This window comes from Carassius carassius, chromosome 38, assembly GCF_963082965.1.
Source record: "Carassius carassius chromosome 38, fCarCar2.1, whole genome shotgun sequence".
In the NCBI taxonomy this organism is placed as follows: domain Eukaryota; kingdom Metazoa; phylum Chordata; class Actinopteri; order Cypriniformes; family Cyprinidae; genus Carassius; species Carassius carassius.
Window position 1 is genome coordinate 14,949,540 of NC_081792.1, and position 144,179 is coordinate 15,093,718.

Consider the following 144,179-nt stretch of genomic DNA (forward strand, 5'->3'; position numbering starts at 1 on the left):
CAGTCTTTACATTTTTATTTTTATTATTTTATTGAAAAGAAGCGATCTAATCCTGTTTACATGAAATAAGCCTGCTCCCGAGCAGGTTTAAGCTTACGGACCTGTTGCTATGACAGCAGCTCCGGGATGAGCTTCGAAGAACCAAACGATCCAAGATCATGCCAAATCGTCAACAATCAAATCCAGCTAACTGAGTTAGCGACGTACATGAACGGGTCCCTGTTGCTATGACAGCAGCTCCGGGATGAGCTTCGAAAAAACCAAATGATCCAAGATCACGCCAAATTGTCAACATTCAAATCCAGCTAACTGAGTTAGCGACGTACGAAGAACGGGCCCCTGCTCCAAACTCCACAAGGACACTCTAATATCTCATTATCGGGCCGTTTTAAACCAAACACTCATGCTTTCACTTCCGTTTTAATTACAGAGGCTTTTTCAGAGGTCACATGAAATGAGCTTTTAATTAGTGTCAGCCATCAGTTGATTTCCTCTTCATTGAAGCCGTCTCTCTGGATACCTCTTTGTAGTTAATTGGATCAGAGAAGCACTCACAAATACACATACAAATCACTGTCAAAAGTTTGCAGCAGAAGAAAGTTTGTCAAACAAAAAGAAACTAACAAATATTTGAAAAGACGGCACGCTTGACTGCCAGCAGTTTATTCAGTCAGCACCTTTTGTTGCATCCTCCTTTAATTAATAAAGGGCCATTAAGCGCTCGTTAACAAAGGGGGATAATATACAGCCCCAGCTGGTGAGGGGGGAGTGAATAAAATCTGAGAATGAGAAAGGAGAGACGACCAATTGGAAGTTTTACAATATAAACGAGGTTATATAAAAAGGAAATAATGAAACTATAAGAGCAGGCGTAGCTGAAAAGACTGACTCTAACTCAGTCAGACATGGACAGATAAAAGACATGACACATGACAAGTGTGGGAAGAGATGTTAGTCAAGCCTCAAGTACTTCCCTAAAAAATTAGCCTAGGGTAAACTAACAAAATCATCCATAACAAGTTGAATATGGCATCATGACGTTTGAATTATTATAATAATTTTTTTATTAAATACAGTTTAAATACAGCACCAGAATGGCTTTGTGATGTGGCTTATATATGGTAACACTAGGCTTGGGAGCATGAGAAATTACTTGAAATCCTTCAAAACCCCACATTTTGGCAATGCACATTCTAGGGATTCTCTTTTTAATGAATAAAAACTATGAACAATATATTACAAATGTAATACAAATGTCTAGGTTTTGTAATTTTTCCTTCCTTGTCATCCTCCACCTTAAATCTCAACTCCTTGTTAAGGAGACAAAGACAGATTCTCAAAGTGCTGCAATTACAGAATCCCAGGCTGCAATACTATAAGAGGGAAATGGATTTCTCTGCCCATCTGTGCTATATGGCCAAACCATGAGACCTGAATATCAAGCACTGACTCAGTAACAAAATCAACCACCTGAGAGCGCTTTTGGCCAACATTTTCACTTTAGCTTTGTTGTAAAACATATCCATCGTTGTCTTTTATGGCTCTTTGCAATAATGGCGCACAGACTCCACAAGACAAGCCTCTTTCCTTTAGACAATGCTTTAGACGACGATACATCCTAACGCTCAAGGACAGAGAGAGGTCAGGAAACCATGGCAGACTTATTTCTCAGGCAAGTTTTCAGGAAACTTCTACCTGACCTTGAGAAGTGCTGAACGCTAGTAAACTCATATGAAAGAGCTCTAGATGTCCATTTTAGACTTCCACCATAATGTACTGAACTGGCAACACATAATAAGTGAATAGCCCATGTGTCTGACAACCCAAATACAATAGCGACACGCTCTCTACAAGCACATTGCTGGCTTATAAACGAATAAATTTGTGGCTGTTACCTCTAAACGACACAATAAATAACCAATATTCCTGAATGAATGACTTCACCTTAATGTCCAGGGAGAAAATTGCGCTTTTCACGAAGAGGCTGGAGATCAGTTTCACGCTAAACTCAAAAGACAGATTCCCAAAGTGGCAATTACCATTTTGACATCCGTTCTGAGCGTAAAAAATGACCGCAATCCTTTCAAAACTCCAACTGAACAATTACAAGGTTGTATAAAGGAAGATGGATCTTTAAAATGCAGGTTACGTAATGAGAGCAGGATACAGAATAGCTTTTAAACTAATATATTACAGCTAGCTATTATTATCTGTTGTCTTCACACTCAGTTCACACTTCTTTAGGGTTTTCAGCTCATCTATATTTATACAGGAAAGCGGTGTTAATTTTGGTCATTACATTTACTTTCCCCGACACGCTTTCAGTGACCTCTGAATTATAGAATGACACCACAAGAGCATATTCTATAAAGACTCCAACTCCACAATCTAATCCATCAACACACTTGTATTTGACATGATGAAGGAAGAGCTTGAAATAAGCAATTATTGAACCATCTCCTCGATTTACACCCATCCGCACTTCACCTTCACGTGTAACTTTGTGGATACGTGCGGCATGACATGGTAACACTTGGTCAAAAATCAGCACTTTGCAGGCCGTGCATGCTGGTTTCAGGGTTCTCGTGGATGCAGATCAATTTGACTGTGGAAGAGTGAGGAGCATGAACGTAAGGTAGAATAAAAAAAGTGCAAGAAGACAAGGAGAAAGTGAGACAGAGTTCTGTTGCTCGAAGCACTTGATGCGGTCTGGGTGTCCTCTCGGATCACCTGACAGATAATCCATTAAATGTTCCAACTTGCTGACAGGTATAGATTTCAGAAAACGCCTCTGAACACACACTCACACACAGCCTAATGCTGTTATTATCACTAGTGGTTTAAAAACACATTTTTATTGAGGTACTCTCATTTACAGACAATTATTGTGAAGCTCAATCAAAAATAAGATCAAAAAAACATTTTTAAATATACATTAACTTTAAAAATACATTTAAGATTACAAAAAGCTAATTACATTTATTGTGGGCCTTTGGCTTTTAAAACATCTTCATGACAGGCACAGTATAAAAACTACACCACTTTGTGTTTATAAAAAAAAAAATGCAAGTGAATATACATCATGATGCATTTGGGATTCAAAATATCTTTTTAAAACATGTAATACAGAATTGTTTCAATATTGAATTTACTGTTCAATAAATTATCATTAAGCCAGAAATATTGTAGACAAACAATCCTTAATCTAGAGTTGTAAATTTTATACCCATAAAAAAAGTCTTATTCTTATAAACAAACCTTAAATCAGACTGGGACGGTGAGATTTATTTCACAGTTCAATCATATAAAACAAAAGAAAAACAAAAACAAAAAAACCATGATGCTCTTCCACCATATGACACTTTTAATATTTCATGGTTTACTTAAGGACATAAAGATTTATTGTTGGGATTAATATAGAGTGCAATTAAGCTATTTATGTTTAATAATAAAAAAATAAAAAATAAACATACTTATGATCAATAAAGGACACTTCCCCTTAAAAGGCTTAAAGTAAGGCAATGAATATAATGCAGTTATTAAATGAACAACAAAAATATTAACTCTGGGAAAAGTCATGTACCCAAGACTGCCTCGTATTTAAGACCCTTTGAGAAGTTGGGACCAGTGAAGAGGTTCTCAAATACACTATTGTCCCTGGAAAAACTGGACAAGATGCCCAATGAGTCTAACTGGCTGGTACTCTATGGTTCAGCATGAAGCTTTTCAGGCATGTGTGTGCGTGAAGTGTGTAAGGCTCTGTTTATATCATGTGATTCTGGCCACAGCTCTGTTGGTGAGGTGTATAAGAAGGGTGTGTATGATTATATGCATTTATTTCTTGGCAATGGCGGCAACAGCTTTCTTGGCGGCATCATCGAGGTCACTGGCAGAGGTGATGGGCAGCCCACTCTCAGACAGAATACGCTTCGCCTCCTGAACATTGGTTCCTGAACATCAGAACACTTTGGTTAATGGGGATCTTAAGCCTTCACTTTCATTTTGACACACACACACACACACACACACACACACACACACACACACACACACACACACACACACACACACACACACACACACACACACATAGAACCAGGTATGCATGGTATATTCTATTGGAATATGTTTAGGTCTAAAATATCATGAATTACATAATTCACACACACACACACACACACACACACACACACACACACACACATAGAACCAGGTATGCATGGTATATTCTATTGGAATATGTTTAGGTCTAAAATATCATGAATTACATAATTCAAAATAAAATATTTATAATATAATATAATATAATATAATATAATATAATATAATATAATATAATATAATATAATATAATATAATATAATTAATATAATATAATATAATATAATATAATATAATATAATATAATATAATATAATATAATATAATATAATATAATACTGATCAGTATCCATCCTTACATCCAAGGCCTAACAATGAAATCTGGCTATAGTTTAAGAAGGAAAAAAAGGTTGTTTTCTCAAAATGATTGGCAGGGCTGAGTTTGGGGAGTGTCTCTCTGCTGGTTTGAAGGCGCAGTAGTGTTGAAAAGGCTTTGGGATCATTCTATTGGCCGAAAAGGACAGGAAGCGTTCTATCGGTTGAATTGTAATGGGGCTGTTCGTCCCATTGGCTGGAGATGCAAGTGCTGCGTCCACCGGCCGGGGGGACATGTCGGTGCCAGCTGCAGACGTCCCGACTGAGCACACACTGTATCATTTTGCTTAGGCTGCCCTTGTGGTCTCTACAGTGACTCTGAATGTCACTGGACTCTGGCCCCCCAACACAGGGCCAAGGCCCGGGGCCAACACCATTAAACAAATCAGAAAACTAATCCACAGGGGTCAAAAGAATGAAGATAGACAGAAGTAAAGACAACGGAAGTTGTGAGATGTAAGTGAAGGAATAACAGACACATGTGAGAGGTGTGTGACTCTGCTGAGCCTCAGCGAACAGCTTTAGATGAGAGACGTGCTGATTTATTAGGTGAGTGTGGAGCTTAGGGAGAAAAGCTCTCATTCACACAATGTGTGTGTCAAAAACAAGCCTATAACAATCAAACAACAATCAAATGGAAAGAAGACCTTTCGATTGCTCCTGATACCGACTTCTGGACTCAAATTTGTAAAAATATTTTTTCCATGACTAAAAACATGGAACCAACCTTCAGCTCATACAGTATAAGACTCTTCATAGAATACACTACACTGGGGAAAGGCTGGCAAAAATGGGATTCACATCAGAAATTTGCTCACACTGCTCACAAAACTGTCCGGACACATATATCCAAGCCACATGGCACTGCCCACCCATTAAACACTTTTGGAAAGACGTCACTGAATCCCTGTCCCGCCTCCTGGGCTGCCGCATCCCATTATCCCCCTTACTCTGTCTACTAGGCGATCTATCAACTCTCAATCAGGAAATAACAAACAAAAGGATGCTCCTTGTAGCCTTAGCCATCGCCAAGAAAACTATCTTCCTGAACTGGAAATCCCGAAGCACTATTCACATAACACACTGGAAAAATCTGCTCATAGACTACATCTCCCTAGAATATTTTACACCTCATTACAACTGTATATCGGAACCTCAACACTCCAGATCAGACCTCATCCAACTATTACAAATCTGACACACTCATCCCGATTAATTATGTATTCATTTATTGTTATACATTTATACAAGATTTTAGTAATATTTATTATTAATATTTATTTATTTAATATTAGAGTATTTTCATTATTATAATTATTATTGACATTATGGTTATTAATATTTTCAATATCATAGAAACATTTAACAATGATGGCGATGTGGTGATAATTTGCTTGATATAAGGACGGTAATGGTATAACGTATATATTAAATGATTAAAGGGAAGTCGTGGCCTAATGGTTAGAGAGTCGGACTCCCAATCGAAAGGTTGTGAGTTCGAGTCCCGGGCCGGCAGGAATTGTGGGTGGGGGGAGTGCATGTACAGTTCTCTCTCCACCTTCAATACCACGACTTAGGTGCCCTTGAGCAAGGCATCGAACCCCCAACTGCTCCCCGGGCGCCGCAGCATAAATGGCTGCCCACTGCTCCGGGTGTGTGCTCACTGTGTGTGTGTGTTCACTGCTCTGTGTGTGTGCATTTCGGATGGGTTAAATGCAGAGCACAAATTCTGAGTATGGGTCACCATACTTGGCTGAATGTCACGTCACTTTTTCCCTTTTTTTTAAATGAAATAAATGAATAAATAAATGGATAAATGAAATGATGATGATAATAATGATATAAATATATAAAATATAAAAATATAACCAAATCAAGTCAACATCTAACACATACCACACATGATTTTAATGCACCAAATGCTGATTTTAATGCACTTCACCTTTTAAAGCACCACCTTAGTTTAGGCATACATACAAATAGTTACTGTACAGTGAATGAAAAGAAAGGGAAAGAAAAGGGCAGGAAGAAAAAAAGAAAAAAAAAAGAAAAGAAAGAGAAAAGAAAAAAGGGGAAAAGTAAAAAAGAAAAAGAAAAAAAATATATATACATATTTTTTTTTTTTTGCACACTGACACAGAAACTAGGAGAGGTGTGGTATGTGGTGTGTGTGTGTCACACGTGTGTGTATTGTTATTATTTTATTATTTGTTTTATTATTATTTATTATTACTATTGTTTTTATTATTATTATTATTATTACTATTGTTGTTGTTATTATATTATTATTTATATAACTATTGCAATTGTACTTTCAATACAAAATATTATCATCATCGCCATATTTAGTATTACTATTATTACTGTTATTACTGTTGCTATTATTATTGATATAAATGTTGTTATTATAAAAAAAAAAAAAAAAAAAAAAACAAGCCTATAAAAAATTGATTGTATTTTATTTTTTTACTTTAAGCCTCGTACACACACGGGGACGATTATCGTGTGCTTATTGCTGATGTTTTTCGACACGTCTTTTATGTTCATACCCAAATAATTTTCAATGTCCATGAGCCGAGTGAACGTGCAAATTCACTCCCTGACATTAGATGGCGCTTAATTAAAAACAGAAATACCCCGGTACACATCCAGTCCTAGATTTTTGTAGTCGCTGTCGCATTTGCCCTTTGTGTTCAGACACTATTGAGACCAGCTCCTCTACATTCATCTTGCCTCGATGCATCTTCTTGGTCTACTTACTTCCTCTAAGACAGTTTTTAATGCAGCACATCAAATCCCCCAAGTCCCCCCCCCCCCCCCCCCAAAAAAAAAAACGAGCCCGAGGCGTTTATTAAAAATTTTTAATAGGTGACAATTTTATGTATGCACACTCACATTGGCACCCTTTGTTTATTCACGAGGCGTTAAATGTCTGTGATAATCGAACATGATATTCATCCCCGGTGTGAGCTTTTAATTATTTTATATTGTTTTCAAATGAACGAAGAAGACATTTGAGCAAAATGCTGTTTAATAATGATTTGCTTTCCATTATGTTCCATTATAAAAATTTACTTTTAAAATAATAATACAAAAAATAAAATATTTAAACATTTTCCATTACATTTTGTACATTTATTTTAAAATTAAAAAATGTTTTTTTTTTACATTTTATTATTTCAGCATTTTTAGACTGATTGAACTTTTCTGTATATTATAATTATTCATATACTTATTTGAAAAAAAAAAATTCTATACATTTATGCTATTTTATATATATTTTGTTTTTAATAATTATATCTATTATACATATATTAATAAATATTTAACATTTTATTTTATTTAAAAACTAATTTAAACATTTGTCTAAACTCTTGTATATGTTATATAATAATGTATGTTTACTTTTAATATTACTTCTATAAACATTATATTTTGTTTTTAGTTCAACAACACTTAAATATACATTTTTAAATGTATTTTTATTTTTATGTATTCATGAATTAAAATTTACATTACACAGTGTACATTGTACAGTGCTAGTTTAGAAAATGACAAGGAAATAAAAGAAAAGGGGGAATGAAATCAGATCATAATGCGAGTCAGGCTAGAACTCGCATCGCCCACATGAGCACCCCAACACCATGGATCTACATGCAAACTGCTTAACCACAACTCCAATTCTTTTATGACCCATGTGGCCCTAAAAAGTGTTTGCATGAATGCATCATCCTGCATATTGGCCTTCATATTAATCTGAATCTGAGCTAAGCTACACACTTATAAATCTAAAATATCTCTATTCCAATGCACAAGTACCACTAAACGTACAGGTGTGTGTGTGTGTGTGTGTGTGTGTGTGTGTGGTGTTGTCTTGCAGTGTAATTATGACAATACTCGCTCTCTCAGGAGGGAGGATGTTCTAATCAATAGAAGCTTCATGAGGAATTCAATTACCAGCACCACTTAACTACTGATATTTCAGCGCTTTTGTCCGCTTGCACAATAACTCATTTCTAACACGTCTCCCGCATTTGGCAGCACAAAACAATCAATTGTATAATTTCATTAGTGAGCAGTGCAGTGTGCTGGGAGTATAGAATATCTGCCGACCGCCACTGCTCGACAATGCTGAGTCGTCTGAGGGCAGCGAGAGCAAACCTAAACAAATGCCACGAAAAATACTCCTACACGCTGAAAGTTTTTTTTTTTCACTGCCTGGTGGATCTTAGATGGCCTTTTGCGAGTCAAATCTCTGCATGCTATGTATGTGTCTGAATAAGTTCTGTATGTGGCAATATCTCATATATACTCCATTGATCTCAGCATCTAGGAACTGACACACACGCACACACACAGGTCTGTACTCGCTCACTGCCACTAGGTGCTGCAAGAGACTAACTTAACGCCAAAACCAAGCCCAATGACTCCATATGATTTAGCCTATGCCTCTGAACAAAGCTTGCATTAGAATATCTAATGTTTAAACATACATACTCATTATGGAACTGACAGAATATGATTATGAATAAGCATGCGCATACAAGAATAATGAGTTATGAAAGAAGCTTTATCAGAAATCTACTGAAATGTGAGTTATCATTTTAATGTATACAGCATTATCTTGACACTACCATTCAAAAGTTTGGGGTTAGGGTTAGGTTAATTGTTTTCATGCAATATCTTCATGAAACATGATCTTTACTTAGTATCCAAATGATTTTTGGCATAAAAGAAAAATCAATCATTTTGACCCATACAACGTATTTTTGGCTATTGCTGCAAATATACCCCAGTGACTTAAGATTGGTTTTGTGGTCCAGTGTCACATAGATGCTTCAAAACTCTTCAGTGCAGAGGATACTACTACATTTTACCATATTTCAATTCTTAATGAAGAATTTCCTAGATTACGCCACTACATTTGCTGAGAAATGTGCAAAATGCCAGTAGAATAACTAAAACTAATAAAACATTTTATAAAATCCCAAATATATGATTAGCCTTTAATTATTTTATGACTTTTAAAAGAATATGACTCATATATCATTCAAATTTAGAAGACTATCATGCAGAAATCATACTTTTGCATACTTTTCACATGCAACAGTAATTTTATGATATTTTTGGTACAATCAAGCAAATTCACGCTATTAAAAATAATATATTTTGTATCATGTCTTGTCTGATTACAATTTCAATGTATCTTTTTGCATCTATATGACATGCATAGCCAAAAAGAGTATCAAAATAAATCAAATTATTTCAGATTTAATTTTGCCCAATGTTTTTGAGTGAACAACTACTGTTGGCCTGAACTGAGCACCATTGATCCATCATGCTGAAGAACAAAACCAGGATCTTATACCCAAACAGGATGCTTTTTGTGTGTTTGTATAAAGGAGCTGATTGTGGAAAAGTTGGAAGAAGAGAGTACGTAGAGGTACATGCACACACACGCATATGAACCTGAAGTCTTTCTTGGAAAGGAGGGGCTTATGGAGAGGCTAGGGCAAGAAATGGGCCTGAATCAATAGGCAGCTAATACAACTTAACTCTAAGCTGGGAACCATCTTATAGCGATCTGTCAGACATGATCAGCCACAGACAGAGAGAAAGAAGAGACGATCGATCTGTAAGCAGCATGCTGCCACTTACACCCATTACTGAGGGCTTTCAGGCCACTGTGGCTAATTCACTTTTCCAGAGAGGGCAGGCGAATCTGAGCCACTATTGCTTCAAGGCATTTTCATTTGGATGGAAAATGTTTTGTGAAAATTGGGTGCCAGTAATTACTTTTGCACTATGTATGAAATCAAGGCTTTTAGTCATTTAATATAAAGGACTAGTTCACACAACCATGTTTTCACCATGAGTCTTCTGAAGCCATTTGATAGCTTCATTTGAGAAAAAGACAAGTGGCATTGCCCTCTTGACACCTGACACCTCTTTTTGGAGAAATTGTGAGAGAAGCAGTGATGTCTGTGAAAGAATCATTCTCTTGAATGATTGTCAGAATGACAGTCTTTTTTAAATGAATCCGTTGCACAATTATTCATTCAAGTTTTCAAGTTTATCTCACTAACTTAATGATTTGTTTGTAGCAGTTAACAGAGAGCTGTATGCAAAAGAGTGAACAGCTCAATTTTTAAAGTATCTCTTACTGTGTTCTTCTTAAAGGTGCGGACAACAATGAAATGTTTGGCAGGCAAAATAAGGTCAATTGTCTATTGTCAATAGTGTAGCAATGTATGAATCACAGCTCACAGCTTAAACTGTATTCAATGTCATGTCTGGCATTTTGCCACCATATTGGCCCACATGTGCTTTCCCCCTGAAAGTGTAAATATTATTAGAAACTACAAACAATAAGTATTTAATTGTGCTAAAAATCTTAGTGCTGCTCCTGTCCTATATTTAAGCAGTCATCAGAAGGATACGTTACAACATGGACAAACGAGAGGGAGAAAATTAATGGAGTGGAGTATATGTCTCTCTCCAGGCAAAACTACTCCGCTGTTTCCTGCCAATTATCCTAATGGCCAGATGGAAGCAGGCCGAGGCCCAGTGTCACATGAGCGCTTAGCATTAGCATACACAGGTGAGAGGTGCCTGGCTCCTCTGCTCCTCTCACTGCCACCAGTGAATGCTGTGGCATTACATGTTTGCTATCCAAAGTCAACAAACTCTATTCTTGACAGACAAGGGTTTGAATAGACCTAAAGGTTTTACAGGGCACATTTTAAAAACTAAGAGTTAAACGACAAATTATGATTCAAAAATGGTGAATTTTGGTATAAATGTTATTGTTTGGCCACACCCACCTTCGAGCCTGACCACTAGGGGAACCTTGAGCTCCAGTTCTCTGCAGGCCTTGGTTATGCCGTTAGCAATGATGGCACAGTTAACAATTCCTCCGAAGATGTTTACCAGGATAGCCTCTACCTGTGGAGAAAAAGGTTGAAAAAAAGATGCTTTATATGGATCAAGATAACACTTTATATGTGTTAGCAAATGCAGTGTTTAAAGGGATAATTCACCCAAAAATGAAAATGACCCCATGATTTACTCACCCTCAAGCCATGTATATGACTTTCTTCTTTCAGACGAATACAATCGGAGTTATATAAAAAAATGTCCTTGCGCTTCCAAGTTTATAGCCCGAAAAAGTGCATCCATCCATCATAAAAAGTGCTCCACATGGCTCCAGGGGGTTAATAACACCACCTGAAGTGAATCGATGTATTTGTGTAAGATTTAAAACTTTATAAACTGTAATCATAGCTTCTGTTAACTGTCGTAAGCGCGTTTATGAGAGAGCTGCATTCTAGTGGATGACGTAGTCATGATTCTGCCTTCATGTCCTGATTTTTCTCTAGTCTTGAGGCAGGATCATGACAGGCCCGTGTTTTGTGTACAAGCACATGGCCTTGTCTTTGGGCCATGTGCTTGTGTTGTCTCGTTCCCTTGCCCCGCCCCCCTTGTTACCCTAGTTTTGTCATCATTGTTTCACCTGTTCCACCTGTTGTGTTCATTAGTAGCCTCCCTTTATAACCTCGTGTGTTTCTCTGTCCCTTGGTCGGTTCATTGTTAAAGATTGCCAAATGTTGTCAAATATTGTCTAACATTGCGTGTCAATCTGTGTGAGATCTGTCTGTGAGTAAGTGTATTGAAAGTCTTGTCTAAGTAGTAGTGTGATCCTGTTTTTGTTATAGCGTAGTTAGTCAAGTGTTAGTCTAGTTTATCTCTTGTCAGTCTTGCCCTTGTTTTGCCCCCTCGTGGGTTTTGTTTTCCTGTTTTTGTATAATAAACTGTGTTGCTGTGACTACTGTCTGCATTTGGGTTCATCCTCCACTCCACCTCATAACAGAAAGAACCGACCAGCAAGGAACCCAGCAGACAGTATGTCCTCCTTTGTAGAGCACAACCCAGACGACCTTGCACAATGGTGGCACCGGGCTATCAACGATGCAAGGAATGGCAAGCTTCCAATTCCTCCCCAGGAAGAACGGTCCCTGATAGAGTACGCTCGGGTCGCGAACGAGAGGAGGCTGTTCCTACCTGATATCCTCCTCAACCGCTACCTCATAGCGGGTCTCAACGCTCCTCCACCCCTGGCAGAACGGGAGAAGCTGGTCTGCTGCTCGTTTGGTGACATGGTGGATTGTTTGTCGCTGAGGGAGTCGCGGGGTTCCACCTTGTCGTCACCATCACCCAAGCTGTCAGTGATCCCGGAGGGTTGTGTCCTGGCTGTGGTTACCCAGGGGAATCAGGCTGGCTCCACTTCCACCCCTGAGGCTTCAGTCGTCCCCGAAAGTCTCCGTGGCAAACGAGGGAGACGGACTTCGTGGGATTCTGCGTCGGAGTCATCCTCGGCTGAGTCAGCGCTGTCTGAGACTGCCCGTCCAACACAAGTCACAGATCCCGCTGAGCCTCACCCACCGGCCACATGTCCGGCTCTGTCTTCCACACCGCGACCAAAGAGGAAGAGGAGGAGAAAGGGAGCCTCTCGCCCTTCATCTCTGCCAGTCCCAGAGCCCGCTACTGCAAGCGCTGTTCTGAGCGCTGTCCCAGAGCCCGCTACTGCAAGCGCTGTCCTAAGCGCTGTTCCAGAGCCCGCTACTGCAAGCGCTGTTCCAGAGCCCGCTACTGCAAGCGCGTTTCCCGAGCCCACAGTTGTGAGCGCTGAGGAGAGAGCCGTGGCCGACACTGCAGCAGAAGCAGTGTTGCAGTCTGTCTCGGCTCGTCAGGAGATGCCTGTGGCCATTGCTGCCAGGACCCTGTCCGATTACTTGTCTCGTCTTGTCAAAATTCTTGAAGTCCCCGTCATGTCCAGTCCTGAGTCCGTGAGCGCCGAACCCCAGTCAGCTGCCGTGAGCGCCGAACCCCAGTCAGCTGCCGTGAGCGCCGAACCCCAGTCAACTGCCGTGAGCGCCGAACCCCAGTCAGCTGCCATGAGCGCCATACCCCTGTCAGCTGCCGGGAGCACAGTACCCCAGTCTGCTGCAGACGATGATCTCCCCGATTCAGAGATGGGGGGTTCTATTCTTGTTTCTGCTCCACAGTCACCCAAAGTATCCCCTGTCTTGTCTCCTGTTGTGTTACCTCCTGTCTCCCCTGTCAAGCTGCCTACTGTTTCCCCCAAGTCATCCCCTCATGTGTCTCCAGCCAAGTTTCCCCGGATTCCCAGTCCTCAGTCCTCGTCCCGGAGACCCAAGACCCCCAGTCCTCCCATCCACCCTGGACTGCCCTCTAAGAACTTTGTACTTCCCCCACCTCCTCTGCCTTGTTTATTGTTTTTGATTTTGCACCCTAACCCTGTGATTGTTTTTTCATGTTTGCCCTTAGTGTTATTTGTCATGTCTTGTTGGTTTGTGTCTTTGTCCCAGTCAGTCGTGTCCCGTGTTTGATGTTCCCTTGAGGAGCGTCTGGAAGCCGCTCCTTAAGGGAGGGGTTCTGTCATGATTCTGCCTTCATGTCCTGATTTTTCTCTAGTCTTGAGGCAGGATCATGACAGGCCCGTGTTTTGTGTACAAGCACATGGCCTTGTCTTTGGGCCATGTGCTTGTGTTGTCTCGTTCCCTTGCCCCGCCCCCCTTGTTACCCTAGTTTTGTCATCATTGTTTCACCTGTTCCACCTGTTGTGTTCATTAGTAGCCTCCCTTTATAACCTTGTGTGTTTCTCTGTCCCTTTGTCGGTTCATTGTTTAAGATTGCCAAATGTTGCCAACTGTTGTCAAATATTGTCTAACATTGCGTGTCAATCTGTGTGAGATCTGTCTGTGAGTAAGTGTATTGAAAGTCTTGTCTAAGTAGTAGTGTGTTCCTGTTTTTGTTATAGTGTAGTTAGTCAAGTGTTAGTCTAGTTTATCTCTCGTCAGTCTTGCCCTTGTTTTGCCCCCTCGTGGGTTTTGTTTTCCTGTTTTTGTATAATAAACTGTGTTGCTGTGACTACCGTCTGCATTTGGGTTCATCCTCCACTCCACCTCATAACAGACGTAGGATGCAGGGTGTAGCATAAGCTCTGGTGAAAAGTGACAAACGTGGAAGCACAAAGAAAACAAAACACCGGTCATGTACAGGATTTTGATATCAGCCAAGACGAGACTGGTTTTCCTTTTGCTGTAAAACACAAAACTTGGTTTTCAAGAGACAAGCTTATTCTCACTGGAAGTTACGCTATGTCCTATGTCATCCGCTAGAACACCACTCTCTAGTAAATATGGATTTTTTTTTATGGATTCGCTTTGAATGGCCTTTATTAACCCAGAACCGTGTAGAGTTCTTTTTATGATGGATGCACTTTACTGAACTTCAAAATTCTGAACACCCATTCACAGCCATTATAAAGCTTGGAAAAGTCAGGACATTTTTTAATATAACACCAACTGTATTCGTCTGAAAAAAGAAAGTCATTTACACCTAGGATGGCTTGAGGGAGAGTACATTTTCATTTTTGGGTAAACTATACCTTTAAGCAGATAAATAAGCAAAAAAAAGTAAAACCTTCAGGGTTCTCATGACTGGAGAAAACCCTGAACCTCATATGAATAAAGACCAGCTACCTAATAGGCTATTAGCACTAGCATTCTAAAAAACCTTTATGGGGCTGGAAAAGAGATTTGAGGTGCTTAAGTCCTGAAATGAGCAGCCCACCTGAGGAGAAACTATATATTTGAGTCTAGCACGGTATTAGCTGTGCTAACAATGCTATATAATTCCCCAAACGAAAACAAGAAGATTATATCTTACACAATCCAACAATAATTAACAAATTTATAACATCAAGTCAAAGGGATATTACAGTGCAAACACATATGTCCATACACATATTGAATTTTTAACAGTTCATTAATGTGTTACACTGGTGTGAATGTGTTACTAGGTAGGAATTTAAATTACTCAATGACAATTCATTTCTTTCAAATTAGCAAGTCAACAGATCAGATTAATTTGGCATGTTTACTCATAATCTATGCCAATCTGTAGCAGTGACTGCTGGCTGCATTCGGTGGTAATGATGTTTACATGGTTAGAGAGGAAATCTGAGGATCAGAGAGATACTGCCAGATTCACTCATAAATGCTGGTATTAACCTTGCTGGTTAGAACCTGGAGTTCCTTATTTTGTGAATTGTATATTCTCAACATGAATTCAGGCACTGAGTAAGGCAGTGGCAGCTCGTCGAGAGAGGCAGGGGAGGCACAGCTTCCCCAAAATTTTGAGGAATTGTAATTTCACAGTTGTAATACCATAATGTGAAAACGACGCTTTTCTATCGCGACTGTGACAAATCTGCTGATGTAATTACAACTGCTATATTATAGAGAAGGAGAGGGGGAGGCCGGGGAAGAGTTGAGCTCTCGTGTCTCCTTTGGTAAAAAAAATTGCTAATCACCATTGAGTGTTCATTTTCGGCGCTGAGAAGTGTTTAGAAAAGTAACCTCATAGGGCAGACTAGCCTCCCTTCTGGTATTCTCCCTTCTGGATACGTAAATTACGTGATATTAGTTTGAATGTCTCCTGCTGCCACTGCGCTGATAATTTAAAGTACCAAGCACTTATGAGTAGCGATCATTTGATTGCGAATATTTGATTGCCGACAGATTTACCAAGCTGTCATTCAAACAGTATATCTTCAAATGTAAAAATAAAGGGAGCTACACTAAGTAGACAGCCTAAAGGCCCTTTATACCACCGCGGGTACCGCCGCTGCGGCGTCTGTAAAGTGCATTTGCAGCTTTTGACCGCTGAGTGGCGCTTTAACCACAAGTTATCAAACAAGCGCATCACAGCACATTTTCGCAAATAGACGTCAGTTTTGCCTCGCTGATGTGTTACATTTGACGGCTTCAGTCACGGAAAATTAAAGAAAAAGACTATAGTTAAAATATTTAATATATTTAAAATGTAATATTCACAGATGAAAGTTTGGTACTTATGAAGTCATGTGCATTTATTAGAACGAATTCAAGCAGGATAAATGTCAAGCCTGTGCCTGAACCTGTGATTATATTTTCTCTAAGCTACATGGTATTTTAGATTTGATACATTTAAAAGGTGTGCAGTATTATTTATATTATATGAATTATGTGTTATATTATTCAAAAGAAATTGTGGTTTACTTTGCATCTGAGCATTAAAAGTGGTAGCCTATTTTAGGGGGGTAGGCTACATGGATTAATATGCAATGTCAATATTTTCATATATTATGCCTATATTTTAATTTATATTTTAAAATTCTTTTAATAAAACAACATGCATTTTTGTTATTCGTTACCTGTCGTTTATTTTGACAGATAACTTCTTGGAAAAAAGACATTTGTCTGTAAACTGATTAAGAAATTGTTGCATGTTTAAACGTGAAGTGCTGTATAATTTCATTCACATTAATTATGCCTAATTAGCCTAAAACAAGAAATGAATAAATTAAACCTGCACGATTTAGCTAAATCTTTGAAACTCTAAAGAATGGACGGATTAATAAACCGTCCTCACGATTAAACTCAAGTTCTCTCATTATAATCAACAAATTGCACACAATGTAAAAAAATAGCTTCATTAACTGACAACATAAGTGATTTTAAAGGGAGCCTTCTTTACTTGCTTTTAGTGCTGGGCGATAGCATATGGCCTAAAAAAAAAAAAATCTGATTTATGATTTAAATCGATTTTAAAATCAATATTCAAATGACAAATACATTTTTCAAAACAAGTTTTAATATAGTTATAAACTTATAACTGTTTTTATTATATATTATTTTTATTATTATTTATTTTTTGTTAATACTAGCCCATCAGCTGTGCAAATTTTGTTTGTGAGGAAAATAACAGTAAATTTTTGTCAGTTATTTTATCTAAACAGATCGATTAATTTCTTCAAGATTTCAAAATCAAATAGCCTACTGATAATGTAGTAGCACTGTAAGATCACATTTGTTTGAATGCATTATTGCTAAAGCGATTGTAAGTGAATGTGCTTTATCTGTTTAAATCATGCTTTAACCCGAAAATAATCAGTAAAAGAAACAGACAAACTCATATAGCCTTTAACATCCCGCTCGACTATTGCAGTCATAATAACCTGATCAAGCCATAGCTAAATATGTTTAACATGAATTCTTGCTGAATATGCAATTATATTACGGCTGTTGGCATGAATTGTACTCGTGATGGAGGCTCCAGTCAGAATCACACCGCTCTGCTCATCCTCTGCTCGGCGGCGTGTCTCTTTCAGACTCGCGGTGGAGGGTTGTGTCACTCTGAACTACGGGAGAACTGAGTGGTGCGTCGGTGGATTTTAAAAAGAAAACATTTGTTTGTTTTCATTCAAACAAACCGCTGTAAATTACAAATTCGAGTTAATTGATAAAATAGATTTATCACCCAGCCCTACTTGCTTTCATATTATTAAAAAAAAAAAAAATGCAGCTGCATTTAAATGCAGGTGTGTAAAATATGTGCAAGATTTGCACTGCACGTGTGATGGTAGATGTGCAGCTTTTATTCTTATTTATTTTATCTTCATTACAAATCTTGTTTGGTTTCATTTTGGATAATTGCATGTAAAAAAATAATTACATTGTAATGCAAAATGTGAATTAATATTCATATGCAAGTATTTGTGCAAAAATTATTAATGCGCATTAATGACAGGGAGCATAAATATTCAACATTCAACAATCTGTGAATGTTGCATTTCTCTGTCGGAGAGAGCCAGCACTGTGAATTTCATCTTGCAGCAGACAAGAAAACATTTGTTTATTAAAAATAATTAAAATTTCTCATTTTTCACATTAGGCTACTTCTGCATGTAGCTACTTTATGGCAAACTTAATGCATGTGCTTGAGTGCGGAATATATTAAGATTTGATTATGTAAATTTAATATAAACCTCTGATTAGTTGAATATAACAAATGAACGACTAGAAATAGAAAAATCTTATGTGGGGACAGACCATTTTTTAGTCTATAACCAAAACACAGTCCTAAACAGTCCTATATAAACCGGTTCAGCAACTTTGAAAGCCTCATACACTGTTCATATGAAAGAGCAAGAGATTTACACCTTTGTCTCGACCCCCACAAGCCATACATAACTACCCCCAAAAACCCGACCCCCTCCAGCTGAACAGAATTCGGTCTGTGTTTTGGCTCCGAGGAACAGTGTGTTACTCGGCTGAAACATGCCTGCACTCAGCAGCACTACTCTTTGTATTCATTATATTCTCGCAGCCCATATTATTATTTTCACAAGACCATAATGATAATGAGATAATGAGAGAGAGAGAGAGAGAGAGAGAGAGAACCAGTCTAGGGCTATTCTTAAACTTGGAGCTCATTATATTGAAGTACAAATCCAAACACCAGAAATGTTATGCATTTTATGAATAATGAAATGTTATGAAAAGTATGCATTTTATTTATTCACATGCAGTATGGTTGTTGGTATTTAGCAGTTAAAACCTATTTTTAAACTTGAATTTAAATACTATTAAACTAACTTTTAAATATCAAGGAGTTTATCAATTAAAAATGGTAAAATGTCACAGTGCATGTTAAATAGCCTAAATGAACTTGTGTTAATAATATAATTAGAACTAACAATATAATTAGATTTTTTTACATGAACAACTCCTGTATAAAATGGGACAGCAACCTTTATATCAAACATTTTTAAATCGTCCACAGCTGAGCAACGCGAGAGGGGGATCTGCGCCAGAGCGCGTGAACTGAATGTGATGAACAAAGTCATTTTCAGATGCAATGGAAAAAACAAAACAAAACAAAAAATAGCCTAGATTAGGCCCATGCAGGCTCTGCTCTGAAGTATATTATACTTATAATTAGTGTTAACCCAGAGTAACAAATTTTAACGGATTAATCACCTATTTTCGTTTGCTGCATTTTTTTATATATATATATAATTCATGTAAAAATTGCATTTTATTACATTTAGAAATAATTAATCCTTTAACAAATATATCAGAACAAAACAAGAATTAAAAATATAGAATTCTAATGGATAAATATAATTGCAGTATATAATAATATAGGCTTAGCTATAAACAAACAAAATAATAATAATAATTTAAAGCTAAGCATAAGGTAAGGTTTGGCTTTCTCATTCTCTCACTCGGAAGAAATCCGTTTCCATATTCGTGATGTTGCCCATTTGAAGCTTAAGTATTATTCATGAGGTAAAATAGGCTTTGTTGTTCGCGTGTTTCAGTATCGATGGAAAAAAAAATCATAATTAACAATATGTGGAGTAAGTGGACAGCTGCTAACGCTGAATGTCTGGTGAACGACTGCTGTTTCCAGTGAATATGTGCACGAGACACCAGCGCAATTAAACAGCAGAAACAGAAAATACTCAATTTTTGGTCACACATAAGGCATAATTCAAAAATGCAAAGTGTTAGTAGTTTGAAAAAATCAAGACTAAAAACAGTATGAGGCGCCGTGTAGGATTTAAATCAAACTTCGCTTATCAATACATACATAAAACACGTGCATATACCCCTATAAATTACTCACATATACATGCATACTACTGGATGTTCAAAAATACATATATTAAATACACGTGAACACTAATATGAAATCGATACCAATACATATAATGTTAGCAATGTATGCATACACACTTGTGAATAACTTGCGTATACATATAAACTTGACGCGTGCATACACCCACAGACACTCGCATATACATATAAACTTGATCCATGCATATACACCTATTAAACACTCGCACATACATATAAACTCGCTGCATACAAACACACCTGCACATACTCGCACATACATATAAACTTGATCCTTGCATCTACACCTATTAAACACTCGCACATACATATAAACTCGATAAGCACATACACATCCATAAAACACTCGCGCATACATAAACAATTACATTTACTAACGTATACAGTTCAGATAAGAAAAACATATGCATTATTTGTGTACATATATATATGCAAGTGATTTCATATGTGGATGTGTGTGAATTTTCAGTGTAAACATTTCAGAATTACAGTTAGTAAAGCCCAATTAGGCTGTCTACCTACTGTAGAACACACCTAAGCTGGATATAAGCAACAGCAGGCTTAATTAAATAACACAACAGGCAGCTCTCTTTTAACACAGACCTTTGAGAAGGGATAGATGTTTGCTTCAAGTAATAAGACAGGTAAGTAAAGTTATATTATCTTGCTGTATGTGTTGTTTTCTTTACATTTTCTGACTAAAATACATTTTAAAGTAGTTAAGAAAATAATAATAATAATAATAATAATAATAATAATAATAATAATAATAATAATAATAATAATAATAGCAATAATAATCTTCTCTATTTTAAAACCCACGAGCCACCACTGGGGAAAGGTTTTCTAAACGCTGCTATTTTATTAACTCAATTATTTGTTGCACTATTATGAAATCACACTAGACATTAGATATAGCTTATACTTTTTAACTGAGCACTGTTTCTGCATTACGCATCATCGTCATAGCTATATAAAAGCACTGCAACATTATTAATACCTGCATTTTTAAGTACAATTGTCAGTAAAAAAATGTAATAATAATAATAATAATAATATTAGTAATAATAATAATATTAGTAACAATAATATAAAACTAAATGAAAAAACAATTATTCCATTATGAAGTGTGTTTTTCTGCATTAAGCAATAATTGCCAGTAAATCTATAATAATAATTAGTGCTGTCAAATGATTAATCGTGATTAATCACATCTAAAATAAACATTTGTGTTCACATTATGTGTTTGTGCTGGGTATGTTTATTTATTCATTAATCTCGATTGATTGTTTGACAGCACTAATAATAATAATAATAATTATTATTATTATTATTAAATAATGATAAAAGTAACAACATTAGAAAATAAATAAGATGAAATAAGACAACCATAAACAGTTTTTAGACACAAATGTGTAACTATAAAATAATAACCGTGTAATTATTATTATTAAGAATAATAAATATAAAACGTCCAAATTTTAATATAACAACTCTGATTACTGTACAATATGTCACAAACAAAACACAATTAAGGTTTAATGCTTTCCAGAACTAAACATTTCTGATAACTAAATATAGTGACTAGGTTTTTTACATAGCATTCTGAGAGGTTTTAGGCAGGTTCAGCTAAAATGCAATCATCTTGACAGCCCAGAATGGCTGACTCCCAGTCAGTAGTCTCACTACTGACTGAGACACACCCAGGCACACACTGAGAGAAAAGGCAAATCCAAGACCTTTCAAAGATAAATCCACAGACTGACAGACAGTAGAGGTGAACAGACTGAGACAGAAATAGATACAGGCCGAGACCCGCAGACAAGTAAGACAATGCCTCCACCAACAGGTACATCCCCACCTGGCTGAGCTGCCAGATGGCATATCCACATCTTTACGAGATATTGCAGGCAGCTAGTGTTTCATTGTCAACTTGTGATATAAATAAATCCACACTAAAACAAATAAAGGAAAACACGTCTGTAGTGTTGCTGAGAGAGTAAAGGGTGCCCAATGCCAGAATTTCCAGCATGTGACCCTGAAACAGCACATTCCCTCTCACACAGCAGATGAGTGTGGGGTCTGGTGGTGGAATCTGACAGACCGGATGGAGACAGAAATAAAACATGTCTGTAATGTCCAGCTTCTGATGCTGGACCACCACCACACTGAAGCATGTCACCCTGACTGTGTGTGACAGACTACTTTTTTTTTTTTTGTAAAATAAAATAAAATACAATTTTCAATCTAAGATTTTAATGTGGTCTTGAGACTTCTGGGTCCAACTGTACATAAAATATCTGACTGAAATACAGGTAAATAATTAATAATAATTCTAACTCAAGGTAACAATAAAATGTTAAAATAAAAATAAATTGATTTGAAAAGTGAAACTAGGAAATAAATTAATAAAAGTAATATTAATAAAATTAATAAAAATAAAGTTAGTAAAATTGTGATTAAAATATGTGATTAAAGTTACAGTATGTAGAAAAAGATTTGTCACATTGAAAATGGGGTAAATACAGTTACAAATACAAAAATTAAGGTGACAATAAAAATGTAAAGATTTTAACTTGAAAATAAAATAGAAAATTTGAAATGCATGAATGATACAAATATTTTACTTAAAGGAAATTAAAGAGGAATGTAAGGTGAATATTATATATTATTTATATATATATATATATATATATATATATATATATATATATATATATATATATATATATATATATATATATATATATATATATAAGAGAAGGAGATGATAAAAATCCATGTTATTCAAATCCAAGCAAATACAATTAAACCTGATTAGTGATGTCACTTCTTATATGAGTCACATAAGCTCTTCGTCGTTCCTTCCCAGCAGCTTTAGGTTTTGCTGTTCATCAGGTTTTCCCTACACTCCTCACAATGACACTAGAGGGCAGCACAGATCCAGGAGCAACAGCACAAGGCCTCATTCTCCACACAATAGTGTCTTCAGCAGCAGGACATTTTTCAATTCAGCCTTTATTGTGCACAGTCATATTTCTTCCTGTCATGCATTTTCTATTGACATCTATGTATATTAATGATACAGTAGGCATGATTTATGCTTTCTTGTACATGAGTAAATGCTGCTTCGTAAAAATATAGTGCACTTCGCTCAAGCTGCCAGTGGGATTTAGAAAGAGAAAGAACAAATGCGATAGAAACTGTCAGAGGGGCAGGATCTTGTTTTCTTATTTTTCGCAAACAAACTCATTTTGCAGTTGGAATGCCGGACTGCACCTCCAGGCCCGCACATTCTGAAGCAAATTTATTGCATATTGCATTAAAAGTAGAGCATATGCAACGCTGAAAGCAGACCAGGCTTTGCTTATGACAGAGACATGAATAAAACAGGGCCGAATGCACTATAGGTAATAACACTAAGGTCCCGTCCACACGGAGATGCATTTCGCTGTATACGCATACATTTTTGTATCATACAGGCATTTCGTCCACACAGATCCGGTGTTTTGGGAGATTCAAAACCGATATTTTTTGATACCGGGTCCCAGAGCATATAAATCTGAAAAAACGCCACCCATGTGTTTTCGTGTGGACAGGGAATCCATATATTTTCTGAAACAATGACTTCATCAGCCCACGTCTCGCCCCCTAGTCAGACACTGCTACGTCACATAACAGAAACCAAAACATGAACAAACACGGAACAATTGTCTTTAACATTAACACAGATTAATAAACGTATTGTTCCATGTTCGGTTTGTATACCGCATGCAAGGTTTATGCGCATAGTCCAAGTCTTCTTCGTTTTTAGCATATCTCTATTACAGAGCTACATACTGGTCTGGCATGTAAAAGTCGCTATGTTCCAGCCAATATCAATAAAAGACAGAAAACAACACATGGGATCCTGAATGCAATTTTTATTTTCTGCATCAAAATAAGCAGAGAGGTGGTTCCAATATTATCAAAGCCCTTAAGCATAGTAAACTATCTCTGAGCTGCTCTCAGAGTTGCTTTTTGTCTGCATTAGCTGCCAGTGGGTCTAGTATCACATGCTTGTTTTAGTTTACATGAATCACGACTTCTAAGAAAGCTGTAAGAAAACTGCATCAGTACAGTGTCCCTGTTGGTTTTCACTTTTAAGAAAGCAGCCTACTTTTGATTAGGCCTTTTAATCTTTATTTGCTTTGGAGTATCTTTTGTTCCGGGGAGAAGTTCTCTGTGACACGAGACGGCTCTGGGGTTGGCAGCGGGTTTGTGCCAATAGCTTGAAAACATGCACCCACTGGTCTGTCATTAGTTTCCTCCAACGTCCCTCTGTTATGTGTTTTAAAGCGTTGGAACAATAATCCCAAAAACAAGATGAAACAAAAGCCTCGATTAATAAGCTGCTCATCCTAAACACCGTTGTGTTGCTATCAGCACTAGGTGTGTGCTCGGGGAGCACTGGCATTATCATCTAACCACACATTGGCAGCTGTGCTCTCAGAGAAAGGGGTGTCTACCACACTGACCAGTGCTAATCAATCTGGGGAAGTGCATCTGTCTTTTGTTAATGCTTAAAAGAGTGAAAACATCGCACCCTATTAGCACCATTGTTCTGGTTTATCTGCGTAACACAGGTTTGTTGCATTAGCTTTCAGTTGTTTTTGCACCTTAGTCTCTTAGTTGATGTGAAATACTCCAATAAGCTAGAAGTCAAAGGTTAAACACCAACATTTTCAAATGAAGAGTGGCAGCTGAAAGGAGGAGCGTTGTTTGTTTGTGCACAATAGAGAGGCAAAATAATGACGATTCTATAGAGGTGTAGACGGTTCTAGATGAATATCATGCAAATTGCTTCCTTAGCATTAACTATTAGCAGTCAGAGCTTTTGAGGAAAAAAAGCTACATTATCAGAGCTGGAAAACACTTCTGATGGACAAACATGTGCCATGTGAACAGATTGGGCTTCATATCTCTCACCCAAACTTGGCATAGTCATAGAGATAATACTATTCAAATATGTTGGCAAATTGTAAGCTTAGTGACAGAAAAGACAGATAAAGTTAATATGCTTTTTCCTTTTTGATATCTACATCTTTTGGCTCTCTTTGTTTGGCACAATCTTATCAAATCTAGAGGCTATTTTCCCCCTTCTGCTAATCTATTGCCAGTGATTCTGCCGTTCCTCTGGAGCAAAGAGAAAGGGAAAAAAAGGATGGGGGGACAGAAAGACATGGTTTGGCCCCAGGCTGTTATTGAGGGCTCAGATTAGGCCTGGCACAGGGGATAAGAGAGAAATAATTATCCAGCCTGCTGAAGCATGACAGCTTCTCTCTTCACCCAGAGTGAAGGAGATGAAGCATTATGTCAAAAAATCAGCTCGCAAAACACAGACACATCTTGACACCGCCATTCCGAGTATCACTTCGTGTTAGGAGACACTTGAGAACTGCTGGTCTACTTTTCTTGATTGACAGCTTTAACGGGATCTTTCTTCCACCTTGTGGTTGGAGCCAAACGTATCGAATGCGTCTTGGTCAACACAAGTTTTAGGATGTACAGATGTATAAAATGGGAGAAATGGTCACATTTGGGATGGCCCATCTTTCTCAAAAACACAGTTTCATCATGGTACCACAGTGACCCTTAGGATCCTATGATTTCCACAATGCAAAAACATTTATATGGATCTTTGGGAAGAACTGTACCCTTAAGGTCCCTCAATCCATAGAGAAACTAAATTCATTATTTTTCCTTCTCAAAACTGAAAAATCAACAGCGGCTATGGGGTCACGTCTTTCACCCACCCCTCCACCACCACGTGAAGTTGCGGTCAGATGTGTGTGCCTGCTCTCTCCATCTTTGCAGGAAAGAAAGAAACCAATCAAAGCTGAAATGGATTTGCAGCCAGAGACTACAGACATTGACGGAGGGGTGTGTGGTGTGTCCTAGTGAATTGAATCCTGGCTTTGGCCATATCCGCTTCAAGGTCTGTGTCTCTTGTGCCTTAGTGGGGGGTTGTGAACTGTGACAGCTACCGATTCAGGTTGAAGCATATCAGAGATGAGCTAGACTATCCTTTCAGACGGCACGCCATTCAATTCTCTCTCACCACACATGACTCAATATGGTCAATAGAGAAAAGGACAGACTGAGCTTCATGAGGACGGGAACACTCATAAGGGTTTTGATAACTCATGATGCACATGCATAAACACTCGAGACACTGATATCAGCAAGTTTCAATTCTTTTGGTAGAGATTCAAATCATAGAGATTTGAATCATTTTACAGGAAGATCAATAAACTGGCCATTTCCTCAGACCTGTCATTTTCCAACTTTTGACACGGTCTCTTATCTAAAGTTGCTTTAGACAGTTGATATGATTTTCTGTTATATGCACCCAAGAAAATAAGATCTAAAACAAAAGTTCACCCAAAAGAAAGACTTTTAATTAAAGCGATAGCTGACTCAAGCTGCTTTCCGCTTTCAGTGTGGACAGAAAGAAGACTGGAGAATCAGCATGTCACACCTGGTTAGGACACCATGACTTGTGCTGTTTGGCAGAAAGGGGCTATAAAATCCTACTGCCGTCTGCGTGTGTGTGTCTGAGTTCCTCTGTGATTTTAAGTCTTATGTTTCTTCCTGAATGCGCAGAAGCCAAGTGAATGCCCATCACAGCTCTATTTAAAATCTGAACTTGGATGCAGGCTCATTAATGAGCGAAATCTAGAGGTCTCAAAGGACCCGAAAGACAATGTGCTGCAGGTATGAAGGAGGAAATGGAGAATAGTGAGCTGCATAGTTAGATGGCATTCTGAGATATCAAGGGTATGGCATAGCCAAAGCGATTTATTGCAAAATATTGCAATCCCAGAATGCATTGCAATAAGCTCTGTAAAATGTATTCTATCAAGGTGGATTAAGTGAGGAAAAATTTCAAATTAAAATCAATTAATACTAAAATCTAAGAATAAAAAAAACAGTTCAGCATAATTCAATTTGTTTATTTGATATAGTATTTGTGTAAAATATCATATCAGCATTTCCAGACATCATGGGTACATAGATGTGAAAGGTTATTAAAACACCTAATTTTAGTCAAATGTTAAGCCAAAATAATTAACCTTTGTGTTGCAGACTATCCCAGAATACATTGCAACAAGCTCTGCAAGGAAAAAATAAATAAAAATAATAAAAAAATAAAAACATTAACCGGGGGATTGGTGGATTCAGTGAAAAATACTAAATACTGAAACATAAAACAAAAAAGTTCTGAGTAATTAAAATTGCATTACTTTACATAATATTTGCATATTCTACATTTTTTTAATTGCATATTAAAGCTGTTAGCTTAGCAACATGATAACAAGAAAAACTACTGAATATTAATAATAATTTAGAAACATTAAAACTTATAAAAAGTCATCCTGTGGCCCCAAGTTTTCGGAGTCCTCCTATTTGAGAACCAGTGATGTAGAGTCACTTCAACAAATCAGTCACTTATAAGGGTTGCATGATGGTTATAATGCTTCTTTAAAAGGCATGTATGTACTGGAGCCATTAGGCAGCTCACTATGATTTGGGACAGAACACCATTCCTACAACAGCTGTCCTGATATTTCATCAGTGAAAAAATGAGAGTGGAAAAAAATGTGACACTCAAAAACATGCAGTGGCACTTTAAAATGAAAATTATAAAATGACAGGATAAAAAATGAGAGTGAGCAAGCAAGCATGGCGAGAAAGCTGACACATGTCAGTCAAGACTATCTTTGTTTTCCTATCATGAAGCCTTTCGTTCATGCACACACACACACACACACACACACACAGAGAGCCGCTGTGTTGAGCGGCTGACATCAGCAGACAGTGGCGGGAACATTATTCATCCCAAAGAGAGACGTGTCATCAGGGACAGACAGACATAAATATCCCATAACACCCTCAGAGGGGTTAATGTGTGTGAGTGCTGAGACAGTGGAACAGAGATGTTCAACAGACAGTAAATGTATCACACATGCAACACTCATACACCCATCACTGTATGTTGAATACTGGAGAGCAGAAAAGCACTGTGGAACAGAAATCCTGCTAAATATAGGAAGATGCACGAAAGAATCAACTGACACATACACAAATGTAAGAAGTCCTTCTGCCTTCTGACTTAAATTTTACTTCATATCAGAACAGCTCTATGGTATCTGACTCACTGTCATTCTTTTAAGAACTTGTTGACGGTATTATATGCTGCTTTAGTATATTTAGGTGTTTGCACACTCGAGTTTCATGCCATAACTTCAGAAAACAGGTATTTTACAACACAGAGATCTAAACTGAAATCACCCAAATTACCTTCTTGATACATAATGACATGACTTTCCTTTTTTACTGACATAACTGGCCCAGTTGTAACTAGAGATGGGAATTGTAAAGAAAATTTCTTCAGTTCGTCAATTGTTCCATTGACATTTATTTTAGAAGTTATTTTGCCGATAATAAAACAAAAAATTAAAAATTAAAAAAATTCTTGCAGAGGCAGTTTTATGGATTTTTACTGTCACTTTTGGTAAATTGAATGCACCCTTGCTGAATAAAAATAATAATTGTGGGTCTTTGGAATAAAAAAAAAGTATTTTCTGGCTCCCAAGACTACAGTAGTTTTAAGCAACTGAACTGGTGCCATTTGTTTAGTTAAAATACAAAATCTAAAAAAATAAAAAATAAAAAATCTAGCTACTATTCACTAATCAACAACCTGCATTTGACTACAAACTCTGTACATTGTCTGCTTCTTACATTCCTGGTCGATAAAATGAAGTCACATTATGAAAGTAAAGTGATTTGCACATGCTGTTTCCTGTTGACATGGAGGTGCATCTAACTCACCTTAACCTTCCCGACGTGAAATTTTTCATCTACAACACCACATATCTTCACCTCTTCGTGATAAGCCAGAAGTGTCAGACAGACTTAACCGAGGCCACACAGCCCTCGCGCACACACACCGCATACTGCTGGCCTTGAGATCCCCTAGCTGTACTGGAGCTTACCTGTGTGTATACAGTTTCCCTTGACAGGCCTGGGTAGAAAAAATTATAGTAGTGCATTTCCTCACAAGGCATCTCCAACATCTACTTCAATCATAGAGTTTTGCCAAAAGTAGACTGCGGTACTGAGCTTTGCTGCGAGCCAGAATTATTTTATAAAAAATTGAGGAAATGCATAATACACACAGAATGGCATACATAATCACCTCTGAGACTCATCGCAACAAACCAACACTGCATATAAAAGACCGACCCTTCTACTTTGTTCGTAACGCTCCATGGCCAATCAAAATTAATTTATTCTAATGTATTCACTCAGAAGGTCAATTATCCAAATGATTCAGATTCAGACTGCTCCGGACCTTAGAAGCCAATGAGGCATCTAAAGGGCAGCTGTGTGCTTTTTTTGCAAGGCAAATCGTCCTCTTTTAGTTACAGTTTAGACACGTCTCATCCTTTGTTAAAAATGACACTTGCTAATGGCCAAAGAACCATTCTTTAACAACAGCAAGTAGGCCTATTAACCATAAGCTGGAAGTGGTAGTTATTGGCGGACAAGGATGGGAAGCGAAAATCAGTTATGATCAATTAAAAATGTATGAAATGAGAATGTGAAGTACTAAATAGTTTAAGCTACTTAGCATTTATTAAGTCTACACAGTTCTTCTTATCTATATTCATATATGGACCATTTATTTCACAAGTTGCATTCAATAACCTTTCCCTCATAAAGTTTGAGTTTATGAAAAAAGTTTGAGAAAAAAAAAATAAAAATAATTTATTTGATGTAACAAATAGAGGTTGACATATAGATGACCACATAACCAACCGGATGCTACTCACTATATCATAATAAATTCCCTGTTATTGGACCTTTGAGGCTAATAATATAAGTAATAATAATTAATAATAAATGATTAATTATGACCATATTTGGCATTATAAGTGAAAACAGCATTTAAAAAATGTAGCATTAGTACAAAAAAATGCAGCATTAAAAAAACGAATAAATTAATGAAAATTAACTATTAACATAATTGTCATTATAATTAAAATGTGCATTAAAAAAACTATTCCAGTGCAACAAAAAATAAACATAAAATACTGAATAAATAAATGATACATATTTATTAAAATATTTGGCAATATTCAGTAACTGAAAATGTTTGCATTTATCTTTTTTTTCCAGTTTTAATGCAAACCATTCATTCTGATATAGAAGTGCTTATACAAATTAACATGATAGCAGATCTAAGGGCATTAATATACTTTTTAATATGTTTTTCAAATATACTGTAATCCCTCACACTTATGTCCCTCACGCTTATGTGTGTGTGTGTATTGTATTTGCCATATGCATTTATAGCCCTGATGATGAAGCAAAGAAACAGTGTGCACAGGATAATTCACTTTTCTGCCACTGTTTAGCGTGCTAGGCAATTTAGCAAGGATGAAATAACCCCAGAGCATTTTAATCCAGATAGATGGAATACTATTTTGATATGGCACTTTGGCCCTCAGCAGAACCCACTCTAAAAATAGGACCTTTTAAGAACACTAATTTGTGATTCATCTGTGTGAATCACTGTATCACTGCACTTATTGAAATGCAAGGACTGGTTTCTGCTGCCTCTCCACCCAAACCAAATGAGTAATTTAAAAATGGATAGAATGTTCTCTCTTTCACTCACCATCCCCCCTCCCTTTTTCCTTCCTACCCCTTTCATTATCAAAGGTTGCTCAAGGCATACAGAAATATCACAAAACGTCTGGATCCATAAACATAAAATCTTTGAAATAATGGACACAATGATGGCATGTGAACTCCTATCAGTGCATCAGACAATGTCATGTTAACACACTGGCACAAGGAAACATCACCATTTGACATTTTTCCACAATAGTGATGTTTATTGGTGTACCAATAAACATCACTAAGCAACATTTACCTCGTAAGACTAGGCTGGTCTTGCAGAAATGTGCATCTATTGCCATTTGCTCATTAAAAAATTAATGTATAAAGAGCAGGAGAATGTTAAAATGGGTGAGAGTCTATCCATGCCCTGGTGGTCCATGGCAGAACCAAATGACCCTTGACAGACACTTAAGACCCGCAGACCGAAGCCTCAATCTGCATGGCTCAGAAGCCTATAAATTTGCCATTGCAGCTTTGCTCAGGTATTAAAGGGATCAAATGGTCTAGCTCAGGTTGAGATGAGCTGTGGCCCTCAATCCATGAGTCAATGAAGTTTTCACACTGAGCCCGATCCCCTGTCCAACAGCCATTAAAGTGCAGCAAAGAGGACACACTCTCCACAGGTGGGGTCCCCTTCTCATGTAACTAAGGCTAGTTAATAAGACTCCAATAATTAATAAGTAAAAAATAAAAAAGAGCGAGGGACACAAAGATATAGTCTTCAGCAGACACCGCACAATGAGACAAAACTCCAAAAAAATAAATAAATAAATAAAACAATTGGGAGAAAATGTAAGGCCCACTGCAGTCAAGAAATAATTATTTTGATTAAAATATTAGATTAGATTATGATATGCTGATTAAATAAATTCAATGAATCAAACATCAATATTTGCTGCTGAAAATTAAATAAATTAATAACACAATAAATTTGTATTATTATTGTTATTATTTTAATTTTACATAAAGACAATAAACATCAAATTTAAGAACAATAAAAGTAATATTTTAGATAATTATTTATTTTATATATACACATCACAAGTAATAAATTATAATGAAATGTTAACACTATTATCATTATTATTATTGATTATTTTTATTTCTACTTAATCTCTTTGATATACAGAGGTCGGACTCAATATTGTGAACAGCTGCGAAATAGGCAATATTTGTTTATTAAGGTGTTTTCCCACGATTTTAGTATTGCTGTGGTATTTAGCTTAGCTCTTTCATGGATGTTGGCTTTGAGAGGTTCTTTTGGTCAGTTTTTGTGGAAACAGTGTCTTCAAGGTAAACATTGTCTAACCCTATACCCTATAATAATAATGGGTGTTTACATTTTTCTTTCAACCCCTTTATAAATATTGGACATAAGCCTATCACTATCCTACTGTCTACAACAATCCATTTTACAATCCATTTTGTCTGTCCATCCAAGATTTAGGAACACTTTGCAATGCTTTTTAACATTTTGTATGTCAAAGTAAATATGCACAATATAAATGTCAAGATAATGGAAAGGAATTATGATTAAACTCATATCTTTTTTCTGGACTAAATTAAATTGTGCAAAATGAATCTGTTAAATAACTCAACTTATGAAAGAAAATAATAATACATTAGAAAAATGCAAAACAGAAGCATTTTCACTTCTCAGACTTTCGGATCTCACTGAATGTGACTGAAACACAAGCTGAGCAAACAGTTTTAGAGGGTTTCTGTCTTTCTTTAATCAAGTAAACAGGATCCGAACTGGCATTACTGGGAATCGCTGCCCAGGGGCATCACCAAGATGGCCTGACTTGCTTTAAAAAGGACCAGAATTCACATTCACTCCCACCGACTATGCTCTCATCGTGGACAGTTTTGTAATTATTCTGTCAAACATCAATCCGACCGGCTGATACGAACATTCTAGCTGCTGATGGACAATGTAATCACTTCTGTACTTCCAAACACAGGAGCTGGAGTGCAGACAGGTCCTGACAGAAATGGTGAAAAATGGGAAATGTGAAAGACAGAAATCCACATGAAATTACATAAAATGTAGCCGAATTCAGGAGGAAGATTAAAAAGCAAAGCTCCATCCACAAAGTATTAACGATGTAAGAATCCTATGAAAAAAACGCAAGTTTGATTAATTTAACCAAAATGTTGAACTCTGAACACATGGATGTTATGACCATCTTAAGAATCCCAGAGTGCTCATATTGAGGGGGCTACACTGGTGTTAACATCAGTGGTTATGTGAGGTGCAGCTTGTTTTCCGAAATTTACGTAGAGCCTCCTTAAACAGCGTCAGTAACAGATACCATGGGGTACATTCACCTTCTATTTTTCTTCATCAGACTGTAAAACTCCTACACCTCCGCACATAACAACTGCAGAACATTGTCACTTGCCTCCCTAAGGATTGGAAATCCCTGCTGTCAACAAAGTACTTGCAATTCTAGAGACAAAAAGATTGAACTTTTGCTGGGTGGTTACAGTGAAATGTCACCAAAAGAAGCCTTGTTACTTAACTGTAGACCAGCCTTGAATTTTGTAAGAAGATCAGGAAGCAGGTACTCTATTGGGTACTGGCTAAAGCATCCAGCATCTCCATAAAGAAATGTAAAAGTAGAACAACAACAACGAGAAGGCATAATATCATAGCTGTGAATACTCATATTAGCTTGAATGTGTTCTAATTTTGATTTTGAAAGAATTAAGTCCAGAAAGTCCAAAAGTAAAATGGGCTGTATGTATTCTCAGACCGTTCTCATCCCAAGGCGTCATATACTGACCCTTTTGACATTTCGTCAACATCCTACGCACATGGCACCCTCTAGAGTCAATATTAGAAGCAGATAAAAATGGGCCAGAAGGCGCCTCCTAGCGGTCTAACCCTAACCCTAACCCTAACCCTAACCTTAACCCATAATCTGTGTCTCATATTGACGCTAGAGGGTGCCATATGCGTAGGATGTTGACGAAATGTCAAGAGGGTCAGTATATGACGCCTTGAGATGAGAATGTGTTTCTTCATACATGTTTCTGATCTTATTGCGCAAAATACACCTGAGCACATAAAAAAAAATCATAATCTTTAATCAAAATGTAATAACATGGCAGCACAGATGATATATGAATCGTGAAGTCCACAACACAACTATAATGATACAGAGGAGCTATACTGCTGGAATCACTCTTTTTTCTCCAGTTGATGAACAATAAAAGCAACGACAGCCAATCAGAATCCATCAGACTTTGAAGAGCTCGAGCATTTAAGTGGCAGACAACGTAATGACAGCATGCACATACAATAAAAAGAATGTTAAGAGCCTGTTGATGAGGACAGTAATATAGTTAACATTCCTGGTGTGAATGAGCCTTTAGTCTACAGCCTTTGGTAATGCATGTTTCTTTAACATCTTGCCAATAAATAATTCAGTAATTCAATGATGTTAACATCATATGTGACAAAGTGTATGGCAGTAATAATAAATAATGATAAACTTGACCTTCAACTTCCATGTCTTGCTCAGAAAGCCTCAAGAAAATGTCAATTTATGGTAGTAAGCCATTGTGGAATAGCCATTTGGGAATTAACATGGCTTTGTATTAGTTTTTTCTTGTTGATTTATTTTTTTTTAATATAAGAGCTGCTGAGCGACAACAATTGGGGCTAATGTCTGGCACATGGTTTTGTTTCACTGGAAATCATCTCTGGCTACTGTGGCAGGCCAGATAGACAGAGGGCCCTATATCATACACCTGGAGCAATGCGACGCAAGGCTTAGCGCAAGTGTTTGTTAGTTTCAGTCCGGCGCCATTCGCATTTTCCCGTCCAGCGCCACGCTGTTTAATAAGCAAATGCATTTGCACCCATTTGTGCGCCCATGGGCGTGTGGGGCTGAAAAAAAGGTGTGTTCAGGCGCATTGCAGGCGCAATGCTATTTTAAGGAGCTGAAAATAGACTGTGCCATAGACCAACTTAAACCTGGTCTAAAGTCAATGGCGCAATATTTTTTTGTTGTTTAAAGAGCACGTTGGTAAAAAATGCGCCTCTTGTCCACACTGTGCATTGACTTTGCTTATTACACACAGGGATGTGCATCACACAAACATGCCAAATATTAAAAACAAAAGGATTACAGTGTAAAATAATATTATTGTGTAGGCTACATAAATATAAAATGTAATGATGGATAGACATTGCGTGTATTAGAATTAGGCTACGTATCTGCAATTCAGCCCATTACTACTTATAATGATGAATGAAATTCTACTTCCTCCCACGCCTTCTTCACCTCAGGAAGCTTTGGTGGATTCCTGCTTGTCCCGTAGATGATCTGCTCGCGCGATTTAACTTCGCGCATGAGCAGATCGGTTTCTTCACTTGAGAAGCGTTCAGCTTTTCCGCCAACAAATTCCGCCATGTAAACAGCGATCCGCCATGGCGCGAGCGCATCTGGCTCTTAAAGTGAATGGGAGATGACACTCTGATTGGTTTATTGAACGTTATGCCCATTACTTAGAGAGAGAGTCAGGACAACCCATTCCAAAAATGCGCCCCAGCACTGTGCACTTTACACTTTGCGTTTAGATTGTTAAAATAGGGCCCAGAGAGTGAGGGCTTGACCTGAGCTATGAGAGACCATGTGCTTCAACAGCCACATGATGAAAGAAACATTTCATGCGATTCTCACCATCTTTCTATTACAAGAAAAAAAAGCTGTGCTGATCAGACACAAACCTGATATAAACCAAGCCCCTGCAAGCCAAATTACACCGACAGTAATCTCAGTGAACACCTCTCAGCATGCTTCATCATATCAGAGTGTGTGTGTGTGTGTGTGTGTGTGAGAGTGTGTGTGAGAGAGAGAGAGAGAGAGAGAGAGAGAGAGAGAAAGAGACAGGGATATAATCTATAACCAAAACGAACTTTTTGCCACACCTGCCAATGGCTGGTGACATGATAAAATTTACCGGCCAAAATTATTTTTTTTTACCGGCCATGAAACTCTTTTTTGCAAACACAGGTTTATTACTACTACAATAACTACACATATTTAAAATGTTTTTGATTTGTCCCACTGGTGCATTTTCCCTCAGTTTTACCTATTTATTTTAGCCATTCAACATTACAGTATAATTGAAAGCCATTCTTTTTAACATTTAATAGGCTCTGAAATATATAACTTTCAATTTTAAGCGATTTTAAAATAATCTTAACATAAACTATATTTTATTTTATATGCATAAACTATACATTATATTCTCACATTTTAAGCTAAAAGAATTAATCAGTGACTAGAACAGTCCAAGAATTTCTCTTTTTCTTTTGTTCTTTCATTTACATCAATGACAGACTTCAGCAGGTTTCACTTTAAAATCAGCGCTGTCTCTTTAAAACCTGATGCATATGACACGGATCTGACACATATCTTCCCCAAACTCTTTTAATGGTCATTAAGACTCATAACTCATTTAAAACTAAGTTTATGAGGTAACTCACCAAAACCGCATATTTAGACAATTGTGTGTGTTTGTTTATGTGTATGTGTGTGTGTGTGTGTGTGTTTGTCAGTTGAAGTGCTACTATTGCACTGTTGGAAGCGGATCAGTATCTGTGTAAACAGCCGATCGTGCAGCATTTCAAATTATACTTCGCTGCACCGTTTAGGCAGCATAACCCCAGGTATGTGCCGCCACATTCTCGGGTTATGAAGTATATATAAATAAATAGTTAATCTTTCGAAATGAAGCAGCAATATCTTCTCAGGTAAAAGTTATAAGAACTGTCCCAAGGAACAAGCTGGCCATCACTGCTCAGACCTTATCAGCCCATTTGTAACCTACTATTTGATTTGCTCTGGTCGCTTATGACAAAACGGCTAATCACAATGATCTTGTCTTCGGAAAAGATTATTTTATTAACTTGTGCCAGAAACAGCGAATCTCTTTAACAACTGGCTGCTGTTTTCACTTTATTGCATTGCTTTAATTCTTAAAAGTTGTACCCGCCAACTGGTGACTGACACGGTTACATTTACTCGCCAATGCAGACTTTTACTCGCATTTGGTGAGTGTTAATTTTAGGCCCTTGCTATACAGTAAGTACTCAAATGCTCATAAAACAAAACCAACCTCGATTAATATGGCTGCAAAATCCAATCTGAGGTTTACAGTGATGCAAAATATGATGTAACAAAGATTGAGGAGTCCTGGCTGAGGGTGAAGGCTCTGTCTTCTTGCGTCAGTTTCATCATACATCATTAGCTTAATTATGGCAAAGGTCCAGGCCCTGGTCCTCAGAGGAGTCACTTCAGGACCAAGGTCTCCACCCGGCCCCCTAAAAAGTATCAGCCTACAGGCAAATCAAGCCCTAGACTAAGATGAAGATGCAAAGAGAAAGAGGCTTGGAAGATTGTTTTTGTTGTTGTTGTTGTTGTTGTAAACAACTTCAACAAAATTCACTGGCATGTCTAAGCAGATATTGTGAGGGAAATAAAGTACCTAAACTGAACAGAAAGATGATTGTGCACAAGTTAGAGGCAGAAAGACAAAGTACAACGTTTTCAGCAAACGCCACCTTTTTTAATATCTGAATACAGAAATGGGCTGAAAATAAGGATCACCAGAACTTTTCCCAGTGGACCGGACATATGTTTACTTATCAAATTTCTCATATCTTACAGAGATAGTTCTTCCAAAAAATTTAAATGTCAGCAAATTGTATACATTCATATAATTGCAAACCGATAAGACTTTTTTTTTTTGTCTATCCAAAGAAAGTACATATACATACATAGAGCACATCAAACATGGTAAAAACAGAAGTTCAGGTGAGTTTGCTTGACACGTGAGAATCATTTACTGTATGTTTTTGGAACATTATGAGAGAGAGGGAAAGTAAATGACAATTTTAATTTTTGGTTGAACTAACCCTGTAAGAGTCATAGAAATGCATTTTAAAAAGTTACCAAATATAATTTGGAATTGAACCAAACCGAATTGTTCTGAATTATCAAAAAAGTCCATAGGAACCAAATGAAAACCCAGTGAATTGTAAATGAGTGCCCTCATCTACAAAACATGAACAAAGTTTGTGATGACCAGTGTAAATCTTGAGTCCTGAAGTGAAATCTGTTGAGAACCACTGCTGTAGGCAATAGTTTATTATTATGCAGAAGTGATACATATAGCATGAGCTGATGTGTTGTGGGCTGTGATGGGACAGCTTTAATCTGAATTGATTAGAACTGTTCTGCCCTCCATTCTCAAACCATCTCTGCTTCTTTGGTCTCACAAACAAATGACTAGCTTACTATTAAATTACTGAGGCAAAATTTACATTCCACTGCAGTGCATAACTCACATTTAACTTAAAGTCATGCTGCACACTTTAGCGAGCCATAACTGGCAATGGAAATCTTTACTGGCAAATATTTTAAACACACAGTGGTTGTTTGTGAACACACATGTAGTCAGCTATCCCTAATGCGAGCTAACCCCTGTGGCTAGTGTACAGTGATGGGTTATTAGCTTAAATCTGAAGATGTGTCAGTAGATAATGAAGGATTGAAGAACACCATTCAACTTTGTTTTATAAAGCACAGCTGAAAGCACCATAACGCCTTTGACTTTAGAGCTGTCAGCAAAGAGAGAAGTCTCCTGAACTTATTCATCAATGTAACCCTCATGCTGAGGGCTTCGAGGTGACTGGCAACAAGGAAAGCAAACATCTGCTTCATTGCTTCTGAACATGCAATAAACTGCAAGTGTTCATGCCCTTAGATGGTAGGAGTGGATGAACGGTTGGAGGCAGATTTAAGGATGGATTGGAAATGCTAATGATGCAACTGGAGGGTGTTGTATGACATTGCCTTTATTAATTGATCTAAGAAATCAGTAAAAATAGCTAAACAGAACAAATTCTGCTGAACATAGCAAATTGAAATTCAGCATTAATATAGACAAAGTGCTGTATAAATCTGGTTATCTACAAAAATAAGCTTTTATGAAGAGCAAACTCCACTAAAATAATAATGGTATTGAGGTTCCAAATTACTCATAACCTATGTATGTATGTGCATTCGTCCCTCCAGGATTTCGCTGAACTTTTTTCTGATTTCTGTGGCCTAAAATGACTGATTTTGCTGCGGCTTTTCTCAATATTTGCGGTGATATCTGTGGCATTTTTTATTATTCTGCAGTGAAAATATAGCACAAACAACATTCTTCTAACACTTCAGAACTTCGAGAACCACTGTAGGTCTCCAGACTAACGTTTGACGACACAGCACTAGTGCCATTAAGTTCTACAGAAGGTGCAACCAGCACCTGCCAGTACAGCACTCACCCTAATCACACATGTACTGTACATCTCGAAGACATCTATTTAATGTCAGCATTTACATATGCAAGATGTATTTTTAAGGGTGCTTGTTCATCTGCAGTACGTCTCAAAGATGTTTCCTGTCAGATGTTAAATAGACATTTATTAGAATGCATGTAAAACTGCTTCTGAGACATTTATCAGAGTACACAGCAGATGATTCCAAGATCTTTAGCAGACGTTTTACAGATGTAATAAATATATTACAGCTGATAAAATTAACTTTTATTACTGTCATTCATAATGTCTAAATATAATTTAATGAATACTAGGGGTGTAACGGTATGCAAAAATCACGGTTCGGTACGTACCTCAGTTTTAAAGTCACGGTTCGGTTTATTTTCGGTACATAAGGGAAAGAAATGCAAACATTAAACTGCAGGTTGTTTATTACTATACACTTTTTTTTTTAAATACTTTTTAATAAAATATATATAAAATAAAAAAAAGAATAAGAAATAAAATACTGCTGCAAAGTTCTCCACTAAATAAAATAAAACCAATATCATATAATAAAATATAATGAAAAATATAAATAAATAACTATGATTACAGTGCAGCAATACAGATCCCAGCTTGTAGTCCTGCTTCACCAGAACCGTGCCGTGCCTGCTGCTGTAGGTGAAAGGGAGACCGCCGACAGACCAGGCTCTTGTCTTCATGACAACAATATCTATACTTCATGTTGAGCATAAATATAAAGCCTATAAAGGACACCGTCAACAGTATTGACGGCAAAATAGACTATGTTTGACAGGTGCAATATTTGAAAATCGATAATTATTAATTTATTTTTTAAATTACATTTATATCTGAATTTATGTCAACCTATAGACTTTCAAACATCAAAGTGTCATGAATTAATATGTATTTGTGTACAAAATGACATTTAAACATATTTTCCTATTCTATTTTGCCTGGAAACGCTTCCAACACGCTTGCGTGTCGCGTGAAAAATAGGCGTCGGTTCTATTTCTAGCAAGCACGCGTTTTCCGCGCGGCTGAGATGCGCGTCTCACGCAGGCAGTCTGCAAGCTCTAACCTGTTAACATGGGAGCCGAATTAAAAACAGACACGCCATGCAGCTGAGACACTTGCGCCACACATCCAGTGTGTCGCCGGCCTTAGAATCAGCAGAGACTTCCGCCACTTAATATGTTCGTTTGGAAACACGAAAATGTACTTATGTTCAGCGCACAAAATATTGTATTCCGTCATTCGTTACACACGTGCACCGTACCGAAAGCCCTGTACCGAAACGGTACAAATACACGTACAAATACAAATACACGTACCGTTACACCCCTAATGAATACAAATATATATATATCGATTCGATTCGTTAATCCAATATAGCTCATGTAAATTGGTCATGATGAGAACGCAAGGCTGTTCATTCTGTTTTTGGAACTGAGAAACAACCTTTCTGTGACTGAATGCACACTGCGATGACGTCACAGGATGCGTCTAAGCCCAAATTCTGCCGAAAATTTTCAGCAATTATGAAAATTGTGGAGTTTGCTTGATTTTGTGATAAAATCAGTGATCGCAAAATCCTGGAGGGACTGATATATATATATATATATATATATAGACAAATTAAACACACATAGTTAAACAATCAAATAAAGAATTTATAGTCACAAACTCATTATGATTAGTGTAACAATATATAAAGAAAGAGACTAGAGAAGTCCTACTGTCTACCTTCATATGTGGCACTGCATCATAAACCTGCTAATGTCCCATTAAGCAACCGAGGTAATATTCGCCAAATAAATAGTCTAGGGTATCATGTTCGAAATTGTCAACTGTAGGTGTTCGTATAATGATGGAAGAGCAATGCAAGCTGGTGGAATGAAAATTGGACAAATTGGATCTCATCTTTATGCACCCCAGGATCCAAACTCTGTCCATTGTTATTGTTTTGTCACTAGGGAAGTATTGGACATGATCCACACTAATGAGTAGAATGAAAAACCAATCAATGCACTTCACAGTCTGTGAGTGTATAATTCACTTATTAGTAGAAATCAGTAGCTACGTTCACATGCAGGCTAATAATCCAACTGACAGCTCACTCAGAATGAAAACACCTCATTCAGAAAATCCTTGGACAGAGTGCAATCAAATAAATTTCTACCCATTGACAGAAATGTTGAATAATCCATTAAATAGAACAATAACTGCCAAGTAAACTACCTGAATTAAAAAAATATAATGTACACGTGAAAATGACTCTCTCCCACCAATCTCTGCTCCATACGCTCATGCAAAAATGACTTGGAAGATTGGAGTTATTTATTATTTATTAAGTAAAGTTGGGAACATAATAAGCTTGCTTAGCATATTTTTAGATATGTTAGCAAGGCAAACACAAAAGTCAGCAGTACGGTGCCATGCTGAGTTGTCTAACGTCTTTAGTCAGTCAACTGTGTGTTTATTTATTTTTTATTTATTTATTTAAGAGGCACAATCTTCTTGCTGTTATGGTAACATTAACAATACATGCTGATTTTCGCATGCAGATAATCTATATAGAATTTGTGGTGCAAAAGTAAAGGTAAATCAGAGTTCATAGAACATAAACAGCTGAATTGGAACCTGCAATCAGACTGAATTAATTCAGATTTTCAAAAAAAAAATCATGGGATGATCATACTTTTAGAAATGCTTGGTTTTCAATGCCTTTTAAAAAGAGCACATGCTTCAGACACTTCTGACAACCCTGGCACTTCTAAATATATGCATTGCTACCTCATCATTAAAAAGTTCATTTATAAAAAGAATATATTTATGGTGATAATGTAACGCAGAATTGCTGAAGGTCAGATAACCCAAAGTAAGTGACATGCTCATAAAACTGAAGCTTGGAATTCTTTATGAGGCATTAGACAGACCAGAGTTGCTAATCGAGAGACATTTGAAGGGGGGAGAAAATGTCACATAATTTAATTATTACACAGCGAGTTGGGTTGTATCACAGCAAAATAAAATTCACATTCAATAAAAGGCTGCAGAGGATTAGAGAAGTGACCAAATAAATCTTTAAGAGAAAAATAATTAAAAACAAAACATTTCATTCATTGCTTCCTGACTACAAATGATTCATAAAATGATTCAATGAACTGTCCTTTGTAATTGTTAATAAAAATAATGTTGATTACATTTACATTTATTCATTTAGCTGACGGTTTTATCCAAAGCGACTTACAATTGCTATATATGTCAGAGATCGCACGCCTCTGGAGCAACTAGGGGTTAAGTGTCTTGCTCAGGGACACATTGGTGTCTCAAAGTGGATTCGAACCCGGGTCTCTCACACCAAAGGCAGAACCAGAAGTTTAATAACCAAATAAATTTGAGATAATAAAAATAAAGAATAATCAGTTAATAAATTAGAAAATGACCATATATACATACACAAAGCTGTTAACATTACTGGAAACTCCCTTGTAAGCCGAGGTGTAATATAAAGCAGGTGTAATATAAATTTGGATTCTCCGCAGCTTTCTCGTCCCTGCTCTGTCGCTATGACTCTTCAGGATTGTAGTGTTGCCATGTTCCAGGCAACCCGTAACACGTGTTTTTCCAAACTTCTACCCGTGAAAGTGTACTAGAACGGCAGTCAAACCCGTGACTTCCAACCCATGAACTCGTACTAGATCGATGTACTGCGGTGACTTTATATTGTCCTAATGTTGCAATCAAATTTATAATCTAGCTACCTCTACTCCTTGCGCTCAGGCAGTTTGGCGTGTCTTGCCTGGAATGCTACAAAGTTGTGAGTCGTGGTTTGAAGGCGTGAGTTACGGGCTCAAAAACCTGCCTGGAACGCAGTTCTCAGTGTTTTCCTGGTATGTGGCTGATTTCATCCATTTATTCATTTACATTTATTCATTTAGCTGACGCTTTTATCCAAAGAGACTTTCAATTGCTATATATGTCAGAGGTCGCACGCCTCTGGAGCAACTAGGGGTTAAGTGTCTTGCTCAGGGACACATTGGTGCCTCACAGTGGATTCGAACCCGGGTCTCTCACACCAAAGGCATGTGTCTTATCCACTGCGCTAACACCAACCTCATGCGCGAGGTAAGCTGTCCACAAAGACCTCGCCCAAGTGGAAAAATGCGCTAGCTGTTGCTGCCAGATATCGATTGCTGAAAATTACATTGTGTTTGATGCAAAACTAACGTGACTAAATTTTATGAAAAAAAAACCGCATGACTGTATATTTTAAAGTTTTCTCAAGCAAAGATTGAAAATTTTTTAAAAGTCCAATAAAACATGTGGTCATAGACAATGTTAAAAAGTCTGTGTTAATGTGCCTAAGTGGTAAACAATAATACATTTTTTTTTATACATTTTTTTTAATAAAAATTTTAAATAATAACAAACATCAGGAAAAAAACTGGAAACAATAACTTTGTTTTCCATATACCTGTGTTTATTGTTTATTGTTGTTTGCAACGTTATTTGGCAATATCTTACATATTTATTTTAGTTATTTATTTATTTTTGTAGGTATTTTGCATGGTCTATTATTTTCACCCGGGTGGGAGTTTTAACTCCTATTTACTAGGAATAAAAATAAAATCATTTATAAATAAAATCAAATGTAAAAAAAAAAAAAAAGCATTCAGTCGATGCAGAGAATCTGCGTGGCAATCTCTCCACCCTCTGAATATTATGCATCATAACTAACTATGTGTAAACATTATTTGGCAGTTTTTACTTGGAAAATCAGCTGTTTTCTAGTATTCGAATGACTATGGATGATAAACCTGAAAAGATAAGAAGAAGGATTGGAGATTTATTTCATTTACACATAAGGTAGGAATGTGCATACTTTTAAATCGACACATGTTTCACTGGTTTTCATTTTTGGTAAACAATTTCATTTAAATATGGTTGTTACAATATCTGATGGATGGACAATGCAAAAAAAAAGAGAGGAAAAGAGAAGAAAACAGAAGCTGGAGAAGTAAGTCCTTTTTTTTCTCCTTCACCGGCAGAGCTTTAGAGACCAAATATGACCATCAATTGTGGAACATCTGGAGAGGAACTAGGAAACTTTCTCCAGAAAATATGAAACTTTTAGCTCACCACATATGCATGGTCTTCCATTTTTAATGGTATCATGTTTCAGAAAAAAAAATTCTGATTGACTGAGAATAGATGGTCCACAAATTTGTTGGTGGGAAGGAGAAGTGCTGGGCCTCGACAGACTCGCTTCATTATGGACTTAATTCCCCCTGGTCCCTGTGAGGGAGAGCGGAAGATGAGAAAGGCTCCGAGAGAGACATGAGAGGATAGAAACAGAGAGAGGATAAAAAAAGAGAGAATACTCCTGTATCTGGGACAACCGTTGACATGACAAAACCGTTCTCTACGCAATAACAGTAAAAGAACGACTCAATTAGTGTAGCTCCAATCTCGGCTCCTTTATCGATCTTCTCCAGATGAAGAACAGCAGACGAGAGAGTTTTCAATCAACCGCTACTTTCTGGAGAAGGACAGCAGCGAGGTTCACAGCAGGTGAAAATCCATGGCTGGAAATATAAATAAATATGCAAAGCGTATATACCGATGATTGGTAGACAGTGTGTGTGTTCGTCTGACCTGATTTGGTGCTATTGAAATGCCACTTCCTTCATTATTGTGTTGAATACAATTGCCGGCCTGAGCTGGACACGAATGGAGAGTGTCGCTGTGGATAGATCCATTGGACACTCATCAGAAGCAGGGGGTACTCAGGACAATTCAGTCCTTTCTAAAGTACCCTTCAAGATAAGGAAAAAAGCTGGCTACGTTGCTGTGACGTCCCCAATGGGAATGTTTCAAGGATGGCACGCTGAGCCTAAATGCAACAGCAATCTTTTCAAACGAAGTGGAAAACAGCATGTAATGAACGTAACTTAATTTGCGACTATTTTCACAATGTAATTTCAACGTCATTTAAAAAACCAGAGGACAGATGGTTTCTTAGTCTCAGTGGTAATATGGACATTTTCATGCATTTTTCAATTCGAGAACTACACATGCTTCCTGTAATTCACGTCGCCCTCTTGGTTAAGGAACTAATGGAGGTGCAAATTTTCAAGAGATGTGCGGATGAGAATTTATTTTTCTATAGTTACACATGTGCGTATGTGAGCATGAGTTGTTCTTGTATCACCATCTTGCCCCGGCATTACATGAGTGTGTTTCTGGAAGAGCTCCAAGCAAGGACTCATCTGCTTCATCAGGTCTCCATTAGTACTTTGACACAGAAAAAGAGCAGCGGCAAGCGCCCAAAACCCCAACAAGGCTCCCTACAGCTGAGCACCTCATCGACATACTGTACTGTACACCTGCATGTTTATGACAGACATTAGCTAAAGGAACATTTCTAACATCATTAGATGAACATCTTGTACCTTTCTTAGGTATCTGTAGTTACATTTAATTCCCTCTTATAGTTGATATAGTTTATTCTTTTTTGTTATGTTATGGAACATTCTTTAGATGGCGTGAATTCATCTCAGGAATGTGAAGAACTGCATAACATACACACGTGAGAAATTGCTCTGGAGAGATTCTTCATTATGATCTACCACTATTTGAAACACGCAAAACCATAGACAATTGATAAAATAATCACATCAATGCGATGTGACGCATGCAAAAGATGCACTGCAAAGCTTCATAATCATAAAAGCTTATAATTCAATCATGTAGAAGAAAAGGATGTCCAGAAATGGAAAATACTGGAACTGAATGACTTTTTTTGCAGAAGAAATTAATAATTTTTTTCAGCAAGGATAGATTACATTGATTAAAAGTGACAGCACTTTTAGACTTTCACATTTTTACAAAAGATTTCAAATAAATGCTGTTCTTTTGAACTTTCTATTCATCAAAAAAATCCTGAAAAAGTGTAATATAATTTTTTAAATAATATTTCCAGTCTTTCTGTTTTTATTGCACTTTAAATGTAATAAAAAAAATCTCAAAGAAAATTACCATGCTTATCAATGATTTAGATAATCATTTTAAATCATTGATAAGCATCGACAAAACACATTTTATAATAATAAAGCCAAAAAATTTAGATTTTTACATATTCTTTTGCTTGAAATGTGAACTTCTGTGATAAGTAAATGCCACTTAGTTTGATATATATGGGGTGGTGATTGCGCAGTGGATAAGACAAATGCACTTGGTGTGAGAGACCCGGGTTCGAATCCACTGTGAGACACCAATGTGTCCCTGAGCAAGACACTTAACCCCTAGTTGCTCCAGAGGCGTGCGACCTCTGACATATATAGCAATTGTAAGTCGCTTTGGATAAAAGCGTCAGCTAAATGAATAAATGTAAATGTATATATATATATATATATATATATATATATATATATATTTTTTTTTTTTTTTTTAGGAGAGGCTTACATTTTTTAATAAAATTTGTATATAAAACACACATCATTTAATGTCTAAAATATATTTTGAAAATATAATTATAGTCAATTATTTGAGGTAGGGTGTTTTTCCTTGAAAAGCGCTACAAGAAAAAATTACATAGTTGAAAAACAAGACTAGTTAAATTCCACAAATTTGGTGACAGCAATATTTATGGAACACAAGTACCCTAACAGAGATATAAATCATATAACTGACATAAAAAGGATCAATTTAGACATTTTTGCAAGTGTAATTCAGCAGTGCTTCATCAATTCTGGTTCATCATGTCTTTTGGTTAAACTTTGAATAATTTGCACACACAAGGATGAATATATGATAATGTGCACAAGTGTGCACACACACATCTAAGGTAAGCTAAGAAGAAGGACTGGAAGTGACTAAACAACACTATGTTGTGTGAATGTTTCATCATTCATATAACCACTCTCTGCCAAAACTAAGTCCTTTCTTATTCGTTTTTCCCCCCTCATGACTTCTTTATCCTCGTCGATGTGCTCTCTCGGGTCCTGGCACACCATTATCTGGCAGCCATTGATAAATGAAGTAAAGACAAAGGAAAGAGGAGCTAATTAATATCAAGAAGAGCTCCAGGTTGTTCATCGATACAATCCCTTAAAACACATCTAACTTAGAAGAGACAAAGGGAGAGACACAGGGACAGATAACGAAGAGCTCAGACAATGCAGGCCTCCTTTGATCCACAAGTGTAATGATCACAGGAATAATTCAGAGGAGATAACAGGGAAATGTCGGATCAACATTTCACTTTGCGCCCTCATGTGCGATGTATGCGCTTGTGTGCGACCAGATCAGATTTAGCATTTGTATTGGACAGCTGTACACTTAGGGATACAAAAGACCTTATCTGGCCTAGATTTGTGTCGGAAGAGAAAAATAAAGTGGCCTAAAGGAAAAAATTCATGCACCGTGATCAATACCGAAACCAAGTTAGATAAGGATATAAAACACCAGAATTGCACTTAATGAATAAAGAGTAACCTATGGTAAAAGACGGAGTGATGGTGAGGTTATCTAATGAAAATTTCATGGGGTTGGTCGAGCAAGATAAACCCAGCATTATTCATCATTTCAAAAGTTTAGTATACAGATAACAACTTAAGTTTGGGACATATCCTACTTGTGTCCTTATACACGAAAGTTGAAACAATACCAATTGTTGGTAATCGAGGCCAATACCAGTGAAGTTTCAGAATTCACCATACCAATTTTGATAACACCAAACAAAAAGTAAAATCAGTAATACACTAAAATGAAATAAATACTGATTAATTTAAATTGTACCTAACACACACACACACACACATATATAATATTTTCTATGCCACATCATAAATAATATAATATACACACTCACTGGCCACTTTATTACACCTTGCTAGTATTGGGTTGGACCCCCTTTTGCCATCAGAACTACATTAATTCTTTGTGGCATAGTTTCAACAAGGTGTTGGAAACATTCCTCAGAGATTTTGGTCCATATTGACATTATAGGATCTCACAGTTGTTGCAGATTTGTTGGCTGCAAAACCTTGATGCGAATTTCCCTTTCCACTACATCCCAAAGATGCTCTATTGGATTGAGATCTGGTGACTGTGGAGGACATTTGAGTAAAGTGAACTCATTGTCATGTTCAAGAAACCAGTCTGAGATGATTTGAGCTTTGTGCCATGGTGCATTATCCTGCTGGAAGTAGCCATCAGAAGATGGGTACACTGTAGTCATAAAGGGATGGACATGGTCAGCAACAATACTCCGGTAGGCTGTGGCATTTAAACGATGCTCAATTGGTACTAAGGAGCCCAAAGTGTACCAAGAAAATATCCCCCACACCATTACACCACCACCAGCAGCCTGAAGAGTTGAGACAAGGCAGGATAGATCCATGCTTTCATGTTTTTTATGCCAAATTCTGACATTACCATCTGAATGTCGCAGCAGAAATCGAGACTCATCAGACCAGGCAATGTTTTTCCAATCTTCTGTTGTCCAATTTTGGTGAGCCTGTGTGAACTGAAGGCTCCGTTCCCTGTTCTTAGCTGACAGGAGCAGCTCCTGGTGTGGTCTTCTGCTGCTGTAGCTAATCTGCTTCAGGGTTCAATGTGTTGTGCATTCAGAGATGGTATTCAGTATACCTTGGTTGTAACAAGTGGTTATTTGAGTTACTGTTACCTTCTATCATCTCTAACCAGTCTGCCCATTCTCCTCAGACCTCTGACATCAACAAGGCATTTTCGTCCACACAACTGCCGCTTACTGGATTTTTTCTCTTTTTTGGACCATTCTCTGTAAACCCTAGAGATGGTTGTGCATGAAAATCCCAGTAGATCAGCAGTTTTTGAAATACTTAGACCAGATACTGGCACCAACAACCATTACACATTCAAAGTCACTTAAATCCCCATTCTTTTCCATTCTGATGCTCGGTTTGAACTTCAGCAAGCTGTCTTCACCATATCTAGATGCCTAAATGAATTGAGTTGCTGCCATGTGATTGGCTGATTAGCAATTCGTGTTACTAATAAATTGACTGGTGTACCTAATAAAGTGGCTGGTGTATATATATATATATATATTGTGGCGGGAGGAGCCAACGACAGACACAGTGGGCATGGAGTCAGACCTCGGAGAGGCTTTTATTAACAGAAAATAAAGCAAAAAAGGGAAAAAAGTGGCCAAAGGGGGAGTCTGTCCAAAACAAACAGAGGATCTGGTGTCCTCGTCATGCTGCGGGGTTTATGTGGGTCAGGCAGTGTTCATGGATGAAGGGTCCAGGTAAGGGGCAGAGTCCGGCGGCCGCACACGCTCCCCTCTTCGGTCCGGGGCGCGAGGGGCGGTGGCTTGTTCTAGTGGCCGCATACTTCTTATTGCCCCCGGTGGTTGCAGGGGATAGACAGCCCGGCATCCTGGCCCGACGGTAAACAGGTGCGGTTCTAATCTCATCTGGCAGCTCACGTCTCTGGTAGTGCGGGAGTCCCTCAACGCACCCTTCCTGGACACCGGCGTGCATGCACAGGGAAGAGACCGGTCTCCCGAGGAGAGGCGCATTGGGCTTTTCAACAGCGGCGGAGATGAAGCTCCATTTACGTCAGGTGTGCCCCATTACAAGCAGCCAGCCCTGGCTCATCCAGCGGCCCTCCTCTCTCACACACCCACTCCTGTCAGGGGCCTGGCGAAGGGCAGCGATTTAGGACAGGGTGCCAATGATAATCAGGGAAGAGGCAGCTGACTCACACAATATATCATAAATGCATGTTATTTTTTATTTTCTAAAATAAGGGTTCAAATATGCAAAGATGCTGGAAAATTTAACAATTTGCAGGACCTTAAAGATTTTTCTGAAAAACAGTTCTCAGTTTAATAGTTCAGAAGAAACAAGGGACTCATGCACAACCATCACAAAACAGAAAGATAGTTGTGGATCATCCAGGTAACCACACACAGTATTAAGAACTAAGTGTTTCCAAACTTTTGAATGGGGTTATTTTAATAATTTCAGCAATTTTTTTTGTGTTGTGAACTAAATGTAAACATCTTTTATGTAAAATACCTTACTCAGGACAGTACTAAATAAAAAATAACATGCATTTAGTATGATTTCTCTTATATTTTGAAAATTATTCACATTTTCACAGATTCTGCAAGGGGTGCCCAAACTTTCGAGCCCCACTGTGTGTGTGTGTATATATATATATATATATATATATATATATATATACAACCCGAATTCCGGAAAAGTTGGGACGTTTTTTAAATTTTAATAAAATGAAAACTAAAGGAATTTCAAATCACATGAGCCAATATTTTATTCACAATAGAACATAGATAACGTAGCAAATGTTTAAACTGAGAAATTTTACACTTTTATCCACTTAATTAGCTCATTTAAAATTTAATGCCTGCTACAGGTCTCAAAAAAGTTGGCACGGGGGCAACAAATGGCTAAAAAAGCAAGCAGTTTTGAAAAGATTCAGCTGGGAGAACATCTAGTGATTAATTAAGTTAATTGATATCAGGTCTGTAACATGATTAGCTATAAAAGCTTTGTCTTAGAGAAGCAGAGTCTCTCAGAAGTAAAGATGGGCAGAGGCTCTCCAATCTGTGAAAGACTGTGTAAAAAAATTGTGGAAAACTTTAAAAACAATGTTCCTCAACGTCAAATTGCAAAGGCTTTGCAAATCTCATCATCTACAGTGCATAACATCATCAAAAGATTCAGAGAAACTGGAAAAATCTCTGTGCGTAAGGGACAAGGCCGGAGACCTTTATTGGATGCCCGTGGTCTTCGGGCTCTCAGACGACACTGCATCACTCATCGGCATGATTGTGTCAATGACATTACTAAATGGGCCCAGGAATAATTTCAGAAACCACTGTCGGTAAACACAATCCGCCGTGCCATCAGCAGATGCCAACTAAAGCTCTATCATGCAAAAAGGAAGCCATATGTGAACATGGTCCAGAAGCGCCGTCGTGTCCTGTGGGCCAAGGCTCATTTAAAATGGACTATTTCAAAGTGGAATAGTGTTTTATGGTCAGACGAGTCCAAATTTGACATTCTTGTTGGAAATCACGGACGCCGTGTCCTCCGGGCTAAAGAGGAGGGAGACCTTCCAGCATGTTATCAGCGTTCAGTTCAAAAGCCAGCATCTCTGATGGTATGGGGGTGCATAAGTGCATACAGTGAGGGCAGCTTGCATGTTTTGGAAGGCTCTGTGAATGCTGAAAGGTATATAAAGGTTTTAGAGCAACATATGCTTCCCTCCAAACAACATCTATTTCAGGGAAGGCCTTGTTTATTTCAGCAGGACAATGCAAAACCACATACTGCAGCTATAACAACAGCATGGCTTCATCGTAGAAGAGTCCGGGTGCTAACCTGGCCTGCCTGCAGTCCAGATCTTTCACCTATAGAGAACATTTGGCGCATCATTAAACGAAAAATACGTCAAAGACGACCACGAACTCTTCAGCAGCTGGAAATCTATATAAGGCAAGAATGGGACCAAATTCCATCAGCAAAACTCCAGCAACTCATAGCCTCAATGCCCAGACGTCTTCAAACTATTTTGAAAAGAAAAGGAGATGCTACACCATGGTAAACATGCCCCGTCCCAACTATTTTGAGACCTGTAGCAGAAATCAAAATTGAAATGAGCTCATTTTGTGCATAAAATTGTAAACTTTCTCAGTTTAAACATTTGCTATGTTATCTATGTTCTATTGTGAATAAAATATTGGCTCATGTGATTTGAAAGTCTTTTAGTTTTCATTTTATTCAAATTTAAAAAACGTCCCAACTTTTCCGGAATTCGGGTTGTAGTACAGACCAAAAGTTTGGACACACCTTCTCATTCAAAGAGTTTTCTTTATTTTCATGACTATGAAAATTGTAGAGTCACACTGAAGGCATCAAGGGCTATTTGACCAAGAAGGAGAGTGATGGGGTGCTGCGCCAGATGACCTGGCCTCCACAGTCACCGGACCTGGACCCAATCGAGATGGTTTAGGGGTGAGCTGGACCGCAGACAGAAGGCAAAAGGGCCAACAAGTGCTAAGCATCTCTCGGGGAACTCCTTCAAGACTGTTGGAAGACCATTTCAGGTGACTACCTCTTGAAGCTCATCAAGAGAATGCCAAGAGTGTGCAAAGCAGTAATCAAAGCAAAAGGTGGCTACTTTGAACCTAGAATATGACATATTTTCAGTTGTTTCACACTTTTTTGTTATGTATATAATTCCATATATAATTCCACGTGTGTTAATTCATAGTTTTGATGCCTTCAGTGTGAATCTACAATTTTCATAGTCATGAAAATAAAGAAAACTCTTTGAATGATATATATACACACACACACACACACACACACGCACGCATATAAACACACTCACACAAAGTTTGTAAAAAGAAATGATGCTGTGAAGACTGCAAATAAATAAAAAATAAAATGTGTAACAAAATGTGTATTAAAATTTATAAAGTAAAATGTGTAATAATATAAGTCTTTACTATAACTTATCAATTTTACAACATTTATTTTTCTATTGAAAAATAAAAACCAACAGAAAAAAATGTACTGACCTAAACATTTGAATAGCAGTATATATTGTTACAAGAGATTTCTATTTTGAATAAATGCTGCTCATTTTAACTTTTTATTAATCAAAGAATCCTGAAACCATATCACAGGTTCCAAAAAACATTAAGCAGCAAACTATCTCCAACATTGATAATAAATCAGCATATTAAAATGATTTCTGATGGATCATGTGACACTTAAGACTGTAGTAATGGCTGATGAATTCAGGCTTGCTATCACAAGAATAAACTATATTATAAAGTATTAAAACAGCCACCATATTTATTATTAGTATTTTCTGATATTTGAACATCTATAAACAGCTCAGTGTCTGGTTGAATGTTCTTTTCTCATTGCATAAATGGACAGGACGTCTATATGCCTTTCACAGCCCTGCCTGCCCTTCAAACACTTGAGGAGCGTTTATGCTCAATGTTATGACAAGCTCTCATGAGGGAAGAGAGTGTGTCGACACAAGTAAAGTGCTCTGTGTGTGTGCTTCTGATGAGTATTATATAAGCAAAAGAATATGACAGAGAGATAATTTATTATGCCATAATTTTGTTAAACTACTTGCAAATTTGAGATCAGCTCCTAAACGTGTTCCCACCTCTTCATCCTATCATGTTGTATCACTTCTGTTAAAATTAGTGATGTGGCAACTAGTGCCAAGCAACCACTTCTAAATTTCAGGGAGCATCTTGCACATGGACCTATGCACGTGTTATTTAAACTCAACCAAAAGAAGCTGTACCTTTAAACAGATCAAAGTGAAAGTAGATTGAGGCAGACAGCACTTAACCTTTCTGACTAAAAGAAAACTACATGACACATTGTAAGCAAATTATCAAAAGCATCTGTTGAGTGTCTCTTCCAATGAGGTCTTGCATTAGTCAATGGAAAGCTAACAAATGGAGGCTCTCATACGAATTGGATATATAGTTCCTCTATGAGGTTTCTCAGGAAAAAAAGATCACAGAGCCAGGTTAAAAGAGTGAAATCAAAAGCTAACATTAACACAAAACAACCTTCTTTAATTAAACACTGACAATACAACACTGATATTATTCTGCATGGGGGTTATGTATTAATTCTTCTAACTAATTCTTCTAACTTCTTCTAACTCTATTCTAACTAAAAGGGATATTTGGTGCTGTTTGATCTAACAGAGATCAAAGCCCACTGAACGTGTTTGTACGTGGACATAAACATGGATATTTTGGTGGAGGTTGATGGCAATTGCTAACGTCATATGTCCATTAGTGAGATTAAAGAAGTTTGTAACCTTTGCTTGCTTGTTTCCTTCCCATTTTTCATCCTGGTTCCACTTTCCTCCTCCTTTCTTCTCTACCTTACTGGTAATAATAATACAATACAATATAATGTAATACAATATAATATACACTATCATTTAAAGTTTGGGATCAGCACACTTTTTTAATACTTAAGATATTAATACTTTTATTCAGCAAGAATGAATTAATTGTCGGTCATTTATAATGTTACAACAGCTTTATATTTATATTTTGCAGTTCTGTTTGTGGCACAGAAATTATACACTTTAACTTTAAATTTAACATTACAAAGTGCTACTTATTGTGTCAGCAAGGTAATTTCTGGTTGTAATTGGCCAATGACTACAAATTATAGTTTATTCTTTTCTCATCAACGCTTCAATATAGCAGAAGGTGGACATAATAGGGAGGGTTGTGATCTCACCACATTTCTACCTTACAATAAATCACTTTAATCTTCAGCCTCATGACTCGGACCACTACAGAGCAAAAACCCCATTAGACCCCAGAGCTCAAACAACTGATTAAGTCATTTTACACTTTGCATTCCCTCTAAATCTGCAAAAAAGTTCTGCTGTGAAGATTAAATAATTACCTGGACTAAAAAAGAACACTATTTTTCTACCTCCAAGGGATCTTACTGAAAATCCAACAGATATTGCCTCATTCGGAAAAACCAAAATGCAGGATTTGCATTTCTGAGCACATTTTTTTATCCCTAATTTGCCTAACAAGCTCTCAAACCTTTTTTTTGCGAAATGCCTTTATGTGAAGAACATTTTCAAGACAAAACAAGCACACTCCAGAGACTTCATGCACGCAAGGTTATACTGGAAGCAGCTTCTTTGCTGTTCACTTGCAAGCACATCAGAAAGAACAGAGCTTAGTTTTATTGGTTTTTGTAAAGCATCATCCATCATACTCATGAGGGGTGGACGAAAGTTTTGAAACAAGTGTTGACAATATTGAAAAAGGGAGAAAACCCCCAAACACCCAACCACTTAGTAGCTAACTTGTTTTGCGGGTCTACCAAACCAGGTAGACTGATTACTAGAGAGTAATCACATAACAGAAAAAATGGTCTACATGTTTCCTTTCAGGGATCAAAATGATGCAGGACTGTGGACACCATACAAATTCAGCACGTGTGGAAAGATTAGTTATTGTTTGCTTCTGTATTCTTCACTGTTCCTTGAGCTTCAGCCGTCAGAACAGAAAATAAATGTGTCTCCTGTCAGCAAGACATTGTTCAGTCAGCATTAATGGTCTGAGTGCAGGAGCCGAGGATCTGATGATGCGAGGCTTCGTCGAGCGTGGTCCGGGGCCAGACAGCCAGGCGCAGGGGAAATGAGCTCCATTACAGAGGTGGCCATGTTGGTGCTGGGAGATTGGGCTGGCTCTTATTGCCTGTGTTTGGAACAAATGGGAAATGTGATTCCCCCAGGCCTGAGACAGCCGAGAAGGGACGGCTGATCATTAAACACAAACATCACCAGCACAATGGAGATGACAAGGGCATGGGGGCCCCAAAGGATACAAATGATGGAGTATGTGCAAGATGGAAGCAAGAGTATATTTTATGTGTTTGTACTGATATATAAAAGGCCAGAGTTGTGCTAAATGTTGAGCAGACAGTGGCATAGACAGTAATGAGGAGAGCAGAAAGAGGGCTTCTCATCCTCCAGCATGAACCCCTCTTTCACTTTTCATTACCCTACCGCATCTCTCCATCCCGTTTTACTCGCTAGCATGCTCTCCCCATGCTCCTCTGAGAGTCCCTGGCCGTGAAGCAGGACACAACGAGTCAATAGGATTTTGCAGCACATCCACTGAAGATGTTGGATAAGATATGGGTGTTTGTGAAAACAGAACACGTACTGAAATGACAGATTTTCTGATAAAATACGTTTGAATCCATTTAAAATGGAACATAAATATAATCTAAATGATAAACTACAATATAATAACTGAATATAGAAATTACTTGATATAAAAAAAATTATATATGACATAAAAATTATTAAATATGAACATGAACAGTACTATGCATTATACTGATCAAAAGTAAAATACATTTATATGTCTATCAAATGCTGTATTCTACTGTCTATTCATAATATAATACTCTGGAAAAAAATTCTGCATATTGGAATGATTTCTGAAGGATGATATTACTTTTTATTTTTATTATTATATATATATATATATATATATATATATATATATATATATATATATATATAATTTTTTTTTTACCATATTTCTGATCATATAAATGCAGCCTTGGTGACACACATTTCAAAAATATTGTAAACATCTTACAGACCCCAAATTTTTGAACGGTAGTTTAGATCATGTTTAAACCATGCACTCTCAAACCCTGCTTTATTTCCCATTTAAAAAAATGATTTACAAATATTTAAGGATATAACGTTTCAATTATCTCACGATGTGATACGATTCAACAAACCCCAAGTCAAAAAAAAATAAAAACCTTCACAATCAAAAGAAATCTCTTTATATAAAAAACAAGGCTTTGCCTGTGCTCTTTCCACCCAGCAGTTTTTTACCTAAATTAAATTTTATGATTTCGAAATTGACTTTCAACCGGCTCGCAGTGCATTGTTACATCCATACAAATATTATTTGTTAATTAATTTTATTTGTAATACTATATATAAAGTGTACGTTCTTAAATCTCATAACTCATAAACTCCACTTTATTTTCCATGTTGGTCTAAAATAAAATGTTATAATTTACAAATATCATAAATATAATATTCAAATATCAGACAATTTATTTGTTATAACTTTTGATGTAGTGGCATTAGAAGCAAAATTAAACTATTTTGGAAGTAAAAAAAAAAAAAAAAAAAAAAAAAATTATATATATTATATATATATATATATATATATATATATATATATAGACCAAAAATTTGGAAACATTACTATTTTTAATGTTTTTGAAAGAAGTTTCTTCTGCTCATCAAGCCTGCATTTATTTGATCAAAAATACAGAAAAAATGTAATATTGTGAAATATTATTACAATTTAAAATAATTGTTTTTAAATTTATTACACATTAAATTATCATTTATTTCTGTGATGCAAAGCTGAATTTTTAGGATCATTATCACATGATCCTTCAGAAATCATTCTAATATGATGATTCATTATCAAAGTTGGAAACAGTTCTGCTGCTTAATATTTTTTCAGAACATGTGTTATTTTTTTAGGATACTTTGATGAATAAAAAGTAAAAAAAAAAAAAGCTATGTTTTTAAAATATAAATATTTTGTGATAACAATATACACTACTGGTCAGTAATTTGGGGTCAGTAATTTTTAAATAAAATTAATACTTTTATTCAGCAAGGATGTGTTAAATTGATAAAAAGTGATAGTAAAGAAAATATATTATTAGAATATATTATTAGAATTTTTATTTTATTTTGAATAAATGCAGTATTAGACAGCAGAACTGTTTCCAACACTCATAATAAATCAGAATATTAGAATGATTTCTAAATGATCATGTGATAGACTGGATGTTACATGTGACACTGAAGGCTGGAGTAATGATGCTGAAAATTCAGCTTTGCATCACAGGAATAAATTATTATTTTAAAGTATATTCAAATAGAAAACTATTATTTTAAGTTGTAATAATAATTCACAATATTACAGTTTTTTTCTATATTTTTGATCAGATAAATGCAGGCTTGATGAGCAGAAGAAACTTCTTTCAAAAACATTAAAAATAGTAATGTTTCCAAACCTTTGGTCTATTATATATATATATATATATATATATATATATATATATATATATATATATATATATATATATATATATATATATATATATATATTTATTTCTCTTTTTTTTTAATAATTTATATTTGATTATAATTATAAATTATATATATATTAGAATAATTTGAATAATTTCAAACATATCAAACTTGCAACATACAGCATACAGCATGTTCAATCCTTTCAACTTTGCAATAAATAAATAAATAATATGGGCACATCATGCAGTCAGTTACATCACTGTCTGTCTTTCAACAAGGACCAGTTCTGAGAGAGGCTGGCAGATTCCCCTGTCAAGCACTATTTCAGTGTAAGAGAGGCACATTCAATCCCATGATGCCCTGAGCAAACATGTGTCATCTCCAGGACAGAATGAGTGAGTTGTATCTCCATGATAACACATTAATGTGCTGTACGGGACATCCAACATTCATGTTCACAATGGTTCGACCAACAGAACTGACATACAACAGCATCTGTTTCAGATTTACCTTGCAGTGGACAGAAAATAGTATCAAGCCCCAGAGCTGGCTCCTAGTTAACCTCAAATACACATCACACAACCCAGTGCTGCAGCCTTCTCTTCCCAGGGAAGGTGAAATCCCCACCGGTCACAATTACCCAGCCAAGCACCTTCATCAAACACCCAGTGCCTAGGAGCACGTCTGATGCGCCACAGCCCTAATTCACTCCTACTCCAAACTACACTGCATAGGGACCAAATAGCCATGGGCAAAACATCTATCCATCCACTTCTCCCACATCTAATTCGGAGGGAGGGGGTGTGATAATGGCGTTGTTTAGCAGTTTCCATTTGGATTCAACTAGCAGGTGCTTTTGGCTTTTTCTAAAACCGTGGCAAATGTGTAATGTTTTATTCATGTTCTGTGATAAAACTTTGCAATGCACCGTGTATGGTGAGTGTTGACAAAGTTTAAAAGTAAAGAGTTCTCCATCGCTCTTTTTCTGCATTTCAGTGACTTCAATAAAGTGCCTGAACAATGCCTATTGACGGAGACTGACTTGTGTAATCCAGTTGTTACAAAATGTGTCCACTCTGCACATACTTCTATGGTAATGCCTTAATTTATCAACCTAAGCATTATAAATATAAAAAGAGAATCTGTTTTAATAGGTTTGGGATGGGAAGAAAAAATAATCAGGGAGCAAGTGCCCCATGAAAAATAGAGAGAGAAACTAAGAAAGTGAGAGTTGGAGACAGTTCAAGAGTGCCTCTCCTTTGAGCTGTCGGTGAAGGTAGCTTTGGTGATTAAGAATAAAATAAATCTTGTATATCAAAGGAGTGCATATATACAATGCATTTGCCTTCATGCAGTCTCTCAATTGTACTCAATTGTACAACAATGCAATTGTTCTGGGTTCAAAAAAAAAAAAAAAAAAAAAAAAAAAAAAAAAAAAAAAAACCTAAACTATTATTTTGCATAATTTTCATAAATTCACTCAACCCTAGTTCAAAACTGAAATTGTTGCATCTGGAGGGTTTAAAAGAAAATCTCGCCTTTATTTTAAAATTTTAACTTTTTTTTTTTTTTTACGTAATGTATATTATTTGAGCTATAACATTTTTAAAATCACTTTTACAGTAGGATTACAATAATTAGTCATTCATCACCAATGTAATATCTTCAAGTTACTTCATGTAAATAAGGAAGTTACATAACATCTCTTCTTGATATCCTTGCACAAACATTTTGCATGTCTATTATAGGCGTTATGTTGTCATGACAAAGTTTAAAGTTAGTGACTATTTTACACAGTTAAGTAGGTAGTTCTGTTTGTCTCATGTTAATATGTAAAATATTAATTTTAGTGGCTATAAATAGTGTATTTTAATGTGTATTACCTGTGTTCCTCAGGTGTCGGTTTTAGGACCATTTGAGTTATTGGTTTTCTATTTCACTTTTGGATGTTTTATTGACAGGCGTGGATGGGTTGATTCCTACCACCAATCAATTGTTAAATTAATGAGAATAATTTGAAGGAGGCAAGGGAAAAGATTCCCAAAACAAACAAATCAAACATTTCCAATGAAAGATAGAAGGCAACTGCGTATTTCATCCCGCCAGAGGATCCAATAATTAACATTCCAATTAATATTCCTTCCACAGAGCCTGGGTGGCTCTGAACGCTTCTGTGAAATGCAAATTGCTGTACACAGAGGCTCCAGAATGGGAACCATGTGATGGTAGGGGAGGGCCGCCACTTTACCCCAGTAGAATTGAGAAAATTTCAGGTATCCCGTTGATGACAGGAGGGCTGGAGAGACAGGAGGTGACTGGAACTAGTAGAGAAATATTCAACACAATCTTCTTTATCTAATCAAGTATGATTCAGTGGGCAAAATATCACAAAGATCTTTTTTTTTTGTTTTGTTGTTTGGCAACAATGAATGTTTGACTCTCTGGAAAAGATTTCATGGTTTTCTTCTCTGTTTTTCTTTGCTGATAAATTCATAGAAAATCAAAAGTGCATCTTCCATCTGAGAAGAACCACATGAATATGTAGTGATGCAATCTATAGATGAAGTCCCTCTCTGCGTGTGCATTGTCTTCCTGCTTTGAGCTGGAAAACTAAGAAAACAAGCTGTGCTATTAAATCCTGTTTACTGACACACAATGAACCTGACACTAGATGAATTCCATGTTTCCCATTACTGTAAACAGAATTTTGTTATGAAGATATTAGTGTGCATCCTGAATACAAACACACTGAGCTGAAACCAAATCAGGTGCATACTGACGTGTGCTTACAACACATTCAAGGAAATTATCAGCAAAGTGCCAAGAATTCTGGTCTGCTTTGGAAAAGGATAATTATCTGAGAAACAACCCCTAAGCTCGTAAAAGCTGCAAGAAAAAGGACCTTGCGCTCCAGAGCGAGTAATCTACAGCAAGTGTGTGTCTAGGGGAGAAAAGAATTTGAGAAAAGATGAGTTATGAGGTGTGTGTGTGTGTGTGTGTCTTGGTGTGTTTACAATTCCAGAGCTGAAAAGTGTGACTGTAGCAAAGATATTGATCAGCGAGCAAGCTCGTAATGATGGTAAAAGGAACTGGGTTCGGGCTGCAAGCCCACAGTCTTTTCTGGTGCCTAAGGAGTCAACAAAATCTCAGATGGAGGAAACTTCAAAGAGTGGAAAAGCAGTACTAAATTGAGAACTGTAATGAAGTTAAAGGAGATAAACTTAAACTTTTTATTTCTTATCACACTCTCAAAACACCTTTATATCAATATTTTATGGTGGAAGTAAAGTAACTTTGTGTTTGAGGGGTATTTACATTTTTGGTTTTGGATTGACAGAATCATTCCTACCTTGGGATCTGCTGTGAGAAGCTTGAAGGCTACGTACACCTGGTTCTCCTTTACACCTCCACCCAGGTCCAGGAAGTTAGCAGGCTTTCCACCATGCAAGTCGATGATGTCACATGTTGCCATAGCAAGGCCAGCACCATTAACTATGGATACAGATCATGTTTTGGGCATTAAAAAATTAGCTTACCCAAAAATGATCACTTCATCTTCATTTACTCAACCTCATGTCATTCCAAACCTGTATGCGTTTCTATCTTCCAATGAACACAAAAGCAGAGTTAATAATGTGTTCATAATGTGCCAGTCAGTTAATAATAATGTGTTACAAATGTGCCAGTTGCATATTTGTATGTAATTAAAATTTAAATGAACAGCAGTTTTCAGGCTTCAAAGGTGACACAAATGCATGTCTTCTGAAGCTATATAATTAATTTGCCGGTTGAATATATGGAAATTAAAGTAATTATTCACTTATAACCAAAGCAGTCACTCACTTAAATAATTTTTCAGATATGTGAGATCTGTGAAAGAATCAATGGGACAAAATGGTTCAACTGATTTATTGAAAGGATCTGAAAATTAGTTTAGAATAATTCAGACATTGCTTACTCCATCTGTCAAGACTTTAGGTGAGCAACATCTTAGATTTCAATCTGTTCTTCATACAAAACTATTGTATTCACTGTAATGTTTCGCAGTATGATTAGATAACATTCAATATCAATGTTTTGTGTTCTATGGAAGAAAAATGACATACAAGTGTGCAATGCAAGTAAATAACTGCACAGTTCGCCAAAATATTTCTTAAAGGTAATGGCTTTAAATTCCAAATTATGAACTATAAACATAATTACATGTACTTAGGCCTTGTGCGTAGAACACATTTACAAGAAAAACAAGGCACATTTAAACAAAAAAGTTCTTCCCATCACAACCCTATAGTTGAAACACAACTCAGCTCTAGATCTGCTGCCCAGTGCTTTCCAAAGAAAGCAAATTGTGTTTTCTCTAAAAGTATACATGGTGTCAAGAGTGGTTGTTGTATCTCTGTTAGCCGGCCTGGTGAGTCCCATCTCGTCGTGCTTTGAGCTGTAAGGCAACCAACTGATTCAGCCATTTCCTGCTCATCCCACCTCTCCTGGCCTAACACATCTCTCCTTATTCTGTTGCTGGCACCGGATCTAACACTCAACTCAATAAAGTGAAATTCAGCTGAACAGCTGTTGCTTTGCTGCTTTACAAAGCTTTTAAGGTGCAAACTAACTGCAAGCAAATCGTGCGTGAGTGCATTTGTGTCTACACGACAAGGTCAGTTAGAGTCACTTCTACACTCATCCTGTCTTTACGGCTATTTCTTGGCACTTTACTGTAAGAGCCATCATTTATAATGAGAGACCACTTAAATGTGTAGACTAACAATCATCTCGGTTGAGTCATTTTTCTGGAAGATTCCTACTAATTAGAACCCATCGGTTCAGGCAGGTCCCTTATAGAGCTGTTAGAGAGCTGATGGAGATGATGAGTGGATCGGTGCCCATTTGGTAACACTTTCACATGATCCTGTTCTCAAGACCAAAATAAACGTGTTGGAAACTACTAAGAAGAGCATTTCTAAGGCATCTCTAAAGCTGGATTTGAAATATCCCTTGAGACATGAGCTTGATGTGGAGCTGGTTTCTGAAATTTTTGTTAATTTGGTATGTTGGTCATTATTTAATGTGTAAGTTAATCTAGTGTATTGTTTATCATTTTATAACAAGCTAATGTAAATGAAATATAAAAACGAACCAAAACAGGCTATGTTTCCATCCAGTCCGATGTACTTGAGATCATATTTGGCTGCTTCGGTCTCCAAGGGGTCGCTCTCTGCGGTATCGTCCATGGCAAACACAGCTTTCTGTCTGAACTCTGCATTGTCGTCGAAGTTGATTTTAGCATCAAAGCACACTACTGTGGACAGACAGCAGAAAAGTGTTGGAACTTGGGCATAGTGTCACATATTGTATTTCCCTGCACTTTGGTGTCATACAAGGGAAATATATATATATACAGCATAAAAAAGTTAAGCTATATTTCAGCTCAAGTTTACAGGTCAATAAATGTTATTTAAAAAGAAAAAGAAAATGCAGTTCGCGCAAAAAAACTGAACAAACCTTTTCTCTAATCTCATTAATTCTGTAATACTTTCTGGATTCAAATCAATCTGATATTTTTTATAAAGATTAAATGTAAAAATGTCTACACCTTGGTCAGCAAGTTTTATTTTTCCTTTTATTATTATTTATTTTTTTATTTTTTTATGAAAGAAGTAAATAAATACTATTAATCAGCAAGGATGTATATTTTTTTATTTATCAAAAAATACACCTCAGATAATAAAAATGATTTCTGAAGGATCACGTGACACTGAAGACTGGAATAATGATGCTGAAAATTTGCTTTGCCACACAGGAATAAATTACATTTTAAAATATATTAAGATAGAAAAAGTTATTTTAAATTATAATATTTGAAAATATTACCCTTTTAATGTATTTTGATCAAAAATAAATGCCGCTTGATTTTAAAGCTAGTTCATTTTAAAATATTGAATATAACAAATTGATCATATTGGCTAATTTGTTGTTCAGTTAAGAAAATGAATGATTATCATATGACATCATAAAACCCCTCCATTTGGAACACATTTGGGATATCAGAAGATACAGTGGGGCAAATAAGTATTCAACGCGTCATCATTTTACTAATTACACACAGTTACAATGCAGCAATTCACATTAAATTCTGACCAGACATTGGCACCGACTCAAGAAATTGACACAGATAAAGAAATAGTAATATTACAATCCATTAAAAAAGTTATGTGTACAAAAGTGAAATGGCACAGGAAAATAGTATTCAATATGCTAACTGAAATTGTATTGAAAACTTAGTGGAAAAGCCTTTATTTGCAATGCTTCAAAAAGCTTCCTACATGAACAAAATGTAAATCTCAAATATTCCGGGGGACCTCGTATGACCTCTTGATTTTCAGTTATTTTCACGAATGCACTATTAGGTTTAAGTCTTCTTTGAAGTATGTTTTGGATTGTTGTCCTATAATGGAAGGTCCATCTATATCTCATCCTCATCATCCTGGTGGATGGCAACAAATTCATCTTAAGAATTTCCAGGTACAGGGTTTCATTCATCTTCCATTCAATATTATGGATTTTGCCAATACAATGAGAAGAGAAACAGCCCTATGCCACGATGCTTCCACCTCCAACTTTCACTGTTGGCATGGTATTTTTAGAGCCATTTCTCCTTTAACATAGCTTGTGGTATTATTGCCAATAAGTTCAATATTTGTCTTGTCTGACCTGACTACATTCTCACATAATGTATACATAAATATTTTTAATGGGTTATTCCTTTATCTGTGTATATTTCTTGAGTTAATGTCAATGTCTGGTCAAAATTGCATGCGAATTGCTGCATGGAAAAAATTCTGATTTGTTAAATACTTCCCCCACTGTATGACATTCACTGATTTAGAAGAGCGTTCCAGTGGTCAATGTTTCTATGTTACAGTTGGTCACGATTCAGACACGCTTAATTTGTTCAATATGAGTTTCTCAAAGCATCTGTTATTTTTTTAATATGTATTTAGTGCATGTGGCAAATTGGTGACGGCAGTTCCAAATCCAGTAATTTACACTGAGTGAAAGGGAGCTGCATATAAGTTAACACAGCCATACAGCTCTGATGGCAAAAGTCCATAGTTAAGACATGATCTTTCCTGACCCCATGTTTGTTTATATATCTAATTTTGAACAGTGCTAGTATCTTAAACAACAAACAGTCACACAAACACAGGAGCTATATCAGAAAATTAGCCTGGGAATACAGTTTTCTGTGACTGTCTTGGCTGTATGTGACCAGACCCAGCAACTCTCTCATTTGAAGTGTTTTGCAGCCTCTCATCGCTAACAAAGCTAATATTTGGGTTCACGGATCTGTTATCAAAGTCAACTTTACACTGTTACCAGGAGAGTTTTACTAACTTTTCCAGGGAATTATGGTTATAGAACAGATAAAGAAAGAAGGTGAAAGAAAACCAGAGTCATGCCAGCCAGAAAAACAAAGAACTTGATCAGTTTCCCCACCACACAAGCTGCCAAAACAGCATCACAGCTCTTTTTTGATATTTAATGAAAACATGCAACCTGATAATACTTTTCAAAGTGCTTTAAGTAGGAGTAAACAATGCATCTAAAAACAGCCAAAGCCATTTGTTGACTTGTTTTGATGATGCTGTCAAGAAAAATCCCACATTTAATGTCAATATTTCCTGAAAAGCTTTATTATAATTTTCATAGAGAAAACAAACAAACCTAACCTAAAGAATAAATGAAAGGCTGAAATAAAGACAAAAATACATAAAATATAGAGTTAAGAACAACAGATGAATAAATAAATTTAAGATTTAAAATTAAATAAATTGAAAAAAGACAGCAATGACAAAAAAAAACAGACAAAATACAACAAACGTCAAATAAAAAATTTAAATAAAAATAAAACCATATGTGAAAGAAAAATAAGTATTACAAATTTTAGAGATGCACCGATACCACTTTTTTCAGAAAGAGTTCGATACCTTCATTTTTGGTACTCACCAATACCGATACCTTTATTTACACAGCATGTATGCAAACTCTCACGTACAAATAAAAAAACATAACTCTAGAGTAAGCTAAAGATTCGCAGAACGCATGTTTGCATTGGTGCAGAATGCGAGAGACACTTATAGCCTAGCGCATTTCACACAGTCTGCTAGTTTCACTTTTGCTTTAATCATGTATGCTTGACGTTTTAAATAAACGTTGTTTATAGTGTATGCCCCAATAATTTTAGTTTGTTTTATATTTATGATTTAGTTTTAATCCAAATGCATGCGCTAATAAAGTGAACAGCAATCAAGATTATGCAACAGAAGTGAGCGCTCTCTGACTCTCTCTCGCTCTCCTTACGTCAAATGACTTTATTAATTTGTGCACTGTTTTGCTTGCTTGCTTTTGACATATCCAACCGAACTAAAAACTTTCCAGTGAGGTCTGTGTGAGATATTCACTCAACAAGCTTGCGCATCTGTGCAGCCGCACGCTCAATCAGCTAGTGCACATCCGCTATACAAGCGTGAATATCGAATTTTTAACATTATATTAATTACTTACATGTACTTCATAGACATCTTTAATTTCCAATAAATCCATTCAACTCTCTGTTGTTCTGTTGCTAGTGTTTCTTTTTCTGGACACAGCTCTGTTCACACGGTGTATAGTATCGGCTTTTGGTATCGGGGCATCCCTAACAAATTTAAATGAAATAAAATGTCAAAATACAAGACAATAAAAATTAAAAGAAAAGAAAAGAAAAGAAGAGAAAAGAAAAGAAAAGAAGGGCCCCAATGAGGACTAAATCATTTTGCCATTATGGTGCAGGGCCGAGATGATTTCTCTCCCCTTCTTTAATTTGACAGATTAATACTGCAGGCATTACCCTCTCTGGACCTACTGTATGTAATTTCATACCAATAAACGTTACAACATCCTACATCATTTCCTAACAGGTACCCATATATATATAAAAAGCAAGTGTAAATGGTATTGGGAGAAGTATTTGGTCATATTAAGAACATATATGTGCCAGTGTTATGTAGGTAAAGTGCTGTAAAGTTTTGCTGAAGCAGCACTCTCCATTTCCACGAGTTTGATAACCATTAATATGAAATGACATTTATCTTTGGAAGCTGAAAGGGTCCTATTTGGATCTTTACAGGAGCTCTAATGCAATCTGTGAGCAAGCATTTTTGTCTGTCATTCACACACAAACACACACACATGCACGCCTTACCTTGTCCCTCAGGTGTTTCTCCGAGTGGATTGACTTCGACTTGAGTGGCGTCGACTTTCAGGAACAGATCAAAGAGTCGCTTAATCTGATCTGCAGCCTGAGACAGAACCACAGAGAGCACTAATTACCCAGCTGCACACTTGCGGCAGATCTCTGAGAGCTTACAGAAGACATTCAAACTACCTTGACATCTCTCAAGCACGGCTAAACACATATATACACTCTGGGTCATATACTGTACACAGTCCAATAATGAGGACGCATCTTTGACTGGACATTTGCTCTGCTGGTCAGAACAGTCACTGCCAAGACAATGAGATGTTCCCTTGGAAAACTTCAAACATGGCACAAATTGATTTGGAGTCAGCAGGGCCATTAACTCAGTGGGGAGTTGCGGTGGCAGTTAATGCGTCCCTGCTGAGAGACACGGAGACGTCCAGCAGCTCTCTCCAAATCCCAGCGGCTATGCAAATGAGACTTACAACTGGAAAAAGTCTGGAAATTGGATAGTTAGATGCTTTGGCTAGTTACAGGAGGCTTTGTACTTCTGTAACACTTTGTTGATGATTTCTTATTTTGAGTTTCATAAAACGGTTTTACATATTTTTGCAATACATCCGTGGATTCTGTAACTTTACATACTTTTGTAAAATCTTCAGGGAATAGTTCATATTTTTGCATTTCACAATTTGTTACCACTTTATAAAAACATTAGGGCTGGTAATTTAACATGTTAATTAGATTAATTAATTATGGAGAAAAATAATGTGTTAAAATTATTAACACATTTGATGCACCAGAGCTATGTGGATCATCTGCCATTTCATACAGTCGATTGATGACTAATATGAGGCAGGGCAACAACCTACTGCATAATGGAGCCTAGAAAATGTCCCTAAAAATTCAAGATATGGGGCAAAACGCCCGTTTGAGATTGTGTCTCATATTTACATCACATGGTTAAGAAATATCACGCGAGCTGTAGGCTAAGTGCAATATCACATGGAGATCAAATGTGATACTCATCTTATACAACAGTTCATTAAGAAGTAATATTGTGTTAAGACACAATGTTGCCTGTTTTGCTCAATTTTGCCAACCAAAATATAAAGAAAAATCAGAACTGTTCATCACCGAGCAACCCAAAGGGGGAAATCCTTTCCTTAATTCATGTTTTGAACGAATTTGGTTAACCATTTGGCGTGTTGAACCATTGGCGATTCTAAAGCACAAGCATTCGTCTGCTCTCTAAACTCTTGTAGTTCTTTGATGTCACACACCAATCGGTCTGATGGTGATGATCCGCTTCAAGTCGAACAAGCCTAATGATTCAATGAACCATTCATAAAAAACCATTGGGTGTGTTCGACTTGAAGCAAGGCTACAGATGGCTATCAACGAGAGCAGCCGCTTGCAGTCGGGGGCGGAGTTGAAAACAGACATGTCAAGCCGGACACTTTCTGCTCTCGTTAGTGACACTCACGCAGTGTTTGCATATATTATCAGAGATGAAGTAAATAAAATGCAGTATTTGTCAAATACACAGACATTTCAAAAACTTTTTCATGAGCTACAGAGACACTTTTTATATACTGCTTAATACAGCGCCATATTTTCAAGAATAAAGTTCAACATAATCATATACTATTTAAATACTAATAAAGTGGGGGTATAAATGCTTTTATCAGTGTTGTATGATAAACGTGACTCAATACAACAGTGCGACTACGGTAAAAAAAAAGCTTTTACCATTCTAAAAACACAGATTTGTGGCGATTATCGGAACAGAAAATGTTAAATAAACCCCGAAACACACGTGTCATGTGTCATATGTCATATGGTGAATCTGGCCAATCGTGAAACAGCTGTGTCGTCATCAGTGCTCCTGCAGTCGCTCTGGAGAAACTGCGGCTGCTGAGTCAGCCGGCTTCTCTTGAAACACTTTCGCGGTACTTTGATGCCACACGTGACAGTCATGTGGCATCAAGGCCGTCTCAAGGCGGACAACATTTCTAACCAGAATGCACTACTTCAAGTCAGATTGCGATCGGTTTGCGCAGTGCTGATGAAGTCAAATGCACCTATTTACTTCACTCTTGAACGAATCAGCCATTTGAACGTTTCTAATGAATGAATAAATGACTCGATGACTTAACCATTAAGACATTTACCACCACCTACTGGTAGTTTTAGTTTATTATTAAGAGTATCATTTCATTAAATACAATTTTTTTCTTATTTTCATAGTAATATTAATAAAATTAAGAAAATAAATTATTAAAGTTAGAGTTCACCAAACCAAAAATGACAATTCTGTCATCATATACTAACATGGTCCAAAAGAGAAGGCTATATGTAATCAATTTTATCAAACAAAATATTTTTCATCTCTGTTTGATGCTTTATACAACAATGACTTTGAATTATCTTTTGGGAGTAATTTCTACAAATTTGATGTGTGATTAAGTTTAATAGCTTACCAGCCCTAAAAAATAAATTTTATATTTTAATAGTTTGTCCTTTTTTTGTAAAGTTTACAATTCTTTTATATTTTATGTGCATATGTGATACTTCTACATATTTTGTAATATTGTATGCTTTAGTAACTACTACTAATATCACACTACTGTGATATTCATATTTGTTCATATTTCAATAAAAGATTTCAAACCACTTTATTTTTCATTCAGTTCTTCATAGATGTCTTAATATTACAATGCTTTTGTTAAAGTCACGGACATGGTACATTGTACTTCATTACTACATTGTACTTCATATTTCATACTTTGTAACATACAATGTTCATATTTTGACTTTCTATAACCATTTTGTAAATACTTTCATATATAGTGCTCTCCACTAATATTGTCACTCTTGGTAAATATGAACAAAGGTGGCTGTGAAAATAAATCTGCATTGTTAATCTTTTTTATGTTTCATTCAAATTTTTTTTTTTAAGTTAAACAACTGAAAGTGGGTGGGGGGACTCTGATTATGAAATAAATGCTTTTCTCTAATGCATGTTGGCCACAATTACTGGCACCCCTGGTCCAAATTATCCAAAACAAACATTAAAATCTACATGAAAATGTGTCACTTAGTACAACATTTAGCTTCTGCCATAACCTTCCCGGTTCCCTGACCTGAACCCCATAGAGAATGAGTGAGGTGAACTAAAGAGGAGAAGCACCAACATGGAGCTGGGAATCTGAAGGATCTGGAGAGATTCTGGATGATGGAAAGGTCTCTGATCTCTAGTCAGATGTTCTCCAAACTCTTCAGGCATTAAAGGAGAAAACACAGAGCTGTTATCTTGGATAGAGAACGTTGCAATTATTGGGTGCCAATAATGGTGGCCAACGTCAACTATAGAAAAACATTTATTTCATAATGAGACACTTTCCATTGTTTTACTTCAAAAGATAGGCTACAATTTTGTGAATCTAGATCAAAGAGATAAATGATGCAGATTTATTTTCACAGCCACTTTTGCTCATATTTATCAAGAGTGTCAATATTAGTGGAGGGCATTGTATCAGCATCTGAATCAGTTTGACGAAAGGTTAAGACAGTAAAGATAACCGACTGCTTTTTGCTTTACACTTTGTGATTTCATATGCTTTCTGAAAGCATGTCATCCCAACAAATTCTACTTTCAAAGCATTTAAGAGCTAAAATGACATCTCCCTTTCCCATAGCCAATGGAAGCTCTTTTGATAATGAGTGCATGCTGACAGAAAACATTGTAGTGCCGCTCTCATCAGCACGCACAGGCGAGCGCCGGCTCTTTGTCATATCGCAGCACATCAAAGTGATGAAGCTAAGTTAACAGTATACTGCATCCCAAACATTCTAATTAGCATTGACTCAAATAGATGCTCGCAAAAGATGCACAGTCAAAGGATGACTTCTGAAGAGCCAAACTGACAAGACATTTAGCAGTAATTTCCACAATGCCAAGCTTCTCAGATGTCTATACAGAGAAAACCATACACTTGTATACAGATAAACAATGTTGAGAGATTCTTTGAGTTAATGTGATTTAATTATGATGTGAACTAATAAAGACTCTTTTAGTGGTTATCGTGAGTGAACAAGAGATTCTTTACAAACAATACCTGCCCTCAGTTTTAATGAGAACATTTCCACTATATTATAAAGGGAGATGAGGTGAATATTAAACATTTTAAGAGGTTTCATAGATGTCTCCCAACTTTTTATCAACACAGTCAGAGATTTATGAAATCAGAGTTTTCAGAATGGTGGATAATTGTTGATATATACAGAATTCTATTATATATATACACTCTCTCTCTCTCTCTCTACACACACACACACACACACACACACACACACACATATATGTATATATATATATATATATATATATATATATATATATAAACTAATTAATTAGAAAATAACTGTCTGTAATCATATTGTAATTCATTCATTCATTAAACTGAAAGCTTATACAAGCTTTAACCATTTTATCAACATATCATTCTCATATTTCAACTTTCTTAAAAAAAAAAAATGATTTTGCAATTTTTTGTATTTGCAATACTTCCTTAGATTGTGTGATACTCTCATATTTCATACTTTTGTAACACTTCCGGGAAAGATTTTTGCAATAATATTTCCTTTCAGTAACAATTTTGTATATTACCAAATATTTTTGCATTTCATATAACTATAATACTTCCGTAGATTCAGTAGCGTTTGCTATGATTTTCACACACTTTAATTGGAGATTTCACACTTTGTATCATAAAATAAACATTTTTGGACTTTTTCTGTAGCAATTTTGTCCATTTTGAAATTCTATTTTAATTTCATACTTTTGTAACACTTATATTTTGTAATTTATACTCTAACACTTTTCTTGAAGATTACAGAATGATTTATACAGCACTTTGTAACAAATAATTTGTCATATTTTGACTTTCCGTAACAATTCTTTAGATTTTGCAAAATAGATCTTCATGCTTTTAATCACAGCAATCTCCTAAATTTTCAAAAATATAAAGAGCAATAGATAATATTATGTACAGTAATCTGAATACTAAAATTATCAATATTTAGAATACATCTGAAATACATACATATATACATACATATATATATATATATATATATATATATATATATATATACATATACATATACACACACATACATATATATATATATATATATATATATATATATATATATATATATATATATATATATATATATATATATATATATATATATATATATATATATATATGCGCTGGTATTTTGACCCATATAAAGTGACAGGCTATAGAAAACACACATTTAGGGAAAATAAGGAAGCAGGAGGAGGCACCCAAACACCGGTGCAGAATCTCATGTGCTAGAGTCACTCAGAGACCCTGTACGAGGCCTTGATATACATGCCATTACATTTTAGAAATCTTCTAAACTTGTGCTTATCATTTACGGTGAAGGTAGTCACATCAAATCTGTAACCTGTTTATTGATGGCAGTTTATGTGGACGATGTACCAGCACAAACGGTTGATGATCGGTGATGTCTACTGAGGCCTAAAAGTGTACAAGAAATGTTTAATGACTATATTGGCAGTCATCATGTCCATTACTCTCACTTTTCCATGAGTAAAAACAGAGACAATGCGGACAGTGGAGGGGGTGATGTAAGATGAGGGCTGCTGTGCTTCTGTTAATGACCAACACTATAATGGCACGATCTCTTTGGCAGCGGTTCAGTCCAAACCCATTACCTGTCTTTCCAACGGTCCTTTAAATCCCAAATTAGCTGCCATACGTAGCGCCTGGTCGTCTCGGACCCCCTCGAGGATATCGATGACTTCCTGAGGCAAGAGATGGAATAGAGAAAACAAGAGAAAATAACTATCAACCAAAATTTGACACAAAGCGGATGTTCGTATTAAAATCAAGAGAGACGCAATTAAGCGCTGGCACGCAGCCAACCTCAAACGAGAAAAAGACGAGAGTCGGAGAACAATGGCTTAGCAATTATAAGGCAATCTCTGAAAGATCACACATATACAGACACACATAAGAGAGATAAAGCAACAACAACCAAAAAAGACATCACAAACAGCTACAAGAATGAGAAGCAGCTGCTACGTGTCATAATATAAGTCAGTCTGTTGAAGACATTCATTAAAGAAGTCATATCATATTTTATTTTTATCTGTGGTTTACTTATAATGGTGGACAAGGCTTTTCAGTGCATTTAAGCTTTCTGATTTTAAAAGATTTTAAACTACCATTCCGAGACATTCTGGTTCATATGCAATAGGCTCGTTTGAGATGCATCAGCACTGTGTAGACGGATTGGCGAACGACATCAAAAATTTGCAAGAGCGATTCAAAAATTTAAAGAGTCGTCTGCTTTCTAATCACACTCGCAGTACTTTAATGCCATATGCCAATCAGTCTGCTCAGCACTGATGCATCTCGAACGAGCCTAATGTTGTTTCTTCTGCTAACCGGTTCATACATGTACGACTGAATACCAGTCCTCTCCCTCGCTCATGTTGCTTCTCCTCTCTGTTCATTGACATACACAGAGCACAGACATCTAGGCTCCGCCCACTTCTGGAGTTGGGTGGGAAGCTCATTTCCCCCACCCCTCCTCTCACAAGCACATTCAGGAGAGCCATAAGATTAATATTACATCTTGTTAAAAGGGTTATAATAAGTGATACAAGTGAAATACCTTGAAGATGAGCTCTGGTGTGCTGGCAGCCACTTCCTCGATGTCCACACCACCCTGAGGGCTGCCCACCATCACGGGTCCATTACAGGAACGGTCCATCAGGATGGCAAAATATGTTTCCCTGGAGATATCCAGAGCTTCAGCAACCATCACCTGCTCAGCATAAACACACAAACCACAGATGTTTCTAATACAGGATAATCAGCCATCGTAAAGTGGAAGATACCAATAACAGGGTTGAAATAACAACTAATAGAAAGGTGATAAAAGAAAAGTGACACAAAAGAGGATGAGCGAAGGAACCAGTAAGGGGAGACAGAGGTCTGGTGAAGGTATTTGTGTACTCGATATGTTCCATAACACTTAACAGAGCCATAACACTCTAATAAATGAGCCAGGTTTGAGTCTCGCCAGAAACACACACAGATCCTATTTCTCACCCTCACCTAATTGCTCAGAAGTTGATAAATGATAAAAAGGATGTAGGGTAGTGTAGGCATATTTGTAACATTTATGCATTTAGTAATAGACTACTGTCCCCTCCATTCTGCCAAAGAGAGAGAGAGAGAGCAAACCACAACAAGACAATACAAGACAAAATGGAAATAAAACATGGGAGACACTAAGTGTATCTGTACACACACACACACACACACACACACACATTTGTTTTTTTGTGAAAAGTGGGCACATCCCATAGGCGTAATGGTTTTTATTCTGTACAAACTGTATATTCTATGGCCCTTCACCAACCCTATACCTAACCCTAACCCTCACAGGAAACTTTGTGCATTTTTACTTTCTCAAAAAAATTCATTCTGTAAGGTTTATAAGCGTTTTGAAAAATGGGGACATGGGTTATGTCCTCATAAGTCACGCTCTCCTTGTAATAAAATAAAATGTAGAAGAAACTAGGTGTATTTGTAACATTTTTACATTCAGTGAAAAACAGACTACCATCCCATCTTCACTGTTAAGTAAAAGACACACACAAACACACACGCACAAAGATGTAGGGGACACTAGGCACTACTGAGCACGTGATGAATAAGTGTCATCACTTTTACTTGTATATGACATATAAGAAATCTTATATGTATATAAGAAATTTAGTGTTACAATTGCCCCAGTCTCCCCTACACTCCAATCTCCAGCACTCATGTCCATTTTTATCCCTTTCAGCTTGTTAAGGAGACAAAAGTTTGCACCCTGGGTTCATTCTATTTCCTGCATTGTCCTTCCATCCATTTTATCATTTACTCTATTTCCTCGCTTCAGAGTCTAGCACGAGAGAAAGGAAAGAGAGAAGGCCAACAAGACAGACTGCGCTAACATGAATGAAGAGTTGACAGCTCACAAGCAGCATTCGTCTCTAAGACTGACGACACAATCGTATCCTTTTAACACAAGTCATATTCAATCCCTCATCTATATTCAATCCCCTCCAGGTCTGAGAGCTATAAAGAGCAAAAAATAAATATTACAAATTTATGTATTTATTTCAACCAAACAGCCATCAGCCATTGACCTATATATACTGTATACTTATAAAAAACTGAACAATTTTTTTTTTTTATTATTATTTTTTTTAATTTATGTTTGTGGTGGTAGTTGCATTTTCAGCTTCATTACTACAGTCTTCAGTGTCACATGATCCTTCAGAAATTATTCTAAAAATAAGAAAAATGTCTTATTATTTTCAATGTTGCAAACAGTTGTGCATATTTTATATGTGTGTGTTGTACCATTAGGACTTGGATATGATCATATGATATGATATGATATGATAAGCAATTTTGTATGTGCAAACACACACATATAATTTGTGCTCATATGTGCTATAAAGTATGACAACATCTTCTGAAGTCTTAGAGGAGGACAGATTTTTACAAAACGCACTTTTCCTTTTTCCTCTCAAAAAACAATACTGTATTCAGAATTCACGAAGAAATTGCATGAGGGAAAGCTTGCGGGAATAAAAGCGGGTGATAATGGGGAGCTCTAGGCCACGTTTAAAGATGAGAGGACACACGTGCTAAGTGCAGGAAGCCATCATGACCTCCTGAGGCAGAGAGAGATAAACAGTGATAAACATACGGTGGTGATAGGAGTACACCGGTCTGTGTGGGTGTCAGACATAGAGGGAAGCAGAGAAAAAGAGAGAAATTACATTTCTGCTTGTTAGAGACACATGGAAATAACTGCTTACCAACATTCCCTGTCTGAATCATACAGTTGATTCATCTCATTGACCTATGACAACTAACTCAGTTAATAGCAAAAGAAGATTTCTTAAAGAAATCACAGAAAGGGGAAAAAAAGTGCATCTTTAAATGATACTGTATTATACAGCTTTCTCCTGCAGCCAGGAAGACAAGAAGAGTGGAAAGAGAGAGAGAGAGAGAAAAAGATCATCTCATTTCCAAGTGCAAAAGCGATTATTTATTCAGCAGAATAACATTAAAAAAAGAGAAAATATGCCAGAGACAAACAAGGTGCTTTCCTTCATACCGTTTTTACTTTCACTCCTTCCTTAGGGGTCTGTTTGGTGGTCAGATTGAAGCCGAGCATCTTACCGGCCAACTCTCCAACAACAGCAGGACTGAAATAGAAGCACATTTTTACACTTTTAATTCATTGTGACTTTTAAATAACCAATTATATGTATATTTATATGCATATGTGAATTATCAAAAAAAGCTCACGCTGTGTTCATCGTTGCGTGCAGTAAACATGGGCACGCAGTCTAACCAGATGATATCTGATCAAATTGTATGTGGATGCAAGGTTTCCCAGAATGTTTTATATTTCTCTCATTTTTTTTTTTTTGATGCAGCTGTGATTATTTTATACAGATTATACATGTGTGCCGATTGTGCCGTGGTGCTCATGCTAGCAATGCAGGATTAAATTGGGCTCATTTTCTGATCATGCTGGTCTATCTCTCTCCGCATTTCTTGCCATCTTTTCATTGTACTACAAATAACAATGGTACAGGCCAACTAAAAAAAGTTGAAGAAACAGACACTAGCAAACTTGACGATCTCTCAGGGACACAAAAAGCACTGTGCTCATTTTCTAGATAAAACAGATCAGGCTGCGTTTCAGAGTGTTTCCTCTGGACGATTCTCTTCATCCCGAATGCCAAAGTACATTGCATGACAGTGATACACGACACAGGCATTCAGTCATAAATCAGCCCCTACTTGAGGAAAACTCATGGCTTTCTGGTGAAGTTTTCAGAGATTGCTATATTTCAAACGTCTCTGATATTCTCGAGGTTTTTTTTCTTTTTACAACGTTTTTATAGTTTTCTATAACACTTTTAATTTGTTCAGCTGAGGAATCCATCATTCCACATTACCACTGAGTTTTAAGGACATCACAAACGCTGAGGGTACAGTGATATTCTGCAATAGTTTCTTGATGAGAAATACAGGGTGTCAAGGAATGACAGGAGATTTTAAGAGGAATGAAATACAGGAAAGCAGGATCTATTCTTTCTCAGAAAATGGGTCTAGGAAGGTACTCACTCTTTTGTTAAATGCACCCCTCCTTTCAGGCCGCTGTCGAACACTCCTTTGCCTCTTCCTCCTGCTAAAATCTGAGCTTTCAGGACAATCTCCTTCGCTTCTAAAGTGGAAAAAGGGGTAAAAAAAAAAAAAAGGTTAGAGTCCCAAGATGCCAGAAAAAAAAGGTGCTCCAGACACAATCTGACACATAGCGGGTGATGCAGGTTTGAATCTGGCCTGCAACAATCCCATTTAAGAGACTCTCACAGTACATAGGCTAACCTCAACAAACATACAGATAAAAAAGCAAACCAAAAAGAAAAGGAGTTGGTGTTTTCAGCTGTAAATTAATTTTAAATATTATGCTGATCTCCACAGGCATGTTTTGGGGATGTGTATTCCAGAGCGGTTAGCAATTTTGTCATTATTTCTTTCATCACGGAAACATCACTGAGATGGAAGCACAATCTGAGGAAATAATACTGTAGCTTGTCAAGAGACACTATGTTGAAACATTTGATCTTATTATCAATGTATTGTTCAAGGTATTGTGCTATAAGATTTTACGTGTTTTTTAATATTGTGAAAAGGACCATATACTGTAGATCGACTGTAGAGTGACAGATTTTTACAATGGTAAGCTGTTGAAACAGAAAGTTTTATAGTTTAAACCATATACTGTACCTGGACCCAAAAAAAACTAAAACATTTACTTCTAAAGACAAACAAACAAAATAAATGAATTAATAAATAAAAAAAGACACTTTCTGTCTAATGTCATCATTATAAACTTATAAATATTCAGTTTTGCAAGGATATGATTTAGAGTCAGGAGGTTTAAATCATGTCACATTTTCAAGGCATATAGCAAGACTCCTCAAAGGTTTGAACCGGAACCATGAATTGGCACATGGAATGACGACTTCACAAAGTCATTAACATCTTCACATAACCGTAAAAGGCTGTCATGACTGAGAACAAAAAAAAATAAAAAAATAATTCAAAGATAAACCAAAATGTCCTGGAGGCATCTGGGAAATAAACAGAAGAGAAAAAAAACACAAATGAAGATGAGAATAACCAGAAGAAGAGCAAGTGATTGACAGGTGCTGTAAACCAATCGGAGCACCTGTAAGATAAAAGGGGAGTTCTGTGAAAATGTAAATATTAATTATAAATAAGCTTATAATTAATATAGTCCTGAAGAGCACTGCTAACAATATTCTAATGTAAGCAGAATTATTATTATTTTTAACCTAAAATTTGTGAACCATTTTTGTGTTTTCAAGTTTTAAGCCATTAAAAAAGTCGAAATTGAATAAAACAGCATTTAATTTATTTAGAAAAACTTAAAATTATAAAACTTGTAATAATGTAAAAGTCTTTACTGTCACTTTTGTGACAGTAATGCATCCTTGCAAGAAAATAAATAAAAAAGTATTAATTTTATTTATTTAAAAAAAAAAAAATACTTTTTTTTTTTTTTTGCAGGAAATGATGAGGAGAACAGCAAGGAATGGGATTGAGATTTAACCCATAATGCCTGCAATAGCATAACATCTTAACATGACAGAGCACGAAGGCCAAGGCTTCCTTATAAGTCACTCTTAAAGAGCCAAGCTGGTCTTCGCAGCCCTCGGGGTGGACGTTAACAGTTCTCACACTTTAGGTGCTGATTAAGACTCACTATCACCGCTGTCTCTTACCCAAACCACAACTCAGCCATTGACTGGAACGCATGCATAATTTATCACTGCCACACAGAGCTGATAGCATTGATCATGTGAGTGACCGTGAGAGATAAGAACACAGAAGTGGCAAAAACAGAGATACAGAAGCCGCTGGATCACTTAATCTAAACTAAAAGAGACATAAGGAAACAACTGAGAGACGGTGAACCGTGAAGATTCAGCAAAACACCTCTTGTCCCGATAAGAGATCTGACTGTGTTAGACAGGAAACTCCAGCACATGGGAATGTGATGAGCGCTACAGAGAGCCAGAGATGAGAGTGATGTGGAGTGAATGAAAGAGAGACACTGCAATGGAAAAATGACATACATATTGCACATGGACTGGAAAAAAAAAAGTACTTACATTTATGTTAATCAAAACCTGATATGAGGTTGAATAAACTATAACAGAGTTTTCATTTTTGAGTAAACTATCACTTTAATTACCAGAAAAGTTATGGATTGATGGTCTATTGAGAGAACAACTTTGCATTAACCATTCAGGCATGTACAGTACAAGGCTAAGAATATGCTATGCAATTAGAACGTTTTCAAGGAGATGACAATCACTTGGCTGAGTTTTAGGCACATGTGACTTAATGAACAGCCATATAAATAGATTTTTAGCAGAAAAATGGAGAAATCATTAACACCCCTGCGAATGCTGTTAATTCAGCTGCTAAGCTACTAGGCTAAGCTGTTAACTAGATAAGCTCTTTTGGAAGTGGAAGGTGGATTGCAGCAATATTCAAACACACACACTCACACACACATACAAATAAACTGTTGTTTGTGTGAACAACAGATGTGTTTTAACAGAAGGGTTTATCCCAGCCATTACACATCATTTAACCCTCTGGAGTCTAAGGTATTTTTGGGGCCTGGAGAAGTTTTGTCATGCCCTGACATTTGTGCTTTTCAGTGTCTTATACACATCTAAATGGCTAAAGTCTATAATAATATGTGAGCTGCATGTATGTACATGATTGTGTTTTTGTGAAAAAAAAAATATGCGTGGTTAGTGAAAACCTAAAAATGTTAAATCACTTGAATAAGGCCATAAAACACATACAGAACAATGGATCCTGGGATTTTTGAGAACTGGAGCTTGTAGCCTAGAATTTTTCTTTCTAAATTATGTGAAAATCATCTTGTTTACTCACTTACAGAAAACAACATATTGATTAAAACTTTCTAAGACACTTTCTGTTGGTAAAAGTCATATGCGAGTAGGAGTCAACTATCATGAATATCATTGTGATTTACACCTGAGAAGACAAAGGCCCGCATAATGAGCTGCATAATGAGCCATTCAGTCAGCTGTGCCACTGAGAGGGAAGAGTTACAAGAAAGAATGTGAGGACAAAATAAATCTATATAATTTTATGTTTGTAGTTTATTTAGAATATATTTAATTATCCCACAACATAATTTAATATTCACTTGCGAGTACAGTTAAACAGTTTATTAGGAACGATCAAAGCTGATTTTCAAACTGAATTTTTTTGCATCATTACTCCAGTCACACAATCCTTCAGAAATCCCCCCCCACAAAAAAAACCATTTATTATTATTATTAATGTTGAAAAGAGCTGAGAATATTTATCAGTTTTTTTTTTTTTGGGGGGGGGGGTAAATTCAAAGAACAACATTGTGTTACATTTGTTACGGTTACATTTATATTATTTACATCTAGCGTTTGTATGGTATAGTATTGTATATTGTTATTGAAACTTCATAATATTTCACTTCATTATACATTTAGTCAGGAATTATAGTTTGGAAAAAGTCTTTGAAAAAAGTCTGCCTAGTAAAATGTTTACCCGTTAGGTGAAAACTAGTACAAGTATATAAATAAATAAAAAGAGACTTACTCATGTTTATGTTCTCTGCTGAATAAAGCACTTCATACTTTTTTTCTGAGGAAATCCATTTCTCAAATCCTCAACCACATCACATCTTTTTGGGGTGAATTATGTCTTATTCCTCTCATCGCGAAGCAAACAGTTAAATAAAAACCAGTGGTGGACGAAGTACACAAATCAAGTACTTGAGTAAAAGTAAAGATACGTATAATAAAATATTACTCCAGTAAAAGTAAAAGTACTGCTTTTTCAATTTTACTCAAGTGAAAGTACAAAAGTACTAAATTTTTTATGTACTTAAGTAAAAATGTACTGAAAGATAGATGTTTGCAATTTTATATAGGCTACTTAATTAAATTTTATATTAGCACATATTTTTTTTTATAATCCTACTGCTCAAAATACCTGGGATTTTTTCCAAAATAACCACTATATGGAGTCAAGATATATTTTTGTTGTTGATATTGACTACGTTGACGAGAGTAATGTTCACTTTGAAGCTTAAACTGTGATGTACCTGAGAGAAAACAGAGATGACCATCTGATTTTCACCAGTAAGAAAAAAGTATTTGAAAGTTTGTTGTTTTACAGAACATCAGAGTTATATATGACATGATAATAAGGCCTGAAGTTAGGAAGAACATTAAGGAAAATATAATTATATTTTCATAATGATTTTTTCCTTCTCAAACCTTGTCTGTTGTGTAAAAACACCCCTCTTCCCACTTTGATAATTATTTTAATTAATTTTTTAATTAATTTATTTTAACCTAAAACAGAGACGCTGATTGATGCATCGTCTGCACTCGAGCATTTCAGTGGGCTTAAATAGATCACTCTTTACAGCGGATTTAGTTCCCAAACAACGGACAATTTTGACCTAAATAGGATTTTCAGCTACAATAATTAATCCTAAATTTCGACATTAATATTTTACTTTTAGCAACATCAGACGCATGCAAGCGCACTCACAAGATCTCCTGGTTCTTACTTCTGTAGACTCGCACTAAACGGTTCATTTGAATCAGTGAGTGGTCGACTCCAGAACAGCTGCAATCAGATAATTCTAATTTGTAAACGAATCATTTGGTGCGATTTGCGATCCGATTTAAAAGTTTATTTTGAAAAGACTCAGTTCGTTCATGATGAATCAGACACCGCTTCTGCATGTCGGAGCACGTGATATATTATAGGGAGTAACGATATGTTGTATGAAATGTAGTGAAGTTAAAAGTACGATTTTATGCTTTGGAATGTAGTGAAGTAAAAGTTACTCAAAATAAAACTACTCCAGTAAAGTACAGATACTTGAAAAATGTACTTAAGTACAGTAACAAAGTAAATCTACTCCGTTACTGTCCACCACTGATAAAAACTTGAAGAACAGTCTCGCTGCGTTGTCTTATGTTGTGTGGGCGTATTCAAGCCACGTGCTTCAGTGACTACGTTTACATGCAGCCAGTAACCCGTTCAAAAACGGAATATTAGCAATAACCCGGTCGCGCAAGGCCATGTAAACACCGGCAAAAACCCGGATATGCTCATATCCCGGTTTTTAAAAACCGGGATATTATAACTGGGGTACCCCTTTTCTAACCCGAATATTTGGTCTTGTAAACGCGTTTCGGCATATCCCCATCAAAATGTGTGTTCTGCGCATGTTCCATTCGCAAGGAATCTTGGTCTTTTGAGTAGAGACGGCGCATAAAAAAACCCAGCGTGCAGTATAGAAGTGCTGCTGGTGGATCAGAACCAGCGCCAAAGCGCAAACAAAGACTATCGCTATCTGCCCCAAACTATTCATTATCCGCCTGCTGCTGCTGTTGTTGTTGTTGTTGTCTTTGGATACAGGAAGAAGAATCGGAAATGACGCATATTGCGTCTTGTTGTTCCATGTATACAGGAGTAACTCTCTCTGCTCACGCATGTAAATGGGTTATCCCGAATGTTTCAGAAACCCGAATAGTGACCTTAACCCGACCATAACCCGAATTTTAACAGCTTGTAAACATAGTCAGTGAAACTTTAGAATCTGAATAGAGCGTTCAGCGCGGGGACTTGATCACATTAGAAGATAATGAAGGGAGACGTGAAAAACGGACATTGTGTTGTTTTCATATGGATTACTTTAACACAGAATATTTGTTTTCGGCAGCACTTGTTTAGTTTAAGAATAGACATGTCAGGCTTTCTATAGATATCTCTCTCATGTCTCTTCGTTGAGCATTCACGGAGTTACAGTTCATTTTAATGACGCATTTGTAAATGAAGATCAGTGCAGACAGCACACCTTGTTTGTTATCTTTATTTTATAAGTGCACAAAGTTTTGTTATTATGTCTCTATACAAAAAAAGTAGACCCTTTACATATTCGATTGATGTACTGCTCTTATCTGTACGATCGAAACAGAAAGTGTAATTTAAGTTCTTTTCGGGGTTATCAGGAGAAAATGCTGCATAACGCATATACGCGTTAATCGACTTCAGAGGGTTAATAGGTTTTTTAATGGGTTTTTGTGAGAAGACTTGAGTTAAATAAACCAGCTCATTAAAGTTGCCTCCATTACAACACAGTTAAAGATACACACTTTTTGTGAGAATAGTACAGTGGAAACACTGTAATATACTACACAAATATTTGTTTTTACTTAATTAAATTTGTTTAATATAATTAAAGCTACACTGCCATTCGAAGGTTAGGGGTCAGTACCATTAATAATGCTTATGAAATAAGACTAAATCAATAAATCATGCTGAATTAGTGCTCAAAAAAATTATAACAATAATAAAATAAAAAATAAATAAATTTTATCAATGTTAAAACTAGTTGTGCTGCTTAATATTTTGGCAGAAGCGGGATACATTTTTTATTTAAAAAAAATTTCAGGATTCCTTAGCAAAAAAAAAATTAATAAATAAAAAATAAAATGTCAACTAGTAGAATTATAAATTCCTTTATTGACATTTTTAAAGTATTCATTTATAGTAAAAGTATTTATTCATTATATAAAATAATAATAATAATATCAATAATAACAAAATACTGAACTCAAACTTTTGAACTTTAGTACCTGTATTACATTTAATCATTTAGCAGATGCTTTTATCCGAAGCAATTACAATTGCAGATTGCAAGTAAAGAACTTAATGTCTGTAATATGCTTATCAGTTTCTAGAAATATATACATGTATATTATCATTATCAAATAAAGTACTGGATGGTATCCAGAATCTCCAGTACATTACGTGCAATCCATCACTTCATGTCAATTATCTCTATTTAGCGAGTGCAGGAGTAATGCTCATGCCAAATGGTGCACTTTAATTCACAGCATCCACTTATTTCTCACAGATTAATGATGCGAGCAGCAAATTAACAAGTGGAGGGAGTACATGGCCTGTGGCTTTATCATTTTAAAATGAGTTTATACATCATGCACAATTTTTTTACACTAACTTTGTAACGCCTTACAGTTCAACACAATCATGCTGACAATTCCATTCACCCATCACTAAAGTGACGCCTCAAATGCCTTCAAGAAAGAAAACTGCCTTTTTGATTGTTTAACCTGAAGCTACACATAAGTTACATTTTAAGATGATATATGAAGTTAATTCAGACATTTTCTCTCCAGGAACAGCCTGGAGCTCCAGGTTCAAGATCTACATTGTCTTCTCAAGATCAACAGACTTTTTTGTGTGTGTGTGTCTCAACAATATTGTATCTGAATTGCAATGCCATTCTCATGTTTGAACATAAAAAAACATAGGAACTATAGGGGAAAAAATATAGGAAACAGAGATATTAAAACACTTTATTTTTTATTTATTTATTGTTGGCAATGACCACAGTGGAAGCATTTTTATGATAGCTGCATGTTTAACAGAAGTAAGACCTTATTTGAAATCTGTTATTATTTACTGAACAATATTTAATACAATACAATTAAATGGCTAGTAATTCAATTGTCATTAATTAGTGGGGTTAATCAGGGAAACACAATGTAATTGCCTTGTCATGTTCATGTTATTTTAGTATCAGATATTCAGGTTTTGCAATTATTGCAGTATCAGGTTTTGCAATTAATATTTATAATCAGTTTTATATAATTATTTTACGTTTTGATTTTGTAATATTTAGTATTTTTTTATATATATGTGTGTGTTTTAATATGTATTTAATGTTGTTGTTTTTATGTGTGTATATTTACCTTTTTAAATTTTTATTTCAGTTTAAGTTATTTTAGTACATCAAGTTTAACTAAATTAAAATGAGAAATGTCTTGGCAGCTAGCTGAAAAATAATTATATATATTTTTAGTTTTAGTCTCAGTGTTTATATACAACGCTTGAATATCTCATCTCACTCATATATACAACACAGCTAGATTTAAGATATTTTATAAAATAAAGACAGTTTAATGCTTTTCAAAGACCCACAGATTCCTTGTGACATTAACAGATCCATACATAATCTATATCCAATTCAATATTTTATTAAAACATATTTCATTAAATATTTCATGACGTTATCTTGTATAATAAATTACTAATGTGTCATTGCGTCAGACATCTAATGGCATGGAAATCCATTTTCTTGAAAGCTAGCATCATCTGTAAGCGTGCCAAGTTAACAAAGGTTGACTTCACAAGCAAAACATCCAACATGGTGTTTGTGCAGAACACTGTTTGATGAACTGAACTGAATGCCAAATGAACACACGCCTTATTAGGGTATAATTTTCATTGCTGTCATTTCATAATTTTAAATGAGGGCAAAAAAAAAATAAAAAATTTCCCATGAGCAAGAGTTTAAAATGAATAAACTACTGCCTACTGAAGTGAAAGCTAATATTTTATAGCCTTAACATACTCTTTAGCCCATCTCGTGTAAGAAAAAAAAACTTGCATGCAGAAGAAAATATGTTTGTACAGTTCATATGGCATCAGAAGTAATTGCAGTAATACAGACCTCGCAATTCCTCATTAGTTCAAATGAACTTGAAACTTACTGTGTAACAATGACAGCAGTTAGTAGCTCAGCACTGGGTTGCTGCTTCAGCTTCACTGTTTCTTATTTTCTAAATCCCTAATGTCTCTCTGGCTGTGGACATGACTGCAGGGTAAGAGACACAGAGGTGTCCTGTTGTTTGATATTCAGCGAGAGCAATGGGGCTGCGGTAATGGGGTGAGGAGCGGGGTTCAGGGGAAACCGTGCGCTTTCAGACAGCTGAGAGAAAACACAGGGAAGACAAGATCCCTCATGTGTGTTTAAGGCCGTAAAATGGGTCTAAACAGAAGGACTGAAGTAATGTTTATTCAAGATAATGTTTTGCTATAGGGCAAATATTAGTAAATGAAATGTCCTATGATAACGGGGTTAGAGGTGTACTTCTGTGTGCATTACAGTCACTGCGATTATAGCTAATTATTGCATTATTTTTACTCATGCAATGGAAAACATCATTTGCTCAGGGAAACCAACATCAAAAAACATCAATAGCATTATTCGGACAGGATTCGTTTTCTACATAACATTCGAGTTACAATATTTGACATCGGACATTTATTATTTCATATAATGATTCAGACCGGATTGGGATTTTGTACATTTTAAGGTTATATAAACATTACATCATGTGCATTAATACATCACATAAGGTTATCTGTGATTAATTGTATAACTCTAATATTACACACATTTGATCATACACTGTAAAAAAAAAAATATTTACTGGAAAGTAAAAGATTACTGGATTACATTTTACAGAAAAAATATGATATAAAATCTTTCTGAAAAATGGCTTTACATCCGTATTGAAGGTGCACCAAACATATAATGTATAAACACTGTCTCTTTCTGTCCTAAATCCAACTAATTTATTGTTTGATGATAAGCAGAGCACAGCTCAGACTCGAGTGTTTGACCTGTAAAGCCGTCGTGGTGTGGTGTTTTCCACCTCTAGACATCAGCGTCTGCTCCATCCTGCACAGGAACAAGTCCGAGCGGAACAATAATTTGGCTCTAACTCCTGTTTAATGATGCCTGTCTGCTTGAAAACAGAACAGAGGTTGATAAGAGAGGGGCAATTCTTCTGTCTCAAGTTTCATGTGTTATTTCAACTCCAGCTGTCACTACATCACTGGCAGCTGAGCTCTTGTTAAAGTCATCCACCTGCTCCTCATAACAATCCTTCATAATGATCTCCCTCCTCCAGTAGGATGCTGCCGAATGCAGTAAAGCAAAGAACCAGCCAGAGTTTGGCCACAAGACCTCGCGCACCACCTGCACAGGCTTGAGGAGAGGGCAACTAGGTTACCTGGAGTCTCTCGAGTGTATTCAAAATCTCACAAGATCACATTACAGAAAGCCACACAGTGCAAAAACACAAGAATAAGAACACTGCGTACTAATGTATATTTTGTCTTGTTCCCATCCCACATAAATGAATCCTTAATTTGCAGTTACATAAAGTAATTTGAATACACATATAAAATAATATGAATACTGCACATTTTATGAGTAGTGTATGCAAATTTAGGAAAGCAAAATTTCTTCTTTTTTCCCCCATATTGTTGTGCTTTTGTGCTGCAGTAAGAATTCAAATGCTTTCAAAATACAGCATACTAAAGACTTTTTCCTGAAGGAAATTCCAAGGAAGGCATCTAAGGAAGTTTTAGTAATCTTAGGTTTTTAGGCTTTAAAGACTTAGCATGTGTCAGACGTCTGTGCACGAATTAAAAACACAGCACCACTTTTGCAGGGTAAAGGTTTAAATAAATGAGCGATATAGAAAACATTAATTCAGCAGAAAACCAACAATCTACCAATAAGACAGTGAGAGATTAAGTTCAACTAAAAATGAAAATTCTGTCATGTCGTTACAAACCCTTAAGACCTAAACATAGACAGCAACGCAACTAACATGTTTAAGGCCCAAAAAGGTATTAAGGACATCATTAAACTAGTCCATGTGACATCAGTGGTTCATTTGTAATATCATGAAGCTATGAGAACACTTTATGTGCACAAAGAAAACTAAAATAACAACTTTATTCAACACTTTCTTCTCTTCCACGTCAGTCTCCGCAGTGTTTTCATTTAAGTGCATTCCTCTGCTTGAAAACAAGGTGCAGCGCATCAGGTTCTACATCAGAGCGGCAGCTCTTGCGTCAGTAGCACCATATGCATGCATTGTGGTACTTTTGTGAATGCGCAGCAACTGACACAGAAGAAAATAAATTGTTGATTAAAGTCATTATATTTGTTTTCTTTGCGGACAAAAATTTATTATCACGGCTTAATAAAATAAAGGTTGAACCACTGATGTCACATGGACTATTAAACTATTTTACTACCTTTCAGGGCCTTGAACTTTTCAGATGTTTTGTGCAAGGTCAGAAAGCTCTCAGATTTCATCAAAAATATCTTAATTTGTGTTCCAAAGATGAACGAAGGTCTTAAGGGTGTGGAACGACATGAGGGTGAGTTATTAATGAAAGAATTTTCATTATTGGGTGAACTATTCCTTTAAGTTAAATTGTTAAATTGAAATAAGTTTTTATAGGAAATTATAGAAAATACTAGGAAAAGGCTATAATTACATAAGGGTTAAAAAAGTATGTATGTTAAATGGTTCATGACTTGTTTCCTATTAAAAAGAAAGTTTGTTTGGTATATATTGAAAATATATGTATATAAAAAATAGGCTATAGGCTTTAGTTATGTCCCAGCCATCAACTATGACGTGCTACAAACTAGTCATTGCAGTTAGTATCGGGGGATGGACTGCTAAAGTGAACATTTAGAAGCACATTAGCATATAGCACATTTAAAAAGTTGACAAACAAAAATTCAGATTTCATGGGGGGGAAACAACGAAGAATTGGGGGAATATCAATGCAGTGCTGCTTTGCAAGCACTATAATGAATACTTCAGATGACAAGAACTTAAAGGTTAAAGTTTCAGAAGACACAGAAGTCAGTTCTCGGACTCATTACTTTAATTTAAAACCTGTTATTTGACATTTTAAAATTCCACCTTTTACAAAACACAATCAAGTCCATCGTTCCACACGAATCCAGCAAGCACAGAACTGCAAATCTCCCACAACCTCTAAAAAAAAAATCTATATTTAGCACTACAATTTTAGACTACATCTGTAAGCATTTTTCGTACTTTTCATTCATCTTCTCTCTTTTTACAGCCGTCTCGTCCTCAATCCTCTGTCTGTCCACAGCAACATCTGGAAGAGAGAACATTCTGCTGCTGCAGGAAATGGCAAACCTGTTCACCGTGCACTTGAGCGTGGCACATTAACCTTACCTCAAATCTCACCCGACCACATCAGACACAGGGAAAGGAAACACGCTGGGTGCATGGCATGCAAATAGTATTAAAGCTCATAAGTGTGATTTTCTGTGAGAAATAGAATGGCGAAAATAATGAACTAGCACAAGACTGGTTGTTTTTCTAAGGGTTCTAGGTAGGTAATGATGGTAAGAACATTCCACGCACCACTTATCTTTCATGTATGACAGCATTGTGTGCTGAAATCCTGTCAGTCCTGATGCATTCTGGGAACTTGTGCAGTGGTACAATTTTCATAGAATGATACCGCTAGTCACCGCTAGTAGTCAAAATGTTAGCAACATTGCTGAAGCTCATATTCACTCATATAACTTTAGCTGACTGACATGTTACTTCCAAAGTAGTACCTCCAAAGCTTAGGTGATTTTTCATGTCTAGACAATCAAACGGAGGCCTAATTAGTTGTTAGTACACTACATAAACACCAGCCGAACTAATTTAACCACATCAACTCTGGGGACCCACCGGTGGGTCCAATATTGCATATGCCTACTTCTCAAAAAAAATCTAAATAACAGCTGAAGTGGTTTTAAGCACTAAAACTTTGTTTACGAAATCTTTGACATGCCTCGCCTCAAATTTAACATTTTGAGTTCATTCCACAGATGATCAACTGTCCGTTTCACAAGAGCTAACAAGATACAGATTGGTTATATTCGGTTTGCTTGTTTGGTAAACATCAATTTTGTGAAGGATTAATCCAAGAGAGATTGCGCTGGCTACCAAAAAGCATTTTTCAAGCTCACCAGAGGAGGCTGACGTAATTAAGTGAGGAAAGTTTCCTCAGGGAAGCTGAGAGGCTTTCATTATCCTTTCTGATTCATTGTCCCAGCACAATATCAAACAGAGGAGAAGTAGAGGGAGCAAGAAAACGCTGCCTTGCCTCCGAGGCAGGCCGGTTGTGATTGAGCCCGAGCGAGTGTGTAAATCCGGCTGTGGTATCTGACCTCCGGTTGGCTCACTGCTTTATTTCACTCTCTGGAACACTCCGCAAGCTGTCAACATCCATGTCCACGTCAATCAACATCGCTGTGTTGTCCCCAATCTCTCTTCAGTTCCTTGGGAAGAGCAGAGCTACTGCTCAGATTTAATGGGCATATAGCTGGAGATGTTGGCAAGTAACTGAGCGGACGAGGAACACCCGGTCTAAACAAAAGGAGATAATTCAGTGTTCAGTGCTGAATTAACATCTTTAATATTCACATATAAAAATGTGAATATTAAAGATGTCTCCCCTGTCAAGTCATAGGCCCATGTAAAAACCTCAAAGGAACACTCCATAATTTTTGAAAATAGGCTCATTTTCCAACTCCCCTCGAGTTAAACAGTTGAGTTTTACCGTTTTCTAATCCATTCAGCCGATCTCCGGGTCTGGCGGTAGAACTTTTAGCTTACCTTAGCATATATCATTGAATCTGATTAGACCATTAGTATCTCGCTCAAAATTTACCAAAGAGTTTTTATATTTTTCCTATTTAAAACTTGACTCTTCTGTAGTTACAACATGTACTTAGACCAACGGAACATGAAAAGTTGCAATTTTCTAGACTGATATGGCTAGGAACTTTACTCTTATTCCGGCGTAATAATCAAGGAACTATTACGCAGTGACTAAAAATAGTCCACAGTTAACTTCCAATGTTAGCCTATTTTCAGGCGCTGCGTAATATTATTTCGCCTGCTGAACCCATTGTAAAATCGCAACTTTTCAAATTATCATTTGTTTGGCACTTTTCACAATAAATGTGAAAAGAAAATTTTCACATGAACTCTTTTTCTTTCTTTTTTTAAACTATAGTTGTCGAGTGTTTATAGGTGTGATTGACAAAGGACAAAAAAGCAGGAAACTATACGGTGCACTTACCCCCCCCCCCCACCCCCCCACCACACGCACACAGTGACATAATTTATATAGTATAATAATAAATTAATAAAAAAATATTGTACTTGTTTTTTGTTTAAATGAATTTATAAATTAAATAATTAAAAAAGGGAAGAAAAAATTTAATACACATCTAAATTAAATGATTGAACAAAAAAAAAATCATAAAAGGAGTAATGTGGGAAATATGCTTCAAAGACTGGGCAAAATAGGGATGAAATACAAAAAATCTGTCAATAACTTGCTGCTGACGTGCACGAAAACTAGCCATTTATTGGGCATTTCTTGTCCTCCCAGATGTTTTGTTTTTCCTTATTTCTATGGTGTCCTTTACATCTATTAAAAATAACATCTTTATTTGCCTCTATATTTTTGAAAGGTATCTTTTCTTGTGTTTTTGTTCAGCCAGTTTGTCTGTGCTTTATTATAAATAGAGCGCTCTTCAGAGCTAAGATACATTGTTATCGGGAAACTCGACCCAGATCAGATTTAAGCATTCATTAAAGTGAATCGGTTCAAAGGAGTCATTAGTTCGCAAATCGGACGAGTCATTAGTGGACAGATATGCTCCGCGCATATAACGTTACTCCCAAATATATTTTTAGGTCGCAAAGATTACATTTCAGGAGCATATGCGACAAAAATGTTGGCAATTTCGAGCCTAGTAGTAGCTGCTAAACTTTCTAGCTAGAAGTAAGCAATAACTAACACGGCGTTACTTTGGTAAGTTAGCCCTGAATCGTTTAACATTAATGTTATGGAATCATGACAAAAGTGATCAACTGATTGGTTAAATTTTACTAGACCTGCATATAAAAATGAAAGACAATATATTTGATTGGCTTACATGAATCACCCGTGTTCACGGTCTTCGTCAGTCAACTGAAGCTGTTCACGTGAGTAGATGGTTGGGTGAGCGCATATTCAGAACGATGCGCGTACACTTTGAACTTCAATCATGACAAATTATTGGACTACTTGCGGAGTGACATGGCGACATGATTCAAAGGCACAAAAAAGTTGACAGCGGTGAGTGGTCATTATGTTTACCAATACCCGACTCATCGAAACCGCCTACACCCCATAAACCCCCAACCCACCCACCACCCCGCTCTGTTTTTTTTTTTTCCATGATTTACGAGAGCTTCATTTTCAGGTCGAAAAAGCCGGATTTCCGGCTTCTAAATTTGGTGCTCAATGGACCATGGAACACTTCTAATAAAACATGCAATTTAGAGTCCACATCACCAAAATAATGGTGTCGCACCTTCTGCTTGAAGAACGCTGTCAGTGCTGTGAGGTCTGAAGGCTTGAGGTATGATAATGTGCCATGTGTAATATAAACGCAGCCGAGCCGTCAACAAACCAAAATTACATTTTGATTTGTGAGTGCCTTCAAATGCAGCTTGTATTCCCTTAGTGTGTATTTGTACAATCATTTGAAAGGCATTCCTAACAACCACTGCACAAATCATTTCTTCAATTACGATTCTTTATGATCCATAAATGTGGAGCTTTCTGTATTATGGGAAAACTTTTATTCTTTTTTTTTTTTGAGACCCAAAATTTCCATTAGTCAGTCAGTGTTAAAGTTTATGGGGTTATTTATTTGTATTCCTTTTCAAAATGGTGCAATATATATAGATAGATAGATAGATAGATAGATAGATAGATAGATAGATAGATAGATAGATAGATAGATAGATAGATAGATAGATAGATAGATAGATAGATAGATAGTGGTACACTAATCTAGCCATGTTGCTGTTATTCGACAGGTGACTGGCACTGGATGCCATTAACACTGAATCTTTTTTTTAAAGGGGAAAAATCTCTACAAATCTCTTTTATCTCAGATCAGAGAAAGCAACACGACCAGCCAACCAACGGAGACAGCCAATCGAAGTGAATGACAGAATGAGAAAAAAATAATAATAATAAAAAGATATTATAGTTCAAAAAAATAAAACCTCTCTCTTTCTCGCTCGCTCTCTCTCTCTCTCTCTCTCTCTCTCACACACACACACACACACACACTTTTCTTTTTTTCTTTCCTTGTTACGAAATAGTACAGAATTTCCATATTGCCCATTTATTGCTCATCAGCCATAACATTAAAATAAATATTGGATTTTTGGTATCGACCTGAAAGCATTCCTAAATTTTCAAGTCCTCTAAAATTTGTAAGAGAGTGCAATGCATGTTTTGTGCATTTCCATTACATTCATTCAAGCACAATGAGATATTTATTTATATGTTATTTTTCATTGCACCACAACACACACACACAGATGCAAAGAGTTATTATATGTACCCCAAATATGCAGACATATCACATTATGGGATACTAGTTAGTTTCTAGTCAACACAAGCCATGAGTGAGGAGGCTTTCAGAGCGAGGGAAGACTCAGCAGATGGCCCATATGTAGCAGAGTAATGGGTCGGCGAGAGACATATGGTGTGATGCCACTGATGAAGAGCCTGGAGAAAAGAAGTGTGAACACATCGATGCTCCGGGGCCCTCTAAGAGCCAAAGCTGCCGATCTCATCACAACCGGACACAACTGATTGCAATTAAAAATTACTGATAATTTACAATAATTAATTAAATAATAAAAAGCAAATCATATTTAACACTGTGAATTAATTACACACTATGAAACTCCAGTAAAAGCATTTATCCACAATTATGAGGAACATTTTAAAAACCTCATGTCTGCATGCAAAGCTGTAAAGATAGAAAATGGGTCACCGTGCAACAACCTTGAGCTTTTGTTTTTCAAAAACTGCTACCTTGTTAACTATTCCCCACTAAGATCAAAAGCAGTGGTCTTGATTGATAACAGCCTCAATCCAGATGGTGTGAAAAGCTGTTAAGGAAATATAATCAGCAGCAAGACTCTTGCATCTCAACTCTTTGAATAGCTTGACAGTAACTTATGTCACCTTCATCAAATTTTCCATTAAGGCTATGATCAAAAAGTCAAACAATATTATGTAAACCACTCTGCATTGTGCCATATACTTCTGCCTCTCTTCTCAGGTTTGTTTAATGGCAGGGTAATTCAGCATACTGCTGTAGGTTGACATGAAAGTTGCTGCCTCTCTAATAAGGACACATGAGATTTGACTGCCATGCATAAACCATTGCTGTTTACTTTGAATATTCATACCTCTGTGAAATATATTAATACATCCCTCTCCTGTTAATTGTCGGTCTAACACCATTTAAAATAGATTCTAATTTCTGAATTAATAAGTGAGCAAAGAAAAGTTAGTACAAGAAAGGTAAATGTGGAACATGTTTGCCTGGATCTGGTGACAAAGAAAAGGTTAAATATTTCTCTAGCTATGCTTCTACTTAGGTCTGAATGATGCAGACAGTGAGAAAACCATTCTGGAACATTCTAGCAGACAAATCCATCAATGTTTACCCAACAGATACATCTGTCAACATGACCGGCGGCAGAAACAAAACAGGCCAGTGTGATTCAGCGTTCTTATTGGCTGAGAAATATCTGTTTGCGAGTACCAAGATGGAAAGGCGGCAAAAGTAATGATTAACATTTATTTTTCTTTCATGTCAGAAGACGGTGTTCTGGGAACAGGGTTTATACTGGAACCCGCATCATTCTGTGTGTTTGTTTTTAACTATAAAAAGGCTTCTCTCTGAGGTGAATTCACTTTTGTTGAAATCCTCCCGTTTTCCAGCCAAAAATGAGGAACCTCTCCAATTCCCTATCCTTTCAATCTTGGGTAGATCTCTCTCTCTCTCTCTCTCTTAAATAGGACAAGAGCACGGTGAAGATAGTCTGAGAGAGTCTTTCTACGGTTGAGCTATGCAACCATTCTTACTTTGATTTATTGCACCTCAGTCTCAGTTCGGTGGCAAAAGTTCCGAACTTATCGTCCAATCAGAAGTCAGCGGTAGCATATTTTAGCTATGCTGTGTGACCCCGCTCTCAGTCTCTCTCTATCTTCCCCTCCTGTATTTTTCATCTTCTCTCTTATTGTTCTTTTGTGTGTGAGTGTGTGTTAATGTGCACATGTGTGTGTTTTGGCAGCAAGCAGAGCTGCATAATCGAGTGGTGGTTGGTGACTGATGAAGGTAGCATCAGACTTGTCTCTTTGACAGTCAGATTACTTAACGTCACAGGGGGTTGTTTAAAATGGACCGCCCCCCCTGCCTCCATGCCAAACACAGGCCCAACTTAAGGGACAGGTGTGGGATCATTAGTGCCACGGCTTGCAGTCAGCCAACAAATAAAGAAAGAATGTCAACAAAGAAACGCACCACTCCCTTCACAGTTTCAAACTGTCTCTTGGATGAAACAGTATTTCCATCTTTCTTCCAAAGAAGTTAGTACAAGGAATTCTTCCTTCTATCTTTGAGGCATAGTTTGCCTAAAATTTTAAAGTTCAATCATTATTTCCTCACCCTCATGTCTTCTGAAAGCAGTACGACTTCCTTTCTTATGTGGAACACAAATGGAGATGTTTAGCATTGCTTTCAAAAGCATTGTTTGCTGTGGTTGAGGAGCACTAAACCATAGAGCTTCGAATTGAGCTGTCAACTGAATTGCCGCATGGGTAACTGTGCCCAACTGTGGAGTGGCATCTCTGCACTGGGGAGAACAGCTCACTGCAAAATTGCAGTCACAGAAATGCTTCACGTCTTGCTTGGTCGCCTCGTACATATTGCCAGCGCCCGGGCCCTGCCCTATCCCATAGGAACCAGACTGAAACACTCAATGTGCTGGACTGGAAATGCAATCTCAAAATATGTTCCAAATTAAGTCAGAAAAAGATGTCATTGTCTTACCATCAACATTTGACCAGAAACAGCACCTGGGCTGTAAAAACCAAACTCCTTTGAACAACAAACCCCATTTGAAAGAAAATATTTTAGTCATACATGGTAAGGGCTGAAGAAAATAGAATGCTGAAGAAAATGGAAAAGGTATCGAAATTGAATGCTAAAGCCTGTTGTGTACAGTGAGATAAGAAAAAAATAAGATTACAGCTGTGAGCCTCTGAAAAGCAACCATAGTCTCTTATACATGAAACCATATGAGGTTTAGAAAACCAGCACTAACAGACATTAGTCCACCTCTTGGATTTAGCCCGGACTGTACCTGTACATCACAGCCATCACTAATAAAGCCACATATAAAAGGTGCTTGTCTCAGAAACAGAAGCTCACATGTTTAGAAATAAATAAAAAGGCATGGAAAACAAGAATAAGCATGCAAGGATAAAACAGCGAGGGAGCAATAAACCATGTAAACAGAAGAAATAAGAGAAGATCTTCAGAACTGTTGACCCTTGAAGGCATGTCCACCAGAATAGAAGCAAAAACATCAATGCAATTTGTGTTCATCGTTCTCATTGGCTAATCCCACATGCCCCAGCTCACAGTGTGGGAGGCCAGATCTCGGCATACAAGCACCAATTGAGTTAACAAATAAACAATTTCATAAGCACGTTATCAATGAAGTGTTATTCATGTAATCACATTGGTGACTGTAAGCTATTAGAGACTTCAAAAAATGCTGAACTAAAATAGTGAGTAGTTTAGAATGAGAAAGACACTTACTGAGTCTCTTGGCGGCCTCCATGGCTTCAGAGGCAGTGTCAGCCACAAAAAAGCGCTGTACAGTCACGCCGCTGTCCTGCATCAGCTTCTTGCTCTGGTACTCTTGCAGGTTCAGCCATCTTCTGGGACTTACCCTAACTAACTAAAAACACAAAGACATAAACAGAAGGGATGTAATTTCGCATCATGAAATAGTGACCTAAATTAGCATGGTTATCATTATTATCACGGTTTTGTTGAAATGTGCTGGAAATGTTCAAAAAGTACTGACACATAAATTGTGTTTTGTATTTCAAAAGTTTGATGTCAATTATGTTAGAATGCATCTCATTCTTGTTTCTGTGGTGGTGCGTCGGTCTCGTCATGAGGCACGCGATCCAGAGCGCTGTATGACTGATGCATCAGTTCAATTCAACTTTACTCCAAATATATGAATTTACCTGTTTTAAATACTTTAAGTCCAATATTAGTGTTAAACTGTTGGTCTTTAAATTTAATCTACTATTGATTTTCACCGTTGACTGATTTTGCAGAATATTAGACTGATAACTTCCACGCGCAGATGTGGCAGATTTGTCACAGGACGCGCGATATGACAGTTGCGTCCAACTATATATGAACAAGCTGTTTTAAATACAGTATTTTTATATTTAACGTTAGTTTATCGGTATGTTTGAAAGCATATTTTTAAGATTATTGGTGATTCCATGGACTCTCTCTCTCGCGCACCTGCGCGGTTTAAAACACCAAATAGTTATGCTATGACAAGAACAAAGAGTCTCTCTCTTGCTCCACCCATATACGTTAATATCATGTATCGTCGATCTCATGGGCTGACGATATGCCGATTTGAAAAATGACCATATCGCCCAACACTACTGCTCCATAATATTAATTCTAGATACTTTATCCTAATTGCTTAAATGTGTAGAATCCACATCTTCTTGTTTTTCATCAACCAGTGATGCCTGCACACAGGCTGAATGTGAATGTAACTCTCTATGAATCAACTCTCTGTGAATCAGCACTGCAATTAAGCAAACTACTTTATTAGGTATAATATGGAGTGAAGACAAAAACAAAATGCCATCAAATCTTTTCTGAAGACAGTCAGAACCTTCAGAGTTGCAGAATCTTAGCACTCTTTTAAAACCTCCCAGCTTTCTACCATGTTTTCGGACTACTCTTTCAGTAACTACTGTTACTTAAAACTGTGCTTTAAGCTGGACAGTATTAATTTGTCCTGAGTTGGTCAAATCACAGACATCAAACACGGTTTTAATGATAATTAAAATATGAAACTGTAATAGTAACTTTGGGGAATTTTATCATGATTTATCGTCAAACTGGTAATCATTCCATCCCTAATAAACAGTTTGGTTTAATTAATAAAAGTTGTGAATAAAATATGATATGAACCTCTGCTTGTTTGTTTTTTCAAAATTTGATGGCTACTTTGTGAATTACTACACATAACATGTTGACTATTATCCTTTCTTTTTACTGCGCCTTTGGACTATTCAATAAAACAGCTTTGACACTATTCATTAAAACTATCTTATACTACGGGGCTGTTGAATGCTTGAGTTTGAGTGGCTTATGAACGTTCTAAGGTCTGCAATTATCTTCAGAGAAGCATACAGCAAAAGTAGTTCCAGACAGGTCTTGACCACATTACATGTCCAGATCACTTCGTCAAATGATTTCATTTATTTCAAAGGTCTTTAGAGCTTACAACACCAAAAGAAGCAAAAAACACAACAACACTGACCAAGCAAATAAATATAGTAAGCAAAAAAAAAAAAAAACCTTTCCATGTTTTTGTCACAATATTACTTTTATTACGTATGGAAAGCAGATACTCTTTTTCTCCTTCTCTCTCCCATACAAATGCACACATGAACACTCACACACACTAAAATATAAACACGCACAGAAACGTGTTGTTAGCGCTGCTCTGATGATTTTATGAGTTAAATAGTTTTGCAACTAAAAAGCTACATGGTAGCTGACATTTCGTACAAGCAATGTATTAGCTCTGTTCTGTAAGCAGATGAACTTACAGTTACATTTACATTTATTCATTTAGCTGACGCTTTTATCCAAAGCGACTTACAATTGCTATATATGTCAGAGGTCACACGCCTCTGGAGCAACTAGGGGTTAAGTGTCTTGCTCAGGGACACATTGGTGCCTCACAGTGGATTCGAACCCGGGTCTCTCACACCAAAGGCATGCGCTTTATCCACTGCGCCAAACCCCACCCCGGGGTTAGTACAGTTAGTGCAGATGTTGCATGTTTTTCATGCTATGGTATTTTGATACATACAATGGCACTGAAATTCATATCTCACACTATTTGCATGGTACTCCAAAGTACTTCAAAAATGGTACATGTCAAAAAAACTAAAATGCTAGAACGATGGCATATACGTACTAAAAACACAGTAACGTTACTCTTTTGTATGTGTACCTACAGTAAAACTGTGTCACAATATGTCATTTATATATGTGACAGTTTAGAGTCTAGACCAAATTTTAACCAGAATATTGACACACCATTACTGTTACATGGGATATACCATCATACAGTTCTGTCTGATCTAACATGAATAAACAGCTGGATTCATTTCTTCTGGCAGGTCTTTGAAGCTATTTCAAAACAGACATCAACTATAATAGAGCATCTTCAAGACCATTCATATCTTGTCTTACATTCAAGCTAAGATTTCTAATCACTGCAGCTCGGCACTAGGTTAATATTCACACACATTCATGATCACGTCCTTTGATGAGCATTGAATGTGATAGTTAACAACCCATAAGACACTCATTAAATAGACAATTTCCCATTATTCACCACTACAGAATGAGAGTCAAACAGGTTATCAGAGCAGCACAGTGCTTAATGCCGTTAAGCACCTTATTAAGTCATGCTTTTGAACAACTCTCTATGGCTTCTGCTAATTGAGCGTCTACATGTCTCAATGGAGCATAATGAGGGTGCCCACCAAAGCTGTCTGGCTGTGGAAGAGAACTGTGGAAGGATACACTCAGAAGTGCATACTACGGAAGTACACATTAGTTGATGTGAAATCTAATCACCCGTGGTGATGTACACACTATGAAAGTACATACAGAAGGGAATTCTACAAAACTCTACATACAGTTGTAAACTAATGAAACGCATCAGAACTGCACTCTATTAAAGGTTACAAGATGTGTACACTTTGGAAGTATACGCTCAAAATTCAATACTACAGAAGCACAGACGTAGACGTGCACACTATGGGGGCGTACTATAGGACTTGTCTCAAATGCTTACAATTGAAGTGGAATTGAAAACCAAAAAAAGTGCACAAAGAAAGTATACACTCTGAAGTGGACACAATTATAGTGCACACTTTTAACAGTGCATTCTATAAAAGTCTACACTTAGAATTTCCTACCATGGAAACGACTTGGTTTCTTGAGGCCTTTGCTCACTCAAGCCCATGAAGTCCACAGGAGGCATTTGGGAGAACAATTTTGATTCTAAAATGACAATTTGGACACTCCATTGTCCACATGAAGTGTGCCATTTGAAACAGAACCTGAGAGAGAGAGAGTGAGTCAGAAACATGGTACACAAAGAAAAGTTTGTATATCTTCAATCCACTCATCTTAATCACTTGCTCTTTGATAAGAGACAAATGATTCACTACTCTCATTCTCGGCAGTGTTCTCCTCAACACCTGCATTTCATAATTTCATGACTATACATCACAGTAAACTTTGACTGTGCCTGACTACACTGAACTAAATAAACTATGATTCATCATATCATTGCATTTGGTGCTCACACCACATTTCTTATAAAAGAAAACGGATCACGAAAGGATTCGATTGGTAAATCTAGTCAGAACTTTGATATTGCAATAATTTCCCGACATTGTATGCATTGTAAAATAAATGTTCACTTTCTCAGTAAACACAGAATATGTCATCTATAATAGCCTTTGAGTTTTCAGTATAATGTGAATCCAATTTCTAAATAATCGCTTACGGATTAAATGCCAAAATGTTCAGATATGTATTTTGAGACATTATGCTATAGTGATAGTTTTATTTATTTATTTATTTTTATATTACACTGAAAAAAGTAAGATATAATTCTTAGTATAATTTATTATTTTAAAAAAAGTTTAATATATATAATTTTATTAATAATAAAAAAATATTTATATGAATAAATATTAATATATTTGAATCAGTCAAACACATCATATATACATGTTATTATGAATATTTAATACATTATTATTGCATTTACATTTTTATTTTTGCATATTTATAATTTGCATATGTATATTTTAATTTACATGTTATATTAGCTATAACAAAAAATATATTTATAATGTATTTTAAATAGTTAATCTGATTATTTGATTAATGAAAGATATTGGTTGACACTATATTTTATATATTAGATAGATATACAAGCTAGCTGTTTTTAACATAGCAACGTATGAAAGGTTCAGTGAAAGGACACTGGGTAATAAAGCTGCCTCACACATGAAACTATGCATAGTGTGCATTTCAGTACTTTTTCTATGTCATATATATGACAAAAGTTGCAGATAACCTGAGAAATTTCTGATTCATTGCATAACAGGGTAACATTCTGATATATAACGTGTGCACTGACAGAGAGAATAACATTTACCTTCAGTCAGCCATATAACTAAAGGTTTTTATTTCGATTTCACAGATGAGGGTTTATTTTCTGACTGTCTAGGGTACAATGGGCTTATGGTTCACTGCTTTTTATTAATAAATATGTGAAATAAGTGCTGTAAGTGCTGTACGTGCTTAAGCTTAATTGCATCAGCAATAAACAAAAAAAAATTGCTTTACATGAATAAAACGAATATTAATAAAGAGTGATGCACGATGGAGAGAGAGAGACAATCCTAGAAGGGTGGATCGTTCTTTCAGCTGAAAAAGAAAATGTGAGAGGAAAAAAGGAGGTCAACAGCTAGAGGTGAGCAAAGGTAGAGCTAAATTAATTATAAAAGGATTAAAAAAAGTGTTTATTGATTGATTCTGTAGCATGCAACTTGTTAGCACTATGCTAAGCTAACAGGCCTAACTGAAAACTAAATGAAATATATATATATATTAATTTTTTTTGCTTTGGAAATAGTGCGATATGTCTTACAAGTCAATTTTTTCATGATTAAAAATAAATAAACAATTATTCAACATAAGGTAATTCACAGGTTAGAAGAACTAACAAATAACACCCTTTTTCTTTGTAATTTTTTTATGTTAAAAGACTTTACAGGTTAAAAAAATTCATATGGAGAAATTATCATTAACCAAGATAAACGGATGCTTTGAAGGTGGTGTTCCTTATAATTTTGTGTAAGCAATTGCTATATAATGTCAACATATGAAACTTAATTATGATGTTTTCACACCAAGGTTGATAAATACATCAATAACTACTATAACTATAAACTATAACTGTTAATAATTATTTGAGAATAGAAAAGTCCGCACCACGAATATAACAATAACATCACAGAAGAATGATTAAATTGGAGTCACTTTTTAGAATGATTTTTTAAAAATATTGATAAAAACATTAATAGACAATAATTCACCTGACTTAAAAGAACTTAAGCATTTTAAGCGGCTGGTAATTTCTAATCAGGCACCGAATAGAGAACCCTGTCTTTCAAATCTGTCTCCCAAACCATCCTCAGATTCACAGCCCTTTGTCATTCAAAGAAAAGAAATGTAATGTAGCGTCACATACCAGGTGTCAGGTGTATGAACATCTAAATCTGGAGTCTAATGAGAGAATACTAAGTTTAAAAATATCTAATGTCTTGATCTGAGGAGATGATATATGCCTAAGTTATATTTTCGTGTTTCTGTCTGTCAGGTGTTATCGGCGTTCCCAGTTTCTCTTGATTAACAGGACTGTGGAAGTGCTAAAAGAGCTCCATGGAAACCTTTTTGCAAATGTTATCAGTAATTGTTTTGTTCTCCCCATTCTCACTAAATATAGCAGAAGCCCACGTTGTAGCTGTACAGATTATTAGTTCACTCAAGGGCAAAGGGAGGTCGAGGTGCATCCGAACCGGGAGGTGGGCGTCAGGGGCGCGAGCGCTGTGCTCCAGGAGGAGGCGGTGAGAGCGGGGACGGCAGGTGTCTGATCTCCCCTGAGACTCTGCCTCAACAGTAATTATCTTCATCAGCACTCTAGAGACACCACCAGTTAAATACCAACACACACACACACACACACACACAAAGAACAGCTTTCTACACCCACAAACACATGCAGCTGAAAGCTCAAATATACAAAAACATACATACATAGAAAGAAAGAGACAGAGAGAGAGAGAGAGAGAGAGAGAGATGCTGTACAATAGATGTACTCATGTAAAAAAATATATAGAAATAGGTAAATAAGTATGTAGTAATGTGGTTAGTTAAAATAGCTACATGTCGATGGAAGCATATTTCCACCAAAAAAAAAAAAAAAAATGTAGTAAATCAACTATGACGTAAAATGTCAAAATCATGGTTTCTATGTCATAATAATGCGCCATGTCATAGAAATTGAAAAAAAAAAAAAAAAAAATCATATTTATGAGATAAGTTAAATGTACATACTAAGCACTAAAGTTGAAATTTAGATTCTCATTTCATTTTATATTTATGACTTTTTATATCAGAGCGTGATTTATTTTTATTTTTATATGGTGGAAATGGGCTTCCATAGCAAGCTATAGTATAATGTGGCAACTTGTATGTATTATGCGAAATACTGTTGTACTTTAAGCTAAAATGTTAAAACGTTCTAACATATCAGCTGACAGAAAAATCCAAATATATTCAAAGCAATAATTTTACTGCAACAAAAGCTCAAGTACCACAGCCCTATTTCTTATAACTTTTTCCAATGAATAGTCAATGTTTTCAAATTCAGAGAATTAAAGTGACAACCATGAGATTCTGCAGTAATTGTTAAATGTCAAAGAATGGCATTAAAATAAATTCTCTACATCCTCTCACAAGTCTTTCTGGATTAAAACCATTTAATTCAGCCATTCAACAATTATATCATCCTCTCATTATTCAGTGTCACTGTAAATACAAGCATTAATAGTTTTAAGAGAATGTTAATTACCTTAATGTCTCAGGTAATTCATTAAACTGTGTTTAAAGATGCTGCGTGAAGTTAAAATGAGTTAAACTTTTAAAGCCATGTCTCAGCACACTGTTGCATTTTCTTCACCATAATGTTGTTGCAAACCTCCAAATTAAAGTCATTCCAAACCTGTATGACTTAATTCATTCAAGTTTATTTTTGTATTCTGTATTTTGTGTTCTTTGTATTCTGTTTATTTAATTATTCTGTGAATTACTTAAGAACTACATCCGTGGAGACCAACAACTTCTATCTCTCTCTCTCTCTCTCTCTCTCTCTCTCTCTCTATATATATATATATATATATATATATAGTACAGACCAAAAGTTTGGACACACCTTCTCATTCAAAGAGTTTTCTTTATTTTCATTGTAGAGTCACACTGAAGGCATCAAGGGCTATTTGACCAAGAAGGAGAGTGATGGGGTGCTGCGCCAGATGACCTGCCATCCACAGTCACCGGACCTGAACCCAATCGAGATGGTTTAGGGGTGAGCTGGACCGCAGACAGAAGGCAAAAGAGCCAACAAGTGCTAAGCATCTCTCGGGGAACTCCTTCAAGACTGTTGGAAGACCATTTCAGGTGACTACCTCTTGAAGCTCATCAAGAGAATGCCAAGAGTGTGCAAAGCAGTAATCAAAGCAAAAGGTGGCTACTTTGAAGAACCTAGAATATGACATATTTTCAGTTGTTTCACACTTTTTTGTTATGTATATAATTCCATATATAATTCCACATGTGTTAATTCATAGTTTTGATGCCTTCAGCATGAATCTACAATTTTCATAGTCATGAAAATAAAGAAAACTTTTTGAATGAGAAGGTGTGTCCAAACTTTTGGTCTGTACTGTATATATATATATATATATATATATATATATATATATATATATATATAGAGAGAGAGAGAGAGAGAGAGAGAGAGAGAGAGAGAGAGAGAGAGAGAAAGAGAAAGAGAGAGCGAGAGAGAGGGAGATAGAAGTTGTTGGTCTCCACGGATGTAGTTCTTAAGTAATTCACAGAATAATTAAATAAACAGAATACAAAGAACACAAAATACAGAATACAAAAATAGACTTGAATGAATTAAGTCATACAGGTTTGGAATGACTATAATTTGGAGGTAAACTAACACCCTTAACTTTATCCAATATAGGTCAAACCTCTCCACCTTACTTAGAGAACATCTAAGCCACATACAAATCAGACTAACCCCACAATCCCAAAAATGACCTTATTCTCACCTGACCTAAACAGAAACATTGTCTTTCCTTTCAAGTTTCTATCCTTTATTAGCATTGAAAGAAACAGCTTCTCTGGATCCTCTGGGAGGCCAGATGTCTCTTAAGGACATGGTGGCCCACAGCAGATCTTGACTTTTCGTTGTCCTCACAAAGGTGAAAGGACGAAGAAAAGCTGTGGCAGCAGTTGCATCAAATTCCACAGAATAGCAGAAGGCCCTCACATCAACTTTAGAAAGTCGGGCACAAAGTTAAGAGTGTGGAGCCTTTTTTGATAATTTATTTGATAAAAGTAATTAAGTGTATGATATGCAATCACAGATTTATATATATTTCTTTTTTATTAACAGCTCAAGAAAAGTGTGATGAAACTATATTTGTGCATCTGGCACACTTTGTTATGGTGGATCACAGATCTACTTATGTTCAGATTTGAGTGTGTACAGTCATGGCCAAAAGTTTTGAGAATTACATAAATATTAGTTTTCAAAAAGTTTGCAGCTAAACTGCTTTTAGATCTTTGTTTCAGTTGTTTCTGTGATGTACTGAAATATAATTACAAGCACTTTATACGTTTCAAAGGCTTTTATCGACAATTACATGACATGTATGCAAAGAGTCAGTATTTGCAGTGTTGGCCCTTCTTTTTCAGGACGTCTGCAATTCGACTGGGCATGCTCTCAATCAACTTCTGGGCCAAATCCTGACTGATAGCAACCCATTCTTTCATAATCACTTCTTGGAGTTTGTCAGAATTAGTGGGTTTTTGTTTGTCCACCCGCCTCTTGAGGATTGACCACAAGTTCTCAATGGGATTAAGATCTGGGAGGTTTCCAGGCCATGGACCCAAAATTTCAACATTCTGGTCCCCGAGCCACTTAGTTATCACTTTTGCCTTATGGCACGGTGCTCCATCGTGCTGGAAAATGCATTGTTCTTCACCAAACTGTTGTTGGATTGTTTGAAGAAGTTGCTGTTGGAGGGTGTTTTGGTACCATTCTTTATTCATGGCTGTGTTTTTGGGCAGAATTGTGAGTGAGCCCACTCCCTTGGATGAAAAGCAACCCCACACATGAATGGGGTCAGGATGCTTTACTGTTGGCATGACACAGGACTGATGGTAGCGCTCACCTTTTCTTCTCCGGACAAGCCTTTTTCCAGATGCCCCAAACAATCGGAAAGGGGCTTCATCGGAGAATATGACTTTGCCCCAGTCCTCAGCAGTCCATTCACTATACTTTCTGCAGAAGATCAATCTGTCCCTGATGTTTATTTTTTTGGAGATAAGTGGCTTCTTTGCTGACCTTCTTGACACCAGGCCATCTTCCAAAAGTCTTGGCCTCACTGTGCGTGCAGATGCGCTCACACCTGCCTGCTGCCATTCCTGAGCAAGCTCTGCACTGGTGGCACTCCGATCCCACAGCTGAATCCTCTTTAGGAGACGATCCTGGCGCTTGCTGGACTTTCTTGGAAGCCCTGAAGCCTTCTTTACAAGAATTGAACCTCTTTCCTTGAAGTTCTTGATGATCCTATAAATTGTTGATTTAGGTGCAATCTTAGTAGCCACAATATCCTTGCCTGTGAAGCCATTTTTATGCAACGCAATGATGGCTGCACATGTTTCTTTGCAGGTCACCATGGTTAACAATGGAAGAACAATGATTTCAAGCATCACCCTCCTTTTAACGTGTCAAGTCTGCCATTCTAACCCAATCAGCCTGACATAATGATCTCCAGCCTTGTGCTCGTCAACATTCTCACCTAAATTAACAAGACGATTACTGAAATGATCTCAGCAGGTCCTTTAATGACAGTAATGTAATGCAGTGGAAAGTTTTTTTTGGGGTTAAGTTCATTTTCATGGCAAAGAAGGACTATGCAATTCATCTGATCACTCTTCATAACATTCTGGAGTATATACAAATTGCTATTATAAAAACTTAAGCAGCAACTTTTCCAATTTCCAATATTTATGTAATTCTCAAAAATTTTGGCCACGACTGTAATACTCCATTGGAAAGAATGGCCCACTGCACTGCAGTGATGACGAGGTCTATGCTAATCCTGCTGGATATATGAAGGTAATGCGTGCACACTTCAGACGAAGGAGAAAAAACACTCCAAGGTGCTAGAAATGGTCTGCTGCTCTTGAATGTAATAGACTCCTGGCTCAGTCATTGCTCTTATAACCCTATTCTGATACCTGCACTGCTTCTCATCAGCTGTGATGGATTAGGGAGAAGAAGAAAAAACAGCATTTTGAATTGTTTATGGGTGGTGTGTGTATAAAATGTGAAGTAAACAGTGAGTTTGAAATGCCACCATATGTTAAAGACAACCAACCGCAAACAGCATTTGCAACATTTAACTTCAATACCAACAGTAAAAAAAGTAAAACCGGATGTTTAGGGCAAAAAATGTAGGATGAGGCTTTTAAGCATGGATATGACTGGATTATGAAAAGTATGCAATGATATGTATTGCAAGGATAAATGTTTTTCGGCTAATACAGATGACTACTATTTAAAAATTACACAAAATGTTCCCAACTGCTTAAACACACAGCAATACTGCTGTTTCCAATAATGACAGATACTTGTATTATCGTGGATACACTGTGAATCACTAGCTATGCTATTATTATTTAATATTTAGGGGTGCATATACCGAATGTTACAATTCTAGCTGATACATATGTGCCAATACTTATTATAATGTTATGGCCAATAACCAACAAACGGCCAATATTAAAATTCTAAACGGTTATCTCCAAATAAATTAAAAGCACTAAAAATAAGTCATTTTAAATAGTTTAGAAATAGTAGATGTTGTAAGATGTAGATGAGTTTTTTCATTAACAGATTTGGTAATCCACACCAGTACATCGAGTAACATCATGTGAAAAGCTGTACATTTATAATAAAAAAGCATTAGTTAAAACAAATTACTAACATACAGTTTTTCACTTTACTAGATGCTATCTTGACATTAATGTGGACAGCTGTTTGGAATCTTAATCTGATGGCACCCACTGACCACAGAGGATCCACTGGTGAGGTAATGTTATTTTTTTCCAAATCTGTTCCCATGAAGAAACAAACTCATCTACATCTTAGATGTCATGAGGGTGAGTATTCTTAGCAAATTTAAATTTTTGGGTGAACTATTCCTTTAAGTGAATTGACATCACATTGTTTATACCAACCATATAAGAAATGGATACTAATTTTAAATGTATTAAATTAATATTTGCATCCTTATTAATATTTGAGTTTCCCCACCTGCTTGAACTTGCTTCAAAAGAAGAAAGTAGTTTCAGAGGTGTACCCCCCCCCCCCACTTCTGAATAGTGTTTACTCATCAATCATGCATTTATAAGACTGAACATTGATTATAGAAAGGAATACAATCCATTCTGATTTCATGTCATCTTTAACTAACATTACTAGTTTGCCTGAACATATGCACCATTATCAATGTGCAACAAACTGAACGCGAGCAGCTGCTTTAAGATCCGATCTCATTGCTTCTTGCCAGACAGACATGAAGTGTTAAGAGGATAACTCAGGAAGACATGTTTAAGCATTGAGCTGATGGATGAGACACAATCACTATGCAAAAGAAAACAAGACAAAAGAATCAACATTCGTCCTTACAAAACCACAAGAGAGGAATCACATTTAATCACTCATCCACTAACTGTGAAATCTGTTGTGGATTTCACAGATTTTACAAACAGACACAAATATTACAGAATTACTCATTGTGCCTAAGACCCAGACAGTAAGTCAATGGAGACTACATTTAGTACAGTTTTAGTCTGCCCTGAAACAGTTCTTGAAGAAAGACAAAAATAATAGAAAATTAAGCAACACAACTGCTGTCCCCATTGGGAAAAATAGGGTTTTACCTCTGCATATTCATGAGGGGGTATTTACAAATCTGTATTGACCAATCCAATTCTTCTGAGAGAAGGAAGAGGAGCTTATAGGAGCTCAAACAAGAAGATTTTCTGAGGACGAGCTTATGGGAGCTTTTCTTGAGGTCTTTCAGAGGGCAATGCAGTTTCATTGTGCATGATAAAAACATTAAACCAGAGAGATCATTTTTCATGCATTTCCATGGCACAAAAAAAAAATTAAAAATGCATATATCGTTTGTATAATCACATAATTTGCATTCAAAACCTAATGTATTCCCATCTTCACCATATATCAAACCATATATCCCTGGGTAAAAGAAATTTAATAAGAAATAACTTTAAGTTGAGGAACTAAATTGACTAAATCTAAAACAGAAAACTAATATATATCTACACAAAAATCTACACAAACAAAATAGCTAAATGAAAATCTTAAAATAAAAAATTTATAATTACTTTAATTAGTATATAAATAATGCTAAAATAATGCTGGTAAATATAACAAAAGCTATCAGATATGTTAGCTGAAAATTTAACCCCATTCTATTCTATTTCGATAATTTAGTTACTTTAAAGTCACAAAGGGACTTTGTTTATTCATAACATGATTATTCTTAAAATGAATGACCAAAAAAAAAAAAAAAAAGTATGAATATTCAATAAAAACCTCTGAATTACCTCTGCGGTTCTTCTCGCACGGCAAACCACATGGACCTCCTCAGATTATATGTTAATTCTTTGCCTAATTATCAGCATCTAATGTTTCAAATCTTCAGATTCTTTAAAAACATAAACAAAGTTTGTTGTTCGGGTGGGGGGGGGGGGGGGGGGGGGGGTCATAAAACAAATGAAATATATATAAACTTCATGAATCAATAAGTTATTTACTATTTGTAGAAATAATCACATTACATACCAAGGTTTCTACCTGTTACACATTTCTAGTCGCACAGTAAACCACCCGGATCAACTGTTATATGTTAATACTTTCCCTAATTATCAGTGTCTGATGCAGTATCCAGGGGTTAAAATCCTCATTACTAGTCAAAGCTCTGCCCCAAAACCTTTGAAATGACTCTTCTTAATTAGCACCTCCAAATGGCCTCACATTAAATTAACTTGTGGAATCCTTGAGGGGCGTTTTGATTTAAGAAATTTACACAGTATCCCATTCCTGATTGTAACTAATTGTTTTACTTCATTCAGAAATGATAGCTGCCATTTATCATGAATAATAGTACTACAATACCAATGTTAAAATAGTCCCAATCAGCGAAACAGTGGAGCTGATAAAATGCTGTTGATAAATCAAGGTTCATTACTGTAAGATCATCTGATATAAACAAAAAATTTAATAAGGTGCATTTCCATAGTTTTAGCGTTTGCACATTAGAGAAATAATTAGAGAAATGTTGTGCTCACAGGAACAAATGGCAAAAACGATTTTAATTTAGAACATCAATATGTCTTTTAAAAAGTCACAATGTTGGATAACGAAGCGATTATTTACTTATTGTATGCTAGGAAAAATCTAAATAAAGTTAATTTGTGACCTCTAAATGCTCTAAGCTTTTTTTCATAGTCTGGTTTTCACCTATGACTTCTGTTCAGCAAGATCAGATGGGCACTAGATGAGCAGCAGCCTTTGACAAGTTGACAAGAGGGCTCCGTTACACTGTAAAAAATGACTGTGATTTTAACGGTAAAAAACTGTGAAAATGCTACAGTACAAACCTGTTTACTGGTTAACGGTACTTTACAGGGAAAAACCGTAAACTTACGTTCCCAGAATTCTCTGCGTTGCATTTCAAATTTTATTTGAATATGATGTTTTTCCTTTGAAATAACTATGTTTCTTCTTAATTTTTTCTCATCTGTTATGTTTATTAGGTTTGTATGTTACATAAAATGTTGTTAAATTAATGTTTATTGCATATTTCAGTTTAATGAGTCTCACCATGACGGTGTTTAGTGTTTGTGTGAATGACACCGTGCACCTTCTATGTATCTTATTATTTAAAAGCTGCTTGTGATGGGCTTTGTTTCACCACATGACTCTCTCATCACCACCTGCTTTTGGTGGTTACCAGTGTAATACAAATGTACAAAACAGATTTCAGTGCTTCAATAAGTTTGTATATTAATATTATATCAGTTAGATTATGGTATTAAACTGTAAATATAAAGTAAAACCATTAAACCTACAACAGTGTAACTGTATTTTTTACGGTATAAAACTGTTAAACCAAAAACGGTTTTACCATATTTTTTACGGTATAATTCTGGCAACCACAGCTGCCGGTTTTTTACCGTATATTTTACGGAATATTTTTAACACTGTAGGCCATGACGTGTGTGTGTGTGTGTGTGTGTGTGTGTGTGTGTGTGTGTGTGTGTGTGTGTGTGTGTGTGTGTGTGTGTGTGTGTGTGTGTGTGTGTGTGTGTGTGTGTGTGTGTGTGTGTGTGTTTGTTAGCAGAGCAGAGTTAGGGGGAGTCAGCAGAGCATGCCAAAGGATTTAGATCTCAGAGATTTGCATCATGGGATATGCTTTTGCCTTAATCTCCTAAAGACAGACCGGGGCTGAAGGTGAAGGAAACTCTCTGCAGATATGAATTTAGCAATTAGCATAGTTAATAAGGAACATCATTCAGAGTAGAGAGGTCAAGTTTGTGGAAAAATGGAAGTGGACATTTAATCGTTCTTAATATGATTTCATAAAAGAAATTCACTTATTACTCACCTCAGTGTTGTTTCAAAACCCATGTATTTATTTTCTTCCTGTGGTACATACATCACTTTAGATCTCAGTGTAATGGTGGGAGAAGCGGCACTGAATCAATGTATCTGCTGATTTGGTAAACTAAAGCTGGTTTGAATTATTCATGAATCTAAGTAATCTGGTTCGCAAGTTCAACTCACTCAATGATCCAATCGCTGTGGCTCCGTGAACAACAACATAACTTTCAGTCTATTTTTCACACGAATAATACTTTTGTGACTTTTAGAATGCTTGTTTGACCTTTTCGAAGCTTGAAAGTTCCCATAGTTACCATTCCCTGTAACTGCACGGACAAGAGCAACCACCAGCAGAGTTGAAGAATTTCTCCTTTTGTGTTTAATAGAAGAACAAAGTTACAAGTTTATAACAACATGAGGTTGAGTGTTAATGACAGAATGTGAACTTTAAAAAAAAAAATTTAAATGCTCTTCGCCTTTTAAGAAAGAGCCTTTGGACACCCTTGGGAACACAAACCAACTGAATAACTATCAAGCTAGACAGACAGAAGTTATTCACAACTGTCATTGGCACAGAAGTTATTGTATAACAACTTTTAATTTTCCGTAGCACTAAATACCACCTCATCATAATCATCATTAAAGAAGAATTATCCCAAATGGACCGGAATACGAGTCCCAAAGGAGTGTTCAAAAGAGGCACCTCTCCTTCAAAAGACTGCTGACAGAACTCTCAATGATTGCTGCCTTCCTAAATTATTGAAAAAGCCTAAACAGCCCTCATGAGTAACAGAAATGGCTATTAACCTTGGCGAAATGATATTTAAATCCAGTTACAACAAACTTGCTCTACTGTATCCCTGGCGGCCAGGAAATGTAAATGCGTTCTCACTGTGGACAGATGGGAGAGACGCCTGCTGTTTGAAGTTCTTGCACCAGAGTCGTCGCACCCTCCCACCCCTCGTTTAAAATATTCAACAAGCAGCTTCATCCAGCAGACTCCCCTGGTCCTGTTTCGACACTCCAGTCGAGCTTTTCAAGCTGCTGCAGCACTGTGAGGTGAATTAGCTTTGACGTCTTCAATCTTTGCGTAAAGATTTTTCCCCGCCCTAAAGAAAGAACGCAGCGGCAAATGTTCCTTTAAGTTGAGATGCGGCCTTGGTGCAGTGAAAGCTGTGCTGGAGAAAACAGCTCTGGGATTATCGCTAGGTCCAGACAGGAATTTCTGAGGCTGTCTTAAATCCATTTCTCTTTTTTGCCATTGTCATTGACAAGCCATCTCTAATTTTTCGAGCTGTCATAAAAGATGGGAGTGAATTGCCGTGATACCTACCTGCCAGTCACAGCTCCTGAGCTCCACTACAGTGGACTGGCAGCTGGCTAATCACTGCGGTAAAAGTCCACAAAAAAAATAATACAAAGTTAGTGTGCAATTCTGTGTGACAACTCAAGCAAACTAAGGGCTGGGTATCTATACACAGTTCCAGATTCAATCCGATTCTGATTCACTAATCGCTCAATTCTATTCTAATTTGATTAAATTGATTCTGATTGATACAGGTTTATTTCAGTCCCAATGTCTATTTTGTCTGATTATCTGATTCAAGGACAAATGACTCTTTTAGACATTTTGCTTAGTTAAACACTAGTAATTCAGTAAGTTCATTAAGTAAAGGATTTAGCAGACTCATTCAAAGTATGTCCTGAGTTTGTAAGTCTTTTTGAATAATTTGTTAAAATGATCAATCACAAAAGAGTAATTTGTTTGTGAACCAGACTGGTTTAATTGTGTGTGTTTAAAACCCTAATAAGAACCGGTTCATAAGAATAATTTGTTTATGAATCTGATACACTGTTTGTTATTGTGTGTCGTCTGTGAGGAAACTTCAGTAGAGACACTCGTAATTAATTTTTTTCTAATCACATTCAAATTCAACTGTATTTGCTGACTGTGAAAAGTGTTAAGACTGGCACTGAGTAAAAGATTGATCCTGGGGGTTTCAGCAATTGACTTTGTAATCGTTAAAGTGAAGATGACGATTAATCGGAAAATGGAATAATATATATATATATATATTTTTTTTTTTTTTTACTCAGCACTAGTAATTAGTCACTGATTAATAAAAAAAAACAGCTCATTGATCGTTGTCAAGAACTGGCTGACAGCCAGACTCCTAAAGAGATGGTGAAACATGGATTTGACCCAAACATGAGAAGTCCAAACTCTCAAACTGCCCCAATCTGATTACTCTCATTACGGTCTGTATCACATTTCTACTGAGTGCTTTAAAAATATGCCTTTTTTGAATCACTTCTGACCTTCAAACATACAATCTGGAGGTCCTTATCATCTTTACAAATAGCTTAGATAAACCTATCCATTAAAGATCTATTACCATAAAGATGTCACTTCTCCCAGATATCAAACAAGACTTAAGTAATTTTAATAAAAAAATCATATAACTGCACTTGGCACTATGTACTTTCTCATTAGAGCAGGCCTCCTCTCAGATGGATGAGGCTTGTGCCCTGTTGCAACGGGTTGCATCTCATTATACGACAGAAATGAATATATATGCTAGCTAAGCACTCTGCATGCACTACTAAACCACATCTTATGGCAGCAGAGTAGACTGCACAAAGTAATGAAGTGATGCCTTTACACTAAATTGATGTTGATCCAATGTCATTATCCAGCACAGAACCTCCATATAACTTTGAAACTCCAGCTCAGGGACAAAATTAATGATAATAAGGTCAAAAAAGTAACCGATATTAGAAACTGAGTGTATTTAATGGTTTAGTAACTTAATTAAAAATACATTTAAACTGAAAAGCAGACTTTCATGATGACATCAATGCTGCATTCTGGGAGTCGAATCAATAAGTCACAAAATCAGGTCAGTCAGTGCTTCAACTAGCTGTGTGTACTAAAGTCACTGGAAAGATTCTTTTTTTAGTCAGAGAACGTCCAATGTTTAAATTCCTTGTTCTGTGTACAAACACGGCGTAAAGATTTATGAGATGTCGTGCCTTGGTGTGTGTGAAGTAATTTAAGAATAGAATTGTTTTAAGACATTATTGATGTCTGAAGGAAGCAGACATGACATCTGTGGTGTTTAAAGGGGTTTATTGTGAAGCCAATAATGTGTAAACAGAATTTTGGTATTAAATTATGGCTGCTGTTATTATCAGATGCCTGTAGATGGGTGATATTTTAGTATGAACGCATTACAACACACCTGGTTATTTATGGCGGTTCGGATAAACTAAATCCTTTCTAGAGCCCTATAAATCAGCTCTTTACAAGTAAAATATATTTATGCATGCCTTATTGCTTTGATTATTTCACTGACTCCAGTGCAGTTTTGGGACAATAACAACCATTTTTAAAGAAATAGTACACCCTAAACAAATAGTCCATTCAAAGATAAAGATGTGATTTTCTTTGTTAAAGAAGATTTGTAGAAATTTAGCATTGCATCACATGCTCACCAATGAATCTTCTGCAGTGAATGGGTGCCGTCAGAATGAGAGTTCAAAAATCTGATAAAAAAAAAAAAAAGCCACAATAATCCATATCCAGATGTGATGTTTTCAAAATGTCTTTGACAAGAAACAAACTCATCTGCATTTTGGACTGAAGGCAGATTTGTACTTTTGGGTGAACTGTTCCTTTAAAGAGGGCAAGCCTCTGTCCTCTAACAACCAACACATTTGTTTCATGTGCCAACATCCCCTGAACTATTTAAGGATATCAGTCAGGATTAAAACAGAATGGAAGGCACAGCTCAGATCTATTCAATGACCTACTTGAAACTTTTCTTCTGAGTCTTATTCTATAATGTCAAAATATAGTCTATGACTTTCCATATGACTGAATTTCCATTGAAACTGCACAGTTGATCTACTTTGTCCTGGTGTCCTGGTTTACGGTCTGTTTTCAGACACCCAAAATAAGGAAACATTAAAAATCTCTTCATGTTGCAAATTGACCACAAGACAATCGGCCAAAAAAAAAAACGTATACTGCAGAAAACACACACATTATGAAAGCAGGGAAATCTGCGTATACATAAGATAAATATTTAAAATGACCTTTAAACAGTTGCCAATGACTGACAGTACATTGCTACTGACCAGCTCAGCAGAAAAAAGTTTCATCACTGATGGGTCAAAGGCTGATACAGATGATGTGATTCTGGCCCATTGCTCAATGACTGATTAAATAGAGGACAAACCTGAAGATGAAACAATCATTTCTAGTGAAGCTTTATGAAAAACAGAGCAAAAAAAAAAGCCCCCAAAAAACTCAAATGTTATTAAAACATATCAACTTAAGAAATCAGTATTCCAGATATTATATATAACATGTAACATTTGTAAACATATTTATATGCAAGGTAAGGTGTATTATCAAACACCTTGTTTAGTGGTGTAAAGTTAACAAGTAAACAAACTGAAGAGTTCTCCAAAGCAGCACTGAGCTAGAGGAGTCTGTGTGTCATTCTATTAAAGCATCTGTTCATATCGCTTGTTAAATCAACAAGTCATGCCAGGTCAAATGAGTATTTGTACATATATTATATGTCATGTGCAGAATAATTCATCATTATCAGGCGCTTTGAACAGACAGACAGCAGCCGCGGCACGCAATACTACGTTCTTCTGCTGGTCACATCACGCACTGGAGGAGAAACGTACAAATCCGCGATTGTTACCTGGTTTCGGCTCACAAGCAATTGTTTAGTGCTCGCCGCTCGAAGCCCTCTCACAGCCGCCTGACATGCCACGGATGCCGCCATGTTGAACCGGAAGTAAGTCCTGTAGCGCTGACACGTGTGTGAGGAGTGGTGATGAGCGTGGTCTAGCTTTTGCAGTGTGAAAACCTGTGAGTCGACTAAAGAACAGGATTGGACTATTTACACTGCAACATGATCTCATTTACCTCCCTAGGCGATAGAACAAACGTTCATTTGCACACACCTGGTTGTATACAAATGGTCAATATAAGTTATGCAAACGTATTCTATACATCCGTATGTATATATAAAGTGCAGATAATTGCGTAAATGTAGATAATTACATAAATATGATCATTTATGTAAATATAACTATGGAAACAAATTTGAATAGCTGTTGAATTTTATTTGTTACAATAAAAATTAATATTATAATAAAATGCATACCCTCCTACCCTTAGTTTGGCATTTTTTTTTCTAATTATTAATTTTTGCTAATATAAATGTATCTATTATTGGCTAAAGTTCTCACATATTGTATAATTTATGTTACTGTTGGATGAAAAAATGAATAGTTGTTGAATAATGGATTTTTTTATATTTTTAAATAAAAATACTGCCTATACAAATCTAAATAAATTATCTAAATTATTTAGAAAATTATTAAAACTAAATTAATTATTGGCAAACGTATTCTCTTTATGTTTTGCATTTAATAATTTAGTGTAAACATAAAGATAAAATAAGACGGTTTCAACGGCAACAACATAAACAAACGTTACTGTGCATGCGCGCTTTTGTGGACCTAACTTAACTTCCGGTAGACTTCCAAATAGCATCAATAACAACAGCCAAGTCCCTCTAGAGTAAATTTTTTTTGATAACAAACAAAATACGTTTGCTGCTTGGATCAGACGGACTTAATGAAAATGCAAATTCATTCATTGCCAGCAGATGTTTTAAAGCATAGACATAAAGCGCGAGAAACAGAGGTTTCCCCAGTAACAGCTGTAAACAAAGCAGAGCTGGTATGCTCACACGCTGCTTTATCAGGCATATAACACGCAAGTCTTCCTTCAGAAATACAGCGATATAAAAACACCTGTGTCTCGTATTGATATTTAAACATATAAATGTAAGGAATTATTATTATTAAACGTGCAGTACATAACGTTACTCATGTTTATTCAACAAAGCCTTTTTGAAAATTGATCAGTTTTAAAATTGTGGCGAGTCTCCAAAAATAAATAAATGTATGGGAAACACATCCCGCAACACAACCACCTGAGCCCAACTTCAGTCTACTCATCACATTGACTTTAGTTGTGTCCAAATTCAGGGTCTACATCCTTCGGAGTACTCATTTGAAGGATGTTAGGATCCTTCAAATGCGGCCCACAAATACGTCCTCCTTTTCCCCGAATTGGAAGGATGGGTGTGGTGGATCCTTTCCCGTCCTACCTATCCCATAATTCTTTTCGGCAGAGCGTAATGGCGGACGAAGCGAGCGGTAGCGGAGTGGGAGAGGAGTACGTTTTTTAAAAACTGGCTTTTCAAAAAAATATTTTTTTTTCGGTGGTTGTCTAGTTAGGCATTTTGTTTTAAAACATAAATGAAAATAGGCTATTATGGCTTACCTGGATATGACTGTCTTGTAGTCTGATATATAAAAAACTCAGGCGCGTGCGCCCGATGAAACCGTATATATTTACTGTAAGTTAGACAGTTTGTGTTTGATTTTATTTCATATTTAATATTATTATTTCATATTTACATATGCTACTATGCTGAATGTTTTCATCATTCATCTTTAAATGATTTAATCATGTCAGCACTGATCAAATGATCTTTTAAACAATACAGAAGATAAAGAAGATCAACACAAAAGCAGGATCATTTTATGGATGCCATGATGGATGTTTAATGGGTTGGATCGGATGCACATCAGGTTCCCAAACTTGGTTGTGTGTTTCTGTAGCGTTGATCAGAAGGAGGTTTGATTGTCTCTCATACATACATACAAACAATCTATCTATCTTTTCTCAGTCTCTCTTCTCAACTCTCTAAAAGCACTCATTACTCTATGACACCGTGAAAGGGCAGGAAGGGCAAAATGATCATAAAAAGCTGTGATTATGACAGAGAGACATTTGCTTCAAGCTGATGTGTGTCAGCAGAAACCCATTGAGAGAGGATGATGAACCACTCCTGGAGAACATGAGAGCATCTCTCTTTTCCCCTCATTTTTTTCACACTACGGTCACATAAACAAACCCCTGCCCCTTCAATACATTCAAACCTGCAGATCAGCACATATTGACATTTTTCAGTGGCAGTAGAGCCACTATTGCCTTTTTTATTCTGTTATATATTTATTTCAACCCAAGCTAATTGGAAAAACATGCCTGCAACGAAATTTCTCCGAACAGATTATGTTGCTTCTTGCACGTTTCACAACACTTTTAAAATATCCAGTAAATTCTGCTAAAAGCTTTTTTTTTTTCTTTTCTGATGTTTTATCCAAAACAGATTAATGTTAATCTGGCAACATTTTATTATGTTGGTTGTTGTAAATTTCATGGTAGTTTGGAAATGAAATGTCCGGTGAGTGGCGCAAAAAGGTTAATATGTATCGCATTTAAAAAATAACATACCACTTGCACTAAACCTTGCCCTAAACCAATAGAGTTAACATGAGATAAACAAACATGTGATATACATTTTTTTGACTTGTGTTTTACCAGATTTATACCCAAGCGTTTCGCATCAAATGTACTGTACCAGGTGGGCTACCAATCAAGTTTACTACATCAGAAAAGCAGTATACTGTATGTGATGCAAACATCAAAATGAATTAGTTTATAAATGTTAAAACAGTTTTAGCAGTACAATATGGTATTGTGCTAGAAAATCATGCAATAATATGCCTTTATTAATCTAAAATCTACCGTTTTAGCAAATATGTTAGTATTATAAGTTTTTGGCGTCTCAGCTGGAAACTGCAGTGAATTGTATTCAGTTGGTTTTTTTTTTTTATAGTTTCTCAAATATGCAGGTATAGGCATGTTTTTCAAATGAGCCTAGGTTGATTTATTTCACAAACTATTTATTCTTTTCTGGCTACTTTTTAATGGGAATAGATCCATATTTTCATTGTGTGGTGTATTCTTTACGTTTCACCTTTTTAAAATCCAGCCGTCGTAAATAAAAAAAACTTGCACACTATGCACAATATTCTCAATCTGTCGACCAAGCTGTCTTTTTGAGAGAGGATGTTTGTTTCATGGTATAAGAGCTCTGTATTATGGTAATGAAGGAAGCTGACCTGAACTTATGTTTAATAAAGGACGAGGATTCTGCTCAACCCACCGAACAAATCTTTTTGCTTCTCATACCACATTGATATGCTGCACTTATTGAAACATTTATGCTGCTGTCACATTTACTGCAGAAGCGTTTTGTATTTAAATTTGAAAGTGTTTCGACTGCAAACTTTTCCAGTTCAGTGGATCTGATACCATGAATGCCATTTATCATTTCAGGCTATCGTTCTCAATCCCATGCCATTGTCAGATTGTGGTATTGCCCCACAGTTCTTGTTTCTAATATTTCTCCAGTCTTTTTCATTTTTCGAAAGCAGTCCAGAAATCTTCCAGCTACTTTCTTTCTGCAGAGAACGTGTTTCATGCCCAACTTCCCTTGAGATGTGAAGACCCCAGATGTTGCGCTGCAGTGATAACACCTCCTTTGCTTTCAACACTGTGAGCAGGGTGCAAGAGCTTGTGAATTCTTTCATAAGTAGTTGATTCTGCTTTAATTTCTTCTCAGTTCCTCCTTGGCTGGGCCTATAAGAGCATCAAACATCCAAAGCCAATGCCTGTCTGAGGATGGTGGGACCCGTTCCATTCTTTCTTACAAGCAGCCTAGTTGGGGGCCGTGAAGCTTTCCTGCATGAGCTTTAGATCACAAGGCTGTCTCTCTTTATGATCAATCTATTTATTTTGTACGCAGGTAGCTTTATTGATCCGCACTGCAAAACTGAAAACATCTGGCCCCCTCACTGAACATCAGTGTGACAGCTAGAAACTATTGGCCTCATTAGCTAAAGGAGAAAGAGGGAAAAGTGAGGGATGCCTAATTTCCCTTCCTTTCACAGTCTGGTTCTCCAAAAACCGAAGCCCTGAAGCACGCTAAGCCTCTTAACTCTCTCTGTCTCTCTCTTTTCCAACCTCAAACCTGTTTTGAAGTCTTTTCTGCTCCCCTTCACCCTAACCCACTTTAAAAGCTATTCTCCTCCAGCTCAATGCAAATAAGGCCATTTCATTTTACTATGCTTGCGGTACATCTCCCACTAAAAGGAATGGGAAGCGGTGGCACACTCCATCTGTGCACGGGATGTGGTACCTTTTAATGCCATGGTGATTTTTCTTTTAGCGTATTACCACACTGAGCACTGAGGGCTGTGAATATTTCTGAGGAACTGCTTGTATATAAAATGTAGTTATAATCTTCAAATGCAAATGGCCTTGAGTTCACATTCAATTTCATCACTGGTTTGTGTGGCTTTAGAGGGGTGTAAGAAATCTATATATATATATATATATATATATATATATATACATATATATTTTTTTTTTTTCAATCTGTGAAAACAAGAGCATGATGCAAATAACTAAATATATGCAGTTAACTGCTGAGTCGACAGCTAAGGTCCCAGTCGCAGAAACCATAAACTTGTCATCTGAGGGAAAAATCAAACCCATGGTTGCTAATTTTTAGAAACTTTATTCATCTGTGTTCGTCTTCATTCCTGCAACACCTGTGACAGTAATAAGATATCATTTAGTTAATATAATATTTTTTGTTTATATATATATTTATTTAATCCATTTTAAACACCATGGATTCTAATCAGAAAATAATATATAACAAATAATAATGTGCTAAATGATGAAATTCTGTTATAATATTATAGACTAAATTAAAAATGAATGTGATTTTTTTTTTTACATTTCAAACAAAAAAAGGTGAATAAACGTATACATTTAAACGAGTATCAAGCATGTAAAAGATGTCATTGGTGTGAAAATCTGAGCTCCTGAAATTATATCTAATAATGAACAGACTGAATATACTGTTGTGAATTCTTTATGCTTTAGAAATAGTTTATAACTTATTCAACCCAATCTCATGAGAAAACTACTACTTTTAGAGCCTCTTGAGAGAAAAAAAAACATGCATTTGCTTGCAAAAACATTTTTCTCTAAAATTGTATGATTTTTACAAATAAGTATCAGCTTGAAGGTCTACCCATGAACCTAACAATGAATGGGGAAGAAGATCGTACAAAAAAAAAAACGTCACCAAAATTCACCACCAGTTCACTAAAATGAAAAATTGTTCTTAATTGTTTTAAATGGGGCTTTTGTCAACAGACATTTTGATCAGTAATTTCGTTGACATGATCAACACTGATCTGATATTCCAAGCATAGATAACAGTTCTTTCATACCTCTGTTTCCGAGTGACAGGAGATGTACATTCCAAGAGGACACAAAGAATATGAGCCACTGATGTTAACAGCATTAAAGTTGTCACACGACCATTAATCTCCAGTGCCAGATCTTTCAGAAGTGCACACTAAATCACTCTCATTGCCACCAGGGCATTGATTCCCAACTCAAGTTCAGCCACTAGATGTGATTTAATATGGCACTGTACACGTATGCAAGAGAAGCGGGCATTTATATTCAACATGATGGTTCAACCAGCTGCATAGCTGTAATATGGCCCGGCCAATCCATGTAAACAAATTCGAGCTTTACCATGGCAGATCTGCTAAACACATATCCACAGGAGAATTCAAAAGGCACAGTGTGCAGAATGGGTATATTGCTTTCTGTTGATGTAACTCAGACTTGCTGTTCAACATCCAATTTCTCCATATCCATTTAGTCTTGCATATTGACCAAAAAAACAAAACAAAGAGACTTAATTGTCAATTTAAATTTTTTATAATTTTTGTCACTATCTTTCAAAGCAATACGTTTTACCCAATTGTCAGCAAGACATTTTTATTAATTAAAATACTACAATAAAATGTTATATATATAATTTCTGTATATCATGTACATTATATATACAATATGTTTCATTATAAATGTCTTTTCTGACACTTTATGCAACCTTGGAAAAAAGTTATAGTTTCTTTAAAAAAAAAAACATATTCCAAACTTTTTGCAAGGTATTGGCTTTTTACACATCCTTTTCTTAGGATGAGTGATGTAACCATGGTCACACTTTTTAAAACGTAATAACTTGACATTTTGAATCAAATGAATGACATCAGCATATCTGTAGCTCCATATTTTTTCCCTGAATGTCCTCAGCAGTAAACATAATCATTTAATTTCTTGAAACAGTTTTCAAATCATAGACTTCAAAGCTGCTACAGAGCACATCACCTGCAGGCTTGGAACATTCCCCTGCGTTCACGCACAAAAGAAGGCTTAGAAGTGCATTTGAGCGATCCAACAATATGAAACTCCTGCTCAAGGCCTGCACCCTTATATCTTCAAGTAACAGGTCACACTAAAAAAATTCTGCCCCTTTCTGCTGTCCTCGACAAAGCATTTCCTCTCTCCATCTTACCATCACCTGTTTGTGCAAACTAGTTTAGTAATTCAGTTTAACAGCAGAACATTAGAATAAGAAACATATTTGATTTTATGTAGCTTTGGTATAATTTGAACGCTAATCTGGAATCTTAAAGAGGAGTATCTGGTTCGGGTTATACATATGGCAGGATATTTTTGGTATACGAACTATTTTTACACTGAAAGACATTTTATGACTATAAAAATGTATGATATATATATATATATATATATATATATATATATATATATATATATAATATTATAATAATACAGTAGGCCAAACTAATTAAGGTTTTATTTTCAATAATATCATTTCATATCATCTATTCATTTCTTTCAAAGAGGTTTTATTTCTTCATTATGATATGAAGTTTTATATCAGAAATATATATTGTACAAAAATACAGTATATTAAAGAGGCTTATTCAAGTCATTGTAGGTGCATCTTTAATTTAAATAAACTCCATAAATGAAAAAAATGAACTTCACATCATTGACCCAAATGACTAATCTTTGGTTTTCTTTCTGTTCTTCCTGTCATTTTTGTTGTGAGGATGTAATTCACCTTGCTTAAATGAGAAACAGCTGCTTGAAGAACAGACTGCACATTGAGTAAAAAAAAAAAAAAAAAAAAACACTGAGAAAATAATCTGTTTTAAAACCAGATGTGGCTCTCGCTATACAGCACAGAACCTTCTGCTTTAGCATTTGAGAAGTGAGCAAAATAGCATGATTATTTTTGATTGCACATCTCAAAGTAACTTAATGGCTGGTGCAGCATTGGGACAAAACCTGCTTATTTATAATATCATGGAGTTACAATGCTCAGCATGCTGACAAAGTGGGCAGTTGTGCATGTTGGCATGGATGAAAGATATGAGAGACCCATTAACCTTGTTATGTCACTATGAGCCGAGGAACCTCTTTCACTATCTTAAGCTCTCATCACTTATGGGCCCTCAGGGGACCTGCAACTAATTAACCTTGTGCAGACAGGCTCCGTTGTAGTGGGCTGAGGAGAGAATATTAAGAAACCTTTTCAGAGGGCCATTAGCAATGAGATTAACATATCCAACTTTCAAGTGGATTTTTGACACAAAACCAATATTTGTTTTGAACACACCACAAGCGATCCCCCTTCTCTGAATTCAAAGTGACATGGTGTTTTTTTTTGCATAATGCAGCACTCATTGGGTCAGCTGTTTGGAAAGTCTGTATGTTTAAAAAGTATATACAATTGTATTTACTTATTTATTTTTATTATTATTATTATTATTTTTATTTATGTTGAATAAACATATGAATGACAGATCGTTTCACGAGATAAGACCCTTATGCTGGTATCGTTAGAGCCCTTGAAGCTGCACTGAAACTGCAATTTGGGCTTTCAACTCATTGGCCACCATTTAAGTGTCATGATTCTGCCCTCGTGTCCTTGATTTTTCTCTAGTCTTGAGGCAGGATCATGACAGGCCCATGTTTTGTGTACAAGCACATGGCCTTGTCTTTGGGTCATGTGCTTGTGTTGTCTCGTTTCCTTGCCCTGCCCCCTTGTTATCCTCGTTTTGTCATTATTGCTTTACCTGTGTCACCTGTTATGTTATCATTAGTCACCTTGTGTTCACTGTCTAGTGTGGTTCATTGTTACACTTTGACAAAATGTTGTGAGATCTGTGGATTGTATTGCTGTCGTGTGAGTACCAGAGTGAAGAGTCTTTTGTTTTATTGTTCGTTTCTAGTCTAAGTCTTGTTCCCCCTCGTGGGTTTTGTTTTCCCCTTTTTTGTCCTTAATAAACCTTGTGTGTAGTGCATGCTGTCTGCACCTGAGTTCATCCCCGCACCATCGTAACAGAATGAACCGCCCAAGAAAGAACTCAGCAGACAGGATGTCCTCCGAACTTCAGCAACAATTGGAGTTCTGTAAGCAATGCTGGTTGTCATCCCCCACTGACAAGAGGAGGGTCAGCTTTCCATTCTCTTCCCAGTGTGAGGGGATCCTGAAAAACTATGCCCGACTATGGGAGAGTTTCTCCCGGGAAGAGCCGCAGGTTTCCCCCTCGAGGTCCCCACCTTCTGCCAAGCTGCCAGTGATCTCAGAAGGTCATGTCCTGGCCTTTGCAACACTGGGAGATCAGGCTCATCCCTCCCCGAATCTCGAGGCACCTTCCGCACCTATCAGTCTCTGCAGAAAACGAGAGAGACGGTTCTCGTGGGAGTCTACCTCGGAATCCTCAGCATCGGAGTCAACCATGCCTGAGACTGTCCTTCCACTACCAGTCACGGCTCTTGCTGAACTTCCCCAACCAGTCACAGATCTGGCTATTGCCTCTCCTCCGCGGCCAAGGAGAAAGAGGAGGAAGAAAGGTCCTTTCTGTCCTCCGTCCCTGTCTCCCCCGGAGTCCGCGATGCCTCTCCAACCCGCAGCTGTAACTGAGAATGCTGTTCCTGAGCATGCTGCTTTAAGCGCGGCTCCAGAGGTAGCTGCAGAGAAGGCTGTTCCGAAGACTGCGCTGGAGAATGTTGTTCCTGAGATTACCTCAGTAAAGGAGGTTTCTGAACCAGCAACGGAGAGAACGGTGTCTGAGTCTGCAGTCGTGAGTGCTGAGGAGAGAGCCGCAGCCAACTCGGCTGCTGAAGCGGTGTTGCAGTCTGTTTCGGCTCGTCAGGAGATGCCTGTCATTGCTGCTGTGGATTCAGGTGGAAGCATTGATTCCGGGTCTGTCTCTGTGAACCCAGCACCTTTTCCTGCTCCACAGTTGCCTGCTGCACCCCCTGTCACGGTCCAACCCTGGACTGTTTCTCCCAAGCTCATTTCCCACCCTATGCCACCCAGACATGCCCGGACCCCTCGCCATCGTCTTGTCAACCTAAGACCTCCGCTCCACCCATCCACCATGGAAATCCCCCTCCATGAGCTTTGCTGTCCGCCTCCTCCCCTTCCTTGTTTGTTTTTTTTCTGATATGTCACCCAAACCCTGTTGTGGTGTATTCTTCTTTACCTTTTATTGTTTGTCATGCTTTGTTGGTTTGTGTCGGTATCTCATGTCATGTCCCGCATTTGATGTCCCCTTGAGGAGTGTCTAGAAGCCGCTCCTTAAGAGAGGGGTTCTGTCATGATTCTGCCCTTGTGTCCTTGATTTTTCTCTGGTTTTGAGGCAGGATCATGACAGGCCCATGTTTTGTGTACAAGCACATGGTCTTGTCATTGTCTCGTTTCCTTGCCCCGCCCCCTTGTTATCCTCGTTTTGTCACTATTGCTTTACCTGTGTCACCTGTTATGTTATCATTAGTCTCCCTATTTCAATCACCTTGTGTTCACTGTCTAGTGTGGTTCATTGTTACACTTTGACAAAATGTTGTGAGACCTGTGGATTGTATTGCTGTCGTGTGAGTACCAGAGTGAAGAGTCTTTTGTTTTATTGTTTCTAGTCTTAAGTTATTTGTCTATTCCCTAGTTGTTGTTTTTTTTTCCCCTCGTGGGTTTTGTTTTCCCCTTTTTTTGTCCTTAATAAACCTTGGGTGTAGTGCATGCTGTCTGCACCTGAGTTCATCCCCGCACCGTCGTGACATTAAGTCCATTATATGATGAAAAATCCTCAAATGCTTTCCTCAAATTTAATTTCTTTGCTACTGAAGAAAGAAAGACATGAACATCTTGGATGTCGTGAGTAAATTATAAGCAATTATTATAAAGATGATGTCCAGTATTTTATTTCTTGAGGGCTTGCACTGCTCGTGTCCAGAGGTGTCTGCATCTGCCTTTTTTTCAGTGATAACTCTTTTTTTTTTTTAAACTACAACACATTGAATAAAAGCAATTTGTGGCATGTTATTTGGAAATAATTGGTTATTCCTGTGCATAGGTGAAAAAGCAACTAAAGTAGCAACAAAAGTGATAAACTGATGCTTGTGTTGTCTGTTACACGTTTTATCAGTGGTGAGCATCTGTAAATGTCAAATCTGTTTACATTTTAGCAACTGTAAAAGGACAAAAGATAATGCAGATGATCTCAGACATACTGATGCATATTAATTTGATTACAGTACATTTTCATAAAACCCTTTTACTTGTTTGCCGATCAGTGTTCCTCGTAAAAGTTTAGTACAGCGTAAACAGGCAAGACCTACATAATACTTAGATTAAGAAAAAGAGGTTGCTTAGTTATTAGTTTTAGTGGTAAGCATACTGAATGTCTTCAGCCTAAGCCTTCGATGCAATCTCATGAGGGTAACTTTTTGAACCGGACTGAACATAAACATAATGTTAAATCTTGCCCGTTATTAAATTATATTATGAATCTTGTGCAGATAATGTAAATCCTGATAACAAACTGAAAGCAGAGGAAATGAAAGCTATTTTTGACAAGTAAACGTTGCTGTCTGTAATGTTAGTTAGAACTTTATTCTAACAAACCAGATACCTTGGTTTGTTACCTTACTCAGTTCTTGAATATATTAAATATGCATCAGTAATGTAATGTTTTATATACAGTAGTTATATACACATACAAGTAGATTGTATATATTAAAACCTGATTCCAAAAAAGTTGGGACACTGTACAAATTGTGAATAAAAACAGAATGCAATGATGTGGAAGTTTCAAATATCAATATTTTATTCAGAATACAACATAGATGACATATCAAATGTTTAAACTGAGAAAATGTATAATTTTAAGGGAAAAAGAGTTGATTTTAAATTTCATGGCATCAACGCATCTCAAAGAAGTTGGGACAAGGCCATGTTTACCTCTGTGTGGCATCCCCTCTTCTTTTAATAACAGTCTGCAAACAGTCTGCAAATGTTCCTAAACTTGTTGGTCAAGTTTAGGAATAGGAATGTTGTCCCATTCTTGTCTAATACAGGCTTCTAGTTGCTCAACTGTCTTAGGTCTTCTTTGTCACATCTTCCTCTTTATGATGCGCCAAATGTTTTCTATGGGTGAAAGATCTGGACTGCAGGCTGGCCATTTCAGTAGCCGGATCTTTCTTCCACGCAGCCATGATGTTGTAATTGATGCAGTATGTGGTCTGGCATTGTCATGTTGAAAAATGCAAGGTATTCCCTGAAAGAGATGATGTCTGGATGGGAGCATATGTTGTTCTAGAACTTGGATATACCTTTCAGCATTGATGGTGCCTTTCCAGATGTATAGGCTGCCCATGCCACACGCACTCATGTAACCCCATACCACCAGAGATGCAGGTTTCTGAACTGAAGAGTATTAGCTGGCAACGGTGAATGGCATGGTGGATTGTATTCACCGACAATGTTTTCTGGAAGTATTACTGAGCCCATGTTGTGATTTCCATTACAGTAAAATTCCTGTATGTGATGCAGTGCCGTCTAAGATTTGAAGATCACGGGCATCCAGTATGGTTTTCCGGCCTTGACCCTTACGCACAGAGATTGCTCCAGATTCTCTAAATCTTTGGATGATATTATGCACTGTAGATGATGATAACGTCAAACTCTTTGCAATTTTTCTCTGAGAAACTTCAACTTCTGATATTGCTCCATATTTTTTGTCGCAGCATTGGGGGAACTTGTGATCCTCTGCCCATCTTGACTTCTGAGAGACACTGCCACTCTGAGAGTCTCTTTTTATACCCAATCATGTTGCCAAATGACCTAATTGTCACGGCTTATGCTGCTGGAAGGAACACGGAGCCGAGGGATAAACAAAACAAGGATTTATTAAATAAAACATAAACAAGGTAAGTCGTAAATAACAGGTGGCAAGAGGCAAGTGGCAAGTAACAGGTGACAAGTAGACATTTAGACGAGTAGACCCGACAAAACAGAACTGAATGGACAAGGCTTTTATAGAAGGGATAATTGGGGAAACACAGGTGGATGGCATGACTAAATTAACAGGGACACGGAACACATGGGGAAATGACTAGACACACCTGGGAACTAATCAAAACCACACACGGAAGACAGAAACTGGGTCACAGGGGAAAAAACACACAAAATAAGTCCAGGTGTGTGACAGTACTCCCCCCTCCCGGTAGGTGCGTCCTCGCACCGTAGAAACAACAAAGGGAGGCGTGGGTGGGAACTTGGGAGGAGGTTCCGGTGGAGGACAGCCTCCCAGGAGGGGGCCAGCAGACAGGGACTACAGAGGAAGGAGCCAGGGAGGAGATGACGGAGGGAGGAGCCAGGGAGGAGACAGGAAGGATGTGAAGCAGGAGGTACCCAGCAGGACCCAGGCCACAGCCATAACGGCCCAAGGTGGGGCCGACGGTGGAAGGAGCCATGGAGGAGGAATGGTCACTGACTCCAGGGACTCGACCCACGGCAACGGAGCAAGTGGAGGAGGAGCCCGAGGCGGAGACGGAGAGCCGAAGAGCCAGGGTGACGGGGAGGAGCCGGAGGTCCTAGGCGGAACAGATGGCTCTGGTGACTGACGCGGCGATGTGGATCCGGAAGGCCGCGGTGAGGCCAGAGTGACCGAGGACTGAGGTGTAGCCGAGGGGATGAAGGAGCCTGACGGAGCCGGAGGGACGGAGGGATGAGGCGAAGCCGGAGGAGTGGAGTCCCGAGGCATAGGATGGACGACGCCAGACCAAGGCGGAGCCGGAGGGACGAGGGAGCCAGGCAGAGCCTGCAGACTGCCGGGCCACGGCGGAGAGGAAGGAGCTAGGAGCCATGGTGGAGCCGACGGGTCAACGGGCCGAGGCGGAGTCCAGGCCTCAGAGGCTGGAGGCGGAGGTGAGGGAGACGCCGACCAAGGCGTCGCTGGAGGATGGCGGTCCCACTGAGCTCGCACCACAATGATGGTAGGCTGAGGGCGAGCAGAGGAGGAGGCAGGAGTGGGTGGGAGGGTGGGAATTTTGGAGGAGCAGGCATTGGAGTAAGCTCTGGGGCTGGAGCCCTTCCTGGGCTTAACGGAGGATCAGGAGCCCGTCCTGGGCTTAACGGAGGATCAGGAGCCCGTCCTGGGCTTAACGGGGGTTCAGGAGCCCGTCCTGGGCTTAACGGGGGTTCAGGAGCCCGTCCTGGGCTTAACGGGGGTTCAGGAGCCCGTCCTGGGCTTAACGGGGGTTCAGGAGCCCGTCCTGGGCTTAAAGGAGGATCAGGAGCCCGTCCTGGGCTTAACGGGGGAACAGGAGCCCGTCCTGGGCTTAACGGGGGAACAGGAGCCCGTCCTGGGCTTAACGGGGAATCAGGAGCCCTTCCTGGGCTTAACAGAGGATCAGGAGCCCGTCCTGGGCTTACAGGAAGATCAGGAGCCCGTCCTGGGCTTAACGGGGGAACAGGAGCCCGTCCTGGGCTTAACGGGGAATCAGGAGCCCTTCCTGGGCTTAACAGAGGATCAGGAGCCCATCCTGGGCTTACAGGAGGATCAGGAGCCCGTCCTGGGCTTAACGGAAGATCAGGAGCCCTTCCTGGGCTTAACAGAGGATCAGGAGCCCATCCTGGGCTTAACGGGGGAACAGGAGCCCGTCCTGGGCTTAACGGGGGAACAGGAGCCCGTCCTGGGCTTAACGGGGGAACAGGAGCCCGTCCTGGGCTTAACGGGGGAACAGGAGCCCGTCCTGGGCTTAACGGGGGAACAGGAGCCCGTCCTGGGCTTAACGGGGAATCAGGAGCCCTTCCTGGGCTTAACAGAGGATCAGGAGCCCATCCTGGGCTTACAGGAGGATCAGGAGCCCGTCCTGGGCTTACAGGAGGATCAGGAGCCCGTCCTGGGCTTACAGGAGGATCAGGAGCCCTTCCTGGGCTTAACAGAGGATCTGGCATAGGTGAATTGGAACCCCCCTCATTTTGACCCATTTGGCGCTCCATATTTTGCTCCCTCGTGGTGGGCAGTGTCGCCGGCTCTCGCACCTGGTCTGACGGGATGCTCTCTGGCTCTCCGTCATCGGTGGGCTCGGGCTTATGCCTCGTTCCGTGGGGAGATTGTAGGCTGGGCTCTGGGTCCAGAGTGGACCTGGCGAGATCCTCCATTGGGCCGACCGTGAGAGGGGACCCATTTCTCACCAGATTCCACTCTATAAATGCGGCAAAATCCTCTCGAGGACCATCTTCGGGCGACAACGCTCTGCACCTAGGGTTCAGGCTGGCGTGATAAAAGCGCGTGGTCCGGGTAGCTGGTGGCATTAGCTAGCCAGAGAAACCGTCTGGTATGGTCCTCGAGAGACAGTCCCTCCTGCTCCAGCAGGAGGAGGAGGTATTCGGGGCGATAGAGGGGATCCATGAAACACTACGGAAAGAAAAAAGACTGTGAAAAAAACGGAAAACAAAACGGAGGGAAAACACGCAGTTTTTAACTTTTTCAGGTCGGGTCTTCTGTCACGGCTTATGCTGCTGGAAGGAACACGGAGCCGAGGGATAAACAAAACAAGGATTTATTAAATAAAACATAAACAAGGTAAGTCGTAAATAACAGGTGGCAAGAGGCAAGTGGCAAGTAACAGGTGACAAGTAGACAAGTTGACATTTAGACGAGTAGACCCGACAAAACAGAACTGAACGGACAAGGCTTTTATAGAAGGGATAATTGGGGAAACACAGGTGGATGGCATGACTAAATTAACAGGGACATGGAACACATTGGGAAATGACTAGACACACCTGGGAACTAATCAAAACCACACACGGAAGACAGAAACTGGGTCACAGGGGAAAAAACACACAAAATAAGTCCAGGTGTGTGACACTAATAAGTTGAAAATTGGTCCTCCAGCTGTTCCTTATATGTAAATTTAACTTTTCTGACCTCTTATTGCTACCTGTCCCAACTTTTTTGGAATGTGTAGCTCTCAGGAAATCCAAAATGAGCCAATATTTGGCATGAAATTACAAAATGTCTCACTTTTTTTTTTTACATTTGATATGTTATCTATATTCTATTGTGAATAAAATATAAATTTATGAGATTTGTAAATTATTCCTTTCCTTTTTTACTCACTATTTGTACAGTGTCCCAACTCTTTTGAAATTGTGTTTGTACTTTTGAATACATTATGTAAATATGGTCTGTTGGGCTTGTATAATGAAAATACAACTTCTTTTAAAAAATGAACAAATTTTCCTGTGAGGGTTAGGTGTAGGGCCATAGAATATACAGTTTCTACAGTATAAAAACCATTATGCCTATGGGATTACGCCACTTTTCACAAAAACAAACACGTGTGTGTGTGTGCATGAGTGTCATGTAATTTATATTATTCATAATAATACAAAGGTAATACTATTTTCTTTTCTTTTTTTCTATTATTTTCTGTTACTGATACCATGGTAGTGTCACAGTAAAGTTAATTACATACAGCACATATTATTTATTTTGTCATATAAATCATTCAGCATGACAAATGAACCGAGAGTCTGATTTAAACCAGTAAATTGCTTTGCTATGATGAGAATGGTAGAGGATAACAAATCTTTTTTTAAGGGGCAACTGTGACATTGTGTGAAGGTTGGGCAGAGGGGTGGCAGGATGAAGCATGTTCACAGTCCTTCTGGGGCTCATGCATAATGCTCTTTGTGTTCAAGGCACAGGTTGGCCAGGCGGAGAAGAGCGGTGGAAAGATGGAGCTGATGGCAGGGGCGACTCTTACAGAATCTCAAGCAGCTTCCTCTTGCCTCTCCCCTTCTTTTTGGAAACGGCCAAGTTCGTTAATGTACCCTGTTTTCTGTGGCAGCTGAACAGAGGCGAACAAACATCTCCCCTGGGTGCTATTTTAGCTCATGTTCATTTCGCTGTCTTTTCCATCGGCTCACTGTTTTCAAGTCTGATGCATTAACTTGCAATCTTGTGAAAGCGAGGCTGAAAAAATGACTGTTTTGGCACAATCATAATAGTCATTTTCATGCAAGATTACATTCTCTGCGTATCGTGAGTCGCTGTGTCAAAAGAGCAGAGAATAAAATAGGAAAACTAATAAATCTGGGTACGATTCAGCAAATTCTAATTCACTTGTGCTCATTTAGACCCAAAAACAATTATATTCTAATTACGGTTTTGTAAAGTATATATTTTTTGCAATGATTACATAGAGCTGGGACAGATGGAAAAAAATAAATTCATGTGCTGCTATAATTCTGAAATGTGTCATCTGTTTCCAGCATGTATAATGGACTATAAAATATTCTTAAAACATTATTATAGTGTTTTATTACATATAGGCCATTAGCCCATGCTTTTGCATTTATAACCATATGAATAATTAATTATTAGCCCTTTTATCCCAGCAAGTTGTTTTTCCCCGTCGTGCAAATTACGTTGGATTTCAACAAAAGGACCCAAACAGAAGCCAGGTTGATCTTACATGTCTAGATCTCATGCAAATGGCCTAAACCGAATCTTATGCAAGGGATGCAGTTCACAGACAGGCCTACAGGTGCACCCCGGGCTGAGAGCTCGTATCACGGGCAGGGAGAACGGACATGCCAAGGGCTGTGTTGTGAAGGACTCATTTTTGGAGGTAAGTATCAAGCTTTGCATCCCAGCCATGTCTCATGAAGCATTCTCCAAGAAAAGTGGTAGAATATAAATAGAAAAAGAACAGGAAACTATGCAGTCCATGATGTAAATCAGAGACCATTAGGAATTCATTAAACACTCTCCGGAATATAGAGCTGAAATATGACTCCATGCATGAGGGGGTATTAAGGATAGTATAAAAAATACTGTAGTGGTGAGTAAAAGGTTGAGATGGACATTATTTTACATCAATGAAAGGTGGTGTACAGATGTAACAGTGTTAAAGAAGATGTGCTGTCCTGATCTAGAAGCACTCTTCATTAACTGCAAGCTGTTCTATTCGCAGCTGCAGATTTGATCGTTCCTTATCGTGAGTGTTTACATTCCTCGCAGGCACACGTGAGCTCAGTTTTACAAAAACTAGCTGATCAGATCACAGACATAGAACAACAACACCTGGCAAGAGTGTAAATTTTGTCTAACAGTTGGGGTTACAATAAACAAAATCTTTCAAGAGCAATTTTTGAAGGGGACACAAATAATCCAGCTAAAATTGTACTTGTAAGGATATGTATACACAGAGGAAAGCTGTACTACTGAGACCGTGGCAAATTAGACAACGTCAAGCTGTTGTGGTAGTGACAGTGACAGCGCTCATGTCCGTTAATATCCATCACAGTGTTGCCAAGTCCGTGGTTTTCCCATGGAATTGGGATTTCATTTTCACTGTTGCTGCAGGCTGTTTTTCATGTTCACACCGTGGGTTGAAGTGACACCAATAATGTTTATTTTAGCCCCCGAAATGCAATTTTTACTGGGGGACCCCACTCGAGCTTGGGCTAGTTTTGAGTAGCAATTGGCCGGGTTTTGTTGTGAACACTTGGCAACCCTTTCCATCAAGCAGGTAATGTTATTATTACGAACATTGCAGACTCGTCGAAAAATACATTGGCATCATTTATTAAAGATAAAATAAACACTTCATCCGATGTTAAAATGAATAAAATAGCCGACAGCCTTACTTACTGGAGTTCCAAAACTATTGACATCTCTCTTGACTTGTGTGTATGTAGGTGATGTAAAAGAGCAAAGCAGGCATTCTGACCAAAGCACTGTGAGGCAAGGGAGGGGAAGACTAAAAATCTTTCTAAACTTAAAATGCATTTTTGTCCCATTTGTGTTGTTTTACTACTTACACAATTATTTAAATTATAAAGCATTGTTATTTACAACACACAGCATGGTTTTTAATCATAATTTTAGGGGAGACAACCCTCAGATGGAGTGATTGGAGTGCTTTTGAAGCTGCTGCCACCGATCTGGACGAGCTCACAGAGACTGTAACATCTTCAGTATGATACACATCAGTTTCTGTGAAGATATGTGCATTCCTACCAGGACTTGTTTAACCTACAACAATGATAAACCATTGTTCACTCCAAAACTCAAACAGCTCCATCAGGCCAAAGAAGATGCTCGCAGAAATGGGATAGATTCTTGTGTAAACAGGCCAAATACACACTTAAAAAGGAGATCAGAGTTGCGAAGAGGAATTATACTGGAAAGCAAAAGATCCAGTGATCCTGCTTCAGTATGGAAAGGCCTGAAATATATCAACAACCGGCAGATGATCTGAATAAGTTTTGTTGCAGGTTTAAAAAAAAACACCATTCACACCTCCAACCTCTGTGGTCATAAAGTCATTTGTAAGTCTAGTTTTGCGTTATCTGAAGGACATCACTGGACCTTTACTGCAGTTTGCCTACAGAGCAAACAGGTCTTGTGATGACATAGTCAACATGGGACTGCATTACATCCTGCAGATTCTAAACAGACTAGGGACTTATGTGAGGATCCTGTTTGTGGACTTCAGCTCGGCTTTTAACACTATCATCCCAAACCTCCTCCTGCCCAAACTAACTCAGCTCTCTATGCCCATCTCCATCTGCCAGTGGATCACCAGCTTCCTGACTAACAGGCAGCAGCTAGTGAGGCTGGTTAAACTCTCACCCAACACCTGTACTATCAGCACTGGTGCCCCCCAGAGTTGCGTCCTCTCCCCACAGCTCTTCTCCCTCTACACCAACGACTGCACATCTAAAGACTCTCTGTCAAGCTCCCGAAGTTTGCAGATGACACCACACTCATCGGCCTCATTCAGAATGGTGACGAGTCTGCTTACAAAAAATGGAGGTTAAAGAGCTGGCTGTCTGGTGCAGTCTTAACAACCTGGAGATCAACATGGTCAAAACTGTAGAGACCTCAGTAGGAACCACCCTGCTCTCCCTCCACTCACCATCATGAACAGCACTGTGACTGCAGTGGAGTCATTCAGGTTCCTGGGCATCACCATCTCCCAGGACCTGAAGTGGGACAATCACATAGACTCCACTGTGAAAAAGACCCAGCAGAGGTTGTACTTCCTTCGCCAGCTGAGGAAGTTCAACCTGCCACAGTAGCTGCTGAAACAGTTCTACTCTGCCATCATTGAATCTGTCCTCTGCACTTCTATAACTGTCTGGTTTAGCTCAGCTACCAAATCTGACCTCAGAAGAATACAGAGGATAGTCTGGACTGCTGAGCGAATCATTGGTACAACCCTCCCTTCCCTCCAAAAACTATACTTATCCAGAGTGAGCAAAAGGACCAGTAAAATCACTCTGGACCCCTCACATCCAGCACACTCCCTCTTTGAATTGTTGCCATCTTGTTGATGCTACAAAGCTCTGAGCACCAGAATGTCCAGACACAGAAACAGTTTCTTCCCTCAGGCAATCCATCTCATGAAGACTTAACTATAATCTTGGAACACATAACACTATATACATTACCTATTTAACACCACACATTTACATTTAAAATTTTCACACATCGTACCTCTACATCATAATTGTCTATATTATATTTAGTTTTTGCTTTTTTGTAAATTGTCTATTTTGCATGTTTTTAAGTTATTCTTATTATTATCTGTGTCCTGTCTTGTCACTGTCATTCTGTTGCACTGTGGAGCTTCTGTCACTAAAACAAATTCCTTGTATGTGTAAATATACCTGGCAAAAAAACTCATTCTGATTCTTAAATAGAACTTAAATAGAACTGCACTTAAATAGAAATAATATAACATTGATTAAACAAATATGTGACAATATATATGGAATGATATTGCGGACTTTATTCAAAAGGCATTGCAAATTGTATTTGCAACTGCGTTTTCAATTTGTGGATGCATAAAATGTGACATAATCCAAATGCAAATGCAAATCCCGCATTACCGTTTTCATTTTCGATTAAGTGAACGCACAGTGTCTGACAAATTTAAAATGGAAATGCAGTTCCCAAAAAGTCCGTTTGCAATTGTGTTTCCCATATCTTACGAGCTATGAGCCTGTCATATTTAAATAGCAAAAAAAATAAACAAAAACAAATAACAAATAACAAAAAAATAAAGAACGTCTGTGTTGGCCCGGGTTTCGAACACGCGCTAAAAGGTGGTATGCCGTGAGAGATGACAGTCACTAACCACTGAGCTACCAAGCTACACTGAATCAGCACCAGGTCTCTAGACTCAAGACAGGACTCTCGGCTGTACATCGTGCAGCTACTGAATCAAGGAAATGTGACCGTGTTAACTTGTGGCCTGTGTTTACCTATTATGAAAATAAACAATAGCAGAACACTGACTACGTTTTATGGTTCATGATGTTAAAGAATATTTCATAACGTCTCAGACAACTGTACATTTACCATGTAAAAACATGGTACATTTTAGTACGATCGTCACTTCCCAATGCAAACACACCCAATAAAATGGCCCCACCCCTGTCACTTGATTAACAGGTTTCCGTGTAGATGTTGGAAATTCAAATGCAAAAGGTATTGCGATTCCATTTGAGTTTTTGCAGTTTACATGCACAGTGCAGAGAGAGTGAAAAGGCAAATGTGGTAATTAATATTGCTATTTAAATATGACAGGCTCATAGCTCGTAAGATATGGGAAACACAATTGCAAACGGACTTTGCATTTCCATTTTAAATTTGGCAGACTCTGTACGTTCACTTAATCGAAAATGAAAACGGTAATGCGTGATTTGCATTTGCGTTTGGATTATGTCACATTTTATGCGTCCACAAATTGAAAACGCAATTGCAAATACAATTTGCAATTCCTTTTGAATAAAGTCCGCAATATCATTCCATAAATATATATTTAATTTTCATTGTAATTCAGTTTTTTTATGTTTGGTACCTTACTGTATCCCCTCATCTGCTCTGCTTTCACTATCTCAGACATACTTTCTTCCAGTTGCACCATACAGCACAGTCCGGATTCTGCTTATTGAATTTCATTACAGCTCCATTATTTTGAGCTGTTTATTTGTGCATGTCTCTTCGCATGTGAAGCTGTGTCTGAGCGGCGTTCACATAGATTTCAACTATGTAATTCAGCTCAATGTGGTTCTGCAAGTGTGACCACACTGTGACTACTTTCATTCTTTTTTCTCATAGTGGTCTGAGTCTTATGATTTTCTCATCCAGGCTTTTGCTAAAATCTAAATTAATAAACGAGAATACTCTAAAAGCCTCACCAAACTGAATCTGATTCATTTTCACTTACCAATTTTAATTCATGTAAGTTGGTTAATGGTGAATGGGGTCCAGATACATTATATCTGTTTGTGTTTGGACGTGCAAGTTTTTGTGACATCTCAGGACACAAATTTGTATAATGACATGGATATGACATAGGAATTACAAGGAGAGGGGGACTTATGAGGACATTACCCCATGTCCCCATTTTTCAAAAGGCTAATAAATCATACAGAATTATTATTATTATGAATTATTATTATTATTATTATGATTTTTTTTATTTTATTTTTTTGAGAAAGTAAAAATGTGCACAATTTCCTGTGAGGGCTAGGTTTAGGTGTAGGGCAATAGAAAATATGGTTTGTACAGTATAAAAAGCATTACGCCTATAGAATGTCCCCACAATTCACAAAAACAAACCTGTGTGTGTGTGTGTGTTCTATATATTTTAAAAAGATCCATATATCTATTCCATTGACCTCAGCATTTGAGAATTTTTGCATATAGATAATAACTATATAATTTTTTTGTGACAATTTGCCACCTTTCTCAATAGTTCATTAATTTCATATATTTTTTTAAATGATTTCAAAACATTGTCAATGACAATGTCATTAACGATAATCTTAATATGAGGTGCCCTTGGGTCTGTAAGTGTTTAAATGCAGATGTAGTCGGACTCTAACCAATTAATTAAGTCTAAACAGATATTAATAAATATAAAGCAATGGCTTCATTTTACTCACCCCACATTTAATGTGCTCTAACGTTGTTATTCTGAGGAGTTCCAGAGTGGAGAACTTTTGTGTGTTTTGATGATTAGAAAAGTTCTAGAAATAGCTCCACTATATCAAACGGGAGAGAATAAAGCCTCCACAACGTTCTTGGCCAAGAGGTCTGCTGCTTTCAGAAGAAAACCGCAGAGGTGATTATGAATGGGCCTTTTGTTTTTTGAAAATGAAACCAGACACATCCAAAGCACCAATACTCAAGCAAAACAAGCTGGTGTGTGTACACAAGCTTTCTTCACCTTCGACTCTCCCCTTCAGATGTGCATCAGCGTATGTGCCTCACACCCTTTCACCTAAAAATCACACAGAGATGTCACAACCTGAAAAGAATGAAAATGAAAGAGAGAAAGAGAGAGAAAAGGCCTTGATAATTAAGACACCAGCTGTCAGGGTTTGTTTCATGAACCCACCAAGGTGGTGTTTAATGTGACAGAGGATTGACATGCGGCTCTGTTGAGCGGGTGTAGTATACACTAAGATCCAGCTGGGTGTATGTTCTTGAGGCTATCATTATATTAACAAAGAACATTCTTGGAGGTGTTGCTGTTCTTAAAAAAAAAAAAAATCTATGGAGAATACAATTTTTTTTTAACCTTTGAAATAAGTGCATTAGCAGAGGAGCAACGCACATCTCAGATAACATCCCAAATGTATAATTTCTTGAAATATAGCATCTGCATTTCTCCAGAGCAGATTTTCTTCATTGAAATTCTCCATGTGTCACACAGAATTTAATGGGAGTCTTGATGATTACAGATCGGAGGCTGGGAGTTCTCCAGGTGTGTAATTGCACTCTCTCTTTTCTTTGCTCTACTGTGGAGGAGTTTGAATAAAACAGAATCCATTAAAATATAAGGGCAAAAGCCTATTTGTTTAATCATTTTTTATTATTATTATTATTTCTAGCCTGCTCCTATAGAGCCCCCTTTGACCATGTGTTTTTTTCCAGGCCCTACTTTTTGTTGTTGTTGTTTATACATTTGTAGATTTGGGGGATTTGGTTGAACTGGTCTGAAGAATATGGTGCTGTTCTCTCCCACTGTTTATGACAGGTATTCCCAGAGGACTGCAACTCATTTTTTGGAAGCATGTAGTGTAGAGATGGGGCCATCTCATCTCAGTCTGCAGAAACTCCTCTGGGGATAAAGACATTGTCAGGTACCCTCCAGCTGACCTTCCCCAGGTCTCTGTGTGCATGGCTCTACTCTCCTCCTTTAGTGCGGCAAGCAAGAACTTCCGTTGGGAATCCTAAGTGTGGGCTAGAAGATTCAGTCAAAATAGACATCTGGCCATAGTTTATAGTACAAATGATTTATGACAATAATTCGTTTATATTTATTATAATTATTCAATATGTATTTATTTATTTGCAGTGTCCCAGAAGTAGTGACAGATCTTTTCTGTATCATAACGTACATCCAAGAAAAACTTAACTTGATCTAACATTCCCAGGATGAGGTTTTGAGGTTGGGACTTGTTTGACTAAAATCAATGCCTTGTTTAGTCTTAACTGACAGGGTCTCTGATTGGGTTCAGAGCTAACACAGCTGTTGAACAAAGAATGCACTCCTTCTCTTTTCGATCAGTCCAACAACCAAACAAAGCTTGCAGCTAAACCATTTTTGTTGTTTCTTTCAATGCTTTTTCATTTCAGTGCAACCTTATTTTTAATTATCATATTAAATTAGCAGTTTTAAACATTCTTTAAAACAATCTATAAATTGCGGCAATATTGCAGTTATATATATATATATATATATATACACACACACACACACACACACACACACACACACACACATTACACACTTAATAAGTCTAGGAGTTTTATTTTTAGAGAACAGCTGAAGCCATGAACATCTGTGCCCAGATGATATTCGCCCTGCTGCTTTTCTCACACACTCTTCACCACAGACAAAGCAAAGAAGTCTCTAATCTGCAGGCCATTTGCAGCAGAGGACTCAGGTGCACATATACAGTACAATTTAGATTTTCATCATCTCTGTAGGCAGACCTCAGGCAGTGCCCATTCTGGTGGGTAGAATTCTGGAGGGAACTATTGTAGTAACAGCATGTCACCTCCATGTTGTTCTTTGGCTATTCATACACAGTTATTTGATTGGAGTTTTCAAATTAAAACAACAAAAACAACATTTTTTTGTTACACCTGGTTCCTACCGTGAACTATTTCCCTTCAAAGTGGCCAATAGAGAAGAGGTTAGTTCCTTGCAGGGAATATAGAATGACCACTTCAGGATAGACATCATCTCGTATCTCTGGGATTAGCACAGTAGCTAGCATCAGGAATCCTTTAGTACACGGATTAGCCTAGTCTTTACTGGGAGAATTTAACTTTGTATCCTGAAGATAACAAAGATTTGTCATTTTGAGTACTTGAGGAAAATCTATGTGGAAGCATATGGTGTACTAATACCAAGGATGAGCTGCTAAGCTAAGTGAGATAAGTAAGCAGTAACTTAATTAAGCTAATTTAATTTCTAGCATATTGCCTGATTCCTTACTTTTCTGCCTTTTGTCTTTGAGGAAAGTAGATTGCAGCTGATATAGTCATCAAAGAACATGTCTGAATATTAGGCCTTTAGAAAAATGAAAAACTACATAATAGCTAGTCAAATGTCACTATACATGTAGCTGCTTAATTTTTTCTATGCAACAATGAACATAGACCTGTTTTTTTTAAAGATTGGTCTCATAGACAGAACAAAAAAAGTAATTTACCCAAAACTGTACAACTTTTTTCTTCTGTGGAACTCAAATTGACTCCAGTAAGTGGCTTCTGATATATGCACAGTCAGACTTGAATACACTGTACTGAAACCACATGCTGGTTTTAAGGAGTTTTTAAAGCGATTTTCAATAGAGTAAGATCCAGCAGGCATTGTGCTTGTGTGTTTGGAGGACTATAACAAACCCAGACACAGTGCTGATGGTCACTGAGGGAAACTGCTAAATGAATTTGGAGTCGATGGCAGATGCTCCATAATACCAGCCAAATGTGAGTGCGGCCGTTGGGAGACTGGCCGCTAAGACCTGAGCCGCATTTGTGGAGGCTGGTAGCCATTTACCTTCAGTTTGTTTTTGCCAGAGATGACACTTCATCTGACCTGGTCATGGGGGAAAAGTGTGACTGAATCTTTCCAATAGCTGTACCGGTGAATAAAGGAGAACCATGTCTCTTCATTCAGCTAACCTGATTACACCATTTCTCTGCGCTGACAGACACTCGGCCTAATCTAAAAGCAACACCTGTGCCTCGCTGAAATGCAAATAAATGGAGCCCCAAAGAGCTGGAGACGCACCAATAGGATTTGAGAAGGCTACTTGCTCAAAGGTGACCTCTAGGGATTCCAGAGCACAGCTCTGCTCGGCCAACAATGGCTTCAAAGGCTCTTTCGTCACCGGATTCTTTCGGAATGTTGTTGACTTTGTCTTAAACTGTGTGCTGTGAAGGTGATGAAGACAAGGATGAATTTTGTAGACATAAAAGCAAGAACAACAAAGCAAAACATCACAGAGGCACGATGATCAGAACTCACAGTCTTCCTACGCATTTGAGAAACCTGTTATTGAGCGAGAGGCGCCCGTTTCCTCCAGAGAGACTGTTAGATCAGGTAGCAGGGGTCCCAGTCATGGCCATTTGATCCTGTCTAGGCTAATTTCTGGCTCTGTGTAACCAACCTGCTCACACTGGGTAGAGAGACAAAGATCTATGGTAGTCACAATGAGTTTAAAGAGCCTTGCCCTACCTGATCATAGTCCCCTGAGCAGAAGATTAACACTCTGTCTAGGCTAAGTGCACTTTGTCACAGTGCTGAAAAGAGGAAAAGGAAGGCAGGCAGCAGTAGGCCATAAACATGTTTTATTGCATCGCACAGTGGCACATCTACAGACTGCATGGCTTTAATCAATGGCCACTGTGCTGGTGCCCATACCGATTATTGGAAGTAAGACTGTTGCATTGTAGGCCAGTTTGTTTGGTAGAGATTGATTTGTAGAGTTATATTTGGGTTCAGTTAGATTTTTGTTTGTTTGTTTTTGAAGGAAGGTTCTTATGCTCACCAAGGCTGCATTTATTCTATAAATGCAGTAAAAACAGCAATACTGTGAAATATCCTTACAACTTCAAAGAACTGATTTCTTTTTTAATATAACTTAATATGTAATTTATTCCTGTGATGGCAAAGCTGAATTTTCAACAGCCAATTTTCACAGGATCAAATCAAGAAACATTATGGAATAACAGCTGCTGCTTTAATATTTTTTGTATTGTTTTGTACATGTACATTTATAGATTATGCTTTTTCATCTATATTTTTATATATATGCTTTTTCATACACTATTATATATTGAATAAATATACTGACTGTGACAGAAAAACAGAGTAACATTTATTTTTTTGGGTGATAAATGGTTGCAGCAAAGGGCAGGAAACAGTGAGATGATATAATGGGAAAGCATCTGTAAAAGTCAGGGTTTAGGATACAATGAAAATACATATAAGTCAGGTAGAGGATACACTTCAAAGTCTCCTCAAAGACAGGAGGATGGCAGCACATAAAACTTTCATAAGCACTTTACAACTTAGATTAAAAAAGGCCAGCAAAAGCAAAAAAGAAGCTGTTATATGGATAACTTTTTATATGTAACCTGAACCATATTTTTCCAGCATTATAGTTGGATCAGAGTCCGATGCCGCCCCATGTCCATCTCTTTTTGAGTTTGGCACATTTTGGTAACATCTCATGAATTATAAAACAGTGGAGGGATGAAATTGAAAGGCTATAGTTTTTCTCTTGTGTTTTATTAATTCTCAAATCTCTGACCATGTTCAATAACCTGGAATCTATTCCGAAGGCACAACGTTGAGAGAAAAGTGCAGGTAAAGGAAAAAAACCTCTTGAATCCTGCCTGAGGGGTGCAGGAATATGCCGGGGATAAAGTTCTGTTAAAGCCAATAGATTTGCACCTGTAAGAGCCTCTGGAACAATTAGAGCACAGCAACATTGATTGAGATTAAGGAGCCGGGGAGTCTGTTGATCACACCTGTAATTGCTGCAAGGGGGCTTTTATTAAACTGTTCAGACATTT

At 37.1% G+C, this 144,179-nt stretch overlaps 1 protein-coding gene across 1 annotated transcript; it reads right to left on the reverse strand.

The window, feature by feature from the left end:
• Positions 1-3,636: 3,636 nt before the first annotated feature.
• LOC132119398 (succinate--CoA ligase [GDP-forming] subunit beta, mitochondrial) lies at positions 3,637-116,731 on the reverse strand. The gene is made up of 11 exons (XM_059529306.1): positions 116,573-116,731; positions 96,743-96,884; positions 77,317-77,416; positions 76,295-76,385; positions 73,784-73,936; positions 72,819-72,908; positions 67,049-67,145; positions 62,942-63,103; positions 61,154-61,296; positions 11,301-11,421; positions 3,637-3,950 (listed from the first exon to the last, which is right to left on the reverse strand). The coding sequence occupies exons 1-11, from the start codon at positions 116,654-116,656 to the stop codon at positions 3,835-3,837; spliced, it is 1,299 nt and encodes a 432-aa protein (XP_059385289.1). The 5' UTR covers positions 116,657-116,731; the 3' UTR covers positions 3,637-3,834.
• Between the last annotated feature and the right edge of the window lie 27,448 nt (positions 116,732-144,179).

Bases quoted from the DNA above. Each gene is read 5' to 3' on its own strand.
- LOC132119398 (XM_059529306.1), bottom strand. From the start codon at position 116,656: ATGGCGGCATCCGTGGCATGTCAGGCGGCTGTGAGAGGGCTTCGAGCG. The intron at 96,885-116,572 runs GTAACAATCGCG...TTGTGTTTTTAG, and splicing joins TGCTTGTGAGCCGAAACCAG to TTAGTTAGGGTAAGTCCCAG. The intron at 61,297-62,941 runs GTTCGTTTTTAT...CTGTATCCATAG, and splicing joins TGGAAACATAGCCTGTTTTG to TTAATGGTGCTGGCCTTGCT.